The 143,415-nt window shown below is 49.8% G+C and overlaps 2 protein-coding genes across 2 annotated transcripts; both read left to right on the top strand.

Moving 5' to 3' along the window:
- Positions 1-72,098: 72,098 nt before the first annotated feature.
- Positions 72,099-129,353, top strand: Fam20c (FAM20C golgi associated secretory pathway kinase). The gene is made up of 10 exons (XM_032886717.1): positions 72,099-73,358; positions 74,989-75,167; positions 84,484-84,562; positions 111,990-112,082; positions 113,703-113,818; positions 124,582-124,762; positions 125,791-125,900; positions 126,029-126,110; positions 126,795-126,854; positions 128,408-129,353. The coding sequence occupies exons 1-10, from the start codon at positions 72,769-72,771 to the stop codon at positions 128,655-128,657; spliced, it is 1,740 nt and encodes a 579-aa protein (XP_032742608.1). The 5' UTR covers positions 72,099-72,768; the 3' UTR covers positions 128,658-129,353.
- An 11,904-nt stretch (positions 129,354-141,257) lies between these two features.
- Foxl3 (forkhead box L3) lies at positions 141,258-142,929 on the top strand. Its single transcript, XM_032887264.1, has 3 exons — positions 141,258-141,364; positions 142,097-142,265; positions 142,483-142,929. The coding sequence occupies exons 1-3, from the start codon at positions 141,258-141,260 to the stop codon at positions 142,855-142,857; spliced, it is 651 nt and encodes a 216-aa protein (XP_032743155.1). The 3' UTR covers positions 142,858-142,929.
- The last annotated feature ends 486 nt before the right edge of the window (positions 142,930-143,415 follow it).

Genomic DNA, 143,415 nt, shown 5'->3' with positions numbered 1-143,415 from the left:
AATTAAGTTGAGCATTTTAATTCTCTTGCCTGCTGCTTATTGCTGAGGAGGGAGGGGAGATGTGCAGCTTTCTATCTACGGAGCACAGAGGCCAGAGTTTCCATGCTGCTGATAAACAGAGCAGAGATGCTGGAGTTGGAGCAGAAGGCGTGACATTAAAAATGAGCGTCTCTAAGACTGAACTTTTGAAAAATGTTGACGGAACTTTCTGGAATAAGGAGATTAGCTTGTGACCAAAGAAGAATGGATTGTGTTGAGGAAGGTCTCTGGTCACCTGCTCTGGTCAATGCAGGGTCCTGTGACTCAAGAGACCAGTCCTGCCTGGTTATCCCAGCAGGTCAGCAAGGAAATCAGCTGCACTCAGACCTCCTTTTCTAATCGGCATTGTTGGCTTGCAAGAGTTGGTAAACAGAGTGTATAGCCGCGGGCACGGGGTTTGCTGAAAACCCGGGAGGGAACGCAGTGCTCATGAAAGGCTTCAGGCTGTGCCCTTCATCCAGCTGAGGAGGAGACTCCCCATGGAGAGCTCTGTGGGTAGAAACACATCGCCCTGGCACTCTGAAGTGACTCTCAGATAGACTTATGGACTTAGGGGCATGGGTGACAGACTTGTTACAGAGAGGGATCAGAGAGGGGGGAGCAGGGAGGAAGGAAGAGCAGTGGGAAGGGGAACAGAAGAGAAGAGAGGAGAGGAGGGGAGGGGAGGGGAGGAGGAGGAGGGAGGAGGGGGGAGAAGAGGGAGGAGAGGAGAGGGAGATAGGAGAGGAGGAGAGAGATAGAGGGGAGGGGAGGAAGACAGAGATAGACAAAGAGATGGGAAAAGAAGAGAGAGACAAAGGGGGAAAAGAGAGAGAGAGAGAGAGGAGAGAGAGAGAGAGGGGGGGAGGAAGGAAGGAAGGAAGGAAGGAAGGAAGGAAGGAAGGAAGGAAGGAAGGAAGGAAGGAAGAAACAAAGAGAGAGACAGAAAGACCAACAGACAGAGACGGTTTGGACAATGTTCCCAAGGCAACCCTGACTCTCCTTTGGGCCTTTGCAGGCTGACCCTTCTTGGTGAGCCCAGGCCTGCTGTCAGCATCTCCATGGTGTGCTCAAAAACTGCTGTTTCTCTGGCTCTTGGAAGGCCAGGTCCTTTTGCTTTCTTTCTGGTCCCTCTTCCTTGACAAAAAGACCCTCCCAAGAAGCAGATGGTGTCTTTCAGACAAAAGGCAGTGTGAGCTGCTGAGGTTGCTCTCTGTTCCTGTCTTCAAGGCCCCTAGGATGCAAGTGAGCTAGGTCTAGAAGCTTCCTGTGCTGGCTACTAGTTTTATATCAATTTAACTCAAGCTAGAGCTCTCTGAAAGGAAGGAACATCGACTGAGAAAATGCCTCCCAAAGATCTGGCTGTAGACAGGCCCATAGGATATTTTCTTAATTCATGGTTGATGGGGGAGGGGCCCAGCCCATCCTGGTTCTATATGAAATATATGATCCTGGGTTCTATAAGAAATCAGGATAAAAAAGGCCATGATGAGCAAGTAAGTAAGCGTAAGTAAGCAGCACCCCTCCAAGGCTTCTGCATCTCACTTTCAAGTTTCTTCAAGGAAACTCCAAGGATGGACTAAGATGTAGAGGTGTAGGCCAAAAGAAAATCAACTCTTTCCTCCCCAAATTTATCCATGGTGTTTCATCACAGTAATAGAAACCCTAAATAGGACATCGTCCACATCCCAGACCCTCAGTTGGATCCCAGTCCCCTGAGCAAAGCCCACACTGGGTTCTCCATGTAGGTAGAACAGCAGCACAAGTTGGACCTTCTAAAACAGCGGTTCTCAGCCTTCCTAATGCTGCAGCCCTTTAATACAGTTCCTCATATGGTGACCCCCAACCGTGAAAGTATCTTGTTGCTATTTCAGAACTGTAATTTTGCTACCGTTAAGAATTGTAGTGTGCAGGAGATCTTATGTGTGACCCTTGCACGAATCTCAACTCTCAGGTTGCGAACCACTGTTTTAAAATTTGAGACCCTTAGCTTCTAAGGAAGAGTTGGCAGAGTACATACCTTGGCCTCCATAATACTGTATGGTCCTCTTGGCCTACTAGAGAACAATATGCCAACTCCAACCCAACCACTGGAAGAGGAAATGCCTAGCAAGCCCCAGACTTACTGGTGACAGCAGTTACTATAGGATCTGCAAGTAGAATAGGTTCCTTCACAGCCCAGAATGTTGGTCCTCCATGAAGCTGAGAGGTAGACGGGGCCCTGCTAGCTTTCCTCAGACCTGTTGCATAGGCACAGCTGAAGGAGAGGCTGAACTCGTGGCAAGTTCATCTACACTGTTGCTGCCAGTATTAAATCAAATGTGCATGAGCGTCTTTGTGTGTCTGTGTGTGTCTAAGAATCTGCGTGCACCTGTGTGTGTATGCACACCTGTGTCTCTACGTTTGCCTATGTGTGTGAGAGAGAACATGCGTGACTGTTTCTGTGTGTTTGTGCGTGCATCTTTGTTTGTCTGTGTATCTCTGTATGTACCGAGAAACTGTGTGCACCTTCGTGTATGTGTGTGCCTCTGTCTGTCTCTCCCTCTCCTCTCTCTCTCTCCTTTCCCCCTCCCTCCCTCTCTCCTTCCCTCCCTTCCCCCTCTCTCTGTGTGGCGTGTGTGTGTGTGTGTGTGTGTGTGTGTGTGTGTGTGTGTGTGTGTGTGTGTGTGTGGAAATCTGAAAGTTCTCTTTCCTCCTTCCTTCTTTGGAAGCTCCCATTCTGGTGACCACGACTTCCTGTTTCTGGTTTCTGTCCTTAAAGCCAGAGGTCTGTGCTTTCCTCAGAGGTGTTTGTCTCTTGCCACAAGGCTCAAGATGTAACCTGTCCAGTCCCTAAGTTACCAAAAAAGAAAAAGACACAAAGTCCCAGAATTGACATTTTGCAGCTGCTCCCACCCAAAGCCCCAGCCCATAGCTCTCTGTCCCCCAGCACCCCAGCACCCCAGCACCCCAGAAGCTCTGTTTTGCAATGTGCATAGGTTTCTCTGATGTTTTCTGTCGGGGAGAGGATCTTTCAAAACCTTCCTGGGGAAGCAAAACCAGCAATTGCCTGTCCCATTTTAGCACTGCCCTGGGTATGACCCTCACCTCGTTTGAGTCACAGCTAAGGAAAGCATGTGGTTCTGACAGCCCGTGGCTTCCTAGCAGAGAACTTGAGAAACAAATGTCTGTCTTCCACAGGGTAGACAACAGTGCAACCAGGAGCCTAGAAACGCTACAGGGTTACTAGAAAAAGAGGAGGTAAAGAGGACCAGGGAGAGATGGAAGGCAGGAGGGAAGGAAAGGAGAGAGCCAAGGGCAAAAATATGGAGCTGCTGTTACACCTAGGCCCTGGCCACCCACTAGATCCTCTGTGCCTCCTGATCTTCTCTGGGGTGGGGAGGAGATGCCTTGTGTACATGAGTATCCGGCACCCCTATGGGAAACCCAGCCCTTCCCTACCCAGTCCTGGTTTGCACCAGAACTACATTTCCATCCTCTCAGCCATGCCTTTGGGCACAGCTGCCCATAAAACAGCAAGAAAGAATTTTCCTGTGTCTTCTGGGATCATGAGGGCATCCCTAGTGGGGTAAACACAAGGTAGATTCCAACCGGGGCAAAATCACCCCTCCCTCCCCTGATTCTTCATTGTCCTCTATATAATCCAGACTGATTTGTACCCATCCCCTCTTACCACAATTCATAGTAAGGCAGAGCTGAGTTTACTCTCTCTCTCTCTCTCTCTCTCTCTCTCTCTCTCTCTCTCTGTGTGTGTGTGTGTGTGTGTGTGTGTGTGTGTGTGTGTGTGTGTGTGTGTGTTTTAAAGTGCTCAATGGGCAAGCCTAAGGCCTCGGTTCAGATCTCTAACACTCTGGCATGGCATCGTATGTCTATAACCACAGGGTTGGGGGAAATGAGGAAGAGACGAAAGGATCCCTGGAGCTCACTGGCCAGATAGTCCAAACCAAACAGTAAACTCTAGGTTCAGTGAAAGATTCTATCTCTAAATATAAGGTAGAACATAATGGAAAGAGATAAGTCATGTGAACCTGTGGCCTCTACATAAATGTACACACCACAGAGACAGACAGACAGACAGACACAGAGAACTAATGGGACAGTGAGAACAGCCCAGGAACTCATCACAGACACAGAGCTAAAAGGATCTGCACATTAGCAGGGGCGGGGTGGGGAGGGTAGGGAGGACACAGCAGGTATGTGGAGAACCAGGCTGGCTGGGAGAGCTGGGAGAACCTGAGGCAGGACAGTGCTCCAGAGACAGCGACAGGAGAACTAGTGGGCAGGGTCTCCTTACACTGAATCAACCACTCAGTCCCACCTGCAGGGCCTCCCAGCCATCTCCGTGAATAATCATGCAGGGATTGATAAAAAAAAAAAAAGTCATCTGTCCCTCATGAAGTGCGATGTTGTCTTTCCTCAAAGCCATAAGCAGCCCTGGGGCTCAGCCTAGGAATGGTTTCTAAAACCCTGGATAACGACCTTGTGCACACCTCTCAGCATAAACGCAACTGAGTTCAGCTGTTTGCTGAGGAGGTGTGAAGTCGCTTCATGCCTGGCCTTCTCCGTGTTCACAGTCTACTGTCTCTTCAGAGACTGCCGGGGACAGAGCACTGGTGCATCTATGGAGAACTGCATTTCTGCTACCTTAGCACCTTTCTAAACACAAGCTGAAACTATGAGCTCCAGAGGTAGCGCTCCTCCCTTGATACGATCCACTCTGTCTCCTCGAAGCTCCTGAAAATGGTCTGCCCAGCCACCTGCCTCATGTGCCCACTTCCTGGTACCCCTGTTGCTAAGTAAAATCCTAAACAAGACCAATTGTTTCTCTGAAAAAATCCCTGTAATTGAAGCCCCCAGCAAGCTGAGAGCAGGTCTTTGCCTTCTCTGGAGAATATTGTCTCTTCATTATCAGAGCAAAGTAGTCTTCCACTGTCTTCCCTGTTCTCCTAGCAAAAGGTACCTTTTGTATCAAATCCACCCTAGGATTGACTATTCTTGGCAAAGGCTAGGAGTGACCAGACTTCCCGAAGCTTCTTGGGGCTTCAGAAGTGAAGCCTTGTTAGGGTTAGCGGTGGACCTTTATTGTAAGCACTCAACTTTATAAATATTTTTTCTCTCAATCATGCATCCTCAACCTGTGGCTTGCAACTATCAGAAAACACATATTTCTGGTGGTCCCAGGAACTGAGTGAGACGCTACTCAGCAAAATTACAGTCGTGAAGTAGCAACAAAAATAAATTCATGGTTTGGGGTTCCTAATGTCATCAGAAGTATATGTTTTCCAATGATTGAGACCCATTGCTTTAAATAAAATAAGATTGGGAGTAAGGGAGACCAGGACAGTTTAACCCTCTGATAGCTGTCACAGCCACCATAGTGCTTAGCTGCTTTAAGTGGAGGACTGTCAGCCAAGAAGTCAGCTGAATGGTCTCATGGCAGTCCAGTTGCTACTAAGACTACACCACACACACACAGACACACAGACACAGACACACACACACACACACACACACACACACACACACACACACACACACCCTGAGGAAACTGCACAGTGGCTACAGCTGCCAAAACTGCTCTAGAAATCAGTCTCAGCCACGCTTTTGTCCACACAGCTTGCTCTGGCCTTTTGATATCGTAAACAAGAAAAACGAAGGGAAATGATTTCAGAGCAATTGGGAGGAGGCATTAACTACACAGGAATTGTTTGTTTTTATAATCATCTCCGTCTTCAAGTCCTTCTCATCGAGTCAGTCAGGGCAGGGTCTCCTGGACGGCAAGTGAAGCCTGTTGGAGTTCATAAGCACACATGGCTCACCTCAGGCCTTTGGTGGGTTTTGCTGATACCTGAGGATCCCAGCTTGCCATCTGTGACAGAGGCGTGTCCACGCACTTGCGTGTTGAGGGTGTCAGTGGTCTATCTGCCCTCAGCACAGCAGAAGGCATCTGACCATGGCTTCTTTCCTTTTCTGCCTGTGTATTTATCTGTATTTATTTTTACTACCCACCATGCTAGCAGCCACCACTGTGGGCCTGGAATTTCCCTCTTTCCCATTAGCCTAAGAATAAAGTAATTGTGGAACAAGACGCATCACCAGAGCCACTCTGGGAAAGCCCCAATCCCATACTCTTTCTAAAATTCTTTCTTGAATTTTTTTTGTTTGTTTTGGGCTTTGAAGTAAGGTTACATTCTAGCTTGCCCTCAAGTCTCAGAGATCCACCAGCCTCAGCCTCTGAAGTGCTAGGATTAAAGGTACGCACCACCACATCTGGCACCACCATAGTTGGCTTTCTCTGATTTTTAAAAATGTGTGTGTGTGTGTGTGTGTGTGTGTGTGTGTGTGTGTGTGTACATGGGTGGTACATATACATGGATGTGAGTGTCCCCAAGTTCACACATGTAGAAGCCAGAGCAGAGGGTGTCCAGTGTTCTCCTCTATTACTGTCTACCTTATTACTTTGAAGCAGGTCTCTAACTGAACCAGAAATTCTCTGGACTAGGCTGGGTAGCCAATGAGTTTTTTGGATCTTCCTGTTTCTATCCCCCAAGGCTGGAGTTATAACCACACATAATCAACCCTGGCTTTCTATGAGGGTGCCAGGGATTTGAACTCAGGTCCTCATATTTGTAGAGCAAGTGTTCTTACCCACTAAGCCATTTTCTTAGGCCTATGGCAACCCCTCGTGTTTGGTTTTAGGGGGTGCTGGGGATTGAACTCAGGTCCTGTACTTACAAGGTAATCCGTTCACTGACTGATTTCATCTTCCCAGATAATCCAGTACCAATTAATTATGAGAATTGGCATTTGAGGTAGGCATGAGCCCAATAAGGCAGTGCAAAGCCACAAAAAAAAGGAGAAGGAGGAAGATCTTCCAACATAGCCATCATCCATCCAGTGACAATGTAACTATTAGCCACCTGCTGCTTCGGCTGTTAAGACCCAGGTTGCACAGCAAAGCAGCGGCAAGCTAAGGGTTCTGGGTTCCTCTTGATGGTAACAAAAATGTTCTGAAGCTACCAAAGGTAGCCAATATATGGCTCAGAGTGCCCAGTACCGTGAGGTGGGTCCCTCGGAGGGCTCTAAAAAGATGTCTGAGGTAAATGTAGTAGCTAAGGAGACAGCTCGGCCAGTAAAGGGTTTGCAATGTAAGAAAGACAGCGTGAGTTCAAACCCTGGCACCAATGTCAAAAGCTGAGAGTGGTGATGTGGGCCTATAATCCCGGTTTGGGAGGTAGAGACAGGCAGACCCTTCCCTGGCCTAGCCCGATGAATAAGCTACAGTTCTCAGTGAGAGACTCTATCTCAAAAGCCAGGGCAGAAGGCTCCTAAGGAATCACAGCTGAGGTTGTCCTCTGGCAGGCGCACATGCGCGCGCGCGCGCACGCACGCACGCACGCACACTCAAATCAACCAATAAATAAATATTTGATAAAATGTCACTCCCATGGACAAGACGAAGACAACGAGGGGCAAATGTGTGCACCTAAGCACCCGGGACTTCAGCTGACTCAGTAGCAAATATCATTTGTCCCGATTCATCCCCACCTCTATCCCCACTCCACCCCACCTCAGCAAGGGCTCCGACAGTGAACAAGCTGGCAACACAGCCTGCCACAGAGGGTGGCACCAGCCATAAGTCTTGTAAGGCTGTTAAGGGATGACTAAGATTTCATAAGTACCATCCTTCCAGTAAGTTCACTGGAAGATCAACAAGGTTACGACCAGAAGGTGAAGGGGAGTGTGGGAGCCAGCCAGGAGGGCCTGAGGGAAGCAGCCATCTCTGAGCTGTGCCCTGTGTCCCTGTGTGAAGCCAGATAAGCATCTACAAAGGGCGGGCAGGTGTCTTCATCCAAGTCATGGCTGCTTCTCTACAGGCCCTGCTGCTTCACCAAGAAGGGAGATGGCTTTTAACCCTAGGTATTCATAAAGGAAGAGGGAGTGGATATCACCAGAGAGACCAAGGCCCCTCCATGAGTTGCCAGCCCATCTCTCAACTCAGATCCTCGTGCTGGGTCACTAAGCTCTCCATCCTCAGCTTCTGAGCATTGCAGACATGGGGTAGCCCTGTGATAATACACACACACATCCTCTGTCACCCACATGTGTGTTTCCTTCCTAGACAGCAACTACAGTGAGGCACGCTGAAGCCTAGAGAATCCCTCCTCCCACATGGATGGCTGGGCTACTCCATGCATAGCACGGCCCTGTGAGGTAAAGTGACTGTGTCTCTCAGCCCTCTGGAAACGTGTAGATGTGGAAGGTCTCTCTGTCCCTCTGCCTCTCTCTGTCTGTCTCTCTCCGTCTGTCTCTCTGACTCTCTCCATCTGTCTCTCTCCATCTGTCTCTCTGTCTCTCTGTCTCTCTTCTCCTCTCTTTTCTTCTCTCCCCCATCACCACACACTTTTCTTTGTTGGTTAATATTGAGCATCAACTTGGCAGCATCTAAAATCACCTAGGAGACAAACCTTTGTCTGTAAGGGAGTTTATAGATTAGATAATTAAGACCCACCCTGAATGTAGGCGGCCCCATTCTGTCCTAGTTAGCTTTCATTACTAATTTGGACATAGCCTAGAGTCTTCTGAGAGGAAAGCCTCCATTAAGGAATTGTCTAGATCAGATTAACCTATGGGCATGTCTGAGGGGCATTGTTCTGATTATTAACTGATAAAGGAGGGCACAGCCCACTGTGGGAAGCGCTGTCCCTAGGCAGGTGGACCTCCACTGTATAAGAAAGCTAATTAAACTTGAGTTGAGAGAGGGAGCTAGAGACCCAGCGAGGAAGTATCCTCCTCCACAATTACTGCTGTACTTCCTTAGCTGTGAGGAAGATCCCTGGTCAGAGATCATGCAGTGCAGAATAACAAGTAGGCCTGTCTTCAGGTTCCTGCATTTGAGCCCCTACTCTGACTTCTTTCAACCGAAAGACTGTAACCTGGGAGTTTAAGATGAAATAAACCCTCTCCTCCCTAAACTTGTTTTTGGTCAGAGTGTTTTATCAGAGCAACAGAAAGCAAACTATGACCAGCTGCCCCACCCTCCTGCCATCATGCCTGCCCTACGATGATGAGCAAAAATCAAGTCTTCCTTCCATAACTGTTTTTATTCGGCATTTTGTCACAGTCAGCCTGTTTTCCTAAACTCTGTCTTTCAGGAAAAAAGGGCAGTTTTTGTTTGTTTGTTTGGTTGGTTGGTTGGTCGGTTGGTTGGTCGGTTGGTTGGTCGGTTGGTTGGTCGGTTGGTTGGTCAGTTAGTTGTTTGGTTGGTCGGTCGGTTGGTCAGTCGGTTGGTCAGTTGGTCAGTTGGTCGGTTGGTCGGTCAGTTGGTTGGTTGGTTGGTTGGTTGGTTGGTTGGTTGGTTGATCAGTCGGTTGGTTGGTTGGTTGGTTATTGCATCTACATAGTGGTAAACTCGTCTCTAGGATCACTGCAAGGGGCAAGTTCCATCACCACTGAGCCTGAGCCTACTTCCCAAGCACAGCTCTTAGTAACCAAGAGATATTGTAGCATTCACCATAGGGAACTGCTGCCATCTCTAAAGTTTACCTGGAAGGAGTAAAGTGTCTTTCTGCATACTGCCTGGGCAGGGCCTCTGATGATCTTCCTGTGATAGAGTCCTAAAGTAGAATCACTGGGCCAATGGCTGCATGCGTGCGTATATGTGCTTATGCATGTGCGTATGCATGCAAGTGTGCATGTGTATGTATGTGTGTATATGTAGGCATGCATGTAGGAATGCATGTGTCTGCATATACGCATCTGTATATGTGTGTCTTTGTGTGTGTGTGTGTGTGTGTGTGTGTGTGTGAGAGAGAGAGAGAGAGAGAGAGAGAGAGAGAGAGAGAGAGAGAGAGAATCTTCAAGCTACAGAAAAGTTACAAGGAAGCAGGAATTATTTTTTTTTCTTTCTGACAGTGCTAACCGATTTAGTTTTGGTTTATATGTATATTGACTTTGATTTTTTGAGGCAAAAACTCACTATACAGTTCAGACTTAAACTCATTCTAATGCTAAGAATGACCTTGAGCTCCAAATCCTCCTGCCTCAAATTCCCAAATGCTATGATAACAAGCTGCACCACCATTCCTGGCTTCAACAGCTATGGATACCAGGTCCATGACTGGCAGACACTTCAGACAGTACCTAATTTTCACAAACTAGGACACACCATTACATTCTGCTTTCTGTTGCTATGGAAACACACCATGACCAAAAGCAACTTGGGGAAGAAGGAATTTATTTTACTTACGCTTCTACATTCAAGTCCTGAGCCTGGAGTAAGGCTGATGGCCAGCAGGTCCTGTGATAGATCGTCTCGGAGATGAGGCTACAGGTGCTATAAGCTCACTTAGCTTTCTACATAGGTGTTGGGGATGGGAACTCTAGCCTTCATGATTGAACGGCAAGTGTCCTTTCCCACTGAGCCATTTAACAGCCCCAAGCCTGGCCCCTCTCCCACCTCCTTCTCTCTTCCTTTTCCCTCTCCTTCTCTCTCTCCCCCCCTTTTTCCTGATTAGACATGGTTCATGACCTCGTCTTGTCTCTTGTGATCTGGGCATGCTGGAATAGCCAGCTACTTGATATAACCTCCTTCCATGTGGACCTGATGACTCCTCATTATGTTGTTGGCAGGAGCACCGTAGAAGCACTCCGGCATCCTCCCCATGCTCTACCAGGTACCACACACTCAGTGGTTCATCTACTGATGATGTTGTGCTCCATTGGCCATGGCTGTAGTGATGTCTACCTTGTCTCCCGTTGCCTCCCTTGCATTCAGTGTCAAGAGATAGGCTTCTTTGGCAGCATATAAATGTTCTCTTCCTCACTGTATTCAAACTGAGACATTTCTCTGTTAGCATGGCTACTGTCCCATTCAGCTCTCTGCTGCCTTTCATTTGATGTTTGGATTGTCCTGATGTGGTTGTGGGGTCCTCTTGTGCTGGCTTGTGTGTCATCTGACCTTACCATCTTTCTTTAAGCATTTCATTAGCACATGTGTGTGTGTGTGATATGTGCATGCATTTGTATGTGTGTGGATGCACATAAACATCTGTATGCATGCATGTGGATGCACAAAGCTGCTGTTCTTTACCTTATTCGTTGAGGCAGGGTTTCTCAAGTGAATCCAGAGCTTGCTGAGGTAGTAGTCGGCTTGCTCCAAGGATTCTTTACTTCTGCCTTCCAGCACAGAAATTATTGTGAGATTCCACGCCACCCAGCATGTTTGTGGGTCTGGGGATCTAAACTTGAGGTCCTCACACTTGTGCAACAAATGCTTTATCAACTGAGTCATCCCTCCAGCCCTTTCCAGAGATTTATCACACTGGTTCTTTGACGCCCTGTCCACTCTGTAGACACTCTCATTCTTAGAGCATAGTCCATGTGGTTGCCCACTTCCTAATGGATGTTCCACACTGCTATGTGGTCCCCTCAGCTCCAACACCCATCTCTGTGACTCTCCCCTCTGCTATTCAGATGCTTGTTTCTGTCAGCCACATATAACAGGGTTGGCTCTGAATTTCTAGACAAGAAGACAGTAGACGTGGAACATCACAGCCTCCTCCATGAATGCCTGAAGGCTGGTAGATGTCCCACCACGTCCCAAAGTGTGAGAAAACGCCTCACCATTACTGCTGCTGTCACTCTTTCAAAATGTTGTAAGGGCTGGGAATGTGGCTCAGTGGTCAGAGTCTACATACACGAGGCCCTGGGTTCCATTCCCAGCACCACATAAAACAGGTGTGGTGGCACATGCTTGGAAGCCCAGCACCCTGAAGGTGGAGAAAGTGAGGTCAGAAAGTTAAGTTGACTCCATAGTGAATTCAAAGCCAGCTTGGGATAAAGGGGACTGTCTCAAAAAAAAAAAAAAAAAAGATAAAGAAAAAGAAAAAAGTCTTAAAACCGTAGCTTCTTGTTCATATTTGCTTTAGTCAATAAACAGTACTGGATATTTTCCTAGTTTTAATGACAACTTTTTGCATTTTGTCCATTTTGCCCACTTTTCAGTAGAAATGGAAATAATTATTCCCAAGAAATTCTTACATAGATTGGGGGTGTGCTAGTGTGTTAAATCATTATAACTACCCCCTCCTGTGTTTTTTATCTTAACTTATAATGTCAATATCAACTAAATTTATTTTTCTGTGTTTTCTCACATTGTTTTCTAAAAAATGTCAGTGTAGGACATTGTTTTATTTTCCTAGCCTTTTTGAGGGTGTGAGTGTGTGTGTGTGTGTGTGTGTGTGTGTGTGTGTGTTTATGCATGTGTATGTGCAGATGTGCTCATCTGCATGTGCACATGTGGAGGCCAGAAGTTAAGTCCAGGCAGGCATGATGCCAGAGGAGCTGAAAGTTCTACATCTTCATCTGAAGGCCACTAGGAGATGACTGGCTTCCAGGCAGCTAGGAGGAGGGTCTTATAGCCTATGCCCACAGTGACACACTTCCTTCAACAAAGCCACACCTACTCCAACATGGCCATGCCTCCTAATAGTGTTACTTCCTGGGCCAGTCATATCCAAACCACCACAGTAACTAAGAATGGCTTTGAACTCTTGATTCTCCTGCCCCCACCTCTAGCATGCTGAGGGGAGAGGTGTGCACCATCAAGCTGGACTCTTAGTCTTTGTTGTGGTTTGAATAGACATGACCACCCCCACCCCACCCCCATAGACTCATGTGTTTGAACGCTTGGCCCATGGAAAGTGGCACTATTAGGAGGTGTGGCCTTGTTGGAGTAGGTTGACCTTGTTAAGGAAATGTCACTGTGGGAGTGAGCTTTGGCATCTCTATGCTCTAGCTCTTCCCAAGGTAGAATGCCAGTCCTCCTGGCTGCCTTTGAATCAAGGTGTAGAATTCTTGTCTTCTCCAGCACCACATCTGCCTGCGTGCTGCCATGCTCCCCACCATGAGGATAATGGACTAAACCTCTGAATTTGTAAACCAGCCCCAGTTAAATATTTTCCTTTATAGAAGTTGCCTTGGCCAATGGTGTCTCTTCACAACATTGGAAACCCTAAGACAGTCTTTATGTTATTTTCCACTCATAACTATTTGGGATTCAGTAAGAGGAAATTCTACACAATGTCTTGATTCCACATCATTGATTGAACCAATTGACATCAATATTCTCATGAACTAGAGGAGCCCATGAGACTACTGTGGCCTGTGTGTGTGTTTTTTTTGTTTTGTTTTGTTGTTGTTGTTGTTGTTGTTGTTGTTGTTTTCACTGATGTCACTAATGAGTCTCACAGTGGTATCTCATTACATTACAGCTTCATGCGGTGGTTCATGTCTCCTTGCTACTTTCCAAAACAGCTTATGACTCTGTGTGGTCCATTGCAACGCAGCAATGAACCTTTGAACCCTGACAGAGCTCACCTACCTCCTGCTAGGTCTTCACCTAGTCTAGGGTCATCATTCTTCCCTCAGGAGGGTGTGACAGTGTGACTGTCTCCAAACAAAGGCTCAGCGTTTCCTGCGGGAGGTGGGGGGGTGGGGGTGGGGCTCATTCCTGGGATGTTACTAGACCTAGACTTGCATTTGTCTATGTCTCAACGGCAAGTGCATCACTGAAAGACAAAATCCTACCCAGTGTTAGCAAGAAAGTAACAGTTCTCCCAGACAGAGGCAACAGCTGCTTGGTCTCCTGGGCTGTCCATCATAGGGGACTGTGTACTCAAGGCCTTAGCTGCCTTTCAGTGTGGATTGAACTGTGTGGATTCCATAAGGTGGCAGGCACTCTTCTTCCTAGTTAGATGTGGCCTTGTTGAAGGGTCATGGTCACTTCCAACCACAACCACCTCCCTTCTGCCCCTATTCACCTTACAAGTCCTGGGATCCTGGACAAGCATGAATACAAAACTGAACTGGTCCAGGAGAGACACTCCCAGTGTCCCCAGGTGACCTGGTGCCTCTGTGAAGCAGGCAGGAAGTGTTGTTGCCTGGCCACCCAGCCACCCACGGCCATCTGCTCAGGTCCTTGGAAACACCGCTGTGGTCTCCGTGATTACTCAGCAGTTTTGAGTTTCCTGTGTGGTGGGCCTGGTTATGTCCCTTTTGGCTCTGTTTGTTTGCCTTTTTACATGTGTTTCAAAATTTCAAATGGCGCAGTGAAAAGGAGTAGGAGGGATGGGCAGAACTGAGCATTATTGGTCAGTGAAGTGACTATGCTCCAAGGTTAGGGCTTTTTCCCTCCCACAGGCTTCCTGTAGTGAAATTAACCTCCAGCTGTGAGACACAGCTCACTGAGAGAGAGAGAGAGAGAGAGAGAGAGAGAGAGAGAGAGAGAGAGAGAGAGAGAGAGAGAGAGAGGGATAGGACTTAATCCCATTCTAGTGGTTAGAGATGGGGCCTTGAGAGTAGATAGGATTTGATGTTGTCATTGGGAGGAGCCTCAGGCATGAATCCTCCTAGCTTTATTGGAACCCAGGGAGACAGAAGGCATACATATACGTGTAGGCACATACATATACACACAGGGAGTTATGCACCATTCGACCATATGCACCATCTGGGGACTCTATAATGTCACCAGAAAATGCCACTCTTAATTTTGGAACAAAGTCAGGACGAAAATAAACCTATTTATTGACTCAGTCATTCATTCATTCACTCATCCATTTATTTTTGAGACAGGGTCTCCTGTAATTCAGGTGATCCCCAAACTCCTTTTGTATGGAAGAATGACCTTGAACTGCTGATTTTCCTGTATCCACTTCCTGGATGTTGGCATTAGCCACCACACTTGATTTGTGTTCCACTGAGGATAGAAGGCAGGGCTTTGTGTATGTTAAGCAAGCACTCAGTCAACTGACCTACATCCCCAGCCCAGTAAACCTGCCTTCATTCAAACCTATGTAATCTGTGGACAACAGAAATGGGACTCATGCCCTTCTTCAGATGGCCATTTGAGAGGGCCTTAAGAACAAATGAACTGCCACCTGTGTCTCTGTGACCCATAACTTAGACCAAAAACCTGGAACTGACTCCCTTCTTTGGAGGCCATGCCTATTCTCCAAAGTAAGACTGGATGCCTATTATGTGTCTGTCATGAACTGCCATCACTTCCTCATTTCTGGGGATGAACATACCTCACTTGCCCTTCGCCTTACTGGCCACAAACGGACTTATTTCTCCTGGCCTAAGCAACAAGTTCCCAGAACTTTTCTGGGTTCCAGGGATGCTGCTCCATTTCTAGAAAGATCTCACCTACCTCAGTTAACTCAATCTAGAAACGTCTTCATAAACACAACTGGAGGTTTATCTTCTAGGTGATTCTAGATCCTGTCTAACTGGCATCAATAGTATACTGGTCAAGGTTTTATAAATATATATTAAGGGGGTTTATTAAGGTGGCTTACAGTCTGTGGTCCAGCTAGTCCAACAATAATGGTCTACCAAGGGGAAGTCCAAGACTCCTGTAGTTATTCAGTCCATGAGGCTAGATGTCTCAGCTGGTCTTTAATATACACCAGAATCCTGGAGAAATAGGCTCTAATGCCTGCGAAGGGATGAACGTTGCAGCAAGAGTGAGGGCAAGCAGGCAAAGGGCAAAAGCTTCCTTCTTCTGTGTCCTTTATATAGGGCTGCCAGCAGGTATGACCCACATTCAAGTTGGATCTTCTCATCCAAAAGATCCAGAGTAAAGGTGAGTCTTTCTACTTCCAGTGATTTCATTAAGAAAATTCCTCACAGGTGTACCTTGGGTTTGAGTTAATTCCAGACACAGTCAAATTGACAACCAAGGATAGCCATAAGAGGTGGGCATCCTTGTCTCTGCTCGAAGGGAGAGCATGGGTTATCTTCAGTCCAGCATACCTGCAGTGGTATGTCAGCACGTACACACACATCAAGACACTGTTGGATCACCTGCTCACACTCACCCTCCAGAAGTGGCATCCCTCAGAGAGTGCTGCAGAGTTGAACATTCAGACACCAGAACAGGGGCTGTAGATACAGCTCAGTTGATAGCCCTGGTAATCCCAGCACTCAGAGGTAGAGGCAGGAGGATCAGGAATTCAAGGTCCTTCAGAGCTACATTAGACCGTCTCAATAAAGCCTACCACAGGGAATGAGTTATAGAAGGTTAACTGAAGTTGATGTCACAGAAATATTCTAGAGTTGCTTGAAATGGAGACATTATCCTTTCTTGATGTGTCAGAGGGCATATGTCAGAGATCTTAGACAGACCCCTGCTCTCCAACTGATCCTTCAGGCACAGTGGCTCCTGGGACCAGGAGAGGTTCTAGAGTTGGTCTCCCTGGAAAGATGTCTATTCTAGATTCATGTCCTTGCTGGTTCACTCTTCCAAAGTACAGGCCATCACTGTCACCGCGTTCACAACAGGAACGTGTGATTGAAGACTTATTTATTTGGATTATTCAGACAGGCAGGCCTAGCCTTGCATCTGCCACAGAAAGGCCTGGGCTTCAGAGTGCAGCTAGCTGAAAGAACGCGGAGCTCATTACTGACTTCTGCCTCCTCTTTTGCTCTTATCCTGGGGCTCAGAAGGACATTCCTGGAGGGCTGGAGAGATGGCTCAGTTGGCAAACTGCTCGCTGAGCATGCGTGAGGATCTAGGTGTGACGCCTGGCCCTTGTGTAAAACAAACAAACAAAACCCACAGCAGACATTGCACCCCTATTACCCCAGCGCTGGGGGTGGGGTGGAGACAAGAGGATCCAACCAGTCTAGACAAGCCCCAGGCCTAGTGACAGACCTTGTCTCAAAAAAGTGGCTCAAGGGAGTGGGGAGTGCTTTTTCTGGGGCCTGCCAAACAGTTCAAACCCAGATACATAGTGCTGATCTGGAAGGGGTTCTCTGAAATGCACCAGGCCATAAGGTAAGGAATGGCTGGCTACTGCTCAGGGATCCTGGTTGTTATTCTGTGTCTAAAAGCCAGGATCTCCTTGGACAAGGCCTCTGAGCCAGTGCCAGGCCCTCAGTGACTCAGGTTGACCTGGTCCCATGGAGGAGAGGGTAATGGTAAGAGATAAGGTTCTGAACCTTCTCTGCATCTGTATCTCATGGGAAGGGTCTTTTGGAGAGAAGGTTCTGCTCAGCACGCTGGGACTCAGGCATGATTAGGGGATCTAGGGAGAGCTGGGGAACATCTGAGACAATGAGGCCCCTGTTGGAGAATTTGCCTCCTGCACAGCAGAGTCCTAGGTGTTCAGAATCTGGGTCAAGAGATGCAAGGAGGTGAGAGCAAGGGCGGTGTGCAGATGCCTAGAGACAGAAAGCCCTTCTGCCAGAGGGGACTGAGGAAAGAGGACTCCAGAGGCCCCGCTCAGGGACAAGAGTGCCGGCCATGGCAAGGTTTTCTTCCTGTGCCGGAAGCTCAGAACCTCAGATACTCTCTGGGCTCTAGGGCTGTGCCCACCACCGAGCCCTTTCTCAAACGGAACAAGGATGTCACACATGGCCCACCCACGCCATCCTGGTCCATTTCGGCTGATTCTTGTCAAGCATATCTTAGGGCATCTCCCTTTGTTTCCTGGGGGGATCGGGGGATCAGAGGCTCCCTCAGATGCTGCTCTTGCCCAGTGGCTTAAGGAACGAGTGCAGACCCAGGATGCCCAAACGAATGTGTGGTCACCCCAGATTAGGACAATGGTGACCTAATCAGGTCAAGAATATGAACCAGTGAGTCTATGCTGGGGAGTGTCTCCTGCCTGAGTGCTTACATAACCTAGGGGGATCATTGTGATTCCTCTACAGTCTTAGATGGCTGTGTCCTCCCTCAATGAAGGAAGGCTTCAAACCCAAGAAAATTGCTACAAGCATACCATACAAGCAGACCCAGGAGGCCTCATGGGGAGAAGGAAAAATGGTTGAGGAAAACCCTATTGCCAGGAGCCAGGGGCACTATAGCAGCCAGCTCTTTTCAAAGACCTCAACTCGGGCAAAGGTGAGATTCTTGTGTTTTATTTTGCTTTGCTTTGCTTCTCATAGTTAAATCTTGCAAATTTTTTTTTTTTTTTTTTTTTTTTTTTTTCCGGAGCTGGGGACCGAACCCAGGGCCTTGTGCTTGCTAGGCAAGCGCTCTACCACTGAGCTAAACCCCCAACCCCAAATCTTGCAAATTTTATTCTTTTCTTTTATTGAAAATATTTTTTCCTATAATATATGAAATATGCGTATATGATATATTTTATAAATGAATTTATATTACAGTTTTCCTTCTCTCTTCCTCCTTCCTCACCTCCCTTCCCACCTTTCCATCCTGCAACCTCCTCTTTGTCTCTCATCAGAAAACAAACAGGCTTCTAAGAGATAATAACAAAATAAAGCAAGCACACAGGAATAGGAGGAAACAAACAAAAGGGGAAGAAGCCATGAAAAAATCACCGGAAACAGATTCATATTCAGAGACCTAAGTGTTGGCACACTCAGAGATCTTATGTAAACACAAAATCAGAAGCTATAAATATAAGCAGAGAGAAATTATAAATAAGTGAATGAATGAATGAATGAGTGAATGAATGAAATGAATGAATGAATGAAAATGCCTGACACAACATTATGTGGCAAGAACTTCCAAAGATGCCATTGAGTTCATTTTCTGTTGGCATCTACTGCTGGGCAGGCAGGCTGGGGTGTAATTTGTTTTCCCAGAAAGACTCCTTTGGAGAACACTATATTTTCACTTGCAAGTGGTTATCAACTGGAGAAAGCTTCTGGGTTAGGTCTAGGGGCGTGTGTCCACTTCTCTTTTCTGTCCTAAGACACCCCCCACCCCAAATCTGGTGCAGACCTGCGCAGGCCATGTGTACGCTGCCTTAGTCTCTTTGAGTTTATCTATGTGTTGATCCTGCTGTGTTTAAAAGACCTTGTTTCTTTGGTGTCCTCCAACCTTGACTCTTACCTTAAAATATTATATATTTTGAGGCTATTGTAAAAGGTATTTTCCCTGGTTTCTTCCTCAGTCTATTTACCTTTTCTATAGAGGAGAGCTGCCAATTTTCTTTAGCTGGTTTTGTATCCAGCTACTTTGCAGAAAGAATTTAACAGCTGTAGGAGTTTCCTAGTAGAATTCTTAGGGTCACTTATGTATGCTACCACATCGTCTGCAAATAAAAATAGTTTGATTCTTCCCTTTCCAATATGGATCCCTTCGGTCTCCTTCAGTTGTCTTACTGCTCGAATGAAGACTTTAAGAGCTAGTTATATTGAATAGTATGGAAAGAGTGGACAGCCTTGTCTTGCTCCTGATTTTAGTGGCCACATATACTCAGGCCTTAAACACTGTTCCCTGCTATTTTAACATTTTATTTGAAAATAGCACTAAATGAAAGGTATACTGCCTCTGTGTAGGCAACTTTTACAACACATATTAAATGTGCCCTGGATTCCCCGATTCCTGGCTGAAGAGAGGGTTCTACTAGACTCCAAAATGAAGACCTCTTTCCTCTCCCCAGCCCTATGAGCTTTATCTTCTCTGCCTTTTAATGCAGCCTGGCTGTCATTAGAGCGCATGTGAGACCAGCTCAAACCTGAAAGGTGTTGCAGTTGTTCGAGGCAAGTGGGTTCTGACCTCTCTACATCCACCAATTGACCAACCCTGAGTCAACACAGAATTGCCAAACCCAGCCACCACAAAGACGAAGGAAAGCCAAAGTGAACTGAACCCCATGTGGAAAACATGCAAATGTCAACACCTGCCCAACATGCGAAGTTGGTCTTTGGGACACAGAAGCTCACACCTGTCCCCAGTCCTTCCCTGAGTCTGAGATCCCCAGTTTCCATTCCCTGTCGCTCCTTCACATTCCTGCTAATTCCCTCAGTGTTTATCTCACTGTACCTGAGAAGCCACCAGGGATCCATTTTCTCATTTCCTGGGCTGCTTTCCTCAAAGACATGCATCTATTCCGGCAATTCTCAACGGCTGGGTCACAACCCCTTTGGCCGATGGCCTAAAAACCAAAAAAAAAAAAAAAAAAAAAAAAAAAAAACAGATATTTGCACTGTGACTCATAACTGTAGTAAAATTGCAGTTATGAAGTAGGAATGGAAATAACTTTATGGTCAGGGTCACCACAACATGAGGAATTGCCTTAAAGGGTCACAGCATTAGGAACCTCTGCCCTAGAGGGCGTTGGCAATCCGTGTTGTCCTTCTCACCCAGCACAGCTGAACTGGCTTATCTGCCCAGGGAAGCATGTGTGTTCCCTCCCATGCCACCCAAAAGAGGCTCCATCCCCTTTCCACGAAGGTTCAATGAGAATGAGTGGGACTAGGGATCATGTGTAAGTTATAGATAGGTTTGGTGAAGCTGGGGCCGTCCCCTTGAACAGTGTGTGTCTTGGGAAAGAGCGAAGTGCTCACACGGCTGAATCATTTTGACACTGGCCCTTGGTCAGAGCTCACAGGATAAAGGAAATTTTATTAATACCACAGATACAGGAGCTGGTGTCGGGCCAGGCTCACCTCCCTCTTCCTGTAACTAAGCTTTATTTTCTGTATTTGCCAGCCACAAAATCCAAGAGAAGATTAAAATGTGACTTCTCCCAGGCAGTACTTGAGACAGACATAGGCTCTTCTGACTGAAGAATGCTTCTGGTTAAACAGCCACCTGGCCAGCAGCTCAGTGGGACTGGCAACGCAACAGATCGAAATAAAACCAGAACACACATCAAAAAGAACACACTTCAAAGACAATAAAGGTTTAACCTGGAGCCAAATATAAGTGACTTTGACCCAGAAATATGGGCTCGAGTTGCTCTAAATATCATGTTACACCATGGAAACCATTTCATGAAGTTTTTTTTTTTTTTTTTATTTTTATAGGCACAGAACAAAATGTCTTAAGTCAAGGCACTTTCAAGTACATTGGTAGAAACATCAGACAGGCAGGCCACACCCAAGCAGGGAAGGCTCTGTTGTAGGCTGTAGGTACTACCTGATGGCCTCTGGGGTTTGGGATCGGTAGAAGCCAATGGTCTAAATGAAGATATCCCATTTAGACCATTTACCTTTGATCCACAGAAATACTAATCGATCACAGAAACAGGCAACGGACAGCTTACTAGGCCTCTAAAATCGTGGAGAGTTGGAATGTTACAGATCCAGACCCAGTTCTGGGGGGCTCTTCTTAGTACTTCTGAAAGCCACTCAGCTCCCACCAACTGACCTGACATCCCATGGCTGTCAAGACTTTTATAGCCACGCAGGATAGCGCACATCTTTGATCCCAGCACTCAGGAAGTAGAGGCAGGCAGATCCCTGTGAATTTGAGGCAGCCTGGCCTACAGAACTAGTTCTAGGATATCTAGAGCTACATAAAGAAAATCTGACTCAAAAAAAATAAATAAATAAATAAACAAAAACACTTTCACAATCTCGTTTAGCAGACCACTAGCTTCTACCAATCTGAAAGCCAAAATGTCATCAGATATAGAATCTGAAACCTATAGCAGAGATTTCCCACTTTGTTGTGGTCTCCCCACCTGTGATCAGTTCCGATATGTGTAGTAAACACATTGATCTATGACTTCCTTTGTTCCGTGTCTAATAAAATTCACATAAACATCTCCACAGTGTACTAGGTCCCTTGGATCAACCCTGGGCCGTTGTAATTCATATTAGGCTCAAGAGTGAGCTATCTCTTATTTCCTTTGAGGCAAGGGCTGGGTTTTACATCGACATCACAACTCTTAAGAGGGACGTAGATGCCTTGAGATACCTGGAAGATAAAAGTGCGTGCTCTGAGATGAGGCACACAGATTCCTTGGCGTTCAGTTACGAAAGCCATCAAGTGCACAGCAAGATGGGAACCTACTCAAGTAACTCCAAGGAGAGACACCCACGTGTCCCAGCTTTTAGAACCACGCCCAGGGTTCTAAATCCAGAGGGAAAGACAACACCGCTAACTGGACACTGGGGCTGCCACCCAGGAAGTTAAAAGGCATTTAATCCACCACCTATTGAGACAGATAAAACAGCCTGACACTCCCCGAGGGTATTTGGCTAAGAGCAGCATTTAAACACTAAAACGGTGTTAAAGCCCTGTAAATGTACAATAGGCCTTTGCCAGGAGTCACCCTTTTGATGTTTACTTTTCCTTTAAATAAGCTAAGACTGTTTGGGGCCCGTGACTTAACTCCCTAATTAACAGGTGTCAGGCCCTTCTCTAGTGTACCGCTGGCCTGCAGCTGGTGGGACTGTCCTCGAACCAGAATGGCTGCCGTGAACTCCCCACAGTCACCCCCCCAGAGGCCTTAGATTGTCCAGATTTTTTGTTGTTTGTTTTTTGAAACAAGAGCTCCTGTCACTTAATTCTCGATGATCCCCTGTCCTCCATTGCCCAGATGCTGGGATTGCAGGAGGGCACCAGCAACTCTGCTCTCCTGATTACTTGGGATCTTTAACATTATGAATGCAGTGGGCTGAGCCGCTAACTTGAAGCATCACAACCAAAGTGCACCCTGTAGGGTAGCTGAGGCCCCTAGGCCTGGTCAGGACTGTAAGAGTAGGAGACCATTGCTAGGGTTCAGCGCTACAGGAAATCCAAGGTTAACAGGGCCGCAGCTGCAGGTAGCTAAAAGTCCAGGACAGCGAACCCGCCACTTTTCTGGAAGCCAGATCAATAGGCAAGCATTTGCTGCCGCCCACAGCCTGGAGAAGGATGGCTGGGTGAGCAGACAGCACAAAGGCGCAGGATGCCACCCCTCTCCTGGCTGACAGGCTCGACCCCCCGCGCCCCGCCCCCGTCCCTCCCCACTTCGCCTGTGCGCAAGCTCAAAGCCACCACAGCGCTAGCTCCTGGCGCATATCCCGGAGGGCCACCACCCACAAGACAGAAATTAATTAATTAATTAATTAATTAATTAAAAACATCCTTCAGTTCGCAGAATGCGGGTTTGGGTCAACCTCCACTTGCCTTCCTGGCGCCACCCACGTGGGTCATGTACTGGGCTCTGCCCCTGCGTGAGAGGCCCTGGGTGCTAGCTGTGAATTGTAGCTGTCTTCACCTCTTCCGGGTTTTTTTTTTCCCCTCCCCAACTCTGTGCGCAGGCAATGGCCTTTACCCAGGCGTTCCTGGCTCCGGATTTGAGTGAGGACAGCCCAATCCGGCTTGAAGGGCTTGTGGTTTGTCGCTCTAAGCATAGGATTTTGCTCTTTAACAAGGAAGTCATGAAAACTAACTACAAATGTCAACAGTCTGGCTGGCCATCCCCAAGCCTGGTTCCTCCTGGAGCCTGGGAGCCTCGGACTGAATGAATGAATGAAGGCTGGGCACAGCGCTGTGCCCTGCTTGCCTGGAGACTCTGCAGGACCAAAGTGTCTCAGGTTTCTTGACCAGGGTATCTATCCCTAGTATCTGGGGGTGACATGGTGGCCCATTGTGCCCAGGGTGGGACCAAAGCACTGACCAGATGTCAGTGTGTGACGACTTTTCTCTTAAACTGGCCCAGAAGGGGTAACTGCAAAAATCAATCAATCAATCAATCAATCAATCAATCTGGGGCTGAACAGGCCAAGGTCAGGGGCTGATCTAGAAAACCCCCTGCCTAGGTAGACATGTGGCTAAAGAGGTGTGTCACTCCTGTCCTGGGCAGGACAAAAGCCAGGATGGGTTGGTCCAGAGAAGGGGTGGGTCTGCTAAAAACATCTGCCCCTCACCCCTTCTGTCCCCACTCCAAGCCTTTTACAGAACGGGCAAGGTTAGACCAAGGAGATTACACATGGCCCAGGAGAGCTGTTGGGAAGGGCACCATAATTGGGTTTTTCGGTTTTGTTTCTGCCTTACCTATCTCTCATCTTAAAAGTAGAATACATGGGGGTTAGGGATTTAACTCAGTGGTAGAGCGCTTGCCTAGCAAGCGCAAGGCCCTGGGTTTGGTCCTCAGCTCAGGAAAAAAAAAAGTAGAATAGGTGGACAGAGACACGGCCCAATGAGGGAAGGCACTTGTTTGCCTCGCAAGCCTGGCAACCTGACTTCAATCCTCAAAGTTAAGGCCAAAGAGGAGAACTGACTCCTGAAAGTCGTCCGCTGACCACTACACCCAAGCACGTAAATACACAATATTCACATACACGAACATGTCAGTAATCGTCTTTAATGGAATAGATGGTGCTCTTACGGCCGTATAGGTTCTGCTTCAGGAAGATGACCATATATTCAATTTCGATTTAGCTGAGTAGTGGTATCTGGGGTTTCTGGCAGTGTTGCAAGACAGTTTCCACCGTGCTGCAAATAGAGAGTGAGGTCAAGCTTGAGTGACTGGATGTCCTAATTGGCCTGCTGACTGTCTAGAACCCAGTAGATCTGAGTCACTCACTGGTCCTGTGTAGGAGGCCTCTGGCTACAAGTGTGACTTCCTCAACTCCAGAGCCCCTCGCTGGATTCTGAGTTGCCAAGAAGAGTAAAGGTGAAAACACCTTCAGTGTAGCCTTTCCCAAATCCAGCATCCACGCTATAGGTCCCCAAGCTCCAGCAGCAGCAGCAGCAGCAGCAGCATGCCTTCAGACCTCCTCTGGCTTAAAACTTTCATGCAAAGTTTTTCTCCCTCGCTGGAAGACCTACTCGGGGGTACAATTACTTTTACCTACCTACATCCCAATAGCAGAGTTTTGTTTGTTTCTTGGCTTTTATCTTACTTGTACTTATTTGCTTACTTATGGAGACAAGGGTGTCTTAGTTACTTTTCTATTTCTGTGACCATGACCAATACAACTCATAAAAGGAAGCGTTTAATTGAGGCCTTGCTTACCGTTTCAGATGGCTAAAGTCTATGACCATCGCAGTGAGGAACATGGATAGCAGCAAGCAGATATGGCATTGGAGCAGTCACGGGAATGATAGGGATTTTTGAAACATCAGAGCCCAATCGCAGTGACACGCCTCCTCCAAAATGGCTGCCTTTCCCAACCCTTTCCTATTAGTTCCAACAGCTGGACCACCCTCATTTAAACTAGCACTCAGAGTTCCACTATGTAGCTCTTGCTACCTGGAACTCACTATGTAGACCAGGATAGTCTCAAACCTGCCTCCTGCCTGCTAAGTGTTGAGATCAAAGGAATACAACACCATGCTTTGGCGGTGTCTTTGTTTCCACTCTGATCTTGGTTGATTTCTGGGAGTATCCTATAAGAGACATAAGAAAATGACCTTCCCTGATGCAGGTCCCAGAATCCTTGTGGCTGGAATCTGCTGTGATGCCGAAGAGTGGAACGTAGCATCTTTTAGGTGAAATTTCATTGGGAAACATTTTCTATTTTAGCTATAATCCCCATCTTATTCTTTATTTCTAACACTGCCTAAAAGCTTTGGGATAAATGGATTTTCATAAAGAAAAGCTGTATTATGGCATCTCACCATGGGGGCGGAGGTGGAGGGGTACATCAGCATGGAATAAAGGAGACATTGAGAGAGAATCATAGCCACCAAGACAAGGCAGGGCCACGATGACAAGACAGAGGCCACCAGAGAGGGCAGACGGGGCCACTGTGACAAGACAACCACCAGAGCAGAGGCCATCAGACAAGACAGCAATCACCAGGGCAGAGAGTATCATGACAAGATGACAGCCACCAGGGCAGATGGGGCCTATCAGACAGGGACTCTGGAGCCACGGGGACAGGCATAGGTGAGTGGACATCTCCACAAGCCAATACTGATGTTCCTGAGAGATGGAGACCCCCTGTCCTCTGCTGCTGGATGGGGGCAGGGCTGCTTTCCTTAGTGATATTGGGTCAGTTTCCCTCTGTCTGCTTCTCCCATCAGGTCTTGAATGTCTGGGGGCCCCTGTGCTCAGACCCCCCCAACCCTTTCCTTCTCAAACCCTATCAAATGAGTACCTTTATTTTACAATCTGGATACAACCCTACATGCTGTGTCCCATGGCTGTCACTAAATGACCCTTGTTCAAGGGGCACCATCTGCGGGGCCCAGTGTTGTACCAGCACCAGGTCCTTAGAAGCCTCCCGGCCTGTAAAATGACCACCTAAAGAGACCCTGGTACTTCCCTGTCGTGGGGCACGGTCCTCCAAAATTAAAATCTCCCACCTTGGAGAAAAGCTCATTAGGATACAGGATGCTCACGGGAAATGGAAACAGCACTGTGTTCTAAGGGGAGACATTCCATCCTGCAGAGACTCTCCTAAAGACAGGAACAAACCACTCCCAATAGTTTCCTCAAGTCCTTGAAACAGACCAGGCCTCTCCCTCCCCAAGCAGGTATGTAAGCTGTAAAGGCTTTCGTGAGTGTCTCTCTCAGCTCAGAGAAGCTGCAAAGTAAACTCAGACGAGTTAATCTGCCCGGAAGAGACTCAGAGCCATGAGGATGCCCTCCAACCCGCTGAGCTACCTGCGAAGTACTCCAGGCATCCAGTCTTTATGTTTGTCCCCTGCGCTGGGGTGGGCTTTGGTGATACCGGTGTCTCTGTGTCACTGCTCCTGTAAGTAACCCCAAAACAACATGCGGTTCTTCCAATTGGCCTGTGATGGCTGTGGCGGTTTGAATAAGAATGGCTCCCCTAGACTCACGGGTGTGAATCTTGGCCCATAGGGAATGGCACTATTAGAAGGTGTGGCCTTGTTCGAGTAATTGTGACTTGGTTGAAGGAAGTATACCACTATAGGGGTAAGCTTTGAAGCCATATATGCACAAGCTAGGCCTAGTGTGGCATTCACTTCTGCTGCCTGAGGACTGAGATGTAGAAATCTCAGTATCTTCTCCAGTGTCAGGCCTGCCTTGATGCTACCAGGCCCCTGCCATGATGAGAATCAACCAAATCTCTGAAACTATAAGCCAGCCTCAATTAAATGTTGTCTTTTGTAAGAGTTACCATGGTCATGGTGTCTCTTCACAACAACAGAAAGCCTAAGACAGTGGCACCCTTGCTTTGGGCTGTTGTTAGTTCCCACATATGAGTAGACATTTGCTCCCGTCTTCCCAGGAATAAACAGTGTCACACAGACCTCCCTTTAGCTAACAGACCATTGAAACCAATGGACCTCAAAAACTTGGAATTCCCCAAGAATATCGTCCTAAGAGAAAGTGAAGTTGAAGCCTGGTGTCAGCCAGAAAGACAGCTTGTCTCCAGGGAATGGCGTTCACTCAGCTCTGACAGCTTGTCAGACCACCTAGTAGGAGAGACTGGAGCTGAGACGGCGATGATTGGTGAGACGAGACACCTTGACAAGACTGCTTGGCTATGTGCACCTCTTGCCCTCTATTTAAATCTAAACCTCACATCAGGACCCAGAAGATGGACATGGGGTCATGACTCTGTTTGTTCCTTTTTCCCCAGTGTAACCACATTGAATAAAACTCTTCGTTTTTTGTTTGTTTGTTTGTTTGTTTTTTTCACTATGACTTGTGTAGTTGGTCTACAGAGGCTAAGCGGCAGAGACTGGCTGTTAGAGCAGCTGGGAGGCCCAGGCTATGACACGAACAGCTCTAAATGCTTTGTAGATATTGACAGAAGCTATAGATCAAATTGTGGCTTAGTGCTCTGTGGACTGGCTAGACTTAAATCACCCATAGAGAAAATGTTAATGATTGTCTTAGTGAGGGGTTCCATTGCAGGGAAGAGAAACTATGACCAAGTCCATTCTTATAAAGGCAAACAGTTAATTGGGGCTGGCTTTCAGGTTCACAGGTTCAGTCCATGTATCCCATATCATGGGATACATGGCGGCATCCAGGCAGGCATGGTGCAGAAGAAGTTGCTGAGAGTTTGTTCTGAAGGGAACCAGAAGACTGCTGTCCTCAGGCAGCTAAGAGTAAGCTCTCAAAGCCCAACCCCAAACTGACACACTTCCCCCAACAAGACCACCTCTACCCCAACAAGTCCATACCTCCTAATAGCACCCCTTCCTGGGCCAAGCGTATTCAAACCACCACAGTAATAAATGCCAATGAAGCTTACCAGAGCTGAAGCCATCACATTGTGAATAGCACCATCAGTAAGTGAAGCAGATGTTCCATTTACAGATGGTCTCCAGGAGCTAAGCTGGGCTCAGTGGGTAAAGTACTTGTCATGCAATCATGAGGACCTGAGTTCAATCCCCAGAATCTACATAAAGCTGGATACTGTGGTATGTGTGTCTGTAGTCCCAGCACTCCTACAGTGAGGAGAGATAGAGAAAGGAGACTCCAGAGAAGCTAAAGGACCAGCTAAAGGAGAGCAACAAAGAGACCCTGTATCAAACAAGACAGAAAGTGAGGACCAACACTCAAAGTTGTTCTCCAACCTCCACATACGTCAAGGCATACAGAGATTTCTTTAAAGATTGATTATATTTTAGTTATGTGCGTCGACCAGAGGTGATGGGTCCCCGTGGAGCTGGAGGTTGTAAGCCCCCAACATGGGCACTGAAAATCAAATCTTGGATATCTTTTAAAAGATTATCAAGTGTTCTTAACTGCTAGGCTATCCATCCAGCCCCTCAATTAAAATAAATTAATAAGAACAATCTCTAATTAAGGATTCACTGGGCAGCAAGAGATTTGTCTGATATCCCCACTATTTTGTTTCCAATTTCCTCTAATCAAAACATCTCCCATCACATGTATGTGGACCCCCCTTCGTAAAGGTCAGATATAGCCAGGACTTCCTGCGAACTCAGCCCCAAAAGTCAGCATAAGAATTTTCTAAGGGTCAGATAGACTCATGAACATTACAATACTGTCTTTTGAATCACTCACAGACCATTTACTTTGGGTACTTTTTGAAACAGGGCCTCATGTGACCTGGACTGCCATCAATTTGCTATGTAATCGAGGACAAACTGAACTTTGAGCCTCCTGTCTCTACTTCCCTTACAGTGAGGTATTTGTATTACCTCACCGAACCATATTCCTGTCTCTACTTACTTTTTACCATAACAAATGCCCACTTCATTTATTCATATTCATATTAATATTCATGTGTATGTACCTGTCTGCCCCTGAGTTTGGCTATTAAGTGTTCTGTTGTCACCCCACAGGTAAATCTTCACCCTTTAATATGTCAGTTCTCACAGTTTTTTTTTTTAATCTGTAATTCCCAAGGTGTTCGAGCATTATTTACACATTTGATTGACATGACCATTAATTAGGCTGGGTCTAGAACCAAGTGGGAGATACCTCTGGGCCTGTCTTCGAGGGCATTTACAGATGAGGGGGAGCCACTCTGACATGGACAGCACCATTTCCTAGGCTGGAGATCGAGACTAAATAAATCGGAGAAAGCGAGCTGAGCACCGGCCTCCATCCCTCTGTGCCTCCTGACTGTGGGCACAGCGTGATCCTCTCTTGCAAGCTGTGGTCATCATGCCTTCCCCACCCTGACTGACTGTGTGCTCCAGAGTGGGCTCTCCCTGCCTTAAGTTGTTTTTCTCAGCCATTTTGTCACAGCATTGAGAAAAGTACACAATACACTTGGTTTCTAGGGAGAAAGGTGTATGTAACGGCACTCCTGGCGCTAAATGGCTTGGGTAGTTTCGGTGATGGTGTGTAGCTCTTTAAAACCATAATGGGGGTGGAGGTGGGATACAGAGACAGCTATGAGGATGAAGCCATTTGCTCTTCTTCCAGAAAACCTAGGTTCAATTCCTAGCACCCACTTGGTGGCCCACAACCCTCTGTAACTATGGTTCTAGATCCAACACCCTCTTCTGGCACTGAGTGTACATGAAGTCCACAGATACACATACATGCAGGGAAAACATACATACAATAATATTTTAATATTTTAAGTCAGGATACGGTAACACTTGACTTTAATCCTAGTGCTTGGGAATGTCTACATAACAAGCCCCAGGTCAACTAAGGCTACGTAGGAAGACTCTGTCTCAATTTTTTTTTTTTATTTTAAATTGTAATAAGGACCGGCGGCTCACTCGGTAACGTGTTTGCCTAGCACACACAGGGTCGTATGCTATTCCTCTAATCCCAACACTCAGAAGGTGGAGATGAGAGGATCAGAAGTTTAAGGCTATCCTCAGCTACACGGATACATTCGACCCTGTCAAGAAGAAGAGGAGAAGGAAGAAGAGGAAAAGGGAGAGGAGGAGGAGGAGGAGGAGGAGGAGGAGGAGGAGGAGGAGGAGGAGGAGGAGGAGGAGGAGGAGGAGGAGGAAAAAAAAGAAAAGGAAAGAAAAATAAAAGACCCACAGTTCATGGTATTAAAACAAGCATAGGGACTGGAGAGACGGCTCAGTGGTTAAGAGCACTGACTGCTCTTCCAGAGGACCTGAGTTCAATTCCCAGCAACCACAACCACATGGTGGCTCACAACCATCCATAGTGGAATCTGATGCCCTCTTCTGGTGTGTCTGAGGACAGCTACAGCTTACTCATATACATTCAATAAATAAATATTAAAAACAAAAAAAACAAAAAAAACAAAAACGTGTACTGTGAGCTTTCCTGAGCACTGAGATAATGGCATGGCAGAATAAGTTGTTGGGCTAGTGCTGGGTTTTTGTTTGTTTGGTTTTTTTTTTTTTTTTTTTTTTTTTTTTTTTTTTTTTTAGCAGACCTGGGCTTGTGGAGCATAGGGCCTTGTGAGCAGAACATTTGTTCCTCGGGGCGTCCAGCTGTAACTGCCCACTCTGAACCTCAGTGGATAGAATTAAAGCCAGTTTGCACAGGTTGTGTGAACAGGGCTTAAAAACAGACACTTCATTTAGGACCAGGGTCAGGTGTAATTTGTTTAGCACCCAAAATCACCAAAGCTGGGGTGGCAATCTATTTAAATTACGGTCTCAGTTACTGTTCTGTTCCTGTGAGAAGACACCGTGACCAAGGCAACTGATAAAATAAAACCCTTAACACCCTGGGGGTTGGTTTACAGTTTCAGAGGGTTACTTCATTATCTTCATGACAAGGAACAAAGCTAGCAGGCAAGCGTTGTAGGATGATGTCACAGGTGAGGCAGGCACAAGATAGAAGGAGGCCTGTCATTGGAGGAGAAGGAAGGATGGGCGGGAGAGAAGTTTGAAGGAAGAGGAGGAGACTGGACCAGAGATAGGAGAGGGAGAGAGAGAAGTCATGGCAGGTTGATGGAGGCTGATGTAAAGATTCCACTCTGTGTATTTACTGGTTGTTATTAATATTCCTAAGGGTTGGTTGGTACCGGGCTTTGTATGTTTAAGTGGGCAATTATATCTTATCAATTGGGTCAAAGATTATTGTGTTGTGTGTTCTTTTATGTGACAGTTTAAGTGTTGGAAAGTGTGCAGTGGCTGGAGACAATGGGCCGCCACGGAGTTGGGATGTGATTCTGCCAAGATATCTAGCAGATATCTTGGGGCACCGCGGTGCAGGACCTAGCGGGGTAAAAGACAACCTTACTTTTTTTATTTTTATATTTTTACAACAACAAAGCAGAGTCCTGGAGAAGCATCTGACAGCTCACATCTGTTCTGCAGGTGCAAGCAGGCAGAGACTGGGCCTGTTCTCGGGTTTTGAATCTCAAAGCCAACCCTGTAACACACCTCCAACAAGGCCACACCTCCTAACCCTTCCCAAACAATTCCTACATAGTGGGAGCTAAGCATTCAAATACATGAGCTTATGGGAGCCATTCTCATTCAAACCGCCATAGTTTTCTTACTGCTGTGACTAAATCATGACAAAAGACAAGTTTGGGCTCCCAGTTTGAAGGTACAGTCCATCATGACGGGGAGACCACAGCACAGGAAGGAGCCTGAAGCAGCTAATCACATGGTATCCCTGAGGAAGCAACGGGATATGAATACTGATGCTCACCTCACTTCCTCCCTTTTATTCCTTATTAGACCCCAGCCGGAGGGAAGCTACCACCTATGGTTAACGTGATCTTCCCAGCTCAGTTAACCTAATCGAGAAACTCCTCATGGGCCTGGCCAGCAGCTGGTCTTTACATGATTCTGCACCCTGTGAACAGTCAATATTAACCATCAGACATACCCACCCCAGAAGGCTGTCAAGAGACAGAGTAAGGAGGTCCTGCTACAGCTAGCATTCACAGACCTGGCCAAGATGGCAGCTGCCCTGTTGCTCTTTAGGCCAAAACTAATTTTTAATTGATTATTTTATTTATTTACACTTCAAATGTTATCCCCCTTCTCAGTTTCCCCTCCACAAGCCCCCATCCCCTCTTCCCTCCCCCTGCCTCATGAGGGTGCTCTCCCACCCACACACCCACTCCTGCCTCAGCAGTCATCAGGCCTCCACAGGACCAAGGGGCTCCCCTCCCAGTGATGCCACCTAAGGGAATCCTCTGCTACATATCCATCTGGAGCCATGGGTGCCCCCTGTGTACTCTTTGGTTGGTAGTTTAGTCCCTGGGAGCATTGGGGGGTCTGTTTGGTTGATATTGTTGTAGGCCAAAACTTCTTAAACCCCACTGGGGAGCACACCTCAATGTGGGGACTATGAAAAAAAATGGCATTAGCAAAATATTTCTGAACGTGAAACAATCAAAAATTATTTCCAAATATGGACTGGAGAGATGGCCGCGGGGCCAGGAGCACTCGCTGCTCTTCCAGAAGACTGGGGTTCGGTTCTCAGCACCCACAGTTTAGCTCACAAACATCTTTAACTCCAGTTCCAGGGACTCCAACCCCTTCTTTTGGTCTCCATGTGCACTGCATACATGCAGACAAATACTCATAGACATAAAAGTAAAAGTAAATAAGCATTAGCTGGTTGTGGTCATGCATGTCTTTAATCCCAGCACTGATGAGGAAGAGACAGGTGGATTCCTTGTAAATTCAAGGCCGACCTGGTCTATATAGTGAGCTCCAGGGCAGCCAAGGTTACATAAAGAGACTATAGCTCAAAGAAACAAAATAAAATAAAGAAAAATCTTTTAAAAAAATACTCAGGAAGAACCAAAAACACTGCAAAGGTTAGAGTCATATCTCAGTTGGTAGAATGCTTGCCCAGCCATGCATAAAGCCCTGGGTTCTGTCCCAGCACAGCATAGACAGGCATGGTGGCATAGTCTACAGTCCCAACTCAGGGAGGTAAAAGCGAGAGGTTCAGAAGTTCAAGATCATCCTTGGCTACATTACAAGTTTAAGGCCAGCCCAGGTTATGTGATGCTGTCCTTTAAAAGAAAAACAACAAATGCACTATGAATTCAAGGTGTTACTAACAGCGCTCACCCGGACAACATGCACTGTGCATGATGTCACACATACAGTACATGCACCAAATGCTGCCTCAAACGCCTTGGCTAGGATTTAAGACTGTTGTGTTATGAACTGCAGTGATTATTTTTTTATTGTACATACAAAATTTTCTGCTCTTATAGAAATATAATGAATTAATTACAGAAATGAAGACTTCCTATATTTTTCTATCATCATTTCTCGGCATGCAGGCATGAATTAGTAGTATATTTTTTTTAACTTGATTGGATTAAACAAACAGTCATTCATCCATCTCATTATGTAAATTTGGTTTTATCTTTTTTTTTTTTCCCCGGAGCTGGGGACTGAACCCAGGGCCTTGCGCTTCCTAGGCAAGCGCTCTAGCGCTGAGCTAAATCCCCAACTCCTGGTTTTATCTTTAGTAAATTATAAAATTATATATTTTAAAGCCAATTCTTTATGATTTTATATCACTAAATGTTAGATTTATGTGCCTAACTTTATACATACATACATATATATATATGTGTGTGTGTTTATATATGTGTGTGTATATATGTATATATGTATATATATATATTCTGAATTGAAATATTCTACCCTAGAGGGATGCTCATTAAGACTCAGGATATAGCTGGACAGTTGTGGTACATGCCTTTATTCCCAGCACTTGGGGTGCAGAGAGACCATCCTGGTCTACAGAGTGAGTTCCTGGACAGCCAAGATTACACAGAGAAACCCTGTCTTGGAAAAACAGACTGAGGAAATAGCAACTCACAAGTCACAGGAAGGCCCTGGCACCAAATACACAAAGTCCCTCCCTCCTCCAGGTCTTTAAACATTAAGGACTACAGAGATGACTACTGCCATGTTGAGTGGGTACAAGCCATGCAGAGACCTCCAGGGCTCCAGATGTCTTCACCCATGGTGGGGTGAGTTCTCCGTGATGCAGCCTCATTTAAGTGATGATCCTTGTAAGAAACCTTTCAGCCACACTCCTGCCAGTAACCTCAGTAAATTCATTGGTCCACCTACTTGGACTTTAGAGGTCTTGTTACTTTGGTTTGTTGTTAGTTCCCTATCTGAGGAGAGTAGATGTTTGCTCAAGACTCCCCAGGAGCAGTGCCAACACAACATAAAGTTACACAGAAATTTCTTAGGGAAAGTCCGGGGAGATGGCTCAGTGTGTACAGCCCTTATTGTTAAAGCATGTGGATCTGAGTTTGACTCCTCAGACCATAAAGTCTGGACACTCACAGTGCAAGTGTCTTTATTTCCACCATTCCTATAGGAGGATAGAGCGGGGCGGAAGAATTCCTGAAAGCTTCAGAATAGTTAGCCTGACTTATGAGAGAGAAAAAAGATATCTTCTCTTCTCTCAAACAAGGTGACCTGCACACATGCACCAGACATGTATACAACCATGCATGTACATGAACATGTACACATGACACACACACACACACATACACACACACACAAACACACACACACAGACACAGAGAGACACACACACACACACATGGACACATACACATACACACATACACACACACACTTCACACTTCCTTCTCAGTGGAAAGGGATCTCAAATAGGAAATTGTGTGGATGTCACAAAGCCATCTGCCTGCCTCATTCTTCCTGTGGAACAGGCAGCTTGGAAGGCTAAAACCTAACCAAAGGTAGGCCTTGAATCCTGACCTGCAAGGCCCACTTTGGTTTCCAGACACCACCAGATGCTGACCGTGCTACCTGGTTTCTCTGGAAACGGTGAAATAAGAATTTTTTTTCCCTTCAGGTTAATGTAGTTGGAAGCACAAAACTAAAAACTGAACCAAGTCACTGGCTGCTGGGACCCCAGCCTTTAAATCTGATCACCAAGCTTGGAAGGAAGGTTCCAGAATCAGTGGGTGTATGCGTGCTAAGATAGACCTTTGAGTGTAGCACTGGGCAGGGACACTTCCAGACGCTCTGACGCAGCATCCTAAGGTTTGTGCCCTGTGGAGCTGGAGTGAGAGTCGTGTTGGCAGAGGAGGAAAGGTGGATGTTTTTAGGAGAAATTTCTCTGTCAGACCGCACCTTGCCAGGGTCATTTGGTGGCCCCGTGATTAGCTTCAGCTGCATAAACAAGCCCACACCAGCAGAGGCTAAAAAAAAGTGTTTTGTCTGAGGCACAGGAAACATGGAGGCTGCTGTCACAGCTAGTGTGATACTCTCCAGGCCTCTTTCCCTATCACCTCCTCGCTCATGGTTTCTACCTCCTTCTCCTCCAAAGAAGCTGATGGATCTCTAGCTCCTGCATCTCAACGCTGAAATGGAACCATTTGTTTCATTTTTCTGTAGACAGATCTTTTGGTCGTGTTAGGTAGATCAAGTATTCTGGAAGTTGAGGAAGGAGGATTGGAAAGTAAAGGCTTGCTAAGCTACAGTTCAAGGCCAGCCTGGGCAGCTTAGTGGAATTTTTCTTAAAATAAAAGATAAAAAGAGGATTGGGAGTTTGGCTCAGCCCCTGCCTAGAATCCCCCAGTGAGGGGCTGGGGGCGTGGCTCAGTGGTAGAGCCCCTGCCTAGAATCCCCCAGTGAGGGGCTGGGGGCGTGGCTCAGTGGTAGAGCATCTGCCTAGAATCCCCCAGTGAGAGACTGGGGTGTGGCTCAGTGGTAGAGGCCCTGCCTAGAATCCCCCAGTGAGGGACTGGGGTGTGGCTCAGTGGTAGAGCCCCTGCTTAGAATCCCCCAGTGAGGAGCTGGGGGCGTGGCTCAGTGGTAGAGCCCCTGCCTAGAATCCCCCAGTGAGGGCTGGGGGCGTGGCTCAGTGGTAAAGCCCCTGCCTAGAATCTCCCAGTGAGGGGCTGGGGAGTGGCTCAGTGGTAGAGCACTTGCCTAGTAGCCCCACTTAAGGATACGGCTCCTATAGTCTCATAATAATAGCTGTAGTCATATCATACTATAAAATGTGTTTAGTCCAATATCTAGAGTCGTCACAGTTTTTCCAGTCTCAGCACTGTTTTTAAGTCCCAGTCTCTTCTGAGGCTCAGGCAATCTCTTAATTGTAACCCCCTATAAAATCAAACCAAATTACATAATTCCGACACTCAATGGCACAAACTATCCATTACTATTCCAAATGAGAGAAGTGGCAGAGTAAGGAGATACTGAACCAAAGCAAGACTAAACCCTGCAAGGCAAGCTCCAAAGCCTGTAGTTCCGTAGTACATGTCAGAGGATGGCTTTGCCCCTCCAGCTTTGTTACCTGCAAAAATACATCTCTCTTGGGCTGGTTCTATTTTCTGCATTCAGGTCTCCTTGGTAGATAACCCACAACTCTGGCATCTCCAACATCCTGGGGTCTCCAACACAATGTGGGCTTCGTATAATGGCTTCCCAGTTTCTCTTGCCCTCTTAGGGCAAACGTTCAGGGACTGCCTGACACATGTTGCCTAGCTTGGACAGCCCTTTCCTCTTCATGGAAGAAGATGCTATGGCCTATTTACTCACAGATACTTTATGACTCTAAAGCCAGCATCACATGGACAACACTGCTAAGTTTGGCTCTGGATGGATTCTGGCCTCCTAGAATGCCTTAGCAGCCGCTTAGCAAGGTGAGGTCTTATGTCGAAGGGACCTCCTTTATTCTGATGCAAATTTGCCCTCTCCCAAAAGGCACTAATCTCTTTACCAGGGACAGCCTCTCTTCTTCACAAGCCTTCACTATAACTTGGTCTATTTTGTTTTTAATTGCACATGTGTGTATATCAGTGTGGATGCCCTTAGAGGCTAGAAGCATCAAACGCCCTGGAACTGGAGTTATAGGTGGCTATAAGCAACCTGGTGTCGGTGCTGGAAATCAAATTCGGGTCCTCTGGGAGAGCAGTAAAAACCACTTAATGATCAAGCTTCCTCTCCAAGCTGATTCTAACACTTAGTTTGCCAGCATTCTTTTCCTCTCTGAACTGTACATTCTGTATTTCTTTCTTTCCTGCTTGCTGTTTTTCATTGTCGACTTGTGTAAGAGTAATTATTAATAACCATGCAACATAATCAATATTAGGCTATATTGAAGTTTCCTCCTCCAAAAATTTAGTCCATTAATTTTAAATTCAGCCTCAGGCAAATTCTTCAGACAAGGGCAGAAGGCAGCCACATTCTTTGCCAAAATGTTTCAGAACGGTCTCACTCCAGTTGCTAACACTGTTACTCTTTGAAACCTCTTGAGCTGGGGTTCCATAGTCCACCTAGCTTTCATCACGACTGTCTTCCAGGCAACTCCTACTATGGTCATTATGCTTACAATGTTCAACTGCTTTTCTGGTCCAAAGTCCTGAAGTCTTTCACAGTACTCAAAAAAAACCACCACATAAATCAGGTCTGTCACAACAATATCCCACCTTGGATACCAAATTCTATATTATGATATGAGGCTATGGGGGGGAGGGCGGGGGTGAAATGTGGTAGTTTGAATGTGATCCTCCCATAAGTCTCTGGCATTTAGAGATACGGTCCCCAGTTGGTGGCCATTTGGGGAGGATTAGGAGGTATGGCCTTGCTGGAGAAAGTGTGTCCCAGGACAGAGCCATGGTTTCAAGTTAGCTTTCTCTGCTGCCTGTCTGTGGGTCAAGATATGCCTGCTACCTATTACCTCCAATTCCCCGTCATAGACTCTTGTCTCTGAAACCATAAGCCCCAAATAAACTTCCTTCTCTAAGTTGCTTCTGTCGTAGTGTCTTATCACAGCAATAGAAGAGTAGCAAGACACCACTGTCTGCAACTTCAGCAGAAAAGCACTCGATTGGCTTAATGAAAGATGTCAGGTGCTTTAGAGAACACTTCTTCAGAACATGCCCAGGCTTTCTTGCATATATATAATGTGTACAGGTGTTTTTCTGTCCACCACATACATGACTGGAACTCATGTAGGCAAAAAGAGGGCATCAGATCCCTTGCAACTGGAGTTATAGATGGCCACAAGCTGCCAGGTAGGTGCTGAGAACCAAACCTGAGTCCCCTGGAAGAGCAGCCAGTGTTCTTAACCATTGAGCCAAAGCCCCAGTTTTCTGTTTGGTGCTTGCTTGCTTTCTTTCTGTCTGTCTTTCTTTCTTTCTTTCTTTCTTTCTTTCTTTCTTTCTTTCTTTCTTCCTTCCTTCCTTCCTTCCTTCCTTTCTTCCTTCTTCCTTTCTTTCTTTCTTTCTTCCTTCCTTTCTTTCTTTTTTCCTTCCTTTCTTTCTTCCTTTCTTCCTTCCTTTCTTTCTTCCTTCCTTCCTTTCTTTCTTTCTTTTAAGCTATCGTGTATCAAAGGTTTAGCATCACATTTGCTATGTGGACAAGGATGGCCTTGAACTCCCAATTCTCCTGTTTCTGCCTCCAGAGTGATGGAATGACAGACATGTGCCACCATGCCTGGTTTATGTGGTGCTGATGCTCAAACCCAAGGTGTATAGCTGTGGAAGCCAGAAGACAACCCCTGGTTTCGTTCGTTCCTTAGACATTGCCTGGCTTAGTATTTGAGACAGAGGCTGCCAGTGAACCTGGAGACCATTCATTAGGCTCAGCTGACTGGCCCGTGAGCTCCGCAGATCTGCCTGTCTGCTTCTCCCCAGCACTGAGTTTATATACCTGTGCCGCCATGCTTTTTGTTTGGGGTCAGGTCCTGATGCTTGCTCAACAAGCATTTTACTCGCTGAGCTATCTCCTAGCCCCTGCTTTGTAATTTCTGGCACATGTTGTGGTACATCAAGATCCTCGGATGATGTTTGCAGAGATAGTTGAGGTCGACATCAAGCAGGAGGTCATGAGCTCTGCAGTGGAAGAAGTGTCTGGGTGCCATAGGGAGAGACATATGTGCGAGCTGGGGACTGAGAATGCTGTGCGGCGGTGGGTCAGAACGGGTTAGCCCTCTCTGCTTGGTCCTGAGTTGCATATGACTCATGAAGTGTTGGGAATTCAGGCCAGCCTGCAGTGCTAATTAACCCCCAGCCATGCAGCTTACCACTGCAGAGGATGCAGGCAGGCACTCATGGATGCTGGGCTGGCTAGGGGATTACCACGCAGACACATGTCAATCTTTAGCAGTACACTGTTCTTGAAACTGTTGGAAAAGACCATAATCGCTGAGTGCCCTCCCCACCCTGATGTCTAATTGGAAGAAAGCATGTGTGGGTTACTGTCGGGAGTCCCCAAGTCCAAGGTCTTAGAGGATGCTGAGATCCATTAGTCTGTGAGGAATACCCTGATGCATAGGACTGGGATTCAATGAGGACCCATTGGTGTGGCAGCTCCCGTTATGGTGCTATTGTGAAGTTCACAATATTGTGGGTTAGTTTTACTTCTAAACCCTCAGGAGGTTTACTTTTTTTATTTATTTAAAACTGTATAAGGCATCGGATGCCACCAACCTAAGGGGGTATCAAACTCGAGAGAATCTTTCCAGAGGGAAATGAGCTGAGCTCTCCCCACCTGGGGAAGGAGCTGAGGCAGCAGAACCAAATGAAGCTCTCACTGAGATGAGACCCTGAGGTCAGTTCTGATCTCCTGAAGAGACACAGCCTCTGCCTTCCCTCCCCTCTCGGAAGAATTCGTGGGTGGATGGTGCGTTAGGCGGCTTTGAGCGCAGCCGATCCACATGGTGTGGGCTCAGCCTTGCTTTTAATAGCACCACTCATTTCCAGGAGGAGGAAATGGGACCACTTAGACTGTGCGGAGAGAATTCCATTAATGTTCGCTCTGACCTTACTAACTCCAGTGTCATTAGCGATGTATACATTTTCAAAATCCCCTTAATGCCAAAAAGCAGTAATGGGTATCTGTTATGCTGGTTAATGAGCTGTAAAATGAATCAGCCCTGATTTGTTTCCCCTGCTGTCAGCCCCCTGGTTAAGTAATGGCCAGGATGGGAGGAAGGCCGAACATCTCCCCAGACTCCAGCTAAGACATCAGGCTTCTCTAATCACAGTTGATTAGAAGATAAAAATATTTACACACACCTCATTCTCCATTATCTCAGCTTTTTTTCCCCCTAAGTAATTAGTTTCTTCTGCATCCTTTCGGGAGAATTTCACACCATCGATCTTTGTTGTTGTAATTATGAGCGGCCTGGGTCAGAGGCTGAGCTTCGTACAAGCATCTCACCTTCAGGGCACCATCAGCTGTTTCTGCCATGGCTCTAACTGTCCTCCTGGGCTGGGCTCCGATCTCATCACCATCTGCTCTCACCCATATCCTGCGGGATGCTTGTGGACTCTTGCTTCTCCAGGCCCCAGACCTCCACCATGTGAGTAAGACTAGCTGGGCAAATTTGAAAGCGGGACAAGATATGGGACATCTGCAATCCTACACCCTCAGGAAGCAGAGGTGTGAGGATCCAAAGTTCAAGGCCACGCTCAGCCACATAGGGAGTTCAAGGTCAGACTGGGTTCTGTGAAACTCTCCCTCCCAAGACAGTTTTACTTTTCAGACACTACACACACCCACATCTATCATACAAGCGCCTTCTGTTGGTCAATCTCGAACTGACGCAGGCACGAGTGTGCAACTTCTAAAATTCATAGTCGGCACCATTTCTTCGGGAACTGGGTCATTTTGAAATCTAGCTTTGTGAATAATTACATCATATTCTAATAGTTTCCATAAGTCATCATTTATCTTTATACCCTCAAATGCTGAAAACAGCAGCATCTTTAGAGATGGAAATTCCCCGTGTGTGTGTGTGTGTGTGTGTGTGTGTGTGTGTGTGTGTGTGTGTGTGTGTGTGTGTGTGTGTGTGTGTGTGTGTGTGTGTGTGTGTGTGTGGCCAGAGATCAAACTTGGATTTCCTTTCTCAGAAGCTATCTACGTTGATTTTTTGAGATGTATCTCTCACTTGCTTGGGGCTTACTAATTCATCTAGGCGGTATGCCACTCCCAAGCCTGAGATTATAAATCTGTCACACCAGGCTCAGCTTTAGGCTCTGGGGATTGAACTCAGGCCCTCAGACTTTCAAATAAAGCACTTCACTATCTGAGCTGGCCCCCAACCCAGCGACGGAAGCTTCTCTGCCCTTAGGTTTTCTGTTTGTCTCTCACAGCCCCTACCCTTGCAGGTAACAATAAACAGTGTCTTAGTCAGGGTTTCTATTCCTGCACAAAACAAGACCAAGAGCTGAGTTGAGGAACGGGTTTATTCAACTTACACTTCCATGTCCATCACCACAGGAAGTCAGGACGGGGACTCACACAGAGCAGGAACCTGGAGGCAGGAGCTGATGCAGAGGCCATGGAGGAGCGCTGCTTACTGGCTTGCTTCCCCTGACTCACTCAGCTTGCTTTTGTATAGAATCCAGGACCACTAACCCAGGGATGGCACCACTCACAATGGGTTCTCCCACCCTTGATCACTAATTGAGAAAAAAAAAAAACCCATCTAGTACAAACAGCTTTGGGGAGGGAGTGTCCTGGTAGTTTCAATGCCTCAGGCACCTGTGTAGAGTGACACCTTTGTGGGTTTCCTCAGAAGCCCATGGGACGATGGAGCCAGGGAAAAGGGAACGGGAACGGAATGATCCTCTAAACTCTGGGCAGGACGCCTGGGCTGTTTCCTTCATTGTATCGCGCTTCCCCATTCCCATCTGTCCCCTCATCCCTCAAGTAACACTGTTCTGATTTCTCCTGCCACAGACTGCTTTCCAAGCTGATGGGAGCCTGATCTCAGGTGCAGGCATGTGCGTGTGTGTGTGTGTGTGTGTGTGTGTGTGTGTGTGTGTGTGTACAGGTACACATGTGTGTGTAAAGGATGACCTCAGGTTCCATCTATCTTTTCTTACCCACCCCCGCTTCCTTCCTCCCTCCATATTTCTTTCTTCCTTTTTTCCCTCTTTCTCTTTAAGTAGGGACAATCAGCAGCCTATAACTTCCCACATAGGCTAAGCTAGCACCTGTCTTTGCTTCTCCAGTACTGGGATTACAAACACTATGTCATTGTGCCCAGCTTTTCTAAAATGTGGTTTCTGAGGATCCAGCTCAGGTCAGTGTGCTTGCACCACCAACTAAATTATCTCCGAGCCCTTTTATTTTCGGAGACTGAGTCTTATATATCTCAGGCTAGACTCCAAGCTGCTACTTAGATAAGACCTTGAACTCTGATCTGCTTGTCTTTACCTCCAGGTGCAGGGATTATAAATGAGACCATCATACCTGGTTCATGAAGTACTAGGGACCCAGTACTCTACCAGCTGGGCTCTATGTGATCAGGTCTCGGCCCCACTTACCTCAGCAGCGTTTGGAAGTAGTGAAGACAGGCTCTGCTAGCGCCTCCTAGTGGCCCATCCCAGGGCCCTCTGTCACACTGGCTCCATCATGGAGGTCAGGAGTGCAACACAGGCCGTTAGAAATTTAGGAAATCAGAAAGAAAAAAAAAATTCACAGACAAGAGTAGGTCATAGACAAACTGGGCAGACAGAGTCCATCCAGGTCAACATCCTGAATGCACAGATGACAAGGGACTCCCATACCACCAACTCTGCAAGCAGCCATTCACTAAGGACCCCAGGGATAACAGGGCACTGGGCTAATAGTTAAGGAACATTTTTTCCAGTCATACTGGGCCAACCCTTTCTCCCAGGAAGAAAGACAAGATATGAACCAGCAGAGCAGGGCGGACCAATGGAGCTGTGTGGTGTTCAAGAGTTTCCTTGCTGTGAACAGACACCATGGCCAGGGCAACTCTTATAAAGGAAAACATTTCATTGAGGCTGGCTTACAGTTTCAGAGGTTCAGTCCATTATTATCATGACAAGAAGCATGGAGGCACGCAGGCAGACATATTGCTGGCAGCAGGAGCTGAGAGTTCTCCATTTTGATGCACAGGCAACAGAAGGAGACTGTGTGCCACACTGAGTGTAGCTTGAGCATATATGAGACCTCAAAGTCCACCCCTACAATGACATCCTTCCTCCCACAAGACCAGAACTTCTTGGCTACCCTATGGGCCAAGCATTCAAACACATAAGTCTATGGAGTCCATACCTATTCAAACCACCACGGTCTGAGAGGCTCCTGGCCCTGCTGTGCACAAAGGGCAGCCATATGGACATGGATATGCAGCCAGGTACATGGCCCTGCTCAGTGACTCTACACCATAGGTTCCCAGGTCTAAGGCAGACTAAATCTCAACCACCCCTGAGGCACAAAGGATGATGCCCATCTACTGGACAGAAAGATCTCTCGGCTAGAGCTTCCTGAGGCTTTTGGAGAAGTTTGTTGTTCTGGTTTTCTGGTAGTGGCTAGCACACCTACAACACATGCAAGTTCACATGTGAACATACGTAGGCACACTTCACAAGTGTTTAATGCATGTAAATGCATGGATGCCTTCATACGTGTGTATGTCTAGAGCAAAAGTGTGACAAACAGAGCCTGCAAGTGCCTCCTACATCCCTATCTGCCTTCCAGGATATGTGGTAATTTCTTTGTGATGAGGTCCTGAATGGTGCCCAGTGGCAGGGTGGGTTACTATGCATTCCCAGAGGTTATGCAGAAGATACGCTACAAACACTGGGCAGTAGAGCATATAGAATACACAGGGATAGTGATTGCTTGTCCCTATAGCTCCTTCCCCTGGCCAGGTTCTCAGGACCCCATTTGTCAACCACATTTTACAGCTCTCATTCTGGAGCCCTTACTCATCCCTGGAGCCCTTACTCTGAACAGCTGAATGATCAGAGATTCTGTATTCTCTACTGTCCAATGTTGCTGGGATATCGTCTGGGCAGCCTCTAGGAAGCATCCTCACCCACCCCACAACTGGATACAAGTCAGGGTCACATCAGATACTCTGGAAGGCAGATAGGAATGTAGGGGGCACTTGTAGGGTCTGCTTGGCATGTTTTTGCTCCAGACATACACACGTATGCAGGTATACATGCATTTGTGTGCATTAAACAAGGGGCTTCCCACACCAAATAGCTTTGATCATCCTCTGCTTGTCTAGCCTTAGTTTTATTCATTTGCCTTCTTTGGCCATAGATCAGAGTAGTGTCCAGGGCCAGTTTTAGCTCAGTGGGTAGAGGACTCAGTAGCATTTGTTGAAGTCCTGGCCACATTTTCCCTGCATCCCGTGGTTTCCTGACAAAAGGGAACACGTTAGCTCTCCAAATGGTCTCACCTCTTGCTATTTTTGCAGAAGGCCTGAACGCAATTGTTAAAAATAGAAATAACGAGGGAAAGCAAGGCTTCTAACCTTGAGTCACAGGCCAGGACAGCTCCCAGCATCCTCTCTGGGCTAGATGATAAATGATCATTGTGCTGCATTTGTCCTTAGCTAATTTATCCTTGGCCTGGAGAAAAAGTTTCTGACTTTTTCTTTTCTTTATAAAGGAGAGCTGGAAAGGTGTCTGTGGCAAAGAAAAAAAAACCCCTCTGCCTAGCTTTTCCTGTGTGTCATGCCCTGGCAGGCACTTTCTGCAGTCTAGTTCAGGTGCTCTGCAGCCTAGCATGACAGCTAGCTGGGAGCAGCATAATGCACCATTCTCAGGGTATAGGCCCCACACGACTCTGTTCTCAGCTAAGTGCATCCCACTGAAGGGTGAGAAGACCCCTGGGAGACAAGGTGCCTTGGACACTTGGTGTTAACTCTGATGGTTCTAGATGCCTCAAGGTGAGACTGAATGGAGGTGGGCGGGACTCCAGCTTCCCGGGAGCAAGAGCTCGATTCAAGATAAGGTTGGAAGACGTGACTGCACCGAGAAAGCCTTGGCCTCCCAGATACTATCTGCCTCAAAGTTCAAGGGCAATGCACCTCCTTTTACTAAATCATACCCACCATTGTCTGCGCTCCAACTGGAGTCCCGGGGCCATAGAGAGAAGAGGGCAGGGGCCATCTCTGGCACCTGGGACCGAGCTGAAACATCACCCTTGGGCTATAAGGATTTTGACTTGCACCTCTTCAAACACCAGGGCGCAGCGTAGACTCGGGGCCAACCTCTGCCTTCAGGTGTGACATAGTAGACTTTCCTCAACCCCAGTTCTCTTAAGAATCATGAAAGGGCTTTAATCACAAGTGAGGCTGAGGCTGGGAGCCCAGGACATGGGTCAGCTCAGTATATAATGGGGCAGCAGCAGAACCACCATGCAAGTGCCTGGAGCATCTAGACATAAGGCTTCTATATGCTAAATGTCTTATATATGTTACTCCTACAGGCTCTGAATAGTCTCGAGGCTGCCAGAGACACCTGACTCTCCCGAACCTCTTGTTTAGCATCTACGTACATAAGACTGTTGTGGCTGTTGGGTATGTGTGGCTCCATGTGTCTGTGCAGAGAGGCCATAAGCATGCGCAGATGTACGCACATATTTGACGTACACATGCATACACGCAGAAGTGCACATAGGTCACTTCTATATGTATGTATGTGTATTGTATGTGTTCCTTTGCACAAACATACAAGTGTGAGTGTGTGTGTGTGTGTGTGTGTGTGTGTGTGTGTGTGTATGCATGTGCCTGATCAAGTGCAAGCCCCGTGCCATCCAGTGTTCGTCAACATCCTTCATGGAGCCCCAGGGAACACATTCTTGCCAACTCCACAGCACCTGAGCATCGTTCACAATCTTGTCACAAGGAAATGACCACATTCTCCTATGGGAGGCAGATGAGGAATACAGAAGACACTTGGAGGGGCTTTCTTGGGCCCATGCTTGCGCTGGGCATGCAAGTGTTTACATAAATGGAGTATGTGTACAGTGTACCTATCCATGCGGTGTGCTAGCCTAAGCCACTCCCTGAGAACCTGAAGGTCTAGTTTCTCCACTAAACACCTTACAGGAGAAGTCTCTCAGCTGGCTATCCCTGAAAAACCAAGAGTCTTTAAAAGTAAGGGAAAGAATTGGGGCCTGTTGCAGTCAAGGTTCTATTGCTGTAAAGATCTCTCTCTCTCTCTCTCTCTCTCTCTCTCTCTCTCTCTCTCTCTCGTTAATTAATTAATTTATTTATTTTTCTCCCAGGAGGACTGCTCTAACCAGGGACACAGGTGAGACCCCCACCTCAACCCCCATCCCCCATGCAGGCTGGGACCCCACAGAGACCAGCAGACATGGACTCTGCCCCACCCTGTCAGAGCCTCATCTCCCTTCTGTCCACACCTCCGCCTACACTTGATGCAGATCGGTGTGTTTGCCCCACCCCCCACCCCACGACCCAGCTCTGCCAGTCTCCCAGGAGGCCTGCTCTAACCATGGCAACTCTTATAAAGGTAAACATTTAATTAGGGATGGCTTACAGGTCCGAGGTTTAGTTCATTATAATCATAGCAGAAAGCATGGCAGCAAGCGAGCAGACACGCTGGAGAGGTAGCTGAGAGCTCTACATATGGACTGGCAGGCAGGAGAGAGAAAGAGAGAGAGAGAGAGAGAGAGAGAGAGAGAGAGAGAGAGAGAGAGAGAGAGAGAGAGAGACTATGACAGAGACCGGGCTTATGTTGAGCATCTGAAATCTCAAAGCCCACCCACCTTCAGTGACATAAATCCTCCAACAAGGCCACATCTACTCCAACAAGATGACACCTCCTTATAGTGTCACCCCTTGTGAGCCTATAAGGAGTCATTTTCATTCAAACCGCCACATGGCTCATAATGAGACGTCATGTAGCCACGAGACTGTTATTCTAGAAAGTCCTCCCAGGCCAGACCTCGGTGGTACCTTCCACGATCACCATGGAGGGAGGCATGACCTCATTGCAAAAGTTTGCAGCAACGGAAACAGGCGGTGTGAGGTCCTCGGGGCTTCCCCTGAGGCGGGAACATGAAATAAGGATGCACCATGTGCTCGAACGGTACCCAGCCCTGCACACTCGTCCACTCTGCTCAAAGTACTTTTCCTTTGTCTTTTCTGGACAGTGAAGTCCATTTATTAACGTAGAGACACAAGCGCCTGCCATAGTGACTTCAGTTTCTGTGCTGGCTCGGTACTGATTGAGCTACTGTTCTGCTTAATCCCAGAGGAACCATGCAAGTCACTGAGTCACTGTGATTCCCATCTAGAACAGATCCCCGGTCTTCGCACCTTCACCATCAGGCAGTTTCTCTTGCTCAGAGCAGTGCTCATTGGTGGCACAACAACTGCTCCTGTCACTTTCATTTTTTTTCTCCTTTGTTTCCCTGGTCAAGTCAGTCAACTCTACCTTACGGCTGGTGAATGCAAGTCCAGCCTCCCAGGAACCTTTCCGGTACCTTTAGAAGCCATGGCTGTGGCAGCTTCCTGATCCCCAGCAGGAAAGAACAGCGTGAAGAAGGACAGGAGTGGAGAAAACTCTACCCTGCACTCACGACTGCGTCTCAGAAAGCTGGTGTGCCTTTAAGACAGAAACGGGCACGCCCTGTCAGTGTACGGACCTGAGTTTGGTCCCCACAACCCACATACAAGGCCGGGCAGGGTGGTGCTCACCTGTAATCTGAGCAAAGGGGAGATATAGACAAAATGATTCCCCGGAGCTCTCTGGCCAGCCAGCATAGGCTAATTGGCAGACCTCATTGAAGAGAAAAATCTTTTATGTACTATATGGATGCAACACCTGTCAATTAAAGCCGATTGACATATCACCGAGGCAGGAAATAGAAGGTGGGACATTCAGTAGGCAGGAAGTATTCTGGGATAGAGCTAGGCATGGACACCTGAGACGTGGAGGACAGATGTGAGAAACTTAAGCAGCTAACCAGCTATGGCAGAACTTAGAACAAACAGGTTATTAAGTTATGAGCTAGTCTGGGGACAAGCCTAGGTATTTGCAAATATATCTGAGTCTCAGAGTTGTTATTTCTGGGAACAGGGACACAACTTACAGTAAACACTTCACAACACCCCAGGTCCTAAAGAAACAAGGAAAACTGCTGTCCTGAGTGACAATACCTGAAGCTTATCTCTGGCCTCTATATGCATGTGCACATATGTATACATTCACGCAAGATTGCCTCTTTCACAGTCCATGGTGTCTGTTTAGAGAATGATTTCCCAAGGAAGACTTAAACAATGTCAACTCCCTTCTTAGTTCTCAAGGGCAAGTCAAGGTATAGTTTCACTGAAATTTACCCTAGGGAACTAATGAGCTCATCAGGCTTACAGAGCGTAGGTAAGGAGTTACTGGCTGGAGAGTGGATGACCCTGTGTCAGTTACCTTTCAATTTCCATGTCAAAACACCATGACCAAAGCAACTTAGAAAAGAAAGCCTTTAGCTTCGGCTCATTGTTCAGAGGGTTAAGAGTCTGAGAGCATTATGGCAGGAGCATGGCAACTGATAGGCAGTCACGGTGCTAAAACAGTAGCTAAAAGCTTACATGTTTAGAGAGGAAAGGAGACAGAGAGAGCAGAGAGAGACAGAGAGACAGAGAGAGAGACAGAGAGACAGAGACAGAGTCAGAGAGACAGAGAGAGACAGAGACAACAGAGAGACAAAGACAGAGACACACAGAGAGATTTAATTGGAAATGGCTTTTGAAACCTCAAAGCCTACCCTTATAACACACCTCCTTTAAAAGGCCACACCTCCTAATCCTTCCTAGACAGTTCCACTAGCTGCAGACCAAGCAGTCAAATATATGAGCCTTAAAGAGTTGTGATGGTTTGTATATGCTTGGCCTAGGGAGTGGTATTATTAGGAGGTGTAGACTTGTTGGAATATGTGTATGTCTGTATATGTGGGCTTTAAGATCCTCATCCTAGCTACCCGGAAGTCATTATTTTGCTAGCAACCTTCAGATGAAGATGTAGAACTCTCAGCTCCTCCTGTGCCATGTCTGCCTGGAGGCTGCCATGCTTCTGCCTTGATGATAATGGACTGAACCTCTGAACCTGTAAGCCAGCCCCAGTTAAAAGTTGTCCTAAGAGTTGCCTTGGTCATGGTATCTGTTCACAGCAGTAAAACCCTAAGACAAGAGTCATTCTCATTCAAACCACTATGCCCCAAATGATGGCTTTTCCCATAGCCACATTAATGCAGCTCCCTAGCTTATAGACTCTAATATCTCTTACAGTTAGAGAAGGATTGCATAGAAATGGCTGGAGGGACAGCTGGACTATAGGTGAAGGCCCAGCAACTCTTCTCATGTCCTCCATGTCCTTTTCCTATGGAGGAATGTCAACAGTTTATAGGCCAGATTGGAAGACGTCTCTGGAACCAAAGACAACTTATCTGATGAAGATAGTGGCTGTGTTGTTCAGAGGAGTCCATTCTACAACAGCGTCCTCACTGTAGATCATGGCTGGTCAGTCGGGGAAGCTGGGCAGCTCCAGGGAGGACTGGCTCAACCAAAGCCCATCACAACATACTCTCTGCACCAGGAGCTTCCCAGAATCCTGCTTTAAAACTAGTATCAAATCAGTAGGGAGGCAGAGAGGCAGACTAGGATACCTAGGAGCAGATGGCTGCTGTCATCACCCCAGCTCCGACCCACAAGCAATCAATAGCCCAGATCTGTGCTGAATCCTTCTTTCATATTTATCCAAGCCCTTAGAGGACAAGGACAACTATTGAAGTACCCAATAAAAAGTGAGCTCATCACTATTGGCCAGGAGACAGAAAGGAAGGGGAGGAGCTTGTGGCCCTTGAGGGGATAGTGTCTGTGGCCCGTCAGCTGTACATACCCAAACTAGGCAGAGCCCACTGCGTGACCTGAGTAACCTTTCTAGACTCCTGGGAGCTCTATCCACAGTGAAGACATAACAGGAAGTGGCAATTGGGTGGTTCCCTATGGTATTATTTGCCTGGGTCAAGAGGTTATTTCCTCAAACCACCCTTGTGTGGAAACTGCGGCTGTGCTGTGGTGATAGGAAGCATTTTTGGCCAATCAGCCTAGCTACCATGAACCAAAGGAGGGGTAGAGGCAGAACACACTCATGTATCCACGTAAAGGAGAACGTGGAGGGAATGTGGAGACCTTCACACCAAGGCTGAAGGTGAGCCAGCCTGCAGGGTAAAAGAGAAGACGAAGTCAAGGTTAATTCCTCTGTGGCAGATTTGGCGACAAACACAGCCAGGGTCTGAGGTCCACTATGGCCTCTCCTGTTCTCCAGTAGCAGGTGTGCACCTGTCCATCATGAAGGTGGCAGTTAAACTCTTTACTTAGTCAAGCTCGGTGGAGTCGTCCCCATTTACACTGTGGCTGTGAATCCTGAACACCCCACCTTGCACTTTAGTGACAGTGTTCCTGGGATGGGAAGCTAAGACTGGACTGAGGGAAAATGGAGGAAGGTGATGAACCACTCCAGGAACCTGCGTGTCATGTGAACTTTTCCAGATGAGCATCTTCTTACTCAGTCAAGGTACCAATGACAGACCAGCATGTGCCTCTACCCAAGTCCAACATAGTGAGCAATGACTTGGGTCTACTTATCAATGGGTGACCCCAAAGCAGCCACGTCAATCTCACCTCAGTATGGATTATAACTTCTGCATGGCTACCTAGATGGAGTTCCTCCTTTTGTTAAGCTTCCAACTTCTACATACTCTAACACTCCCCCATATCATATAGAGATGGGTCAGATTTACGCTGAGCTAGAAGTGTTATAGGATATTTAATCATATTGTGAACCCCAAGACTAGAAAAACCTTGCTGTGGTGTGGTTCAGCCCTAACACACTAGCCCTAGTATACACTAGAACTAAATGAAGTCAATGATAGGTCAAGGGGCAGAGCAAGCAACCAGTTGACAGGGGGTGAACATAAGAAAACCCAAGAAAGAGAAAGGAGGGACATTGAGTTGAAGGGAATCTCAGACAGTGTGGAGAAGGAGAACAGAGCTTTTTCCTTCTGGGATGTTGGCTGAAGAGGAAGATCAGTTGGGTTCTTTCTCTCTGAGCTAGCAGACTTTCACCCCAGCATCTGGCTCCTGAGTCTTCACTGGTAACATTGAATGGCTGGGATTTTTGTTTTTAAAATAATACAGACTAGAGTAGCTAGAATTGTAGGTGATGTTTGTTGTATGACCTTCCCCAAGCCTTCCCTCAGTGGTAGAAGGCCAACAGGACAGACCTTGATGATCTCTTAAAAGTAGTCACAGCTGCTCCCATGGAGATGGTAATGGCTGCTGTGCTCATCAAGAGGTACCTGTGGATGTCACAACATTCACTAGTGCTAGAACTGAAGCCGCTGCTTGGGAACAGAGACCTCCAAGTCCCTCGGTTCTGACACGTACCCTATGAACACAAAGAAACACAAGTCTGTAGCTATCGAATGCAGGGCAGCAGGTCCTCTGTCATTAATATGCTCTCTGGAGTCCTGATCTGTCTATATAGATCTGTCTACATTTTGAGTAGGGGAGGAGAAGCTCTCCCAGGGCTAGAAGTTCAGGGCTCTTGAGTACCTGAGTACCGGCAGAGCCAGCACTATTGATAGTTCTGTGATGGATAATTTTGGTTGTAAACTTGATTGGATCTGGAACTAATGGATGCCCCTGGGTGGGTTTTTCCCAGGAGCATTAACCAAGGAGGGAAGACCCTTCCCATGAGTGGGCCCAGATATGAAGAGGTCTGAGGGAAAAGCAGTATTTTGGCCTGCCCACCTTTGCTCTTGCTGGTGAGTACATCTACCGTGTTGCTGTCACTGCTGCTGTCATCTTTTGCTGACATCAAATGAGATTGAGTGTGTTCTGGGCGATACAGTCATGGATCTTCACCAACATCAGAATCCAACTTCTTCGGGCTTCCCATGTAAACCGAAGAGCACCAGCTCACCAGGAACCTTGTAGGATTTCCATACCTGATCAGGAGAAGTACTAAGGCATCGAGCCTCTTGGACTGAGCAGCTACCATTTTTTTTTTAGCCTCTCTGGCATGCGGATAGCCATTGTTGGACTACCCAGCCTGTATCATGGAAGCCGATCTAGAAAGTTCACATTCTATTAATTGTTCTTTTCCTCTAGAGAACCCCAACACAGTCCTAACTAAACACAGCACCAGACCCTGACAACTAGAAGTCCCTTGCTCTCTAGGCTTTAGAAGCCATGGGCTTATGCCTCAAGGTGCTCAAGCTGGAAGTTCGTTGCCCTGGACTTTAAACACTAGTCCCTCTGGCACTTAGCAGCTACTGTAATCCTCAGCTTCCAGCAGCAGTGAACAGCAGCATCTCCTGGTATCGATGGCTCCCAAAATAGACCTCAGGTGCTGGGACCCTCAGCCTTCGGCGCTGAAGCCTCGCTATCTCTCTGGCACTCTCCCAGCCACAACGGTCTGCAGCTTCTTATCTCTGGCTGTTCACAATCACCCATCCTTCCTCAGCCTTGGCTCCCTGCCCTCTCCAACTCATTATCTCCACCACCACACATGGCACCCCTGCCTCTGCTGTTTCAAGCTCCTTAGCCACTCTCTGGGTCCTGCTCCTGGAGCTGCTCTGTTGTGTCTACTGTTTTCTCTCCGTGCTACCAACCCAGCCCACTCCACTAGTGACAAAGACTAAAAGCCCACCAAAAAGACCACTGGCCTAATGTTACAACACTACATGGAAGCCCAGCATGCACAAGCATTCGTGTGTGTGTGTGTGTGTGTGTGTGTGTGTGTGTGTGTGTGTGTGTAGTTAGAAAGGGAGCGTGGTTCTCTGCACCAATCACAGTTGTCCTACTTACATACTTAAGTATTTGTAGCAAGCAATGTCTTTGCCTGGGCACCAGAGACGACATGCCTCTCCTCTGGTGTGGACCAAAAATGGCAGCCAGGGAGGCTTGTAAGGTCAAAGGCTGAATGTAAGCTGTTTGAACCAGTCATGGCTAGGGCAGTATCATCTGGAGCCTGAATTGTGCTTCAACAGCAAGCAGCTATGGTTGTATTTTAGCTTTGCCAAGGCGCTGGTGAAGTTTTCAAAGCTATGGGGCAGCCATACTGCTGTATCTTCTGTTTGCTTGGTTGATGGTTATCAGCGCTAGGGCAGCTAGACACTGGGGATGGACTTAACAGCCTCCTTTGGGAGTCAAATCACCTTGGGGCTGACATCTTAGCTAATTTAAGGGAAAGTAATAACAAAAGGAGTGCTTAGCATAAAGAGCTGTCCTTAACACTAGGACCAACACTTTAACCCCTGGGGAATTAGCTTATTTATGTCTCAGCAAAATCTGGGCAGCTGGGAAGTGGGCAGGAAGTGGCTCCTTAAATTGCTCGGATGCCCCGGGAGTTTTGTTACAGGAGCTTCCTCTAGGAAGCCCCCTTGGATTTCCTCACCTGGGAAGAACTCAAAATCATTCACTTTCACATTGCAAGCTTTTGCAGCCCTCGAGCTTTCGCTTTTGGTTTTGGGTTCTTTATCTGTTTATTTTTTGTTTGTTTGTTGGCTCGAGGTCTCCTGCAGCCCAGGGTGGCCTGTAACTCACCATAGAATTAAAAATGACCTTGAGTGCCTGATCCTCCTTCCCAAGCCTTTTGAGGTTGAGACCAAAAGCACGGGGCCACCACATCCAGTTTGTGCAGTGCTGGGACTAGAACCCAAGAACTTCGTAATACCAAGGACACGAGTTCTACCAACTAAGCTACATATCCCCAGACCCTAGACCCCTCATTTAACTTTGTACCGAGCAAAAGGAGAGGATATGGCTGCCCAGGAGGGTCACTTTTCCTTCTATTCATTACTGGACTTGGGAAGTCTTGGGAATGGGATGAGAGCAGTGTGTCCTTTCCACCTTTTTCTTTCCTAGACAGGAGCTTGCCGAGCCCAGGTTGACCTTGAACTCTCTCCATCTTCCTGCCTTAGTCCCAAGGACTAGGATTACAGCTGTGTACCACCATGCCCGACTCCCACAACTCTTTTCACTCTTTTCCTGCTGTGGCAAATGGGCCATGAGCACATAGATGCCCTTGGCCAAGAGAGGGATGGATGGGAGAGGTGCAGCTGCTCGCGCAGTGAGGGCCCCATGTAGCTGAGCCGCGGAACTAGAGTGTAGGGACAGCACGGAGCCTGGGGTCATCAGAACAGTTCCACTTCCTTCACATTCACTCACTGCAGAAAATAGCTTCTGTCTTCGGATCCAGCTGGCTCCACAGGCATCTAAAACAACCCTGGCCACAACCCACATTCTTGCTTTGTTCCCAATTTTTAACACTAGAAACACTGAAAGGTTGAGGAGTTCACTGTGGCGCCCGGTTCTGGTTCGCAGTTTGGCTCCTCCATCTCCAGAGTCCTCACCGTCACTGGACAGCACTAAGATCCAATGAGAACCATGGAAGGCGAAGAGGCTTTATAAACTGCATACTTGAGGGTCATCTCACTGGGATTTGGGAGAGAGTCCAGCTACAAGTAACATCTGGTCCTTAGCTGCTGGCCCGAGAAGGCTCAGCCAACCCAAGTCCTCTCTCCAGATTTGGGAAAGGGAAACATTTCAGATCTTCGCTGTATCCCAGAGAGGCAGCAGCCTTATTATGGGATGCGGAGCTCCTTGTCTGCCCCGCAGAAGGAAGGCCCGTGGGGAGTCCATGGGGTCAAACGCAGGTCAGAGGGCTAGGATCTGTAGAAGTGGAATCATGTCCAAAGTGCGTGTCACCTGGCAGTACTGTGGGCACCCAAGTCACTCCTGTGCTCAGGTTCCTGTTTTTAGAATCTAGACTATTACCTCTCTGGATGCTATTTAAATCTTTGCACCTGCAATTGGATGTGGCAGGCCACAGTGGCGTGGGCATCCGTGGGTAAGAATGGCCCAGCAGCAAGAACAGAAATGGAACCTAATGTAATGTAAGCTGAGAGGCGTCACTTGGGGCTCTGCCACTGGAACAGCTTTGGTCTGGTGGAGCCTGGGCTGCCCCAATTGGGGCTGGGTCCCTGAAACTGGTCCTCACACTCCTGCCTCTGCTTGGTCCATTTTAGTCAGGCTCTGTATCCTTTGCAAAGACTACTGCCATTAGCTGGTCCCAGCACTTCACTGGGCCCAAGATAGAGGGGGAATTCAACGGCCTGCAGGGAGTTCGGGTCTGGAGTGGGGAGAAAGTCTATCATTTTTGAATGAAGACATTCCAAAGGGACTCTTACGCTCTCCCATTTGACTACCCAACTTGTGAAACACATTCCTAGGAGTCTCACACTGGGAGAAACGGGAGAGTAGAGCTTGGGGCTTTGTGGCAACCAGAGAACTAGAACCTTGTCCCTAGGAAAGAGATTTTACACAATTCGGAAAACTTCTCAGACCACCTTGCAGGAAAGACTGGAGCTTAGACAACAGTGACCAGGACTGCTTAGCTATGCCTACCTTTTGCTCTTTTAAACTTCACCAGCGTGTCCAGACCCTGAAGATGCATTTGAGAGAGGGGGTATCACTGGACCCATTTGTTCCCCTTCCCAATGTGGCCACATTGAATTAATCTCCTTTGCCTGCTTTTCACTGTTACTGTGTCTTCATTTGTCCTGTTAGGGACATATGGCCAAGCCTGATTCGTTAGGGAGGTAGATGCTGACTTTAATACCCATGATAACAGACTCTTTCACTAGCCTCCTTCTTAGGGGTCTCTCAGTAGGGAAGACGATTCTCAACCTACTGAGCCTCTCTCCTCAGCAACCCCTCCATCCCAGTGAACACTTAGAAGAAAACTTCATCCCCAGCTCCCCAGGGATTCTTGGGCCCGGGGAGAGCAGGTTGCTGCCCCATGTGCTGTCTGCTCATTTTTGCTACAGAAGTCTACAGAGTACCCCACTATTCTGCATCTTCACAACTCTGTGAAGCCTCAAGCAGCTGGCCCGCAAGGATCCAGGGTCCATGTTTGGTAAAGGACCTGCTGTGGGTCACAGACTGACAGGATCCGTAAGAAAGCACTTCGTAGCTCACAGGAGCTCCTCTCAGGAGCAATTGGGCATCCAAGGCACAGTAGGGAGAGCCCAGCTAGCATCTGCTGCAGAACTTCACATCAAGTTGGGCTTGTAGGCTAGCAAGTGCAAGGCCCTGGGTTTGGTCCTCAGCTCCGAAAAAAAGAAAAAAGGGGTGGGGGATGGGCTTGTAGGGCCCTAAAACATCTTAGGTGGTAACTTCATAAGTGCACACAACTAGAGGGGATGGGGCTGTGGCCCAGCGGACTGACTGCTTATCATATCATCTTAGCACCACGTATATGCAACATGATTGTATATGCCTGTAATCCCAGCACTTAGTAAAGGGAAGAGGATCAGAAGTCCAAGAACACCCCTGGCTAGACAATCAGTTCAAGGCTAGCGATAAGACTCTGCCTTTAAATACCAACACCAGCTGGGGTGGTACCACCCTGTGGTAGTCCTGTGTGGTACAAGAAAGCAGTTTGAGCAGGCCAGTAAGCTGTGCATCTTTATGACCTCTTTTTCAGTTCCTGCCATTAGATTCCTGCTCAAACCCCTGCATTTCTTCCCTCCACGAGGGACTACAAACTGTAAGCTGAACTAAATCCTCCCCACCCCAAGTTGTTTTAAAGGTCATGGTGTTTTATTAATTGGTAAAATCCTTTCTGCACATGCATGAGAACCTATCTTTGGTCCCTAACACTGACTTATAGGCAGGTGTGATCACATGTAACTGTGATCCCATCAGTAGGAGATGTAGACAGGGGGATCTCTGGAGCTGGCCAGTTACTCCAGTCTAATCAGTAACTTCTGAGGTCAGTGATAGAACCTCCCTAAAATAACAAGGTAGAGAGTGATCAATGATGGTGTCTGATATTGGCCTCTGGCCTTCATAAGCACTAGCACACACACACGCGCGCACACACACACACACACACACACACACACACACACACACACACACACACTTACACACATAAATAGAATAATTTAAAACCCAAGACACAGAGGTGTGCCTTTTCTCCTGAATCTGAGAAAGAATCTGAGCTCAAGAGCTGCCTAGGACAGCCCTCAGGCTACTCAGAGGTAAGATTATTTATTTAATCTATGAGAAATAAAAATGGTACAGAATCTTATATAGCCCAGGCTGGCCTCAAATCTCTAATTCTCCCGCCTCCATCTCCCCAGTTCTGGGATTTCGAGCATAGAAAACCATCTCGTGGTTTATACTGTGTTGAGGATAGATCTGGGGTGTCCTGCACGCTAGGTAAACATTCTACCAGCTGAGCTACAATACCAATATAAAATGGACTTTAAAATTTCAGGTCATGGATCTCTTATCTAATAACTTGAATATGTCAGATGGACCCCTGCTACAGTGTCAGGACACAAGGGTGATGAAAAGGCTCTCCCTGCCCCCAGCCCTACTCACTCAACCCTAAAAAAGGCTTTTCCTGCAAAGCCCACCCTGCTCCATGATCCTTGGTGGAACCACCTCATCATCTCATCTTCCTCAACTTCCTCCTCCTCCCTCTCCTCCTCCTCTTATTCCTCCTTTATCCTCAGCACAGGGAAGTCATGTCTTCCTAAAAGCTAAAAACCCAAATAAACATATTCCTCAAGAATCCCTGCCCTGCTGGCACCCCCACCCGATTTGACTCTGACTCTAGTCTGTGTCTGGTATGCTCTGCTGAACCTAGTCGGGCACTATGGATGCCCCACAATGGCACAAATGGTCAGGTCCGGAACCATTCTCCTGGCCATTCCAACCTCACATCCTCTTTCCTGTTCCTCCCATCCAGTGCAAAGTTGCATAACAGCTGAGGTGAACTCATAGGACCCAAATCCCTGCAGTGGCCCAGTCATCCCTTCACGTCCATCTTTCCATCTTCTGTCACCAGATGGAGCTCCACAGAGCTGGGCTATGTGAATTTAATGTGGCTTTCACACTTAAATAGCTTCAGCACACAGGCAGTGTCTAGGGATCATGAGCAAAGATGAGGAGGGAGGGGAGGGAAGGAGGGAGGGAGGAGGGAGGGGGGAGGGAGGGAGAGAGAGAGAGAGAGAGAGAGAGAGAGAGAGAGAGAGAGAGAGAGAGAGAGAGGAGGCACAGCCAGAGCAGTTAAAGACAGAGCCTCCTCCTAGTGGGACCCCTCCAGTCTTGTCACTGTGTTGTGACTCTTCTTCCCTTACATGTGGTGTTCATCTGGGAAGACTCCTCCAGAACACACAGAACACACCTGACTGGGACACAGTTTCCGTACCAGTCACTTCCATTGCTGTGACAAACACCTGACAAAAGAAACCTAAGGAAGAATTTACTCCGGCTCACAGCCTGAAGGTGCACCATCCCTCATGGCTGGGGAAGGCATGGCAGCAGGTGTACGAGGTGGTTGGTCACAGTGTATCCACAGGTAGAAAGCAGAAAAAGGTGAATGCTGACATTCAGTTCACTTTCTCCTTATTCTGTCCAGGACTCCAGCCCATAGGTCAATGCCACCTGCAATCATGGTGGGTCTTCTCCCTCAAATTTACCCAGTCTAGAAACTCCCTTCGAGACACGCCCAGAGATTGTTTCCATAATCATTCTAAATCCCATTAAGTTTACAATCAAAGCCAACTCTCACAACTTCCCTTCTAGGTTTAAAGGCTCTGCTGAATTCTGGGTATTCTTCCCCTGTTCAATGTGTTTCTCTGAAGCTATGATAAACCAACCAGAAACAACCCAGGGAGGGAGAAGTTTCTTTCAGCTTATGGGTCACAGTCTGTCACTGAGGGAACTCAAGATAGGAGAACAAGACAGATCTGAAACCAAGACCCTGGAGGAACACTGCTTATTGGCTTGTTTTGATAGCTTTTTTACATAGCCCAGTACCACTTGCCCATGGTGACAGGACCCACAATGGACTGGGCCCTCCTACTTCAATTAGCAAACAATAAAATGCCTTCCACACAATATGAGGAAGCCAGTTTCTCAACTGAGATTCCTTATTCCCAGGCCTGTCTAAGCTTGTGACACGATGACAAAGATCAACCAACATGTCCTCCTCCCAGAGGCCCTGACACCTCTCTGAGAAGCTTCATTCACACTGTACCACTATGGGTGACTTTTCTGTCAGTGGACCTAGGGGACTCCAGGACTGCGATGTGTCACATGAACTTTGGAAAATACCCTAGCTCTCATGATTTGAAATATCCAGAGCTCCTGCCATTGCTGCAGGGATGGAGTGCTGTTTGAACTATCACTGGAAAATGCAGTTCCTCCTCCCAGCTCTGACTGTCCCTCTGGTCAACAACATCATCAATGACTGTCCCAACAAGCATCATTTCCCATCTACAGCTCCAGAGATGGCATCCAGTCTGATGGATTTGTGGACTCTGGGAATCTGGATGAGATTGTAGGGGACATGTGGCCATGCTATCTGGGTCCTCACATTATGCCAGGACCCAGCCAGGCAGATTGCTCCCACCAAAGGCTGCAGGATGAATGGTGCACAGGGCTCAGACCATCTCAGAGGTCAGTGGTATAAAGCAGCACCATGTAGGGAGACAGTGAGAGAGGTCCTCATGTGTGTAGCTTAGAGACCTCTCAGGAGCCCTGGGGTCTGCATGGTATAGACCCTGAGATTCAGTGAGATGGTCAACGTAAGAGTGAGACATGTGTCCCTTGCTCTTCTGAGCTCGCTGTCTGCCATATTGCCTTTTCTTCAAAATTAAGATTTATTCATTTCATGTGTCTGAGTGTTTGGCCTACATGTATGCATGTGCTCCACATATGTGTCTGATGCCCACAGAAGTAAGAAGAGGGTGTTGGCTTCCCTAGAAATGGAGTTACAGAAAACAGAATCTAGGTATTCTGCAAAAGCAATAAGTGCTCTTAACCACCAACTTATCTCTCCGGCCTGCTCTTGTTTGTTTGTTCGTTTGTTTGTTTGAGAAGTGGCCTCATGTTTCCATGGTTCCAATTCATTACATAACTGAGGATGACGTTGAACTTCTGATCCTCTTATCCCCACCTCTACCTCCATTCATCAATCTGCTTGACTTACGCAATGCTGAGTGAAACCAAGGGTTTGTACAAGCCAAGCACGCACTCTATCAACTGAGACCCAACCCCGGCTTCCAAGGCAGTCTTTCCTTGAGCCTTAGAAGCAGAAGAGCAACAAAGAAGCGTAGCTTGCATTGGTGTTTAAACTGTGGACTATTTGAGCCTAGCAAATTGAACTTGCTTTTCAAATTCTGTTGCGATGCCGAAAAAGCTGTACCAGGCATATCTGAGCAGCTGTTACCCTCAGCCCAAAAGACTGTTCAGCCTGCATCCAGCCAGAGTGAGGCAACAGAAGGGACTGGCCTTTACTGCTTGATGTGGCCTGAATGGGAACTCAGACTTCTGATTGACCTTCTTCAAGGAGAGTAAGGCCTGGGCAAGGAAGTCCACAAAGGTGCTTTACAGCCAAAGCGATGGAACACGATGAAACCAGCTCAGAGAACTAGTTGAAAGTGGCCTTCCCCAGAGCTAAGGAAGCCTAAGGCACAGCGACAAGACCATGGCCATGACTCACTCGGCCAGTAAGACAGGGTCCCATCTCTGGATAGAGCAGCTCTGCCCGTGAGCACCTACCTACTCAGGTCTCACTTGCAGGAGGCCCCCAGTCACATCTCCATGAATAATCATACAAGGTGTGATAAATGCCATCTGTCATTCATAAAGTGTGATGTTGCCTTTCTACAAAGCCATAAGCAGCCCTGGGGCTGAGCCAAGGAATGGCCTATAAAACCCTGGATAATGACCTCATGCACGCCTTCCAACATAAACGCGATTGCAGGCAGCTGTTTGCAGAATTTATCTGTGGGCAATAATTTCACACCCAGCCCTATTCCAGCGACAGTGCCCGGTCCCCTCTTTGGCACTAAAGCATCTGGGTCGTGCTGATCAATTGTGGAACTTGCTCTCTGATGATGAATAAGAGGACTGCACTCACACAGACCTTTGCTATCAGACACATGCAGGTGGCTAGAAGCTGCGTCCCCCCTCCCGATCCTCTAGAGAAAGAGGAAATGTTCCAAGCACACAGTTGCTTGTTTTCTCAGGGGGAAGGGGGTATTGGCAAAAAGCAAGCTCTCCTGGTGGAACGTGTATCCGTAACTTGCCTGTGCTCAGCCCTCTGGTCCTGATCTCTCACGGTACGAGAAGGCTTTCAGGGTTTGGCAGGGGAAAGAGAGCAGAAAGGGGTAGCTAGCGAGTGGCTGTGGGGCTGCAGCTGGACCACCTCTCCCCTCCCCTGGCCGTGCATCCACCAGTGCTTCAGTGGGAGGGAAGAACAACTGCGGGGCACAGCCCCACTCTCCGCACACCAGACCCCTGTGCCAGCTCCAGGTCTGACACACAGGGCACCGGTGCAATTCTCCGTGATTGACTCACAAACTCACACTCGACGTTTGCGTCTGAATATTCTAGCTCATTTGTCTGATATTTGCATTTTCCTCTCTAATCACCAAACCTTCAGACTGCGTTCATGCATAAAATGAGATGCAGCGAATGTCTTTTAATTTTTACCAAATGCCTTCTTCTGGGGGTGATGCTGGCGCCTGGGGCAGGGCAGGAATGGTATCATGAACAACTTGAGATAAAGTGTTTTATGAGTCTTACCCACTTTGCCAGTCATTGGGTGTTGGAAAACGCTAGAACTCCCTGTTAAGGATGGCAGTGACCTATGTGACATCTTTCATCCTTGGGTCCCCACCCACATACTCTGGCCCTCTGTGCTGCAGGGCTACAACTTCTGCAAGATTCGGCGACTCCCCCAATACCCTTCGCTTGTCTCCCCGATGGGTCGGAGGTGCCTCCTTGCATGTTTACGGGAAAGACTATACAGGCTGCCGATGCCTGGGAAGTGGAGTTCCCTTTGGGGTTCTGAGTCTCTTCAATGAAATAATTTAGACTGGGATCTCCAGGATCCCTGTTGTTTCAGAGAAAAACAACAGGGGAAACAAAATGCAAATCCTGTCGCTTGCCAGAGAGGAGGGGCAAGGCTGAGAGCCCTTAAGTCAGGCACAGAGGTCAGAGTCAGTCAGGAGAAAGCCCAGGCTGTCAGGGAAAGCATGTTTAGGCTTTTAGCCAGCCAGGGGAAAAAAAAAAAGATAAGGAGAAGGGAAAATTTGCTTAGTGTCTGGCCAATTGAGTCTAGAGGGCACATGACTCCAGGCTCTTAAGTCCCAGGACAAAGAATTATAACCAGAGGCTCAAGGTTAGAAATCAAGAAAAATTATATTAAAAAGAGAACGTGCTCCCTAAAGTGGGCTGGTGAGTGGAGGGGAAATCCCCCGAAAGCTGTAGGCTGCGACGCATGTGATCCTTGATTGGCTATTTTCATGGCATCTGCCTTTCTTGAAGAGATGGGTTGTCTCACACGCGCTCTCTTTAGTCACAAAGCCCAGGTGAAGGCCTTCTAGCTTAGCATTCTGTTTGTTGTATGAAGCCCACATGGGGAAGGATCTCTGTCTGTCTGTCTGTCTGTCTGTCTGTCTGTCTGTCTCTCTCTCTCTCTCTCTCTCTCTCTCTCTCTCTCTCTCTCTCTCTCTCTCCCCCCAACCGGCTCCCTTTATATGTCAATACTACAGTTTCCAGCCCCCACTTCGTGCCATACTAGAACTCACACTGCCATAGTGAGGGTGAGTCAGACACCGGGAATCCCAGCAGCCAGGCACGGATACTCACGGGAACTGCTGCCTCTGACATCCACCAGGTCAAACCGAGGCTCTCCACCCGCTCCTCAGAGGTTGCAGTTGCTCTGTTCCAGTCTGGGACATGTCCACCCTCTGCTCTCTCCTCTCTCTATCCTCAGGGCTTACTCTTCACGTGGCTCCCTTCCCCTCCAGTACTTCTAGTTCAATGACTGCTCACTGGGAAGTCTCAGAAGCAGGACATAGAATACACTAAGGCCGGGCTCCTGGCCCAGGACCCGGCACTTGGCTGAGAGTGGAAATGTGCCTTTGAGGGAATGGACCAGTCTGTGGGCAGCAGACTGTGGTCACTGGCCTCTCACCAGATACGCCTGGCCCTTCAGAGCTGGGATGTTCCACTTTGTGATGAAGAGTGGACCCCAGCAGCCCTGGAATGAGAGTGCTAGCCCAGATGTCCTGTAGGAACCTGAGTACAGGAAAGCCCAACAGAGAGAGCCTGACAGAGAGAGTGTGGGTGCTACTCTCTCATTAAGGGAGCTATTCTAAAGAGACACGTAGGTCCTTCCATTTGGCTCTCAGACTATTGAAACAATGGATGCCAAGGAAATGAAATTTACCCCAGGAATTTCACACTGAGAGGAGGTAAGAGCTGAAGCCTGGGCCAACCAGACGAGAATCTGTCTCCCAGAAAGAGATTTCATACAAGTCTCACAATCTGTCAAGTCGCTGTGCAAGGGGACCAGCACAGAGACAATGATGAGGGACAGGACCACACCTTGTCCACTACTTCTCCACGTATAGCTCTTCCTCTCTATTTAAAGGTGACCCTCATCTTAGGACCCCAAAGATAGACTTGGGGTGGACTGCTGGCTCTCTCTGCCCATCTTCTCAATGTGGCCACATTGAACATATCTCCTTCATGCTAACATAGTAACTCTGGTAACAAGGTGAGCTGAGGGCAGTGCTCATGGTAGTGATCCCAGGGTGCCCAACTCCAGCCCTGATCTCTGGGGACCCAATGTGGTACCTGGCAGAAGCCCCAACTGTCCAAAGGCCCCTGAGTTTCCCTGTGAGCAGTCATGTGATGGTCATCCCTCAATCCACACCTTGGCAGGAAACTTGCTGTCAAAGGAGGCAACACCAAGGTCAAGAGTCAGCCATCACTTACGGGGGGCTGGATTTGTCCCCGAGGTGCCATGTTCCCTAGCTAGCTCAGACCTTTCCAACTTTGCAAACCTTACCCTGATACCTTTTCCACCAGAGCCTGAATGGTTTGACTCCTCCTCGTTGCCTTCCTCCCTCACTTGCTCGTCCTGTATGTCAGGAGGGCAAAGATAGCAAAGCAAAGACATCATGTCTACGGGCTGATCCAGGCAAGACCTGGCCAACAGAGCTCAATTACAGGGCTGTGCCCCGTCTGACCACCATCTTGCCTGGTAAGTCAAGGCCACAGAGCTCATCTGTCCTGCTCTGCCTTTTCCAAACCTGCTCAGGCCAGAGTGTCTTCAAAGCCTTTGGTCAGTTCTAGCAAGGGAAGGAAAGGGACCTTGGCGGTCAGTGTGACGCCTACCATATGGGGTTCACAGGAGACAGAGCTAAGCCATCAGAGTGGCTCAGTCACTGCCGTCCCCACAGACCAGCAGAAGCTAAGAAACAAGAGAAGGGCTAAGAAGATGGCTCAGTCAGTAAAGTACTAGACTTGCAAACATGAGGAACTGGGTTCAACTCCCAGAATTCACATTAAAAAAAAAAAAGTGTGGCAAAGGCATGCTTAAATGCTAGGGCTGAGATGGCAGAGACAGACAGATCCCTGGGGCTTGCTGCTTGGGTCTAGCCTGGTCGATGAGCTCCAGGCCGAAAGACTGTCTCACAAAAGCAAAGCCATGACACCTGAGGTTGACCTCTGGGCTTGGCATGCACACATGCATGTACACACACCCCTCCTCTCTCGTACCTAAATGCACATGTGCACATGCACAGTACAGACACTGGCCCCTCCCCCTCCCCACTCAGCACACAACACACAACCTAGAACCTGATTCTTCCCATCCCCCTCCGTCAAGGCTAAACCCAAGGACTTGTGGTCTCATGCACCACCAGGCATGACCCACTACGCTTGCTACTCACCAACAAAGGCCATGTACTTCTACAATAGCCTGAGGATACCTGACTGTGCTTTTTCAAAGGGCCTGGAGCAATGTAGCATGGGGGACAGGGGAGAACATATGGCCTGCCCACCAGCAAGCACCAATCTCCCGAACGAAGGCATCTATCTGCAGTTTACTTCCCTCCCAAAGAAAGGACAAAAGCCAAGTATCAACCAAGCCAACCCCTGAGGAAGGCTGACCTGTGTTCTCTGTAAGGTAGACAGTGGGAGCCACATCCCCTTCCCAGCTCCCAGCCTGTCAGATGCAATGGAAGTACATGTAAACTACCACATATGTAATATGTGAAGGAAGACACGGATCATATCCATGGTTTAAGTACTGACGGTGAAGGCATGAGAACCATGACGCCTAGGAAGAGTCAGAGAGGGTCCTGAGGGTGGGGTAGGGTGTGAGAGAAGATCCTTTTAGTAAAACATAGATGAAGATCCATTAAAAATGGGGGAGCATTCAGCTCCTCTATGCAGAAAAGCTGCTCCAGGCAGAACCACAGCTGCACAAAGGTCCCGGGTTAGGAGCCTGCCTGCCCAGGAAGCAGGAGAGAAAGACAGGTAGTTTGGGAAGAGAGGGTGATCTCAGGAGTCAAGAGCAAGGATTTCATTCCAAGGAGTTTAAGTACTGAACTCCGAGTAGCCTGTTCAGTTCATCTCTCAGCGAGGCTGCCAGCTGCATGCAAAAGGGATGAGGGTCCTGGTTGCATGGGAACCCAAGAAGTTGTTCAGTGGCTGCTGTCATTGACCCAGAGTGGGAGGGTGGCCGTGCATACTGGAGTTGGTGAGGCTTGCTGGCTTGAAACAGGTTTTGAAAATTGAGTTCACAGGGAATTCGTCAGGCATGGCTTTGTAGCTTGGCAATCATGGGCTAAGTAAACTAGCACAGGCTAGTAGAGCATGGAAGGCAAGCAATGGTGTGGAGGCGCCATTGCTGTCCAGCGCTCAGCAGTGACCAGGCTTGACACAAACACAGAGGGTAGCTGGGAGTAACCACAACTTCCTCATCTAGGGCAGGAACAAAGATGGAAGTCAGCAGAGAAACCTGAAGGGCAGCAAAGGTGCTCTTGGGACTGTGCATGGTAACACACACTTGCTATCCTAGCACTCTGGTGGTTGAGTCAGAAGGGTACTTGCAAAGTCTAGGTTATCCTGGGCTACACAGAAGTCTTGAAACAGAAGTGTTAAATAATTATGGGTGAAGCTCGGTGATGCTGTGCTTGCCCACTGGACACGAGGCACCAGATTCCACTCAGGAGAGACCAGTACGTGCAGACAAGTTCACCATTAGAGGTTATCTGTCAAAGGGAATGAATGCCCTAGGAAAAGTTTCTCAAGGAGCAAGGACATACCAGGGAGATGTTCCCTTCCCTATGAAGCAGCATGCACAGAGCCTCACAGGCCCAGCAGATGCCTTAGCCACAGGAGGATGACCCTGCTTCTTCCAGTTTGTTGAAACTCAACAATGAGGGGAGCTGGGCATTAGCAAGAGTTCTTCAGGCCTGATTGAATATCAGGTGCCCTCTTTGCTCCGTGAAGGGAGTGAGGCATCTGGCTCTCCAGGGCCCGTCTGGACTGGGTGCAGAAGCCTGGCTCTGTATCTCTTGCTACTTCTTTGCATCCCTTCTGTGAGGCCCATGCTAGCCCCCAACTCGCTACGTAGCCGAGAATAACTTTGAACTCCTGACCATCCCGATTCCGTCTTCCGGTGCTAGGATTACAGCTGTGTGCTATCATGCCTGGCTGGCCTTGGCTTAAAATTACATTCTTAAAAACGTGGGCCCGTGTGCACAGGTTGTGTGCACTCATGTGTGTTTGCAACGCAGCGTGTCTGGAGGTCAAAGGACAATCAGGTTTGGTAGCAAGTGCCGTTAGCCATCTTCCCAGGCCCCGGCCTCCACGTTTTGCTGTTTTGGTTGTGAGCCTGGTCTTTAACAGCTGGGCCATTTCTCCAGCATTGGCCTACACTTTTCTAACCAACCCCACCACTTTTTTTCTTTTCCTTTGCGTTCTTTCCATCTGTTCTGTGTCAAGCCAGCCCTTCTTCATTTGGGCATATTTTACTGCTTTTTCTACATTCTCAGACTGAAAGCTCAGTCCATTCATTCCAAGTCATTATCACTTCTAACAAATGAGGCCTCCCCCCTGGCTTTCCCCCAGTCCCTCTGCCGGCTTCTTGCAGATTTTAATAGGTTCTGCTGCTGTCTGTGTGCATTTGTAAGTAGGGCTGTAATTTCCTTTTCAGGTTCGCTGATGGCCTAAAAACTTGTGGTTTTTATTTGTGATACCAACTTCCAGGTAGAAATATTTCTAAAGCTCAACGATATCACAGGGCCTCCCTCGGGTTCTGAGAATCACATGAGCCCACCAAGGGAGTCTGCTGGGCGTGCACATCTTTGCAGCACATGCCAGCACGAACGGATCCATGTGCACCTGCTCGGGGCTTATGTGGCATGCATGTGCATGCTACAGAGGCCCCAGGCGGATGCACACATGTCAGGAGAATCTGCAGTGCACACTTAATAATGCACATGTACCTTCCAGATGCTGTCTGCATAGCTCAGTGAGTAAAAGTACCAACCCTTTGGAATTCCTGGACATTTTTACTATGGTCCAAAGGCTTTAATAACTACTTCCTGAATGATGGGGGAGGGGGATAAACGCTGTATACAAAAAATATAAAATGAAGTCAAGCTTCTCAATTGTTATATTTATATAATTCTGGGTTGTTATTGATGGTGTTTTCTTAAGCCAAGTTACCCTCGGTGCCACAGTAGCTCAGGCTGTTCTGGAACCTCCTCCTGCCTCTGACTCCCCAGTGCTGCCACCAAGCCTGTGTCCCAAATCCCTCTTTGGTTTCTGGATTTGATCCTTTTTTTCACTTAAAGCTAAGGAGTCCTGTTTTTCAGAGTCTTCAGACTGAGGCTAAGGAAGGACGTCTCAGATGCTGACCAATGGGCTACCCAATGGCCTTGGATGGCCACCGTAAGAGCTGTCACGCCCATATCCCAAATCCTTGTCCCTCAGACTCAGCCTAGAGGACTCAAATGCCGTTGAGGTCTTCCCCATTCCCAAGGACTTTGACTAGATTTTCAGGGTGAACCTGATACCAGGGCCTGTTTCCCCAATAGTTGTGAGATTTTATGGGAAAGGAAACCTCAAAGAGCCATCAGAGTCCTGTAAGTGGAGGGCGGTCTTGGTCTGACCCAGTGGGCCTATTGCTGGCTGGGCAGCTTCAGGTCTGACCAGGGTATGGAGTCCAGGAGACAGGACAGCTCTCAGATCATACGTCTTCATCCTGGGCCTGTCTGGACTGTCCTCTTCCTGTTTGATGGGAATGTCTGGCACTCCACACCTGATTGGTCTCAGTGAGCCTTGGAGAAGTGGGGGTCCCTCTACACACAGACAGTGTATCCAACACACCCAGGTCAGTCACCCCAGCCCAGTATACACTGAGACTTCCCTGCCCAAACTTCCCTTTGCTATGGTGTCATCCATGCCCAGATAACCACTGCCTGGATTTTTTTTTCCAGCCATGTTCCATTATTCTAAACAACCACACACACCCAGCTTCTTTCTTTGTCACATGGAGGCAGGGCTCACCTTAAGCAGCGTTGTTCCTAAGGTCAGCGCTGGACCTCTAGGACGGCCAGCCAGGGCTTATAGCTTTTGGAGATTTCACTGTACACAGCATCTCCCCAACTCCAGCAGTTCCAAGAGCAATAGGCAACTGGGGGGGTGGGGTAGAAATGGAGAGACACTTGTCAGCCCACTGCTCTCAGCTGTCCCCGGGGAAAGAGCCCTCTAGAGCCAGGCTCTGAACTTGTATATAGTCCATGTCTACCCACAGGGCCTTGCTCTCAGTTCACAGGACTTCCTTTCACAATCCCACAATCCTTCTGGGGGTCCTCATGGCCCCGAGCCCACCCTCCCCACTGCTCTGTGCCTAAGCAGCACAGGTCTTCCAAGGCAGATCTCCTTGACATAAGATGGTGGACAGATGGGTGACAGAAAGAGGTGCTCATGAAAGTTTCTTCAGGGATTCTGCGAGCTCCTGCGTTAAGAGCCCATGATTTGTCAACCACCTAGCAACTGGAAGTACGTGGTGCCAGCATCTCCACACTGAGCCCCACTTCCCCACTCTCTCTTACATGTAGAAGTCGGGATAAAATGGCAAATGTGGCTATAGGACACAGGATGTATCCGCATCTAACCGTAGGGGTCCAGGATATGCCCCGTATGTCTGCAGGGTATGTCCCTATATAAGTACATGGCATGAGGATATGACTGCATGAGATTACAATAAGCCTCCACTGTGCCTCTTTAGCAAATTGGTTATTTTGTGCTGCTCGGATACACAACAGGCTCATGGGAAGCTCCGGAAACAAGAGGAGTCTTTTCAGTGGGAGATTTCAGTGGATCAAGATATCTCTCTCTCTCTCTCTCTCTCTCTCTCTCTCTCTCTCTCTCTCTCTCTCTCCCTCCCTCCCTCCCTCCTTCCCCCCCCCTCCACCTAGAAAAAAAAAAGCAAGATTCCCTCAGTAAAGACAGGTTCAACTTTGTATGCTGCCCTGATTGGCCTCTCCACGCTCTGTCATGTTTGGGGCATACTAATATTCCACTCTCTGGGCTCTGCTTCCCTGTTTTCCTTCATCCCTCCGTCGTCCCTCAGCCACTCATATTGGCCTGCTGTGCTTCGTGACTTCCTAGAGATGCGTTGAGCTCTAGGATTTCTTGCTTGGAGTTATTTTAGCTGTATTCCCAACACAGTTCCATCCCTCTTAGCCTAGCCCACTTCTGAGGTCTCTCGTTTTTCTCAACTGCTTTGGTTCCTGGGACCAAACCTGCCTACAGCAAGTGGAAATCCCCAGTCCACTGCGGATTCCAGCTCTATCTGTGCCTACAGGTGTGGTGACTCAGACCTCAGGTTCTGGTACCCCGCTTTGCTCACCCTATAGACTTTTCCCCTTTCTGGAACTTTCTCTACCCCTCTGAGGTCAAACCACTAACAACAGCTAGGAACATGGCCTCATTCCAGTTCTGTCCCTACCTTCCCACGGCCTGCCTCAGTGGAGTCACTGTTTGGGCCTACAGTCACTGCTTCAATCTCCCTCCAGCCCCTCAAACTCCTCGCTTGGCTTTAGCTTTGTAGGAGGCCTTCATGCTCAGGTGTGCCTTTGCGCAGCAGTCCTCCATAGACACCGTATGCAGACTGACAGGAAGGCTATTCCCTCAAGCACAAGTCGACATTAAGGGTACTGCCTCAAGGGCTTCCCTGGCCAGCCTGATAAAGTACCGGGCTCCCCTCAGCTAAGCCTGGGCACTTGACATGTTTCACAATGGCTTACTAGAGCTCCACCTTGGTGGCAAAAACTGTTCCAGAGCTATGCCCTGGGTTCTGTCAGGTGCTGTATGCCAACATCAGGGTCCTCTCTTCAGGCAGGCAGAGTTGGGTATTTGCCCAGACAGCCATAAGGTAGAGAGGCCTAGTGAGCCTCAGTTCTTGTGTGTGTGTGTGTGTGTGTGTGTGTGTGTGTGTGTGTAGTTGTGCCTGTACATCTGTGTGAGTATGTCTATGGACACTTGTAAGGTCATGTCACTGGTTTTCCTTGTATGTCACCTCTGTGTGTATGTGTGTACCTGTTTCTGTCTCTGTGTCTGTGTCAGTATGTCTACATGCCCCTATGTGTTTGTGTCTCTGTGCCACCATTTTTCCTCCTGTTCCCAGATACCTGTCATCTGTATGGGTCTCTGTGTTAAATTCCTCCTCAGCTCGGAGTACCTGGGGCACAGAGTGTGTCCCACCTTCCTCTGAGGGAGAACGATACCTTCAGAAACCTTTTCTGCATGAATCGCCTTGGCCTTCCTGGGGCCTCTGGGTGAGGCCATGAGAGCAAAGCCTCGTGTGTGACCCTCTGGGAAGTGCCTGGATCCTGGGGAAGCACAGAAGGCAGACAGCAACGGATGCTGCTGCAAAAACAGCTCTACTGCATTTAACTGGCTACAACACCCTGCTTCCCTAGGGCAGGAGCTGGAGAGCCAAGGAGTCACACCGCTGTGGTGAGTGGAGTGTCCAGGACACCAGGAGACAAGGGGAAGCCTCCAGCAGCAGGTGCCTCTGCCCCACGACATTCATCTATCTCCAGAGGTCCCAGGTTACGGGTGCTTCCTTCCTACTCCCACCTCAGGACCACCATCTCCACACACAAACTCATTGTCTGTGTAAGCGGGAGGGTGCGATGAATGCAGAATGTCTCAGTTTCCTTGACGTAAGCCATACCTCCTTGGGGAGTGCACCTCTGTTTGGACCCCACCCACTGCACTCTTGGGTTTCCACTATGCTCTGCTGCCCAACACAGGTATCAGCTCCCGTTACAGAAGTGTGGAACTCCACCCTCTCTTCCTTTCTAATGGCCTAGGCTGCACCTCTGCTGACCAGCTAACTGGCTGTGAGCCTCTTCTTCCCTAACAAGCAGCTAGTGGGCGTCTACTGAACGTCAAAACAGACTTGTCACCGAATCTTCAGAAATAACAGGAGCTGTGTACTTGATTCATAGGGAACTCAAGCTCACTCAGTGCATTCCAGGGCTAGGGAGCACAGCCAGGAGAGCATGACAAAGAGGGGCTCCCTAGCGCCAGGCTCCACCTCTCAGTCCTTTACACAGCAGCCGGGTTGGGCTTCGGTGGAAATCTGCAGGTGCTTGAAGCCGGGAGGTCTGCTCAGCTTGTGGATCTGTGGGTGACCCTCTCGCGCTTACCTTCCCAGAATTTTAAACGGAAATTCCCATGGATTCCTACTTCCTACTAGGGGTTGGGGATCCAGAAGCCCTGTGGCCGCAGATGAAGCCACGTGGTGGAAGCAGATCTCTCTTTAGTGCGCACCCCGATTTAGCATCCCAGAGGGCTGGCAGCGAGACGCGCCCCGCCCACCGCCCGCGCATCCGTGCCACTCAGCCAGGCCCCGCGCAGCGCCGCTAGGGTTAAGGCGCAGGCGTGTCCCCTGGGGTGGGGTGGGCCCGGCAGCCTTGCCGAGCTTCTGGCGTCCCCTCGGATTGGGGCCCACTCCCCCGCCGTTTTCTCCGCCGCGTGGCAACGTCGTCCCTTCGTCCTCCACCTAGCGGGCTGCGGGAACCCGAGGTGTCAGGACACCGCCCGGAGGGGAGCTCGTCCGGCCGCGCAGACGCCCCGCGGGCTCCGGGGAGGGACTTGGCCTGCTTTCTGGTCTCCAGTCGCCGGGGAGGAGTCGTGCGGCTGCAGCTGGCGGAGCACGGAGCTTCAGGGACGTAGGCGACCAGGCCGAGAGCCGCGCGCACAGGGCCGGAGCCCTCGCTGCCTGCGGGTTCCCAGCCGGGCCTCCGGCTCCCGGCTCAGCGAGCGCGGAGGAGGCGCGGCGACACCGCGGGGCGCGGCCAAGGGGAGGAGAGAGCAGAGCGCGGGCTAGCGCCCGGCCGGCCGGGCCTCGCGGGGCCAGGGCTCCGCCAATCTGCGGGCGCTGACGCGGGGGGCGGCTCCGGCGCGCTCGGATATCAGCGGGCCGGGCGCGGGGCGCCTGGAGCTCGGCGGTGCGGGCGCTGCGCTCCGGGTCGGCCGGCTGCACCTGCCAGATCGCCGCTTCTCCCTGCGCGCCCCCTCGCGCTCCCCTTCTCACCTCGGTCTCTCCAGTCGAGTCTCGCAGCCACAGCCTGACAGCGCAGAGGAATCGCTTTGTTGCCCGCCCAGCACCAGGCATGGCCCAGCGGGAGTACCACGCTCTGGATCGGCTCAGTCGCGCCCTGGCGGGGATGAACAGCCGCGCCTTCTGCTTACACGCCCAATGAGTGTGGTCGCCGTCCCGGAGACTCTCGTCTGCCTCTGCTTTCTCTGTCACCACTGCCACCCACTCCACCGACGAGTGTCACTGGCCGACCCCCGAGATGGCCTGGAGAGCCGGTGCTTTGGTGGCGGGTGACCTCCACGACGTCCAAATCTGGGGACAGCCCCCGAGCTGGTAGCTGCTTGTACACCGAATGGACCTTGACCCGCGAGTCGTTGCCGGCTTGGTGCCAAGCTGAGGGGCACCGGTGGAGCGCGCGTCCGGAACCCCCCAAGCCCACTGGCCTGCGCGGTCATGAAGATGATCTTGGTGCGCAGGTTTCGCGTGCTCATCTTGGTGGTATTCCTACTGGCTTGCGCTTTGCACATTGCTGTTGACCTGCTACCCAAGCTGGACCGGCGCGCCACAAGATCCCCCGGGGAGCCCGGCTGCTCCTGCGCTCAGCCGGCAGCAGAGGCAGCTGGTCCAGGCTGGGCCCAGGCAAGGAGCCGACCGGGAGAGTCCGCCGGTGGCGACGCAGGCTGGCCCAACAAACACACACTGCGCATCCTGCAAGACTTCAGCTCAGATCCAGCCTCTAACCTCACCTCCCACTCCTTGGAGAAACTGCCTCCTGCAGCGGAGGCAGTGGATCACGCTCCGCGGGGTCAGGAGCCGGGTTCCCCGCCACCCCGTGACTCCGCGCACCGGCCGCTGCTTCGAGACCCTGGGCCCGGACCGCGGGTGCCGCCCCCTGGCCCCAGAGGGGACGGATCGCTCTTAGCCAAGTTGTTTGAGCACCCTCTGTACCAGGGGGCTGTACCTCCTCTGACAGAGGGCGACGTCTTGTTTAATGTGAACAGCGACATCAGATTTAACCCCAGAGCAGCAGAGAATCCTGACTGGTGAGCACAGAATAGAAGGCTGGGGTGGGGCTAGCGCGTCCGACCCTTCGGGAATTAAAAACACCCCCCCCTTACAAAGCTATTTCACACGCCAAGCATTTTGTGTACCTTTGGGGACCCTTAGGAGGAGGCTGGTAGGGACGCCTGGTGGGCGGGGCAGATGTGCTTCTTGCCTTTGTCTCTACAAGGATTCTAGGGAGAAGGGCTGATGGGATTTGGGAAGCTCCCAGTGCCCTGGTGTGGGAAGCTGGCGCCCCACCAGAAGCCAGGGGAGCCCAGTGCTCCACCTACAAGGAAGCCTGCTGGCCAGCCCTGGCGATGGCTGAGGAAGCAGATGAATGAATATGTTGGAGAGGCAGCCAGGGAGAGTGGGAGCCGCCTTCCCCTGGGAGGGGTTGGGCTTCTGGCTCCTGAGAGCGATGGGGTGAGCTGTTCAGGGTGGACATCTCCAGAAGGCCTGAATGTACCTAATAAGTCTTTTAAATCCAGTCACCGGGGACAAAAGCAGCTGAGGAGTGATGTTGGCAGCGTGGAGGCCTCTCTTTGTGACCGCTCTGCCTGGCTGTAGAGAGGAAGGGGAACCATCCTGGAGTTATCTTCGGAGCTTTGTGCCCACCCCCACCCCCACCCCCACCCCCACAGCTGCACAGATCCAAATAAGCCCAGCAGAGTGAAATATTAACCACCAGCTGGCTAGAACAAATAACCTGCAAAGGTCCCGGGCAGCAGGGAGAGAGTCACCCGTCCAAAACAACCTCAGAAATCCTTTCTCCTCCTGGAATATGACCAGGCCCTGTGCCTTGTGTCTGCACATGTGAGCCGTTTGGTTGCTTCTGGTCTTGGCTGGCCAGAAACCAGCCAGCCAAGGCTGCTGAGAGAGCAGTGAGGGTGTAGTGTCTTGGAGGGCCCTAGCCCTCCTTTCAATTCTAGTGGGGACAGACTGGAGTTGAAGGATCCTCACCTGTGAGTGAAGCAGAGCTTAAAGCCGTCCCTCTTCCCCTCCAGCCTAGCAGACTCCCGGAGGGTCTGCTCCTCCTTCACACAAGCTCATGGCCAGAGAAAGCAGGCGGCAGGTCTTCCCTCTGAACCTGGGCTGGACCGACTCCATCATCCAGCCCTCCCCACCTTACGGCTGCCCTCGTAAAAATCAAATGTAGGCCTTTGCATCATTCCTGCCCCTGTTCTTTGGAACAAAGGCAGAAAACTGGGGAGGTTTCTGGCTGACTGGGTGTGCCTACGACTTCCAGTTTGTCTGGTCCCAGGAGGAGCGGACAGTCCCTTCCCACACACTCCCACCTGACACTGTTGTTGTGGGGGGCACTTTTGGTGACCCCGGGACAGAGGTGTTGGGATAGCGCTGACGCTCTGGGTCTAGGCTAGTGGTAGTTAGGATTGTCTGTGGCATCTCTAGAGGGTAAATAGGAATTACAGGCCTTGAGGTGTGTTATTAGGTGGTAGAACCACAGCCAGGGAGGAAAGCGCAGACAAGGCACTGTGAAGGCAGCTTTTAGCCAACCTGTACTTTGAACCCAACATCGCAAGCCCTGACCCTCAGGACCAGCACCCCACAGTCTTTGGCCTCTTGCCTCTCTTTCTACTCTTGACCGTAGTCTGCCTCGGTTTCTTGCAGGCCGCTGGAAGGTGCTGAAGGTGCAGAATTCTTGCCGACTGGTGAGGCAGCGGTGGACCTCTATCCTAACTGGCTCAAATTCCACATCGGCATCAACCGGTATGAGCTGTACTCCAGGCACAACCCGGCCATCGATGCCTTACTCCAGGACCTCGGCTCTCAGAAGATCACCAGCGTCGGTAGGTAGCCACCTGCTTGTCCTTGGTACGAGAGTACCTTGGTGTGGATACACCAGGACTATGTGAAGTTGGCCTCCTATACAGGTCGATGGCAGGGGAACCACCCTTTGTGTTGACCCCTGGTAGGGTATAAGCAGATGTGTAGACCCTCCCTCTCCTGTAAAAGAGCACCCTGATGACCCATGCAGCACCTCTCTCCAGCACCTGTGCATGGGGCCACCCTTGTCTCTCCTGCAGGGGCAGCTAGATTGCATAGCTTCGCCAGGGCCTGAGGCTCCCAGCCTGCTCCCTTCAGAGCTCAGCAGGGACTTGCGGATCTCACCAGGGGAGGGGAAGGACAAAGTCAGAGCCTGGGTATCCCACATGTTCAAAAGGAACATCCCCAGGATTTTAAGATCTACTAAGACAAGAAAAGTTTTTTTTTTTTTAATTCAATTTTGCAATGTCAGGAGAAGACTATATTGGAAGCAGTTTCTGGGCAGCTCGTTATCAGCTTGTAAGCGATCGAGAGGTGGCATAGGGCAGGCTGAGGGCTGGAGCTGTGCAGGAATGGCCCTCATGTGCCCAGCTGCACGTGCTTGGATAGCCTGCCATGTGTCTTGAAAGCAGATCTGCTAACAGGCACCCTCGGGTTATGGGCTTTGGTCCAATTGCTGACATGGAGCAGTTAGAAGCTGCCTGCCTGCCTGCAGCACCTACCTTTTTAGAGGTGTCTGGAGCTCTGCTGAGCTTTATGCTAGGCTCTTGCTTGGTAACAAACAAACAAACAAACAAACCAACAAACCTGGACCCACAGCTTCCTCCAGCGCCAGTTCACCTAATGAAAAAGAGTCTTCCAACCTCCTTCTTCCTGCCAGAGTGCACCCCCCACCTGACCTGTGAAGTCCATAGGTTTCAGACTAAGTGAGGAATAGTCCCTCTTAACACTGGCACTTGGTTACAAAGAAACCATAGTGCACGCCCCTTTCTTTCTCTTTGGAGCAGAGTGCATATTAAAGACCTATCTAAGCTGGACATGAAGGTGAAACCTGTCATCCAGCCTCTTAAGAGGCTGAGAGGGGAAGATGGAAAGTCCAAAGCCAGCCAGAGTAACTAAAAGATCCTTTCTTAACATAAAAACTGAAAAGAGAACTGGGAATTGAGCTTAGTAGCCCCAGTGAGGGGGCTGGGGGCGTGGCTCAGAGGTAGAGCCCCTGCCTAGAATCTCCCACTGAGGGGCTGGGGGTGTGGCCCATTATAGAGCCCCTGCCTAGAATCCCCAGGGAGGGGCTGGGGGCGTGGCTCAGTGGTAGAGTTCCTGCCTAGAATCCCCAGGGAGGGGCTAGGGGTGTGGCTCAGTGGTAGAGCCCCTGCCTAGAATCCCCCAGTGAGGGGCTGGGGTGTGGCTCAGTGGTAGAGCCCCTGCCTAGAATCCCCCAGTGAGGGGCTGGGGGTGTGGCTCAGTGGTAGAGCCCCTGCCTAGAATCCCCCAGAGAGGGGCTGGGGGCGTGGCTCAGTGGTAGAGCCCCTGCCTAGAATCCCCCAGTGGGGGGCTGGGGGCGTGGCTCAGTGGTAGAGCCCCTGCCTAGAATCGCCCAGTGAGGGGCTGGGGTGTGGCTCAGTGGTAGAGCGCCTGTGTAGAATTTTCCAACGTGGGGCTGGGGGCATGACTCATCAGGAGAGCAATTTCCTAGCTAGTCGAAGGCCCTAGTGAGAGCAGCTCTCAGAGGTACTGCTGCCTCTGTGGATCACACAGCCTAGGAATAAGGAGCGTTTATGACAGTGACCTTGAAGAGGATGACACGCTTAGAGATGTGCAGCAACAGCCTAAGATGCTCGAGTGCTGTATGATCCCCACAGCTGGCCAGACCCCTGAGGCTGCTTGCTCAACTTGTTGTTTCCTTCTCTCATTGATGCCTGGTCTATTCAGATGTGAGGGGATCTATTTAAAGAGCTCAGAAATTAGGGGAAACTGGAGTTCCAGGGCCTCACCTCAGGGATTTCTGTATATCTCCATGTGCTTACCTTTGAGTCCTCTACTCCAAGCCCCCGTTTCGGTCTGATTTACTCAGGAAGAATAGTACTTAGATGCCTGACCTCTCAGTGGGATGAGCAGCTCTGTGGCTGGTGGGGAGCAACCTAGACTCTGGCTGGGCCTTGGTCTGGTGGGGCATCCTGGAGCCTGTCAATGTTCTTCTGGGAAAAGCAATCCTACACTGATGTGCTAGACCACAGAGGGAGAGATAATGTCCCATCATGGGCTTGCAGGTCCCTCATTCTGCAGGTTCCCCGCAGCTCAGCAGCTTGGTATAATAGATTGGTGGAGAGGGCCATTACCCAGGCAGACAAAGGACCTTGTCACTGCCACCTGAGCCTGAGGCCCACATCAAGCTACAAAACCTGATCCAACCTAAATGTGTCTGGGGTTGAAACATGAGTTTGAGATCCTTGTAAAGAGATGGCTTTCTTCCCAAGGTGAAGTGGCACGTGTTTCATGGCCGGGGGTGTTGGTTGCAAGATTCTGACCCCCTAGCTTTGGGGATTCCAACCAGCACGGTGTGCATCATGGGTCCATAGCTCCTGCCTGGTGCAGCTGCCTGTAGCAACCACACTTCAAGGCACACCGAGCCTCTCCACCCAGGGACCTGCAGTCAGATAGGCACCTATATCTCCTCAGAGCCACAGAGTTTATGCCTGAAGAAGTGGGCCGGGCCCAGACATCTTGCTCTGTAGGCAGTAGCCTGAATCGGGTGGCCATGGCCGCAGTGCAGTGCCCTGGAGTGTGCACACTCTCCTGGAGGCTGCCCGTGGGAGGCAACTCCCTGCTGCTGTGGCCAACCTGACTCATCCTGACCTACCCCAAAGGTCACTGTGGGGGTAAAGGTCAAGCCAGAGCGTTGAGTGGACACCTGACTCCTTGAGACATAGCCTCTCCTAGGCATTTACCTTAACATAGCCACGGGGTAGGTGACCACCGGGGTGCAAGTGGACAGGATCCGCTTCTGCCCAGGTGCTGCTGTGACCGAAAGTAAAGTGGAGCGGAACCTTCCAGCTTCCTCCCACAACTAGGGAAACCGAGGCTCCACAGAAGGGAGATTTTGCTCTTGGCTTGGGGTTCCCTCTGGCCCATCAATGATAACTTGGTTTTTATATTTTTAGTTTTGTGTGTGTACATGTCCATGTGAGCCTATATGTATGGGTATGTGTGTTGTTTGTGCTTGTTAACATCTATGCACATGTGTGTACAGGGGTATGCCCACAGGCAGATGCATATGCACATATGTGCCCATGGTGCAAAGGCCTAAATTTGGCATTAGGTGTTTCGGTTATTTTTCAGTTTTACTTGGTGAGGCGGCGTCACTCACTGGATCTGGAGCTCTCCAGCTCTGGTATCCTAGTTAGCCAGCTTGCACCCGGGATTCCCTGACTGCCCCATTAGGGCTGGGACTACAGGCCGCCACCCCATCTGCACAGCTTTTTACTTGGGTCCTGGGCTTACAAACTCTGGTCTGTATGCTTGCACAGCAAGCACATTATCCACTGGGCCATCTCCCAGCCCCAGGAGTAATAACTTTCATCTTCAAGTTATTCATCTCGCTATGAAATATGGAGCTGGGAAATACTGTTGTGATGGAAAAGGACGCCAGAGGGGTTCCACGCCCTCTTGGAACGGTTCCATTAAGTCTCGCCTGTTTAGAACCTCTTGCTCCTTTTCGTGAGGCTCTGTGTGGCCCACAGCGCAGCTGGCCAAGGCCAATAGAGATTTATTTTTAGCCAGGCTCCAGGCTGCCTGGTAATGGCCCACTGCTGCCTTTAAAGAAAGACTCTGCACGCATCCACCTCTGCTCAGCGGCAAGTCAGACCACCACACCTTGGGCCGGGTCCCGTGATAATCAAATCGCTATCCATGTATAGTTATGAATGCAAACGCTCTACACTTGAAATTCCTTGAGGGAGACGTCTCCCTGGGAGCGGAGGGTCCTGGCAGCCTCTGACCTGAGAAACGACCTCTAAAGTGGCTCCATCTAGGTCAGATCAAATCCCCACAAATCCAAGAACAAGGCAGAACAAAAGAAAAACAATTCCGCAGGACGGACGGCCTTGTCACTCATTGATCTGCCGAAGGGAGAGAAGGGAGAGAGAGAGAGATGAGACCTGGGAAAATTGGCTATGAGCTTCAAGGAACAAAGGGGCCAGGACTGGGGCGCCCCTGGAGATTCTGCCTATGAATTAGGGTAGGGAGGGAGAGCCCATCTCTATCTGACAAGACAGAACTGTAGCTCTCACAAGGCAGGGCCAGACACAACAGTGTCACAGGGCCTCTGACTCAGGGCACAAAGTGATTGTGTTGGGGGTGGGGGAGTATTGGGTGGGTGTTGACTGCCAGTCTCAGACACCAGTGGTAAAGCAACCTCCTGACATAACAGGGGACCCAAGATCAGATGCACCAGGGAGGCATTAAAGCTATCCTCTGCTCAGTGCCATGGGAAGGAAGGTCAAGAGCAAAGGTGCTGGGGGTCTCCAGCAGGTGCCTGGGTGCCCCACTTCTCACCTCTCCCCCATTTTCTCCTTGTGCAATGGTTGAAGCAAGCCCTCACTCTCTTTGGCACTCTGCACGACAGAGCCAGCTCCATCAGGGTATTTCTGGTGTTTCTTATGACTACCACTCTCAAAATAAAAGTGAGCTGTCTGGCAGACAGGATGACATAGTAACACCAGGCTGGAGGCCACTGGGGCAGAAGCTGCCCCACGTGTGTCTGGCCTGAGCCAGTAACAGGTTTAAAGCCTGAAGGCCTCACAGCAGGCCAGGAGCTTGAAGACATGGCCACAGCCTCTGTCAACTCCTGCTCACGCAGCTTGTCCAACCTCTTGTGTCAGGGCTGGTTCCTGAAATGCCACCCTCAGGGACTCTGCCTCTAGCCTCCAGAGAGATGTGGCCCATTCCCATTCTCTCAAATCCAGGATTGGCATGTAGAAGGGAACTCTGTACATGCCCAGCATCTGAGCTATAGGCAGACTTTCTCTCCTGTTCGGGGATATGTGAGACAGGCCTGGAAGAGCTGAATGGTAAATTCTCTGAATGTGAGCCTTCCCTGGGGAGGCCTTCGCTTACAGTGCAAACACCTGCCGCCATTAATCTTCTAGGACAGACTTCCCTCTGCCCCTTAAAAGGCAGCTCAGGATGTGTGTGAAAATAGTCAAGCTTCTGCTTTACTGACCCCAAACAGAATCACCAATCCCATTTCCTAGATGAGACAGCCAAGGCCAAGCCCAAATAGGCGAGGGTCCCCAAGGGCCAGCGAGCCACATCTCAAGCGTGACCCACTGTTCTTTATTGGTTTCTTTTGAGATAGATTCTTCTATATCCCAGAGTGACCTCAAACTTACTGGGGAGTTCAGGATGACCTTGAACTCCTGATCTTCCTGCCATCACCTCTCCAGTGCTTAGGATAGCGCCTCGGGAGTGCTAGGCCAATTAAACTGCACCCTCAGTCCCCAGTGGTTCTTTTAAAAAATCAGATGATTTTATTTAAAATGTGGTCTCAGTCCACCGGAATCCACAGAAGTCCCTGTTATGAAGTGCCCTACCTAGAGCTTGTGCCTCTGCTTCTTACAGAACCACCTCTCTGCTTTAGTACGGAGCGGGGGTTTTGCTCTAGATATGGCCCCTCCATCTGTCGCCATGAGAAAGCACATGCTGTACTGGCCCTGCCACCTCTTAGCCCCTCGACCCTGATCACACATTTATGACCTACTTCCATAGCGCCCAGTGGGGATAGCATAGTACACACACTGGTGGGTGTTCATGTCTGTTGCTCACCTAGACAGACACCTAGAGCCTTTGCTGTAACAAAGCAGTTGGCGTCAGATATATGGCGATATATATATATATATATATATATATATATATATATATATATATATATATATGCAGAATACCCCTTATTAGCTTCAGACAGCTTGCAGGGCTAAGGGTGAGTTGAGTCAAGAAAGAACCTTAAAAACTGTACCTTAGTCACCTCAGAGCCCTGTGTGCTAAAGTTCCTGGTTGACTCCTTGGGAGAGCTGGTCACATACCACATCAGAGCCATAGGGAGGCAGATCGGAGCCCCTTAGAAAAAGACTGACTGTGCTGGGATGTAGCCCAGTGGTTAGAGTACTGGCAGCATGAACAAAGTCCTAGGTTCCATACCCAGCACTGCACAGACTAATCTTAGCATTGAGGACGTGGAGACAGAAAGGTCAGGAGTTCAAGGTCACCCTCAGCTATATAGCAAGTTTGAGGCAAGCTTCAGTTACATGAGAGCCCTATTCAAAGCAAGAAAAGCAGGCGGCAGTGGAGGGGTGGGACGAGACCAAACTGACCAGATTAACACAATATTTTGCTATTTGAAAGCCAGGATTACAAACCTTAAAAAGAGCCCGGTTCATGAAGGAACCATTAAATCCAGCAAGTCTCTGTTATTAAACGGAAATGGAACATGCACCAAGACTTAACAGTGCCACAAACTCTTAATCGCTTCCTTCTTTCTCACCTTAACAGAAATGCAGTGAAATGTTCATTGTGCAAATTTAGAAAGCACAGATAAGGAAAAACAGAAAATTAAACTCCCCCCCTACCAGTCTCCCAAGGGAGAGGAATAGGCTTGCTGCCCGTCTGTGTATCAGGGCTGAAAAGGAAAAAAAAAATCCACATGTCCTGTCTTTAGGGGGAAAATGAGGTTCCTGCAGTGGGAATGTTTCATAAGAGCTGCTTGCTTAATAGTTAGATCCAAGTGCTTTGCTGTGCACTCGGGAGGAAGACTGGGAGTAGCCCCATATCTTGCGGGGTCACCACCAACCACCTGCCCTTATACTGTGCTTACATCCTGAGTTTGAAAGAGAGCACGAAATACATGAGGGCCAGAGAAGGGCAAAGTCTTCATACGGGCCGATCTGATCAAATGGATCCCAAAGTCAGTCTTAAGTCCTGGACACAGCCTGTCATACACAGCAAGCAGCCAAGTTAATGGTTGGGCAAGGTCTAGTCCCAGAAATGTCCCTCGCTAATCCCAACAGAGGGACTGTCGTCACTGTCTAGGTGAGTCCAGGCCACTGCTGTTCTTTGAGCCTGATCCTCTCTACAACCTAGTGAAGTAGGATTGTGTGACTTTCTCCGAGGGGCTGTGAAAAAATTACCTGCTATTCCTATAGAGAGCAACAGTGACAGGTCAAGGCTAGCTTAGTGAACCAATGAATGTGTTTGGGCTACTTTCTAGAGCATGAAATGCCCCAAAAGCAGCTGTACCACAGGAAAGGCCACCGTAGTATGAATGAGACTTATGAAAGCTGCATCCCTAGAGCCCCCTGCTTGACCTGCAGGAAGCCTGTGAAGAATTCTCTTTGCCCCATCCACTGTTACTGCTTATATAAACTAGGAGGGGACCTTGTGAGTTTTGTAAGTTTCAGGAACTTCCTAAATTATTTACTTGCTAAATCTTAATGAGCCTCCCACCAGGAGTAATCCTTTTGGTGGGTAGGTAGGTTGGTTGGTTGGTGGGTTGGTCTCAGTGTTTATGATACAGGGTCTTACTATGTAGCTCTGTCTTTCCTGAAACTCACTGTGTAGTCCAGGAGGGCCTTGAACTCATAGAGATCCACCTGCCTCTGCCTCAGACTCCCAAGTTCTGGTATTAAAGGCATGTGTAACCAGACCAGGACGAAATTTTTAATTTGGAGGAAATATCTACACAAAGATAAACCAGCATCCATGATCCCATTTTATAGAAGGGGAAACTGAGGATAGAAAAACAAAAATTCCTTCCAGGATGCCCAGCCTGGGGAATCTAAGGAGACTTGAGCGTGAAGATCAGACTGGACCAACTCTGATTTTCTTCCACTGAACATTTTGGGTTTTTTGGGGTTTTGTTTTTTGTTTTTTGTTTTTTGTTTTTTGAGGCAAGGTCTTATTATATAGCCCTGGCTAGACTGGAACTTATTCTGTTGACTAGGCTGGCCTGGAACTTATAGAGATCCATTTGCCTGTACTCTCAAGTACTCATATTAAAGATGTGCTCCACCAAACATTCAAACTTAACTGTTCTGTGGTATTTAACACCCCCCTACACACACACACACACACACACACACACACACACACACCTGTGAGTGTGCCCTGACCCTGGTCCCACCAGCCACAGTCCTCTGCCAGTCCTGTTATGCCTGGGAACCAAATGGTGAGAGCATGTCACCTAACTGTCTTCAGCCTTGTTAGAGGGATTCTAGAAGACTCCCAGATAACCTTTCCATCCCTTGCTTACCTCACCCCCTCACCAGGACCTATGTCTGCTCTTTTGTGACCAGCCCTATGCCTCTCTCCCCTAGGAGTGGGTCTGGCGATGACCTCAGGCCCAGCACATGCCCGCTTTGCCTCTTACACCAAGGAATCTAAAGTTACCTTGCAACTTGCAACTTCCTATCTACCCACATGTCTGATGCAAGCTCTGGCTATGTTACATCTGTAACATTATCTCTTGCCCAGAGCCTGCCATAGATACATGATGCCTCTACACTACACACACCAGGCAGGTTACAACGTGTATGGGCATGGCCACACTGTGCCGTGTGATAGCCCTTTCATATCCCTGTACCTGAACAACCCGGGAGTCCTTCACAAGGCTAGACCTAGAACTGGAATGCCTCTGATGGGGTTCCTTCCATCTCCTTCATCAGAAAAAGGGAAATCCAAGGTTGGGGGAAGAAAAGTCTCTTTTCAAATGCATCGGATTCCCGATCTGGTGAGATCCCAGAACAATGTGACTTTTAGAACTATCTGAGGCTTTCATATCCTTCCACGTCCTGATGATATAGATGCTTGGATCTCTTCAGAGTGACCATTCAGACCATCACTAAATCCTAGTAGCTTACCTGTGCCCAGCCAAGCAATGGTGTGTGTGTGTGTGTGTGTGTGTGGTGTAGATGTGTGTTTGTGAGGGTGTGTTTAAGTGACTGTGGAGGTATTTGTGGGGTTATGGGGAGTAAGCAGGTGTGTTGGTAGAGTATACATGTGTATGAAGGCATGCATGTATGTGGCTGCACCCCTGAACTGGCAAGCAGCTCCATTTGCCATCCCCTGGACCTTTTGTGGGCTCTCACTATGGAGTTGGCTCAGACCCTACTGCTACATCAGGAGGGGCCCCAGGCAGCTGGAGCGTATCATTGCCGAAAGCCCTAACTTCTCAGGCACAATTGGGATCCCCTAACCACACAAGGAAGATCCGGCTCTACTGCCCGGGAATAGTCAGGGACCCGAGGCAGCCACTGAGTCACCCTGTTTGTTCTTCCCTCCCTCCTGCAGCCATGAAGTCAGGGGGCACGCAGCTGAAGCTCATCATGACCTTCCAGAATTACGGGCAGGCGCTATTCAAACCCATGAAGTAAGTGCCTGATACTAGGGTGGACATAAGGCCGGGCTGCAGTGTGCAGGTATCAGGCCAGACGGGGAAGGCACCATTTATCTGGGGGTGAACTGCGGTGATGGTTAAGGGAGTACCCAATCTGTCTATACCCTCCTTGTCTCTCCCCAGCCTTCCACCACCATTACATACCTGGGGATGGTTCTCTGTCTTGTTCTGTGAGGGAGAATGCTCACATTTATCAAGGGGCTGACAGTGTGGACATGCAAGAGACCCCTGGATAGGAGACTACATTTTCTAGCCAGCTCAGAGGCGATGAGGGACTCCAGACAGGGCCGATGTCGCTGTCTAGAGCCTTGCAGGTGGTATGGCCTGTTCCTCACTTAGCCTACTGTCCAGTCCATGTGGAAATGGAACACACTAAGGGATCTGTGGAGAGCCTGTGAGCTATCAAATCTTCATCCTAGGGAGCTGGAGAGATGGCTTAATCAGTAGAGGATGAGACCCAAGCTGGATCTGTAGCACCCATGTAAAAAGCCAGGCATGGTATTGTGTGCCTGTCATCCAGCGCTGGGGTGACAGAGACACTCACTGGCCAGTCAGTCTAACTGAACTGGTGAGCTCCAAGTTCAGAGGCAGACCCTGTCTTAGAAACTAGGTGGGAGTATCCATGCATGCACACACGGTCTCATCACAAGATTGTCGTAGAGTGGACTCTCTACCCCACAGAAGAGGTAGAAATCTTATCACCACAACCAACGTGGGTGTAGCACTTGACCACCCGGAACACTCAGGAATTCCTAGAGCACACCTATCACCACAGGCTGGCCTCTCTGAGCGTGTGCGAGCATGCATGTGTGCATGTGTGAGTGCATGCATTTTTGTGGCAGACAAATCACACTCTTTAAAGCATAGTTTGCAGAAACAAAGGTCAAGGAAGGCATGCAGGTTGCAGGACTGAGGCTGCAGTGCAGTAGGCTGCACTCTGTGGATCCCCAAGGACAGCCCAGCTGTGTGTTGGCTGACCAGATTTCATTTCTCTGCCCTGATTTTTTCTACCAATCCAGCTTTCCCTGTTTAATCCTCAAAATAAAATAAAATAAAATAAAATAAAATAAAATAAAAATGCCAATCAGAAACCAGTGAAAGCACTTTGCTGTTCCTGGTTGTCCTGTGTCCCTAGGCAAACCAGGAATGGGTTCTGGAGGGGTAAGTGGGACTACCTGGGTTCCCAGTGAGAACAGTCAGCCTGCTTTATATACAGGAGCCCAGACCTGAGCACCAGCCACTCCCACAAAGCAAAGGAAAGTCTGGCCATAGGGCTTAAACCGGGAGACCATGAGGCCCGTGTTACTGCCTGTGGGGTGGAGTGGCCGTTGGTACCTTGTGGCTACATGGTTATGTGGCTAAGAGCACTGTATTTCTTTCCTTCTTCATGCATTAAAGTGGAGTTTCGTATATCCCACAAGCATCTGCCCCATGCAGGGAGTGGTGTCAGCTTGGCATGAGAAGAACCTTGAGCTGAGGTCACCACTTGAGAGTATTGTATACAGTCAGTTTAGCATTGGATGTCCGTGGCCCTTAGGAGCAGAGAAAAAGGTCCCCACATAGCCTGTAACCTCTGTGGTCATCCCAGGATGTCCTAGAGGGCCAGGTGCCTGGGAGAAGGACATAGGTTCATGTGGTTTCTCAAGGATGCTTTAGCTGAGACAGAATCTCACTGTATACCAGGCTGGCCTCAAACTCACAACAATCCTCTTGCCTCAGGTCTGTCAGAGTGCTGGCATTACAGATGCATACCCCCACATGTTACTTAAAGGAGGCATTCTTCCTCCCTCATCTCTTCCTTTCTCCCTCCTCTCTCTTCCCTCCTCCCTACCTCTCTTACTCTCCTTCTTTGGGTACAGTCATGAGCCTACCCTGGCCTCAAACATGTTCTGTAACTGAGGATAACCCTGAACTTCTGATTCTCCTGTGTCTGTATCTGTAGTTCTGGGATTATAGGCAGGTGCTACCATGCCATATTTATGCAGTATTGAAGATGGAAGGAACCCAGAGTGTTATGCACACTAAGCAAGCCCTCTACCAACTTAGTCACATTCTTAGCTCCTGAAGCAGGCTATTTTAAGACCTCTGTTTTTAACAAGGACAGTTCCTTGAGAACCTGCCTGTGTAGCGGCCAGGGCCAGGCCAGGTGACAAATGGATCAGAATAGCCTGCTGCTAGCCAGGACCTGGGGACAGTAAATGAAAATGACAACATATACACCTCCTTTTCAGCTGAGTTCCAAGGGCATGAGATCCGGGAAGGAGGTGGGTTTGGGCTTCTTGTCTGAGAAGCGTGTCTTCAAGCCTGGCAGAAACGTACAGACACATCCAGAGCTGTCCAAAGAGACTCCTTATGGACCAGAGCTTCAGGACAGCAAGCCCTAGAAATCCAGATGTCCACATCAGTGGAGATGGGGGTGGTGCTTCTGGATTCTGGCTTTTGCCCCATCTCTGTGTGAGTGGCTGGGAGAGGATGCTATGTCCAGCTGTGGACAGCTGCAACCGCAGTCACTGACAGGCACTTGAACAGCCTGTGTCCCATGGGCTCTGAGAGAAGAGCGGGGCTCTGTACTCAGGGTTTTTGTGTTTCGTTTCGTTCCTGCAATGCAGTGTAAAGACAGGCTAATCATAACCACATACAAACAGGGAACCTGAGGTGCTGAGGGGTGGTGGGGATCCAGAGCCCTATAATGAGGCCCCACCTGGCAGGCACTACCACGTGCCTGGGTGCTCACATAAAGGACTGAATTTGGAAGCCCATTGGGAATCCTACCTTTCCAGCTTATCCAGGGCTGTGATTGGAGCAGTAAAAAAAAAAATAGTGTATGGCCTGGATGGCCAACCAGGTCAGGGGGTTGCTGGGGAAACAGGTTGAGGAAACTAAGTCTCAGGAAGGAAAGGGATGTGTTTAAGGCTGGTCCGAGACAGAGCCTCAGGCCATGCTGGATTTTCTTTTCCAAGTGGGCATGGAGAGTATGGGAGGGGTGCCCCATGCCAGCAGGTTTGCTGTAAATTTTTGCAGCCAATTTGCTGTAAATTTTCCACACTGTCTGTCTGAGTCATTTTGCTCTTCCTCCATGGACCAGGTCTAGACATTTTTGGCCACCTGAGACCGATAGACTCCAGCCCTCTTTCCAGCAGTTGATAATGCTGATGACCTTGGGCAGGACCCCGGACCTGATGCTACACCCATTGTGGTTCAGCCCCTCTGAGGCTGTGGAATGATATAGTTGTAGTTCTTGTCAGTGGCCTTAAAAACTCAACACCCATGATGGGAAGTGAGGTGACTGCTCAGTCAGTTAAGTGCTTGCTGCACAGGTAAGGACCTAAGTTGGACCTCTAGAACCTACGTAAGAAAGGCAGGTATGGTGGTGCACACTTATAATCCCAGCAGTGGGCAGTGAAGACAGGAGGACACCCAGGACTCACTGTCATTCAGTATTAGTAGTTGTGTGGTTTCGTAGGCACTGAAAGATACATACCCTGCAGGCATGGTGGATCACGGCTGTGGCCCCAGAACTTTGAAAGCTAAGGCAGGAAGACTGCCATGAGATTTGAAGCTAGTCTGGGATGCAGAGTGAATCTCTGTTGGAGGAGGAGGAGGAGGAGGAGGAGGAGGAGAAAAGGAGGAGGAGGAGGAGGAGGAGGAGGAGGAGGAGGAGGAGAAAAGGGAACGAGAGAGGAGAAGGAAGAAGGAAGAGAAGGAGGGGGAGGAAAGAGGAGGTAGGTGGAAGAGGAGGAAGAGGGAAGAGGGAGGAGGAACACACAGTCGGCAGTGCAGCCCATGAGCTCTTGGCAGGAGGGAGGGCTTCTTGCTTTAAAGCAGTGCTTCTCAGCCTTCCTAATGCTGGGACCCTTTAATACAGCCCTGTATACTGAGGCCACCCAACCATACAATTATTTTCATCGCTACTTCATAACTGTAGTTTTGCTACTGTTATGGATCGAATGTAAATATCTCTTTTCCGAGGCTCTCAAGCAACCACTATTAAAAGATTATTCGACCCCCGCAAAGGGGTTGTGACCCACAGGTTGAGAACCTCTGCTTTAAAGTATTTAATCCTTTTAATTTTTGCTATTAGAAAATGTGGCTTTCCTGATACCAAATGCACACCATGCCTTCCAACCCGCTCAATTGATTCGGGGATATGTTACTACTAGCTTTCATTGTTCTAAGAGGAAACTCCTTAAAAATCCAGCTGACTCTCCCCACCCCTCCCCCAGCACCCGACAACCACTAATCGCCTGTCTCGCTGTGTGGATTTGCTTATTCTGGGTTTTCGCAGGCCTGGGATCCTGCAGTGTACGGTGCTTTGTGTCTGGCTTACAGTGCTGTAGTCCTTTCAGCGTTCATCCATGCCAGAGCGTGTGTTAATGCTTCCTTTCCCGTTTATTGATGAGTAATAGTCCATCGCATGGCTGGACCACACCGTGTTTATCCGTCCAACTGCTGAGGGGCATGGATTGGTCTCATAGTCTATAATGAATAATGCTGTTTGAGCCTTTCCATGTGGTTGCATGGACATGTTTTGGGGGTTCACATGTGTGTGGATGCATATGTGTTGCAAGAATACGTTCCCTGGAGGGAGATAAACAATGTATATACCCTCCTCTGACAATAAATAAATAACTTGACCGAAGTTTATTTTTTGTTGCTGGGGAACCAGTACGTTTATTGGGCCTTCAGAGCATGGATGAGGGAGCCCTTGGCTGTCACACCTGAAAGCCTTCACTCAGCATGGATGATGGCTAATCTATAGCTGTACAGATGAAGCCCCACCACCACTTCAGTTAGCCTCCCCTAACACAATAGACCAGAGGTTCTCAACCTGTGGGTTGTGACCCCTTTGAGGGTCACATATCAGATAACCTTATATCAGATACTTACATCACAATTCAAAACAGCGGCAGAATTACAGCAATGGGGTAGCAACGAGACAGTTTTATAATTGGGGTCACCGTAACAAAAGAGGGGCTGCATTAAAGGGTCTCAGCATTAGGGATGTTGAGAGCCACTGTTACAGACTCTAACAGACATCCCTTGGGCCCCAGATGCCACATGCAATTAGGGCAGAATTGTATAATTCCAAACCCACTTCTGCTCATAATGGGTCTCTTGCAGCAGACAGAGCTGGTCCAGTGAAAATGGCATTTGTTTTGCTCAGATAACCACATTCTATCGCCACCTATGTGGTGCATATTCATTGGCCAGAGGACGACCTCGAGTGTTGAATTCAGAAACAACATCAGCCTTCTTTGAGACAGAGTCTCTCACTGACCTAGAGCTTACCAAGTAAGTTGGGAGGGCCGGCTAGAAAGTCCAAGAGATCTGTCTGTCTCTACCTCCCCAGCACTGGGATTACAATCGTGGGGCATCACGCCCAACGATTTCAAATGGTTTCTGGGCACTGGACTCAGGTCTTCATGCTTGCAAAGCAGTTACTTTATGAACTTGGCTATCGCCGTGTTTTGGGTTTCTAAGGCATGGGCCTTGGAAGGCTGCTGGATCTCTCAACACTCTCATTTGTTTATACCTTGTTTCCATGGTAGCTGTGCCATTTTTATCCCACCTGCACAGCCCAGGGTATCAGCTTCCCCAGTCTTTACTAACACATTCTGGCATCTGTCTTTGATGATAGTTGCCCTCATGGGTGTAAGGTGGGGCTTCACAGTGGCTTTGACCAGAGTCTTCTCACAAGTCTGTTAGTAGGAGTTGCACAAACTGAGTATTTCTGCTGTCTTTTGGCTGGTTTTATGTCTGTTATCAAAGGACTAAATGACTCTTATTGCGTAGATGGTATCTATTGAGGGACAGGCTGTGAGTTTTTAGGATATATGTTTTATTCATTTGGTTATTTGTGCTTTTGGTGAGCTATTTAAACTTTAATATAAAAAAAAAACTTTTGTGCATGTTAGGGAAACCATGAGGCCTCACGGGAATTCAGTTTATTCTCTGCCCACATAGACTTGCAAGATGAGGCCTGAGAGCTCATCCCAAGTCTACCTTTGGGAGTTAGCCTAGGATATGCCCTGGGATGCTTCTCCAGAGGCTGCTTGCAAGAGCAGAGCTCAGCAGGGTGGGGTCAGTGCAGGCCTCAACAGTACAAATATCGAGTTGTTTCTTGGAAAAGAACCTTCCAGGCATGCCCGAGGCTGCCCATGATGCATTGTGGCTGTCTCACGGCAGACATACTCATCTAGTAGCAGCAGATACTTCCAGAGCTCCTGGGTTGGGCCTGGCACAGAGATGATTCAAGGCCCAGGCCTGTGAGAAAGCCACAGGGCTGTGAACCCTGAACAAGGGTCAGGTCATTTGCGTGCTGAGTAGGGGATAAGGCCGTATGTATCCAACCCTCCAGGTTTGCTCTGCTGCTGCTTATGTAGTCATGCACAGAATGTGTGGGAGAAAGAGCTCCTGAGGGACAGGCAGATGGACCAGCAGGCTTCCCTGAAGAGGGTCAGGGCTGGAAAGAAGGGCAGCCTTGCAAGAACACTCAGCTGGAAGCAGCCTTCAGGGAGGCCATGATGAGTATGAAGTTCAAATATGTCCAGGCCACAGGAGGAGCCCTGTGCACAGTCCAAGAGGTGGTCTGACAACATCAGGATTAGGTCCCTACAAGGTTCCAGCTGCTCTGTCTGAAGCAGAGGCAGCAGGTGCTGGACACAGATGTCCACCCTGGACTTCAGCTCCTTCCCCTACAGCTGCTTACCAAGAGTTCAGGGCTAGATACGCAAGTGGGGTGCCATGCTGGACGATACAGGTCACTCATTTCTGTGGGGTTCCATTGGGGGAAGTCTGGAGTCTGAGCACAGATGTAAGCAAGGATGGGCAGCAGCCTGATCTGGGAACGTTTAGGGTTTGGACACTTGCTACTAGCTCGGATCTGTATTCAGGGTGCGAGAGTACACGGTTCCTGCATTGGTACAGGATGGGGGAACTGGGGAGAGGGAAAGGTGGCTGTGGGGAGTGGGGGTGAGGAAACAGGCTTGCCATGTGATGGGGGAGGATGCCTAGGAAACTGCTGTAGTCTGATGCTGATAACTGTAGCTTTGTTGCAATAATAATAATAGTGATAATGATGATGATGATGATGATGATGATGATGATCTTATACCCAGACTGAGAGTAACTAAGAGAATATAGGGTTTATATGACTTATAGTTCATCACTGAGGGAAGTCAAGGCAGGAGCTCAGAGCAGGAACCTAGAGGCAGGATCTAAAAAGCAGAGACCATGAAGGAACACTGCCCACTGGCTTGACACCCGTGGCTTACTCAGCTTGCTTTTTTATCCAGCCCAGGACCACCTGGCCAAGTGTGACACCACCCACAGGACCTGTGCCCTCTCACATCGATTAGTCATGCCTCATAGACATACGCAAAGGCCAATCTAATGAGGGCAGTTTCTCAACGAAGGTTCCCTTTTCCAAAGTGACACTAGTTTGTGTTAAATTGACCGAGACGAGCCGGGGGAGGGGGGAAAGCCTTTCACTGGGCACAGGGATGGATGTGGGGGCAATGAAAGAGAAAACGCCTGGCCTTGTGCCTGTTACTATTTGGGGACCCACTTGAGACATCCAGGTAGAGGGGCACGGTACCTGGAGCACAGAGGGATAACTCTTAGGTCAAGTACAGCACTTACTGTGTGACCCATCCCTCCAGAACGTTCCCTGTGCTGTGCATAGCTGAAGCATGAGGTCCGGGACCCTTCCCTTCCAGAAGGGTCATCTCTACGGAGGCAGGGGGACAGTGTCTCCATCCTTCATGTAACCTGCTCTTTATCCATTTGATTCCTGGCTGCATTTGTCTTTACTTCCCGTGGGTTTGGGAAGAACATTCAGCACACTGCTGAGTGGCTCTCAGGAAGCATCTGCCTGGAGTGGTCCAGAGGTAACTCAGAGAGGGCGATCCCAGCTGGGAGGGCACCTCAGCCTCTGAATAGTGTGACAGCATATCCCACATCCTACCTGGCCAAACCCGAAGTTCCCCCATCTTTCAGAGCTTTCCATACCTGTGGGCTGGGGCTGAGGTGTCAGCAGTAGTGTGGAGAAGGGCCGCCATACGTGGACCTCACATGAGGGAAGGGGTCTTCGTCTAGGATGTCCTGGACAGCCAAGTTACTATGCAGTTACGTGACTGTGGGCGGTTGTGTGACTGGGTAACTGAGTACTTAGAAATCACTTAGATGCCCATCGGTGGCTGTGTCACTGTGGGCTGTAGTGTAGCTGGGTGGCTTAATAGCTGTGGGCAGTGGTGTAGGTCTTTTTGTGTCTGAATAGTTGTGTGACAAGGTTAGGTGATGCAGGTGGGTGGTTTGGGTGGCTGTGGATAACTGGGTGGTTGTATGTAAATGCCACCTCTTGAGCACACATCATGTTCTTTAATCTTCCTGGATATCACATGCGTGTATTATTTCATGATGGACTTTCCTTCACAAAGAAGAACAATGCTTAAACAGGTGAGAGTAAACAAGGACCAGGCTATAGGCCAAGGTACATATAAGCCAGGATTCCTGGCTTAGGTACTAGGCCCTTAGGGCGCTACTGCCTGATCCTGGATCCAAACACTGTCTGGTAAAAGGGCATCACCATTCTATCTCAGGCTGGTCTGGAACTTACTCTTTAGCTCAGGTTGGCCTCGAATTTGCAGGAATCCTCCTGCATCAGCCTCTTCAGGGCTAAGGTTGTCAGCATATACCACCACATCTAGCCCCTCTGGGGCTTTTCCTCGTGTTTTACAGCATGTTGGTGATCTCAGTAGTCTCTACTGAACCCAGCAGTAATATGACTCACTGTCCAGTGAGATCACAGTAGGAACCTTATACCCAGACTGGGACTAGTTCTTACGGCGGACATCAAGGTTTGTGGGTGGCCTCTCATGCTTTCTGTGCAGACTGTGTCCTTGGCCTGGCTGCTCAGGGGATAGGAGGTAGCAGGTGACAGAGTGAGACCTACAGCTCATCTGGCCCAGCCTACATAGATGGACATGGGGGACGTCTTGCTCAGAAACCTCTCCGGTCATTAAGGATCCCAGCTGAGACATACCGTTAAGAGGGGGAACAGTGGATGTGACACTATGGGCCCCTTTTCTCTTTGTGTTCCTTCTTGCTTGGTGACAGGAAGCCTGGTCACCAGGAAGAAGGGGTTGGGGAAGAGCGGGCAGAAGGTGAAGGAGGAAGGGTGGGATGGAGACATTTTTCATTTCACAGAAACATAATACTCGTTTGGCCCCAAGAACAGATGTCATGAGCGAAGGAAGAAAAAGACAGAGTGCCTGCAACCAGGCTGGAGAGATGGCTCAGCAGTTAAGAGAACTGGTTGCTCCTGCCTGGGACTCAGCACCCACATGGCAACCCATAACCATCTGTAATTCCAGCCTCAGGGAATCTGACACCCTCTTCAGGACTCCATGGGCACCAGACACGTTTGTCGGGCACTTAGATACAACCAAAACACTCATATACATAAAATAATAAAATTAATCTGGGGTGGGGGAAGGTACCTGGGACAGTGGAAACATCTCAGGCAGAGAGCTCTTGCTTGCGGTCAGCCATCTACTCCAAAAAGGGCAGGACCCTGTGATCCAGGTTGTTCAACATTAGAAAGGAAAGAGAAAACTGGGAGGGAATTCAGAGAGTTTCAGAGGCTGGGCCCACCCTGGAAGGAGGCCTAGTGTGGTCCTGGGCTGAGGAGGAGACCTCAGAGAAGTTCTAAAGACAGGAAGGGATGGGACCATGTTCCTGAGGGGGCAGGTTACCTCAGTGTGTTCCTGGGGTGAGCCAGGGACCTCAGTGTGTTCCTGGGGTGTGTAGGGGACCTTAGTGCAGTCTGACAAGTCAAGCAGGACATCACACAGGGGTAGCCATGGCAAAGCTCAGCAACACTCAGGTTTGAAGCCCAGTGAGCGGAGTTAGAGATTTCCAAGGATCTGCCGGCCTGCTGGTGAACAGCTCACACTTTGGCTGCTCTGTGCCTTCACCAGGCCCCCAAAGCAAACAGATTGCCCAATCCTGGTCACGGGTATGGAGCCAGCAGAGGCCTGGGCCTGGCCAGAAGTAGACAAGGACCCTTTTGTATCTACTCTCAGCTCGCACTGGCCTCCCAGCCTGTGCCCATCCTTGGCTGTTCTGAGGCCTGGCCTCCTGGCTTTCTGAGGCTTCCATGTGCTCTTGAATGGAGACTTGAGGTCAGAACTTAAACCTTCAGTTGCTCATCAAGGGGCAGCCTGAACCCCATCATATTATCTGGGTTGCCCGTGACTCATGCTCAAGGGAGCTGGCCTCTGGGAGTGGGGGACATGTCTGAAAGGTATCCTTCATAAACCTGGATGATGGAGTCATCAGGGAAAGCCTGTTCCATGTTCCATATGGTCCAGCTTTCTCGGCTGAACCACCATGAAGAAGACACACTTCCCTGTCCCATGAGACAGAACAGTGCAGAGGCCATTCAGAGGGGAACAGACCCCATTGTGAGGGGAGCACATTCAGGCAGAGGAGCATAGTAGAACTCTGGGAGTACCTAGAGACAGGCATGGCAACCCTACTACCAGCTCTAGGTGCCATATGTGCTAAGCTGCCTTGTAGTCTCAATGGTGGTTCTCACCCTTCCTGATGCTGTGACCCTTTTACACAGCTCCTCATGTTGTGGTGAACCCTCAACCATAAAGTTATCTCATTGCTACTTCATGGTTGTAATTTTGCTACTGTTATGAGTTATGGTGTAAACAACTGTTATGCAGGCTCTCTGATATGCAACCACTGTGAAAGGGTCGTTCCACCCCAAAGAACAGCCAAGCATGGGCACAGGTTGAGAACCACTGGTCTGGAAAGCAGTGTTCATGAGGATCTGGAGCAGCAGGGTCATGAGCAGGCACGGATTCTGAGGGGAGCGCCTCAAACTAGGATCGGAGGTAGAGATTGGCCACGGGCCACAGGCACAACCGGTGACTGCCTAAGTCACTTTCTGAACGGCATCTGATGAGAACATGGGCTGTGGCACCCTTTTATCTGATGCTCCCTGCGATACACTAGGCAGCCAGAGCAAGAGATGACCCACGATGACATTAGAGGCAAAGCTGCAGACACAGGGCCAAGAGATAGCTTTTGGCCAGGACCTGGGACCAGGAGGGCAATTCTGTGGCTGTGGACACAGGAGATGCTGGGGACAAGTAACAAGGACGTAAGCATGAATGAAAGGCGTACGGATGGGAACAGGCCTGGAGGCCACTCAAAGACTCAGGAGCCAGGGGGATGTAAGTCAGTCTGTGATTGTGCTGTTTAAAGGGTCTCTTGGCCGAACGTGGCGATTGTTAGAGGCCAGGGAATGAGACCATCCCATGAGCAATGGGGTGGGCCCCACCAGGGCACTGGCATGAAGACAGAGCCCAGCACCTCTGGACATCTTGAGAGCCTCTGTCTGATTCCTCAAGCCTCCCATTGAGGCTTTCAGGAAGCAGATGGCTGGTGGGGAAAGTGCTACACCCCCAAGGGCTTGCTTGGTGTCCCTGAGGAGGTTGCCATGGGTATTTGCTGAGGGCTTAGAGACTCAAGGCCCAGGCAGAGGGGAGAGGCTCAGTAGACCTAACTGAGACAATGGAGAACACCAGTGTGAGGGTACACAGCATGCAAGAAACATGCTGGGCGAGAATATACAGCTTTATGTACATATATGTGTGTATGTGCTTGTGCGCATAAGTGTGTATTTCATACGTATTAATGTGTTTGCATAATTCATGCACATGTTCTTGTATGAACATGTGTTGCACACGTGTGGGTAAGTGTCGTATATGTGTTCTTCTATGTACAGGTATGTATTACATATGCAAGCTCACGTGTGTATTGCATGTGTATGCTTCTGTGTGGGGTTGTAGGTGCACATGTCTATTCCATGTGTGTGCTTGTGTGTATGGATGTTTATTACGTATGCTCCTGCATGTGAGTGCACTGCATTGTTCCTGTCTGATGCATATGTGTTTGTGTGCTGCATGTGCATGCGAGTGAGCATGTGAACATTTCTGTGGTCCAGGGCCACAATAGTCGCTAACTACATACGCAGTGGCAGCTGGAACCCGGACTTGTGGAGCAAATGCTGTTGGGGGTGGACATGTCCCTGCAGTAACTTTGCAGAAGACACTGTTGGTGTCGAGGGCATTACCAGCCGTTGCTCTCTTGGGAGCAACCTTCTTTGTCTGTGACCTTTGGAGCAACCTTCTTTGTCTGTGACCTTCCTTGCCACGCTGGCTCAGGTGTAGACAATCGAGTCATTTCCTGATCCGAGGATGTTTGTAGTCCCAAGAACACCATCCAGATTAATTTTGAAAAACAAGCAAGCAGTAACCCTGACAGAAGATCTGGGAACCAGCAGGAGCCTCTGAGGCCCGGATGCCATCCCCCACAGAGACCCTGTCCTCAGCTGAGCCTGGGCTCACCCTGCAGGTACCCTTACTGGTAGCCTGCCTAGCACCTCTCACAGCTGCTAGCCCCTGAGTTCCATTGTTAGCAGAACAAGCAGACCTTAATGAGGTCCACGACATCTGCATCTCTGAAAGGCAGGGGCGGAGCTCACCAGGCAGAGAGCCCTGTGGGGCGGCTGAAGAGTCTCCCTTGCCATCTCTGCTTTGTTCATCCAGTGCCCTTGTAGCCTTCTCCTGCTGTCTAAGGGTCCCCGTGTCCAGCTCTGCAGGACACAGCTACTCTCTCTCTATTTCTATCTCTCTGCAGAGCTGGGTCTCACCTCCGGCTTCTCTCCACACTGTCCGACTGGTCAGCACAGCTCTTCAAGCTGTTCCTACCACTCATTTGTCTTCTGTTTCTTCTCTTTTCGAGATGTGTTTCACATCAGATTGCCCTCAAACTCACCATGTAGCTGAGGGTGGCGTTGAACCTGGGATCTCCTGCCTTGACCTCGTAAGGCTGGGGATTACAGGTGTTCATTCTCAGTCTTCTGGGATTTTTTCGTTTGTTTGTTTGTTTGTTTGTTTGGGTTGGTTTGGTTTGGTTTGGCTTGGTTCGATCTTGGTACTAGGGATTAAACCCATGGTTTTAGTAGGTAAGTACCCTACTGACTGAACCACATCCCCAGCTCTGTCCTCATCTTAATGGTCCTCTGGCTACTAAGGTCCCACCAGCCCCCTGGCACCCATGGCCAAAATGACGTTGGCTGAGGCTAACCTCAGCGTTAGCTGTCTCCCATTCCTGCTCAACAGCTAGGAACAGAAAGGAACCATTAACCAACTATAGCAGTGCTGGGAAATGGCAGGGACAAGAATGAGTCCCAAAACCCAGCAGAGCCAGCTCAGAGCAAAGCCATAGGCTGCACCTGTTACACCCTCCTGTCCCTGGTGATCTCTTGGGGACCTCAGCATCATCTATGCTGGGACCTTTTCTCCAGAAGCTGCAGGGAAGGTGACTCCCCCAGTTTAAAAAAACCCACGTCAGTCACCTTCTCCAAAATGGTTTGGAACAGCCACGTGGAGGGCATCGTCTTTCTTTCCTTTCTTTTTTTCCCGTGGCTGTGACAACCGCTGAGGAGCCCACAATGTCGAGGTGGGGACAGGAGATTAAAAGGAGGGGAGGAAATACCATCTTCATGTTCCTCGTTCCGGCCCCTGGGGAAGAAATGAAAGTCAGGGGATTTCATCCAAAAGTGGTTTGATTAGAACTGCTCATTTTCAGTGTTTTGTTTTGTTGGTTTCTCTTTTAACAGCCCCCAAAGGGAAGTCTAGATTTAAGACCTTCCTTAAGCCAGAGAATGATCCGAGACACGGGCTCCTGGCCCCGGGTTCCGTTTATTTCTCCAATTGATATTTTCTAAACATTGTGGGCTCCTTGGAGGGGAAATAAGAGGGTAGCAGCAACTTGTGCAAGATATTTAATCCCAGCTTCCCCGCCACTGGCATCTCGCTATTATTATTTTATAAATGAATTGACAAGCCACAGAGATGAGGTACACAGAGGTGGGCTGTGTGTTTCTGGAGCCTAGAGAGCACCGTTTCATTCCACTTTGCTCCTCTCTGAGCTAAGCTGCAGAGACTTTCAAAATTACGGGAGCCCTCTCACCTCAGACAACCCCACCCTGTGCCATTTTACTTTACTTCATTTATCTTGGGTACCTGCATGTGTGTATTCATGTTCACAGAGGTGTGCTCAGGTCCCCTTACATGGGCATCTGTACATACAGGGAGCTGGGAGTAGGCGCAGATCTACACGTCACACACTGTGGCGATTGAATACAGAGCTTGGAGATTTGGTTAGTGTAGAAAGAGAGCTTATGGTTGGAATTCCTGTCTCAGTCTCCTGAGGTTGGGATCACAGTGGGTCGCCATGCCCTCGCAGTATTTACATGCAAGCTGGAGATTTGAAACCTGGTCCTCGGGCTTGCACAGCAAGCCCTTTACACATTAAGTCACGTCCCTGCCCGTGATTTTATTGTTTTGAGGGGAGGTTCACATGTATGCACATGTGTGTGCATATGTGCACGAGTGTGTAGAGGCCAGAGGTCAATCTTACATGTCTTTCTCTATCACTCTCAATGTTAGTTTTGGAAGTGGGGTATCTCAGTGAACCTGGATCCTCAGACTTGGGCACCACCTCTTTGCCCTTAGAGTCTTCTCCCCATCCTTCCCCTGTGCTTTTGAAACCTCGTCTTCTGCTCGGTGGTCATCGTTGCATGACTTCAAACTTCCCTAGGTTACAAAGCTTTGAGTCGTTATTGGTTTTCATTGATCTGACCATGACAGGGAGGCTCTCCTCCAGTTTATCCTCAGCTGGCAAAGAGGTCAGCTGTATTCACCTCCTACACCCCACTGTGTAGAGCTGGCTGTGCCAGGAGTTTGAAGGGTCTGGGTGCCAGCATTTCCCCACTTGACTCTGAAGTTCTGGCTGTGCAACGAAACTCTCCGAACCAATGGAGCAGCAGAACAGGGCTCACCAGGTAACAGAAGAGTAGGAGGGAGACCTGCCTGATGTGTTCTTCATAAAACCTGAAACAAGCAAGACAGTTTCCCAAACAAAGACGTAAATCAGCCAGGACTGGTAGCACAGGCCTATCTCCAAACAACTGGGGAGGCTTAGGCAGGAAGTCTATGAGTTCAAGGCCAGACTGGGTAATGTAGTGAAACTTGGTCTTAAAAGTTAAAGTAAGAAGAAAGCTAGGGTGTATGGTTCAGAGGAAGAGCCTCTGCCTAGAACCCTGCCCCATGAGGGATTGGAGGTGTGGCTCAGTGGTAGAACCCCTGCCTAGAATCCCCCAGTGAGAGGCTGGGGGCGTGGCTCAGTGGCAGAACCCCTGCCTAGAATCCCCCAGTGAGGGGCTGGGGTGTGGCTCAGTGGTAGAGCCCCTGCCTAGAATCCCCCAGTGAGGGGCTGGGGTGTGGCTCAGTGGTAGATCCTTTGCCTAGAATCCCCCAGTGAGGGGCTGGGGTGTGGCTCAGTGGTAGAGCCCCTGCCTAGAATCCCCCAGTGAGGGGCTGGGGTGTGGCTCAGTGGTAGAGCCCCTGCCTAGAATCCCCCAGTGAGGGGCTGAGGCATGGCTCAGTGGTAGAGCCCCTGCCTAGAATCCCCCAGTGAGGGGCTGGGGTGTGGCTCAGTGGTAGAGCCCCTGCCTAGAATCCCCCAGTGAGGGGCTGGGGTGTGGCTCAGTGGTAGAGCCCCTGCCTAGAATCCCCCAGTGAGGGGCTGGGGGCGTGGTTCAGTGGTAGCATTATGAAGCTCTGGAAATTCCCAGCCCCACAATGAAACAGTCAAAATAAAGAAGCTAGACAGATGTATTGTGGTGCCTCTGGGCCCCTGGGCCCTGGAGAACAGATTCTCTGTAGACCCCCAGGATTCTTCCAGTTCTTAGAGTCATTGAGACCCTGCATTATGGCAATTTTGAACACTATAAGCGCCGATCCCCTTACTGATGCTGACACCCCATATTGTTTAGGAGGCTGGCCTCAAGACAGTTGTGACTCAGTGGAGCGTGGAGTATGACCTAAGTACAAACCTCTTACCCATGGGTGAGAAAGGGTAATGGATCCTGTCCGGGAGGCTGCAATTCTCACAGAGCTATGGCGTAATGCCACCTGAGGGAGAAGCACAGACACCATCTGGCCATCGCTTGAACGGCTTCATTGGGTTGTCAGCCTCACTGTCCCTGACAGTATCCATTTTCCTCCACAGTGGTGGCCTAGTAAATGACCACCACCCAGCTCGAGGACCGTTGACATGTGCCGGCAAGCGATGGTCTCCGCGTGTTTATAGAGTCAACCCTGCCGGCCAGGCCCCTGCTGCTTGAGGGTTCCACACCTGGGCAAGCTCACCGATATTGACCTTGGAGCTTTGCTGGAAACTGAGAGGTCTGAGGGCCCTCAAGCCATCTGGGCAAGTAACAGCGTAGGCACACAGGCAGGGCATTCATAGACTTCAAAGATCCTCCAGAGGCAGCCAACAGGAGTTATGGTACCAAAGGAACCCTCCTCCCCACCCAGACTCACAGGGAACCGGCCCATTTCAGAGGTGGAACGCACAGTCAAAGAACCCCTTACTATGAGGCCTTTGCCTTGAGAGGACTACCTGGTCCTCTCATGGTACCTACATGGTCCCGCCAGTACGCAAATAGCTGTAACATGTCATTGCCCCTATCCCCTACTGCACTGGGCTCCCTGCCTCTGAAGCTTACCCATGGCCAGTAGGAAGACCAGGAAAGAGCAGGTCCCTGGCCAGGCCCACAGGTCCCACTCCTGTCTGCAGGCATGGCTCAACAACTTAGACAAGGCCCATCGGTGCTCCACCTGAGAGAGGAGGATAGGTAAACACAGTGCCTAAGGCTTTAAACAAGGCCAGTCCACAATGGCACCCACGGGGCTGAAATGAGAAATACCAGGTTTAGCATGAGGCCTCTCTGTACACCCCCAGGACTGAAGGTCACACTGAGCTTCTGCCAAGGAGAAGCCCCCTCTCCTTCCAGAAAACATTCACTTGCAGAAAGCCTGGTATTAAATAGCTTAATATATCTCCCTAATGACAAAGGGGCTGTTTTCTGCTGTGTGAGTGGCAGGAAGATTACTGGAGGCAGAAGGGCTGGTTTCTGCCTCCAAGTCTTCATTTGGTGAGTCAGGGACCTGCTGTGCACTTAGCAGGAAAGGGGGTGCTCTTTGTCTTCCCCGAGGTCTTGCGTCCTTGACATCGGCCCCAGGGTAGGGAATGCCCCAGAGACGCCAGCTTGGAATCCCTGGAACCTATAGATGTTCTCTTATCTTTTTATTCATGTGCATGTTTGTAGACCCTGGGAGCCATCCCCATCTTTTGAGATAGGAAGTCTTCACTGATCTGGGACTCACCGGTTAACCTAAATTGGCTGGGCAGCAGGTCACTTATACTTGGGTTGCGTGGGGCTCAAACTCAGGTCTTCGCGCTTTTCCTGTGAATGCCTGTCTACTCCCAGCCCCGTGCCCTTCATTTTGCAATTAGAGTCTTTGAAACTGTGACTAAATAGGAAATTGGGGATGAGCTAAGTGCCTGGGTTTCCCAGCACTCCTCTTATAATCAGAGTTCTTATGCACGGGGGTAGGGGGCTGAAAGAGAATTTGAGGTGCTGAACGTAGAAGAGAAAACCCATGAAGACAGAGGAAGGTATGGATGAGGCCGTAAGCCAAGGGACGTCTGCCCAACCTTGAACCTGGACTTTCTACCTTTCTACCTCCATCACTCATACAGGATAAGGGTGTCTGTCTTGTCTGTCTGTTTTAGTTTAAATCAACAGCAGGCCCTCCGCCATCCTGTGTGTCAGGCTCACCCAGGAGGCCTCAGGTAGATGGAGGGCGTGGCTACACAGACTGCTTCTTTCTGGCTTTGCAGCCTCCCAGCTGGTGTCCTCTGGCTCCTTCTCTGAGTTCCATATCCCCCCATCTGCCTCTGGAGTGGGCTTTTGACATCACCACTCAGAGTTGTGAAGAGCAGATGAGGCAGCACTCTTGGTGCCCTGAGGACAGAGCCCAACATCTAGAAGGTTCTCCGTGTGTATTCATAGTCACCAACAAGCTGATTGACATGTATATTAATGAGTGACTGGAGAGGTCCACAGAAGCCTGCTGGCACTGTAGCCAGCCAGGAACAGGCTGGTCCCAGCCGGTTCTCTCTGCCTTCTAGCCAGGCATCGCTGCTGCCTCAGCTGCCCCAGAAAGGGCGTGGGCAGTGAGGCCCAGGCCCATGCCTGGTCTGTAACCTGTACAACTTTGTGGGTCGGTGCCAGGACGTGGGGTGTCAGCTCATTCAGCTGCAGAATTTGGCCCCACTTCTTGGTAGCCTGGGGCAGGTTATTTCTTTGCTCTGTCTTGGTTTCCTTAGCTATACTACGAGGAAAATTATGCCAAGTTCCCAAGTAGTGTGTGGCCGTGACTTCCTGCCTGTGCTCAGACCCCAGGAGCGTCCAGTGCGGACACCATTGCAGGATTATTGTTCAGCCCTGGGTATTACGCAGGAGGACTCACTTTCAGTTTACTATAAACAAGCACAATTAACACTGAGCAGTGTTTTCATTAAAGCTCAGAGAAGTTGTTCTAAGGGGTTTTTTAGGGGTTTTCTGCCTCAGGGGCAAGGTAAAGAATGAACAGCTGTAGGCACGACTGTAGGCCGCTGATGCCTGCCTTCCTAGTGGCCTTTGGGGACTCGTGTGGCCCTCAAAGTAGGAGCTGTGTAGCACTGTAAGCATCCCTGTGAGAGCAGACCTGTTCAAGCACCTCGCTTGGGATTTCCTGGGCTCCCTCTCCTCTCAATCCCAGGCGATTGTCTGTCGTGCAGATCACCCTGCTTGAAGCCACCACCATAGCAGGCCTGGCTCAGGACTCTCTCCAGCCCCATCTGGTTGTTTAAAAGCTAGACCTGCAACTTCCTACAACTGATGACCTCAGGATGAAGGCCAGGTGTGGCCATCTGGAGTTTATTTTGACCTCAGAGGGCAAAGTATTGGGGGAGGGGGCCGGGGGAGGTCCCTGTGACTAACAGTCTTGTTAGGGGAAGTGTGTCCACTGGGCCACCCAGTCCTTGGGTGCTCCCCAGGTCTTAGCTGTAGGTGAGAGTGGCTCTAACTGTGGCTCCTCCAGTCCCTCACTGGCACCCCCACACAAGGCTACTTTGTGTGCACTTGAGTGGCCTACATAGACCAAAAGGCAAGTGTTCAAGTCTCCCGCAGGCCCCTCCTACTCTGAGCTGTTGGTCCAAAGCCCGTATAAGGACATAGAGGGGACAGGACAGCCCAGCCCACTTTCTACTTAGAGGCTGTGGAACCTGACCATGCTGCCAGGACAGAGAGACCATGGACTTCCTCTTGAATCTCCCTCAGGTACATTGCCAATGTCCACCACAGCTCACTGAGAATGGCTCATGGGCCATTCACATCTCAGAGGTTCCCGGGGGGTTGAAATGAGGACAGAGTCACAAGTCCCCAGCATAAGCTGTGAACATCCATCCACATAAGTACACGGTACCCCAACGTCCTTCCATAAAGGAGGGTGTGCTACTCCCATGCTGTCATCCACAGTCCTGGGGACACACATGTGGGTTGTGATAACCACACCAGAGTCCCTCCCGAGATGAGTCCTGGTAGAGAATTCTTATATTTCATATACGCATCAGGTTACTCTTTAGGGAGGAGTAGATTTTACTTACTCTGTAGCCCTGCCTGACCTAGAACTCCCTAAGTAAGCCAGGAACTTAGAGCCATCCTTTCCCATTGCCTCCTGAGTACTGGGTTATAGGGCTGTACCACTATGCCTGGCCAGCTACTAATTTATTTTTCCATTTCTCCTGTGAACTTAAAGCCTTGCTTATCCACCCCCCCTCAACCCCCAGAAAGCACAGTCATGCTGCCCATGCTAGACCTGTTGGGTGAGCATGATACATCCTACTTGCTGAGATGGCTATTGCTCCAGCTGGTGGCAGCTTGCCCAACCAGAGTGAGGCCATCTGGATGGGCATAACCTACAAGGAGTTGTTGGTGGCCAACCTGGGCCACGGGTTTCCAGCCTACTTAAAGACCCCTCCTGTTCCAGGAAGCACACATCCTGGTGGCCCTATCCCTCCCCTGGGCCAGGCAGTTCCTTGTTCTGGGTACCCAGCCAACTGAGTGCCTGATAACATCTTTCCCTCCTGAAAGTGAAGGCCCACCCTTGCACCTGCTCACCATACCTGACTGAACTGGGTTCACCAAATTTGTCCTCTGCCCAGGACACAGCGGGTCTAGTACTTTTCCAAAGTACCACCCTGAAATTGGCCAGCAGTAGATACTCAATTCAATTTCCTCTGCACAAAAGAGGCCAATGTCTACTGCTCAGGGGTAAGAGTGACCAGGGAAGCTAGGTGGAAGGTCTCTCGAGGAGCATGAAGAGAAACATGCAGGTCTCACAGCAGCACTGACTTCAGAGATCTCTCTGTGTGTCTCGTCAGTAGCCCGGGCTTGTCCCTGGCTGTATGTGGCTCTGAAAACCAGCTGCCCACTGGGAACTCTGCTAGGTGCCAGGCAGAAGGCTACGGACAGGGGAGTGACTGAAACTTTTTAAGTGTCCCCTAAGGAAGGGGGAGACTTTCTCATGTCCTACCTGATCTCAGTGCAGAACTGCCAGAAACCAACAGTAGCCCCATAAGAATCTGTCTTGTCAGCATCTTCCAGAATGTCCAGCTTCTCCCATTCTTGTCTCTCCTGAGCCTATATCCACTGGGAAGCTGCCCTATTGACCTTCAGAACCTGGGCTAGTTCTGCCCTGAGGCCTCATCTACACGGACCAGTCACAGCCTTGAAAGGGTGGGAAACAGTTCCCAGAAACACCATGCTGTGGAAGAGTTCAGAGTCTGAGTAATCTCCACAGAGTCCAGAAGCCTCTGGAGGGCCCAGGCTAGAGCTGACATTGGGCAACAGGGGGTAGAGTGTGGAGGAGGCCGTTAGGACCAAGGGTAACGTCAGCATAGCAGAACTCAGTGTAATTGGCCTTGCTTCCCATGGACCAGGACCTGTTTGCTATGTAACAGGCCAGCAGTATACACGATGTCTGGCATGGTGGGGTTTTTTTTTGTTTTGTTTTGTGTTTTGTTTTGTTTTGTTTTGTTTTGTTTTGTTTTTAAGACAGGGTCATCTTAAGTTGCCTAGGGTGACTCACTAGGTAGGAATTGATCCCCTTGCTACCCCAGTGCTGGAATAAAATAGGCATGGGCCACCACCAAGAGTGATAGACAGCAGGGCCACCACCCGGTCTCAAGGACAGGACTGATGAACCTACGGAAGATCCCAGTATCTAAGGGACATGTTGCATGGTGGCAGCTGCAAGCCGAACGAACTGTTGGGTGACAGCTCCAGAGTTGTCACAAGAGGAATTGGGAGGGCAAGAGGACAGGTTTCCTGCTAGACTGCAGGGATCCTGTCGTTAAAATACAACTTGTGCGGGACTGAGGACTCGACTCGGTAGAGTGTTTGTTGATTGTGCGTGAGGTCCTGGGTTCTGTTCGTGGCCCATTTTGGTACCTCATGTATGTGCTCACCAGATATGTCATGTGACTTGCATCAAGTATCTCAAATCTTGGGTCTCTTGCAGCTTGCCATAGGGTCTCCAGCATGCCAGTGGATAGCTGATCCCTAGAGTCTGATAGAAAGTTGGGAGTGGCAGAGTCTCCAACCCTCAACGAGGCCCTGATCCCGTAGAACCCTATCCACCAGGAGCTCATGGCACAGGCTATGTGCTGTTGGGAGATTATGAGCATCCTTAGGGGAGCTGGTCATTCTCATTATGGATGAAAAGGAGGGCGGCCTAGAGGGTTCAGAGCCTCGGTGGGATGCCCACTGCAATGGCCCTGGCTTTAGTTGAAAGAAATCATAGAAACTTGCTAAAATGCAGCTTCCTGGGCCCAGCACTCAGACTCTGGCCCAGCAGGTCAGAAGTGGTGTATGAGGCCCCTCACGTGTAACAGACCCTTCATGCGGTCTTCATGCACACATACCCAAGGGAAATTTGGCTGCTGATAGATAGCCTCAGAACTTGGACTTTAAGGGAAACCGGTCCCTAAGTTGTGGAAACTGTCTATACCCACAGTCGTGGCACCATAGTGCTCTGAGAGATCCAAGGGGATCAGCAACACACAGGGATCCTGGAGTCACCTGGGGGAGTCTGGAATAAACTGCCCCCGGGGTGAACTGCAGTAAGAACCAGAGAATGGTTAGTGGCCTGGGGAAAGGAGCCCTGGCCTGAGGTCACTTGGGGGACATCTGGGGACCCTTCTTCCCTTTATCTCGCCTTCACCTGGAGACCACGCTGGGCTCTTACATTTCTCTATTATTGTGCAGCAATGGAAAATGAGGCCCGAGGGGCAAATGTTGTTCCTGCCCCTCCCCAGGGGCAGGGTTGCACAGGGCGGGCAGAGTTTTGAGTCTCCCTGGAAGGGAAGATAGAACAGAACTCCAGGCGTCCCAGGTCAGAACAAATGTGAAGTGCCCAAGAGGCGTTTAGAACAAGAGAGGTACACCTCTGAATAGAACGCTCTTGCCACTTCTATGAACCCTTGGGCTATTCCAGGAAAGAAGGTAACAGGAACACCTGCGGGCTGTGATGTGGGGGCGGGGTAATTGCTGAGGGTCTGGGACGTCCGCCAGCTTCCGTGGAGTGTAGAAGGCCGGTGTCTGAACCCAGGGATGCGGAACCAGGAATCAGGTCAGGCCAGAGGCCCTGAAGGGAGCCACAGGACTCTAAGCCATTGGATCTGAGAAATGTCACCTCCTCAAAGAAGCAGGCAAAGGGAGGGAGAGAGAGAGGTCAGATTGTGGGTGGGAAGGCTGGTCCCTGCTCAGCACCAGGGTGAATGCTGCCTGATTGTCCTCAGGTCAGTGTGTGGAGGTGACCACAGGGTGATGGTCAGATGCCCACTTGTTTTTTGTCCTCGGACAGCAGTTCTGAGGCAAGCCTTGGCTGCACTCGGGATCCTGAGAAGGGAACACCCCCATCCCCTATGCTTCCACCAGAGCCTGGCTAACAATGCCCTCCAGTGTCACACTGCCAAGTGCTCCTGGGGAGGGAAACCACCCCCTCCCCACCCCCACCCCCCTCCACCCTGCTCTGACTCTACCAGCCAGGGTAAGACCTACAGAGGAGTCAGCCAAGTCAAGCTTTCCAGAAGGGGAAGAAGGCACAGCACTGGCAGAGGCCAGCTGTGGGGGTGACAACTGTCTTCCTGGGGCATCCAGCTATGGAGGGTGACAGCTGTCCTCATGGGGCATCCAACACATAGGAGTGAAGAGGGCTCTTGACAGCAAAAGAGGCCACGAAGGTAGTGGATTTCTTTTCTTTTCTTTCTTTCTTTCTTTCTTTCTTTCTTTCTTTCTTTCTTTCTTTCTTCTTTCCTTCCTTCCTTCCTTCCTTCTTCTTTCTTTCCTTTTTCCTTTCTTTCTTCCTTCCTTTCTTTATTTCTTTCTTATTTTAAGACAGGATCTCGGGTGGCCCAGAGTGACCTTGAACCTCTGTTCCTACAGCCTCCACCCCCCCAAAGTTCTAGGATCACAGATGTTCACCACCACACCTAGTTTAACATGGTATTGGGATAGAACCCAGGACCTCACGCGTGCTAGACAAACACTCTACCAGCTGAGGACAAGTTGTTTCTTAACAACAGGATCCATGCAGCCTGGGAGGAAAGTTGCTGATGGGTTCCCCCAGCTTTGAGGCTCTTCAGGAGGGTGGTAGGTAGTCAGACTGCTTTTTCCAAGTTCCCTCTTCACAGGTGAACCTGGAACGCATCAGAGGAGTTTGTCTTAACCCCTTCTCTTCCAAACGCTCCACAACAGCCTGCACTGTAGGGTGTCTGTGTGTCACACACACGTGTTCAGTGTTAATATGCATGCATTTCGTGTGTGTGTGTGTGTGTGTGTGTGTGTGAGAGAGAGAGAGAGAGAGAGAGAGAGAGAGAGAGAGAGAGAGGGAGGGAGGGAGAGAGAGGGAGAGAGAGACTGCATGCATGTGTCAGCATATGCATGCCTGTAGTGGGTGGTCAGAACTTAACCATCTCAGCCCCGCATGGACCCTCAGCAGCCATTGTGTGGTAGCCATCCATTCAGCAAGCTTATCAGTCTGTCCACACCTCCCCTCTGTGAGAGGGGAGGCTGGAGACATAGCTCAGTCATTAAACTGCTTGCTTAGGCACGGTTCTCGTGAGACCAGAGAGGGCTGACACAGATTCTTTGACCTTTACACCAGTGTAAAATATAGGCCATGGAGGTGCACATTTGTAATCTTAGCATAGGAAGTCTGAGACAGACAGATTTCCGGAGCTTTCTAGCCAGCCAGCCTGGCCAATTTTGTGAGTTCCAGGCCAATGAGAGAGCTGTCCTGAAAAGAGAAAAATAAAGGTGGCTAAGGCTGGCCCGGTGGCACATATCTCTACTCCCAGCATTTAGGAAGCAGACTCAGCGGGTTTTTGTGAGTTCGAAACCAGCCTGGTCTACATAGTGAGCTCCGGGACAGCCAGCGCTACATAAGAATCTGTCTGAGAAAACAAACAAACAAACAATAACAAAAGACAAACAGATGGGCTGCTCCTGAGAGACAGCACCCATTCTCAGTCATCAACCTGTCCAGGTGAGTGGCCATAGAGCCACGGGCCCACACTACCCCCACAACACACACATACACACACACACACACACACACACACACACACACACACACACACACAGCCTCCCACACTGGCTTCCGGAAGGCTGCGGAGGGTCTGTTTGATCAAGTCTTATTCAGGGAACTATCAGAGGTGGTTGGCCACTACCTGCTGCCTGAACCCCACCTAGGCCACAGGAAGCTTTTGTTCATACCTTGTACATAAATCTCTCATCACTCACCAATGTATGGGGGGCATCAGCCTCACCTGACAGTAGGACCGAGGGCTACAAGGGCCCAGCAACCTCAGCTGGGTATCTGCAAGGAAGGATCTAAACCTGGAAGGTGTGTGGGCCTACACTGTAGGAGCATCCAGGCCTAGATGGCCTGAAAGTGCACACAGAACAGTGATACCCAGGCCCTCATTTGCACACTTGGAATAAAAAACAGCATCCTAGGAGGTGAGCCTACAGGCCGAGTTCTCTCTCGCCTGTGTAGCCTGCAGTGGAAGCAGGGAGCCAGGGAGGATCCAGATTTCATGCTTCAGCCAGGAGACTGGGCATTGACAGGCTGACAGTTTCGCATCATTAAGGTCAAATTACATCAGTGGAGAGAACTTTGATTTGGGGGGGGGGGCATGACAGTGACCTTTCAAAGCTACCTGCTTTTGTATCTTTGGCAATGAGACAGGAAGGTCAAATTCCAATCCTTTCACGGTTGTCTATTGCTTACTGCACACACACACACACACACACACACACACACACACACACACACACACACACACATACACACACATGCACATGCACATACACACATGCACGCACACACATGGCGGGGCAGGGTGGGGGGGAATGATGCCAAGACCCAAGCTGAACAGCCTGTGAGTCTAGGGTGGGTGCTTGGGAGCCCCTGGCCAGCATCAGTTGACCTTTGAACTTCTTAACTGAGGAAGGGCCCTGTGGAGATCAGAGGGTTCCCCTGTCCATCCAGCAAGCTCTTCTCAGCTGGTCTCCCACAGCCCTGAGAGCTCAGGATAACCCCAAGAAGAGTCAGGAAGACTTCATGCCCTTTTGTATAGGAAGTGTCTTAAGTTGAGAGGCTTGCTCTAAGGCTTCCCCTGGTGCAGCAGAAGACTGTCTGTGGTTGTGGATGCGAACAACACCAGACCACCTATCTGCCATCTGAGGGCTGGAGGGGCCAACGGACGCCATTTTGATTCCTCTGAGCAAGGATACAGACATGACTATGGCAAGGGCAGCCCCACTTCCTGGGGAGCATATTCCGACATGCTTGCTAGCACCTCCCTGCTCACTGCTCCTCGACAGCCCCAGAGGCCTGGCATCAACCCTCCAAGACCTGCCCCCTAAGAGAAAGTGTCAGGGGAGAGCTAGACAGTGGAGCAGGAGTAGGAATTACCAGGAACCCTGGACCACAGTATGTGTTCTTTGCTGTGTGCATGAGCAGGCAGGACCTGCTCTGCTGTGCTACCTCTGTCCCTCTGAGGCCAGGGCAAAGGTCATCACCACCAAACACTCAGCCTCACTGAATGAATACACAGCCAAAGGACAGAGCAACAGGACCCAACAGACAGACACCCAGGGCTCCCGGGTGCCGGCTCTCTATCCAAATCCCCCACTAATGAAGTTGCTAAGTGTGGGCCAGGAAAAGCATGTGGCCTCACCTGGCCCACAGTATGTCTGCCTATAGATGTTGGAGCTACACTGAAGAATTCAGGAAACAGATCAACAAAACGGACAGCTAGGAAGCCGTGAGCCTTGTAGAGTTAGCCTTGAAAGTGTTGACACATTGGGAATTTAAATAATTTAGGGAGTGTGTGTGTACATGTGTGTGTGTGCAAGTGTGTATGTGCTTGTGTGCGTCTGGACTCCAGAGTCAATGGCAGGTGTCACCCGTAGGTGGGATCTAATTTGGATTTTGATTGTTTTAAAGAGTTATTTCTTTTATGGATATGAGTACATTGTTACTATCTTCAGACAGGCATCGAATCCCATTATAGAGAGTTGGGAGCCACCATGTGGTTGCTGGGAATTGAACTCAGGACCTCTGGATGAACAGTCAGTGCTCTAAACCACTGAGCCATCTCTCCAGCCCCTGTTTGTTTGTTTGTTTTAAAGTCAAGGTCTCACTATGCAGCCCTGGTTGGCCTTGAATTTGCTTGTAGAGCAGGCTGGCCTAGAACTTGAAAAGATCTGCCTGCCTCTGCCTCCTGAGTGCTGAGATTAAAAGCATATGCCACCACACCTGGTCCACCTTGGGCTTTTTTTCCTCCTCGCTGGCCAGAAACTCACCAAGTAGGGCTGGACTGGCTAGCCAGTGAACCTTGGGGATCCTCCAGTCTGCCTCCCAACAAGGGAGTCCTCAAGATTAAACTCAGGTTCCTATGCATCCAAAGCATTCATTTTAGTTATGTGAACCATCTCCCCACTACCTATAATTTCTTTTAAAAGAAACATGTACTCATTTATGGGTCAGGAGGGCAGTATGCACATGTGGAGGTCAGAGATCAATGTGTGAGCATTGGTTTTCTCCAGCATCGTGGGTCCTGGGGGTTGAAATCAGATCTTCAGCTTTGGCAGCAAACACCTTTAGCCATTGAGCCATCTCACTGGCCCTTTCGTTTAACCCTCGACAAAGGTCCTCTGACGGCCGATTAGCAGAACACCTGGAAATGGGTGTCAGCTTGGGTTCCCGGTGCACCCACACCTCAGCTGGTCCTCTCACTCCAGAGATCCCCTCTGTGACAGACTCTTCCTTTCTCTATCTGTGTTCTGCAGGCAGACGAGGGAGCAGGAGACGCCGCCTGACTTTTTTTATTTCTCTGACTACGAGAGGCACAATGCGGAGATCGCTGCCTTCCACCTGGACAGGTGAGTCCCCTCTCTTCACACTGCCAAGAGCCATGCAGACCCAGATGCATCTGTGTTCTCATGAGTGCCACCTACAGAGAAGCATGGGTCTGGTGTGTAGCCACCATCAAGTAGGCTAGACTGGTGGCTGGCTGGCTGGCTGGTGTGCCCCAGAAATCCTCCTGTCTCTGCCCCTCAGTGCTGGGATTACAAGCATGTGCCACTACATTTCACTGCTAAGCTGTCTCCCCAGTGCTACATTCTGCCTTCATTTGTGATCCTGGTGGGCACCGCCCTACCCCTAAACTCAGCAAGGGACAGCAGGGACAGATGGCACGCCATCGGGAATAAAGGGAAAAAGAAATAAGGGCAGAGAGAAGTGTGCGTGGGTTTGAACAGGTCAGGAAGGCACCTTGGAGGAAATGGTGCTTTAGCGACAATAGGTGGGAGGCTTTGTCACTTGTCTCCTGAGGGACAGACTTGACCAGCAGAATCTGGATCACTATAGGTTCCACTCGGCCCTGTCTGTACCCTGAGGAGCTGTTCACGGGCCTAACCCTCAAGTCATCTCTGAGGGGTACAGAGGGACCTCTTCCCAGGCAATAGAATCCCTCAAGACCCTCCTGACTGCACCACAGCTATGACTAGACTTAGATCTTAACTCAGCGGCCACTGGACTACCTAGACTGCAGAGTCCAACCTCCGTCTTTTTTTTTTTACAAGGTCCTGGAAGACTGGGGTAGATCACAAAACTTACATGGGAACTAGAAATTCTCAGAAGCCAGACATTTAAGCCTCCTAAACCCAGGAAGCCTTTCTGTGACAACGGTGACTTTGCACCATGAGGTCACTCAAGTCGCCTGCTTCTATACCAGCCATAAGGCTGGAGAGAGGACTCTGCTGTTAAAGTGCTTGCACCTCTGGGACCTATCCCCAGAACCTATATGAAAAGGGTGGTACAAGCTTAGAATTCCAAGGCTGGGGAGGTAGAGACAGGAGGACTTCTGGGGCGTGATAACCAGTTTAGCTCCATCAGGGAGTTCGAGGCTGCTGAAAGTCAAGGATGATGGCTCCTGAGAAATGAACCCCAGGTTGATCTCATGCGCTGCACCCACATGTATGAACCCCTATGTATACACACACATGAAAACGGAGTCATGAAGCTTAAGGTGGCAGGATTCTGGCTGTGGCTGTCTTACGAAGCCATTGGGGCCCCTTATCACAGGAACGTGGTCTGTCTATTCCTCCACCGAGGACAGCTCATCTCTACGTCCTGTGTCAGCAGGAAAAAGCTAGAATTGGGCATCTCCATTTAATTAAGCAAGCGGCAATGTGTGCAGAAAAAGCCCCATTAAGAGTGGGTAATTTAATTTAATTTCCTTTTAAATTTAGCCCTAGAATGGGGGCACATCTTATTTATCGAGTTGCCTGGTGGGGCCAGAGTCAGTGCATGACGCATAGAGGCTTCAATCCTTCTAGGGTTGCACACTTTGCTGGCACTGATGGTTCTGGGCTGCGCTGATCCTGAGAACCTCGTGTGGCAGAAAACTGAAGGGTAATGGTGGAGAAGCTGGCTGCTCCAGACCGCCATGAGGACCAGCCTCAAGAATAACGAACCCTTCCCCCACCCTTTCTTTCCAGGATCCTGGATTTCCGCAGAGTGCCTCCAGTGGCCGGCAGGATGATCAACATGACCAAGGAGATCCGGGATGTCACGAGGGACAAGAAGCTATGGAGAACCTTCTTTGTGTCTCCAGGTAGCTGGGGGTGGGATTGGATGGGGAACTCGAGTGGCTTAGGTCACGTGCTGGCCTTGGTCGTCTCTAAAAAGCTTAGGGATTAGATTACTCTTCCTGTTGCTCGGATAAAAATATCCTGACAGAAGCACCCTAAGGAAGAAAGGGTTTACTTGGCTCATAGTTGAAGAGTGCACAGTCTTCTGTGTGCGACATGTATGTGTGCCGATCTGCAGTCATATGGTCTCTTAGTTACACCTTCCTGTGCTCACACAGAGGGGTTTCCACTGTGCTCTAATGTGCATTTAAGTTAACTAATTTATTAATTGATTGGCTGGGATCTTTGTTGTTAAGCTGTTTGGTTGGTTTGAGTTGGGTTGGGTTTGGGAAGGGGGACAGAGGGTCTCATTCGATAGTCTAGGCTGGCCTGGAACTCATTATGTATACCAGAATGGTCCCAACTCTCCATTTTCCTGCCTTAGCGTCTTAAGTGCTAGGATTACCAGTGTTAGCCATCACATGTAGCTGTTGATTTGTTTGTTTGAGACAGAGTCTTGCTGTGTAGCCCAGGCAGGTCTTGAACTCAGGATCCTCTTGCCCCAGCCACCAAAGTACTTGTTGACGGGACTCAACCACTACATCTGGCCTGCTGTATATTTTTAACTCCAGCCTCTCTCAGAAGCTTCTGGTAGCCTGGCCACCAAAGCCCTGCTCTCCCAAACCTTTCTAGATCAGCCAGTGAGACTGTCGCCTGGAGATGTGGCAAGTTGTCCTTCTCTGAGGGCAAAGCAGCTGGCTATAGATCTCCAGCTATAGATCTCCAGTGCCTTATAGGTCACCACTGGATACCCTGCTTTTCAGGGAGATTGTGTGTTATGTGGCTGAGGTATTCACACTGGTGAGACTTCAGACTTCGGACTGTGGGTCCCTTGAGCACACAGAAACCAAGTCGTGTCATACTTATCTCAGTGGGCCTGCTACCCATGCTGCCGCAGGCTCAGTTAATATATCTGCTCTCTGAGTTTTCCTGTGGTCTGGACCTGTGATGGGCTGTTTATTTCAGGTCTCTCTGATGCCCTCTCAGCTTCTGGCATGCACCTCCTACCATATGTGTGTGTGTGTGTGTGTGTGTGTGTGTGTGTGTGTGTGTGTGTGGCATATATGTGTAAGGTGGTATAGTGTGGGTGTGGGGGTATATACATATGTGTATGTGTGTGTTATGTAGGTATATGGGGTGTGTGTATAGTGTATATATGGTGTATATGGTTGTGCTCCTGTGTGTGTCTGTGTGTCTGTGTGTCTGTGTGTGTGCGTGCACATACAAAGTTGATCTCAGATACATTCCTCAGTTCATCTCCACTATTACTGAGCCAAGGTTTCTTTCTGAACCAAACCTCACCAATCCCTACTATCCCAACTAACCAGCTAACCCTAAAATTCCCTGTCTCTGCCTTCTGGCTACTAAGGCTACAGATGGCTGCCACAGCAGCCCAACTTTTCCTGGAGCTCAGAACTCTGGTCCTCATGTTCCGCACTTTGTCCACTGAGCCATGTCGTGTGCTTTTGAGATCGGGTCTCGTGTGGCCCAGGCTAGCCTGAAACTCTCTAAGTAGCCAAGGATGTCTCGAAGATCCTGATCTTCCTGCTTTCATTTCCCAAGTGCTGCCATGACCCAGTTTGAAACACATCTATTTTTGTCTGTCTGTCTGTTTGTTTGTTCTTTTATTTTGTTTTCCGCAGTGCTGAGGATGGAAACTTGGGCTTCCTTCATGCTAGGCAAGCACTCCACCAAGTGGGCTACCTCCCCAGCCTGTAGTGTACTATATATTCTGCATTACGCATTCGGAACTTGCCAGAAGTCCCATAGACATCCTACAAAGAAGAATGAAGTGTTGGGATGGAGGCGAGGGAGTGCAAAGCGGCTGCCCCCCCCCGTCCCTCCCCCTGGAGCCTCACTCTCCTGATAGTGCAGGCAGGCTGGGCACTCCGGTGCCTCACACCCCTGCAGTTCCCGCAGATACATCCAATTAAGGCCTTCATTAGCTTTATCTTCCGTCTGGGTGGCTCACAAAAGCCGACCTAAAAGCTCTAGCTTGTCGCCCCTGCAGATCAGCACTCAGGTTCTTTTTCTAGCTGTATTCATAAATGTGCCAGAATTGAGGCCAGGAACCCACGCCTTGCTGAAGCTCTACTTCCCACCATCCACCGTCTTAGATTCCATTGATAAGAGGAAATAGAGCAGCTGGGGAGCTGGCTCAGCAGGTAAGAATGCCTAGCTCAGAAGCATGAGGCTATGAGTTCAAATCCCCAGCACCCACATAAAGACAGGGCATGGACGCTCATATGCTTGTAACTTCAGTGCTATACAAAATGGAGACAGGCGGGTCACTTAATCTGGGATTCCAGATAAGATACAGTGAAAATTTGTCTAAGGGTATAATGGCTTGAACAGGGCACCCAATCTCTTATCTGGCCTCTGTGCACCCATGTGCATGTACATACACACACACACACACGCACGCACACACACACACACACACACACACACACACACTTATACCACACACGCACGCACACACACACACACACACACACACACACACACACACACACACACACACACACACCATGCATGCCCAAAATAGAATTTCTTCAGTAGTGGAGACACAAATTTGTCTTTCCTTGGATCATGGCGCTTAGCCCCTTGTGACCATCTATCTAGAGCTGGACAGTCCTGGGTAGAGAGTCGCTGGGGTTGGCTGTACCAGAAGCACATTGCTCATCATCGCCTGGGCCCACCAGACACCCTGTGCTGCAAACAGAACATTCATTCAAAGAGCTGAAGCTTATCTCAACCTGGGTCCCCTTGGGTTTCTGCTAACGGTCTCACCTTGTCCCCTGCCTGCCTCAGCCATAGAGACTGACCCTGATGACCACTCATTGCTGCAGCCTCGGGTCTTAGCATCTCTGCCATCCGACCCCAGTTCCTTCCACGCCGGCAGGGTCGAACCGCCATACCCCCCAGGTTGTGAATACCTCTTAGGTACCTTGGCTGAGCTGCAGCCTGGCTGCGCTTGGAGACCTCATGGCTTCTTGTCTTTCGCTGCGCCGTTTGATCCAACGTGTGTGTCTACTCGGATTGGTGTGCATTCATTTTGATGTGTGCGGATGTGTGTGCTCACTCATACGGGTGTGTGTGCACTTGCTCCTGTTTGTATGCACTTGTTCACATTGGTGTGTGCACGCATTCTTGTGGGTGCGACTCCTTCACATTCCTGTGCACTTAATCCATTAGCAGGTGCGAACGTGCATATTTCTGGAGACCAGGGAACACCCTTAGGTCTCCTACCTCAGGTGATGGCCACCTTGTGTGTGTGTGTGTGTGTGTGTGTGTGTGTTTTGTTTTGTTTTTTCTTTTTCTCGGAGCTGGGGACCAAACCCAGGGCCTTGCGCTTACTAGGCAAGCACTCTACCACTGAGCTAAATTCCCAACCCCCTACCTTGTGTTTTGAATCAGGGGCTCACTGATCACATTAGGCTGGCTAGCCAGTGAGCCCAGGAACCCTTTCATCCAGTACCCAGCTCTGGGATTACAAGCACATACCACCATGTTCAGCTTTCTTCTGTGGGTTCAGAGGATGGGCTCAAGTTTCCATCTTATGTGACAAAGCCCTTACTGGCCAAATATCTCCCCAGGCCCAGTTGCAACTTTTAAAGTGATTTTTACCCTATTCTCAGAGGCACCACTGTTGGGCTTGGCTGGCCTGTGGCTTCCCAGACCCAGCAAGTATTCCGTCTGCATTGTCTCGAGTGAGGACAGGAAATAAAGATGACCCTGAGCAGGTCAGACAGGGGTCTAAATGCCAGTCACTCAGTCACTGCTGAGAACGATCTCTTCCAAGGACACACAGGCTGGATGATGTCACTCACCTCAGCCACCCCCTCAGAGCAGAGCTGCAGGCTCAGCACTCAGGCTAGCGACAGTTGTGGGGCCAGGTAACACAGCCCCCAGAGCTCTCGGATAGCATGTGGATGGTAGGACAGCCATTGGGAAGTCCACAGCTGGGGACACAGATGGACAGCACTCCACCTCCTGACAATCGATGTCCGTATCTCTGCCCAGACTGGGAGGGTTCAGCTGTTCCAAGCACTTTGCTAGTCTCTCCTGCTTCCCTGGATGGGTCTGTGAGGCAGGTGTCAAATAGTGGTCTGAGTGTACAATTGCTCGTTTGCAGGTATGTGAGGGTATGTGAGAGGGTACGTGCACATGTGGGCTCATATGTATGTGTGCAGAAGTCAACTGTGGCTACCATTCTTCAGGAGCCTTTAACCTCGATATATATAAGATCTCTCCCTGACCTGGAGCTCACTGAGTGGGTCCAGAGAATCTCCCATTTCTATTCCCCAATGCCAGGACAAGTGTTCACCACCACCACAACACCCAGCTTTCTTCTTCTCCTTCTTCTTCTTTTTCTTCCTCCTCCTCCTCTTCCTCTTCCTTTTCCTTCTCTTCTACTTCTTCCTCTTCTGCTTCTACCTCCTCCTCCTCTTCCTCCTCCTCCTCTTCTTCTTCATCCCCTTCTCCTCTCCTCCCCATTCTCCTTCTCCTCTCCTCCCTCCCCTCCCCCCTCCCTCCCCCTCCTTTTCTTCCTTTCCTTTCCTCCTCTTCCTCCTCCTCTTTCTCCTCCTCTTTCTCCTCCTCCTCCTCCTCCTCCACCTCCTCCTCCTCCACCTCCTTCTCCTCTTCCTCCTTAATGTGGGTTTGAGAATGGAGCTCAGATATCCATGCTTCCCCAGCAACTGCTCTACTTGCTACCTCCCTGGCTCCCCGGATCGTATTTAAGAAGTCACCTACCAAGCTCAGTGCTCTAAATACAGACATCTGTGTAGTAATTCCCTCCGTCACCAGGACAGGACCCTCAGCCTCCTGCCCTTGCCAGCCTATGCTGCCAGCTGTCCCACCTGGGCCACTGTACTCTCTCTGCTTTGGTCCATTTGGGGACCCACAGATGGCCTCTTAGCTTTGGTTCTGTGACCTCGGCACTGTGACCTCAGGATTTGCCCGTGTCACTTCGAACATCCTCAGAGTCAGTCCTGTATCCCTGGAGATGATGTGTCAGCCGTGGCATTCCACATCCAGGTCAGTTCTTACCTGCCGGTGCCATTGGATGGATATAGTTGAGGAGATGCCCCAACATGAATCAGAGGAACCAGGACAGGCAGAAGCAAGTCCTGAAGTCCCTGGACTAGGTTTTCTGTAGCCTAAGGCCCCCAGAACCCCCGCTGAGGGACGGTAGATAGACATCTCATGCGGGTCTGTGGGGTTGAAGTGGCAGTCATAGATGCGGGCTTCTGAGACAGGAACCACTGAGGTCATCCAGTGCAGAGTCAATGTGTCGTGGGCTGATTCATTTTGAAGCAGTGAAGGATTCTGGATTTCGTCTGGTTTGATTTGATTTGATTTTTTTGTTTGTTTATTTGTTTCTTTTGCCCATGAACATCCACAAGCAGTTGCTCGTGGAGCCCATTGGTCAGAGCCAGGTGTCTTCCCTTCGATCTCTCTCATCCTTGGATTTTTTTTTCTTGAGACAGGATCCCTCACTGAACCTGGAGCTTCCAGATTCAACTAGGCTGGCTGGCCATTAAGCCCAGGGAATCCGACGGTTTCCACCTTCCCTGAAGCTGGCATCACAGGCGTGAGCCACCGTGCCCAGATCTAGGGATCTCACTCAGGCTCCTGAGGCCCTGTTCATTTTTAATAAACCAGAGATGGAGCTAAACGCTCATCCGAGGAGGTGAGACGCATCTTTTGTTGGTGCGGGCTCCCTGCCAGCCTCAGCGGGAACCCCCAGATGATTGTCCCGCACAGCCCATAGACTTCCTATACTGAGTATCCGCCATTGTCATGTCACCTTCTCCCCATGTCCCCGTGCAGCTGCTGCTCCCATCAGCTAGCCCACCACTCCCACTCTGCCGTTCATGGTGAGGCTCCCAATCAGTTACTAGTTAATGGTTACCTCCCATGGACCCCAAGAATCTTCCTCAGCTGTCAGGGGCCCCCTAAGGTGGTTTATTTGGCCCGGATGGTTCCCTCTTGACATGCAGCAGAACGAATGACACTGGCCACTCCTAAACACACTCACCTCCACCTAGCTGTCCCTGCCAGACCACTCTGCCCTGTCAGCCAGTTTCTTCCAAGAACCTTCCAGATGTCTGCTTTCCTCTGAAGCACAGGACCCTGCAGGCAGCTTTGATCTTACTTTAGAAAGCCAGGTCTGTTTAGAGTCCCCGTTTCTGCTTTGCTTGCACTTCTAGATCCTTCCGCTGCCAAAACTGCCATTGCTGCTTCTGGGAGTTAAGTGCAGCTGGAAGAAGCCTTTGATCACGGCAGACACCCTTCTACTTGTGAGCAGCTCTGCTCTGGGTCAGTCAGGGAGGAGCGTGGCCCTCCCTTCCAGGTGGGGCAGGCCTCAAATGGGCCTTCTGTAAGCTTGACTCGGAACCTTCAACTCCATCCAGAATGCGGTGTAACTACTGGGAAACAAAGTTCAGACAGGGCAGATAACCGCCCCAGCACACAGCTCACAGCTGAGAGGCCAGCTGAAGCCCCCTAGCTCTAAGGAACACGCTTTTTGCTGTCTCTGTGCTGTCTTGAAATTTACTCTATAAACCAGGCTGACCTCAAACTCACAGAGACCCGCCTGCCTCCGCCTCTGGAGTGCTAGGATTAAAGGTATGTGCCACCAGCACCCGGCTGCTGCCTCTGTTTCTGCTGATATGTCTCATATACCCTGGTCATCTCTGCCCACCCTGTTTGCTTCTGCAAAGCATTCGTGCCTTCGTGGCCACAGGTCCCCACCCTGGCCTTGGTATCTCACAACATAGATTAGTTTTGTCCCTCACTCAGTCACCTTTTTCTTTACTCCCTTGTTGTCTGGCTTTGGCAGGTAGCCATGGGACTGTCTGTCCCAATGGTGCGCAGCCCAAATGCCCTTTGAGGAGGAAGTAGGTTCCATGTGGATCTTCTGCCAGTGGAAGGAGTAACACCCGAGTAACAGTCAGTATGTCTGCAGCCTTTGTGTGATGTGGCTGCCTATGTTCCGGGGCACATGTCCCCCCGTGGGAACTCCGTTTCTGCTGAGTTGACCCTGGTAGGAGGACAGGCCTGTCTTGGACACTATGACCTCTCCAGCCACGGCGTAGGATCCACGAAGTAGCCATGTGTTAGCTCATGATGGAAACCTGGCCTGGGATCTCACCGGCCCCATCTTCAGGCCTTTGGAAGCAGGACACCCACTGCCCCAGCAGGCTCTCTGACCTGAGAGAGTACAGCCTTCCACAGCTCTGCCTTTGTTAATATGGCTCAAAAGATGCTCCTTCAACTCCAGGTACTAGGCCACCTCAGCTTTGCCCCTAAGGTCCCCTTGTATAATTCTTAGCCCTGCAGCACAGGTGAGGCCATTGAGCACAGTATGGGCTCCACCTCTGGACACACAGCTTTCAGAACCCCCCACCCCCACCCTAGGTGCCTCTGTGAAACCGAGTTGTATGGAGCAGAAACGGGTTTCCTTTCCTCTCGAAGCATGGTAGGCTCTGAGCTCAGCTTAGGTAGGGCCAGCAGGCTAACAGAGGCATCCAATTTCATGGTTCTGGCCAACAAGCGACTGGATAGGAATTTCCCTCCTGGAGACTGTGCTAGGACCTGGCCTTCGATGCTTTTCTGTCCTAGGCAGAGGTGAAGGAGTGAAGCACCTGGAGCTGCAGTGGGCTGGACTCCTTTTGATCTTTCCCACCCTAATTACCCCAGCAACAACTGGGGCAGGGGTGGGGGGTGGGGGGGAGCCAAGAAGGGAAGGGGGAAAGCAAAGGCATGAGCCTGGCCAGCCAGGACTTGTATGCCCACGGGTGTGTCAGGGATTGTAGAAAATGCATGCCCTCTCCTACCCCTGCCCCTTCCAGACCGTTCCCCAGCCTCCTTCTCCTCCGGAGGCTGTATGACCTAGGTGTGCTTTGAAGAGCTTGCTTTATGTTATCTTTATTTATTGTGTGTGTGTGTGTGTGTGTGTGTGTGTGTGTGTGTGTGTGTGTAATCCAGAGCTTGATATCAGATGTCTTCCTCAACTCTCCATCTTACCTTTTTTTTTTTTCAGATCAGTATCTCTGATTAAACCTAGAACCATCCAGCTCCAGGGATCTTCCTGTCTGAACATCCCCAGTATTGGGGTTACAAGCACACACAGTCAATGGGGAGGTGACTTAGTTGGGAGACTGCTTACCAAGCCCCAGCAAAGCCAGAGTTCCCTCCCCACATGTGCATGTAAATCAGGCATAGCACCCCTGCCATGCACCCCTGCCATGCACCCCTGCCATCCTGGCACTTAGGAGTTGAGGCAGGAGTTCAGGGTTAGAGACCAGGGAGTAGCTCAATCAGAAAAGTGCTTGCCTTGCAAGCCCAAGGACTCCAGCTCGATCCCCAGACCTCCTGTTTAGAAAGTAAATTAAAGCTGTGTGTCCACACATTTGTGATAATAGTTATAAAGAAGGGGAGATGGGGGCCCCCTCGTGCTTGCCAGCCAGTCAGGCTAACCCACTTGGCAAGTATCAGGCAAGAGAGAGACCCTGTCTCCAAAACAGGGTGGACAGTGTTTGAGGAACGGCATCTGAGACTGTCCTTTGTGCTCCCCCACAGATGTATACACTTGCATGCCCAGGCACAAATGCACGGGCGCGGGCACACACACAACCACACACACACAACCACACACACACACACATACCACACATACACACACACACACACCACACACACACACACACACACACACACACACACACACACACACAAAACACACACACACAAAACACACACACAGACACACACACAAACCACACACACAACCCCCACACACACACACCCACACACAACCACACACACACAAACCACACAACCACACACACACACACAAAACCACACAAACACACACACACACACACACACCACACACAGGTCCAAGTTCATCATCTACATAGTAAATTTGACACCAGCCTGGACTACCTGAAACCCTTTCTCAAAAACAGGAAAAGAAAGAGAACTGTTTCCTTTCTCTGGTGGTGGTGGGCAGTGTTTCGGTGGCCTCTTTCCTTTGTGAGTCACGAAGGCTGGTACATGGAGACGTTTCCACATATCTTATGTGCTGTGAACCCAAGCTGGAGCAATCGGGTCAGAGCCAACCCTGTGTGTACTCTCCCTGAGAGCCACCAGGCTGTCTTCCACGTGTCTTCCTCATTTGATGGCCCTGCTGGTGTCCCAGGGCTCTGTACCTCCTTGACACATGTCACCAAATGGCTCTTTAGTCACAACCATCCAAGAGGGTGTGAGATGGTTTCTTACTGAGGGTTTGGTATGAATTTCCCAGATGAAAGAGATACTGAATGTGTTGCCTTGAGCTTTATGACTGTGGTGTGTGTGTGTGTGTGTCTGTGTCTGTGTGTGTGTGTGTGTGTCTGTGTGTGTGTGTGTGTGTGTGTGACTGTGTGTGTATCTGTGTCTGTGTGTCTGTGTGTGTGACTGTGTGTGTGTCTGTGTGTGTGTCTGTGTGTGTGTCTGTGTGTGTGTCTGTGTGTGTGTCTGTGTGTGTGTATCTGTGTGTGTGTGCCTGTGTGTGTGTCTGTGTCTGTGTGTGCGACTGTGTATGTGTCTGTGTGTGTGTCTCTGTGTCTGTGTGTGAGTCTGTGTGTGAGTCTGTGTGTGTGTGTGTGTCTGTGTGTGTGTCTCTGTGTGTGTGTCTGTATGTGTGTCTGTGTGTGTGTCTCTGTATGTGTGTCTTTGTGTGTCTATGTGTCTGTGTGTGTCTGTGTGTCTGTATATGTGTGTCTGTGTGTGTCTATGTATCTGTGTGTGTCTCTGTGTGTGTGTGTCTGTGTGTGTGTGTCTATGTATCTGTGTGTGTCTCTGTGTGTGTGTGTGTGTGTGTGTATCTGTGTGTCTATGTGTCTGTGTCTGTGTATCTGTGTGTGTCTGTGTGTGTGTGACAGTGTGTGTGTCTGTGTGTCTCTCTGTGTGTCTATGTGTCTGTGTATCTGTGTGTGTGTCTGTGAGTGTGTGTGTACATGTTCATATGTGTTCACATGTGTGTAGGCCAGAGGTCAACTTTAGGGGTCCTTCTTTAGGCACCATCTACTTTTTCTTCTCTTCTTTTTGAGACAGGGTCTCTCACTTCTACCTAGAATTCACCAACTAGGCCACGTTGGCCAGCAGTGAGCCACAGGGTCCTCTTGTCTCGCCTCCCAACATGGGGATTGTGAGCCTGTCATACTCAGCTTTTTACAGGAACTCTTTACATGGAACTCGGGTCCTCATGGTTCTGATGGTCTTTGCCATTGGTCTACTGATCCAGATCCCATTCACTTTTTTTTTTTTTTTTTTTTTTTTTTTTGAAACTTATCTGCTCATGGCTTTGCCTGTCTGTTGCTTTGCCCACCCATTAAGTGGTTCCTTTGGGGGCTGGGCTGTAAGGGCTCTTTGCAGGTAAATACTAGAACTTCTTCTGGTGAACGGTTGGCATTTTCTCCACTCTCGGGAGCCTGAATCGATCTTAGGAGATCAGAGCGTGAGCAGGAAGCAGCTCTCACTTTGACAGGATCTGACTTTGACTCCCTGTGGCTGGAGTTCTGTCCAGACTTCCAGGGTATAGGATAAGAGGTCATGGCGTGTGGTGGCCCTGGAACAGTACTGTGGGCATTGCTAGGGGTGATGGCCACTGACTGGATCTATCCTTCTCCAGCCAACAACATCTGCTTCTATGGGGAGTGTTCCTACTATTGTTCCACCGAGCATGCCCTGTGTGGGAAGCCCGACCAGATCGAAGGATCCCTGGCGGCATTCCTTCCTGACCTTTCACTGGCCAAGAGGAAGACATGGCGGAACCCCTGGCGTCGTTCCTACCACAAGCGAAAGAAGGCAGAGTGAGTCAGGCACCCGGGACTTAATGAGCCAGCCAAGGACACTGGGCCTGCAGTGGCGGTCAGCAGCCCACACCTCAGAGTCAAAAGAGGTAGCAAGAACAGTGCACTTGTGCCGCTCTGAGATGGTGGCAATGGTATGTCTTGGTTACTGTTGCTGACAGTCCTTCCTCATAAGGGAGGCATGGCGACAGAAGCATGAGGGTAGCTGGTTACAACCAAGAAGCAGAGAGAGATGAGCTCACTTTCCCTGTTTTATTCAGCCCAGGACCCCAGCCTAGGGAATGGTGCCGCACATACACATTCAGAGTCAGTCTTTGCTTCAACAGTTAAACCTCTCTGGAAACATTCTCCCACACACACCTGGAGGTGTGTTTCCAGGACGATTCTAAATCCAGTCATGTTGACAATATTAGCCACCATGGGGCTCCTACGATGTAGAACAGGTGCTAACTGATACTGGTATTCCTTTTTTTTTTTTAAAAGATTTATTCATTTATTATATATAAGTACACTGTAGCTGTCTTCAGACCCACCAGAAGAGGGCATCGGATCCCATTACAGATGGTTGTGAGCCACCATGTGGTTGCTGGGAATTGAACTCAGGACCTCTGGAAGAGCAGTCAGTGCTCTTAACTGCTGAGCCATCTCTCCAGCCCATACTGGTACTCCTTAAAACACAACCTCCCCCACCCACTGCCTGTCAGGTGCTAGAAAACACACACACACACACACACACACACACACACACACACACACACACACACAGCCCTGGACCCATCTAGGGCAAGAAGAATAGCTCATCACCTCCCAGGCCTCTACTCCTATTAATTCAGCCTGTCCTAATGTGTGTCCCTAAAGACAGACATCCCCATTGCTAACCCTCCTTACAAAATGTGAGCCTACTGGCCCCCGTGCTCTACTGAGCCAGGCAGCACCAAATAATCTAGCCTTGACCTCTCTCTTCACTCAGAAGAGAGGCCCTCATTCTTGGTTTCCCACTGTGTCCCTTCTCCCCCTACCCCCCACAGGTGGGAAGTGGACCCCGATTACTGTGAGGAGGTGAAGCAGACGCCACCCTACGACAGTGGTCACCGCATCCTGGACATCATGGACATGACTGTCTTTGATTTCCTCATGGGTACGTCCTGCAGGGCGTGCTGGCTAACCAGGAATGCCTAAACACCTTTGACTGGGGGCACCGCATGGTGACCCACAGCTGAGGAGGGGCAGAGGCCTCTGAGCAGCTGTGCGTGCTTGTCCCTGCAGGGAACATGGACCGGCATCACTACGAGACCTTTGAGAAGTTCGGGAATGAGACCTTCATCATACACTTGGACAACGGGCGTGGGTGGGTCTTCTGTGCTCTGGGAGACCCTGGGAGACCCTGGGGTTCTAGCCATCCTCACCTGTGGGGGGGACTAGCTTAGCCTGAGAAGCAGTCACTGGGACAGGGGGATCCCCTGAGAGGTGGGGCCTAGAGCACATCAGGGTGTGCATCAGTGGGGAGGTGGAGACTCCCTATCATACCTTCCTATTACCCTGGGGAAACTGAGGCCAAAGGGCCCTCTGCTTGATGAGAAAGGCCAACAAACAGTCAGTTCTGCCTGAAAGAGGCCATTAACCTCTGCTTAACAAAGCAGAATCCCTTCCAATAAAAAGAAAACAATGAGCGGTGGCTCAGTGGTTAAGAGCACTGACTGCTCTTCCAGAGGTCCTGAGTTCAAATCCCAGCAACCACATGATGGCTCCAACCATCTGTAATGAGATTTGATGCTCTCTTCTGGTGTGTCTGGAGACAGAAACAGTGTACTCAATATATAAAATAAGTAAATCTTTAAAATAAAACAAAACAAAAAATAGCCCAATACTGCCAGTGCTGAGCATGGCCAGGGTCAGTGTCAGTATTGATGAACCTTTGAGATTGCCATGGTCCTATGGCACCGCAGTACTGGGAGGTGGGACCCTGAGGGCCCTGGGCCCAGCCTGGCTTTCCAGCTGCTAGGGTCCTGACCACTCTACCTTCATCCCGCAGGTTTGGGAAGTACTCACACGATGAGCTTTCCATTCTAGCACCTCTTCACCAGTGCTGCAGGTATGTGCCAAGCCTTGCATGGTCTCTCACAGCCCTCGCGGCAGCCAGGCCTGCTCCCACCCACTGGAGCACCAGTACACAAGGATCCACAGACCAAGCCCACACCACTTCACTGCCCAGGCCTCTTCCTGACCACTGCTCCCTAAGCCTTACCGGGGCACCTCCCACCTGTAAGGACCCAAGGCCCAAAACAGGCTGTAAGTTCAGATAGGGTCCCTCTCTCCTGGCCATGGCTTCAAGATACACCCACAATACCCACCCTCCCCCCCATCCCCAGCAGCTGGACATAGATTCCCAAAACAAATGAGTTATCTCCCTTAGGAGACACAGAATGCACCTGGCCAGGTGAGGAGGGACAGTCTCTAGGAGAGCAGTCAGCATAGTCTTGGGTCTGCCCTCGGGACATGGGGTGCCCATCTTGCCACGCGTCTTTCTGGATAGGATTGTAGTCTAGAATGATGGTTTCTTAACCTGTGGGTCACGACCCCTCTGGGGTCAAATGAGCCTTCCGTAGAGGTTGCACATCATATATTTACATTCTGATTCATAACAGCAAAATGGCAATTATAAAGTAGCAGTGAAAATAATTTTATGGTTGTGCAAGTCACCACAGCATGAGGAACTGTACTGAAGCAGCTACAGCATTAGGAAGGTTGAGAACCACTAGTCTAGAATGACCCATCTCCATGTCACAGACTCACGAGGCCTGGTGGCTCGGGCCTCTTGTCTCTTTGTCCGTCCCCTCTGTTTATCTCTCTGATTCTGTTCATGTCTTTCTCTACACCCCTATCTATCTATCTATCTATCTATCTATCTATCTATCTATCTATCTCTCTCTCTCTCTCTCTGTCTGTCTGTCTGTCTGTCTGTCCATCTGTCTGTCCATCTATCTGTCTGTCTATCCATCTGTCCATCCATCCGTCTGTCTGTCCATCCATCCGTCCATCCATCCATCCATCTATCTATCTGTCTGTCTGTCCGTCCGTCCATCCATCCATCATCTATCTATCCATCATCCATCCATCCATTTACCCACCCATCCATCCATTTATCCATCCATCCATCCGTCTATCCGTCCATCCATCCATCCATCCATCCATCTGTCCATCCGTCTGTCTATCTATCTATCTATCTATCTATCTATCTATCTGTCTATCCATCCATCCATCCATCCATCCGTCCGTCCGTCTATCTGTCCATCCGTCCATCCGTCTATCTATCCCACCCATCCATCCATCTATCTATCTATCTATCTATCTATCTATCTATCCATCCATCCATCCATCCATCCATCTATCTATTCATCCATCTATCCATCCATCCATCCATCCGTCTATCTGTCTATCTGTCTGTCCGTCCGTCCATCCATCCATCCATCCATCCATCCATCCATCCATCCGTCTATCTATCTATCTATCCCATCTATCTATCTATCTATCTATCTATCTATCTATCTATCTACCTATCTATCTATCTCCAGCAATATGTCTCCTCTCTCTCCAGCGCTCCTACTCTCTTTCCTTCCCAGTAGTGACACCCTACTCTCTCTGCAGGATCAGGAGGTCCACCTACCTGCGGCTGCAGCTGCTGGCCAAAGAGGAGTACAAACTGAGCCTGCTGATGGCCGAGTCCCTGCAGCATGACAAGGTGGCACCCGTGCTCTACCAGCTGCACCTGGAGGCCCTGGACCGGCGGCTGCGCATAGTGCTGCAGGCTGTGCGAGACTGTGTGGAGAAGGATGGTGTGAGCAGTGTGGTGGAGGACGACCTAGCCACTGAGCACAGAGCCTCCACGGAGAGGTAGTGACCACGCTGCCCCGAGGAAGGAGGAGCACAGAGCCTATCCACCTGTGAATTCAGTGAATTCGGACGGGATTGGTCACCTCCCCCCCATAGTGTGACCTGCAGTAGGGAGCATGGGGTCTCCCTCATGGCTCTGATAGGGATGTATGGGCCTCCGGTTCCAGCAGAAACCAGCACTCGGAACATGCAGCAGAGTGGCCAGCGCTCCGTCCTTCCCATAGGGAGGGACCTTTAACTCACTATTTTGTACTTAACAAAAGGCTCACACTCCTGTCAATGAAGTACCACCCAGCAGACCAGAGATCACCTCCGGGCCACTTCAAGGACCCTCTATGATGTGATCACACTCTGGCCCTCAATCACAATCCACTTTCTGCTCCCCGATCCTGGCCTCTCTCAAGGCCGGAGAGCTCTCGAGAGGGGAGGCTGTGATGGGCATCACGGCCCGTGTCGGAGCAGATGGGCACCCAAGAGTGGGTTTTGGATGCTAATGACCAGCTATCCACTGTCGGCTGCTACACAGCGGTCAGGCCTTACTAGTTGGTGGTGGGCACCGCCTGCCCTGTGCTGAGCTCTGGACAATGGGTGTCAAGACACCACACAGAGCCCATGGCGCCAGGACAGCAGGCCAGCCTTGGGACCTTTTTGTGGAGTAGTTTGCAGTGAGGTAACGGTGCAATAAAGTACAGCAAGCGTGTGCCATGGCTCTCGGGTGGGGACTCACTCCTCGACACAGCTGTCCCCCTAGACAGCCCCCGAATGTGGCTAAGCTCTAATCATACGGTATCTGTTTGATGTGGGTCTTCGGCCTGCCCAGCACCCAACAGATAAGTAGGCTAGCAAGGTATATGTCCCAAAGGAACAGGTCAAGGGAGAAGACTGGAGGTCAGCCATGTCTTGCCCCACTCCTGCAAAGCTTAGGGCCCATGGAGGAGGCCCTGCAAGGGTGGGATCCACACAGCCCTACATAGGGCCACGACGTACCTGAGCAAGAACCATAGAAGGGGTTGCCCAGGGGCCCATGAGAGCTACAAGCCATTGCACCACTGGCCCCAGAGCTCAGATCCCCTCTGCTGGAAGGTAGATCCTACCTCCTTCCTGTAAGCTGCTGCCATGCTGGGCAGGGGCCAGGCCTTGTCCAGGAGAGGACAGTTAAGAGGACCTACTATGCACCTGTGCACTCTTGAGTCAGAAGAACGACAAACAAACGATGGCCTGCCCCTATTCCAGGCATTCCCAGCTGTCACACTGTGGCTTGTTCACATGCCACTCCCCTAGTAGGGGGTGAGGGCTCAGCCGTAATTGACAACGACACTAGAACCCAACAATTAAGTCCCTGATGTTCTCAGACACAATAGTACACAGTCTGCTTATTGTATAGATGGGTATATCTATATATGGTGTGTGTGTGTGTGTGTGTGTGTGTGTGTGTGTGTGTGTGTGTGTGTGTGTGTGTGTGTGTGTGTTTTGTTTAGGCCAGAGGTTGAGGTCATGCATCTTCCCCTGCCACCCTCTTTCTAATTCTTCAACTCAGGTTCTCTCACTGAACCTGTAGCTCACCAATTTGGTTTAACTGGTTGGCCTGTGAATCTCAGAGATACTCTTGCCCCTGCCTCCCCAGCACTGGAATTCCAGATGTGCACCTCTGTGCCTGGTTCCTTGCGTGTAATCTGAGGATGGAACTCAGACCCATAGGAAAGCACTTCATGGCCTGAACCATCTTCCCTTCCCTGTTTTCCTCCTTTAATGGGAGAAAGTGGGGCTAAGATACAGGAAGCCAGCAGATCGGCAAACCCAGTGCCAGATACCTACCAGCTAGCCCTCCAATCCCTACCTGGTCTCAGGGAGCGTTCTGCACAGCTACCAGCAGATAGCCTGAGACCACTGACCCACCAGGGGAATAGAACAGTGATCAAGGGGCCCCAATCTTGCCTCCCACCTTCCTGTCTCAGCATAAGGCCCAGAATTAACCCTGTGCCTCAAGAAGGAAACAGAGACCCACTATGTAGCAGTCTGGCCAGGAACAGAGGCCAGGCTCCTTTGTCCAGTGTGCTGATTCCACTGCAGGCTTCTAGTAGGTGAGCATGAGTGTTGGCTTGTGCGAGTGCCCTGTCCATGACCACAGAGGTCACAGGACATCTCATCACCAAACCCCATCCTTCCAAGACCCCTCACTATTAAGAGGCCCACAGAGCCCTGTGGCAGGCCAGGCTGGGAAGCAACGTCTTCATCACTGGGTTGTAGAAGCGACAGAGAGAGAGCGATAATCAAGTCACTAGACTGGTGAGGATTACAAACAGACACACATCACCCAGGGCGGACATTCTATAAGGGACGAAGGGAGGTATCAGGTGCATCCTACATCCATGGGTTGATGTCCACCTCCTAGTGTGACTGACTGAGGACAGGACCGTGATGAGGGAGAAGAGGATCGATGAGTTCACACACATGGCCCTAGTCTGGGGCTGTAGGTCCTTAAAAAAAAGAGGTCAAGCCAGGTGTGGCAGCTCACGCTGGTGATCCCAGCACTGGGAGAGCTGAGGCAGAAGGATGGCTAAGAGTTCCAGGCCAGCGTGGGCTAGAGTGAGACCCCCCCATCTCAAAAAAAAAAAAAAAAACAAGTCCAGTGAGGTGGCTCAGTGGGTAAAGGTACTTACCACCAAGGCTGACAACCCGAGTTCAATCCCCAGGGCCCACGGAGTGAAAGGGGAGAACGGACGGTTGTGAGCCATCGGCACGGAGAGTGAATTCAGTGCCAATGTCAAGACCAGATGCTGAGCTAAAGATGGGGGGGGTGTGTGGAGTGTTGGTGTTCACGGGGAGTCCATGCCCTCCTCCCCTCCTCCCTCCTCCCTCCCTCCCTCCCCTCCTCCCTCCCTGTGAGAGGGCCAAGAGGTCAGTGAGAGGGACATGGGACTCCGCCCACTAGCATCTGCTGTACCCACTGTAGAACAGCATAGGTACTCAGACTGGCGTAAAAACCTAGGCGGTGGCCTAGGGTCAAACACAGCCCAGGTGCTTCATGGGATGGTGGCCAATCTTCTGGCTTTTCTCCGGCCTCTATGCTTCTTAGGCTTCATGGAGCCTCACCCACAGAAAGTAGGCTAACCACACCTGCTTTTTTTCATCCTGGTGGCCCACCACACACAACCCCACAGTCCCTGTAGTAGGTACTACAAGTCTCTAGAGCACTGGCTCTCAATCCTGCATATCCTATCTTTACCTTAAGATTCATAATCGTTGGAAATTTACAGCTATGAAGTAGCAATGAGATAATTTTATGGTTGGGGCGTAAACTGTACTAAGGGGTTGCAGCATTAAGAAGGTTGAGAATCACTGCTCTATAGGGTCTAAGAACCTTACCTCCTAAAACTCACACCTGCCCTTTACCCCAATTCAAGAAGCTGTGAGACCACAGAGAGACACGCCATGAGGCCCATGGCTGCCACACAGATTACAAGATACCTGGGTTGCCGTGTATTTTGTCTCTTCTGTGGAAAGCTATCTCTATGTGGCAGAAAGACTTGAGGGCTGAGGAACACTGCCCAGCAGGTTCCATATGGGTCTGGGAAGATGGCTCAGTATATAACACTGTTGTCATGTGAGCATGAGGACCTGGGTTCAGAACCCTAGCACCTATGTAAAAATCTAAGTGCCGTGGCATAAGTCTATAGTCCAAGCATCGGGGAGAGGTGATCAGGCAAGTCCCTGACAAATGCGCACACACACACACACACACAAGTGCACCCACGCACATGCACACACATATATGCATACATCGTGAGTGTGCTAAGTAAAGAAACAAGCACCTGTCTTGCTAGCTGATGCTAGCATATTTGCAGTGTTGTAAACTACTACTACACCATGCTATGGCTTTACATCGGTGGTGGTCACAACCCCTTTGGGGTTACATATCAAATACCCTGCATACCAGATATTCACATTACAATTCATGACAGTAGTGAAATGGCAGTTATAAAGGAATAATTGTATGGTTGAAGGTCCCTACAAACATAAGGAACTGTATTAAGGGATCACAGCCTTAGGAAAGTTTAGAACGGCTGCTTCACAAAAACTAAAGGCTTCTCCATAAATTTGGAGTCGCTCACAGTCACCTGTAGGGACCTGATGATCATTCTGACTACACTTCTAGATGTCTCCACTGCTATGAAGTACCACACAGGTCCATGCAGTGACCCGAATATATCTGTTTCACAGTAGACCCTAGCAGTAGCTTCTCAGTGCCCCAGGGTCACATCTATGACATGGGATCACAGCCATGGTGGCTTCGAACAACAGAAATGTGTTCTCTTGCAGTTTGGAAATTATGAGTCCGAATCCAAGGTGCAGACAGAGTTGACCACTCTGTTGACTTTGGGGCACTACTGGCTGGAGCCTCTCTTTATGTCCACTTGTGTTGCCATGTGTCCTCTGAAGTGGTCATGTGCCCTGGGTGTCTCTCTGTTGTTCTGGATCCAAACCTCATTGTCCTTTTTACCCAGGTCTTAAAGCCAGGTCAATGGCCTCCAAATCTTCAGTTATCACAGAAAATAGACCCTGTATAATCCCAGCACTGAGGAGGCAGACACACACACACACACACACACACACACACACACACACACACAGAGAGAGAGAGAGAGAGAGACAGAGACAGAGAGACAGAGAGAGACAGAGACAGAGAGACAGAGAGAGACAGAGACAGAGAGACAGAGAGACAGAGACAGAGACAGAGACAGAGAGAAATAAAACAAGTTTTAAAATCTAAAATCAGTAGGGGTTTTAGAGATGACTCAGTTGTTCAGAGCTGCAATTTCAGAGGACCTGGGTTCAGTTTCTAGCATGTGCATGACTGTGGCTCACAACCATCTGTAACTCTTGTTCGAAAGAACCCAGTACCCTCTTCTAGCCTCCATGGGTACCAGGATATGCTACACACACATACATGTAGGCAAAACACTCACCACGTCCATTAAAAATAAAATGCTGCTCAGAGACTCAAGTTGTGGCAGGGGACACAAAGAGCCAAGGAAAGAAGCTGGTCAGTGTTGGCTAATATCCTTCTATGTGCGTGCACACATGTGTATGGCTAGCGTCTATGTATATGTGCACAAGTGTATGGCTAGCATCTGTCTATGTGCGTGCACACATGTATATGGCTAGCGTCTATGTGTGCACTCACATGTGTACTCTCGGCTTCTCTGCTCTTCCCTGCAAGCCTCTTGGCTCCCCGCTCCACATTTTAGCAATCTTAGCCTCTCTGCCAAGCAGCTTAAAGTACCCAATTGGAATATAAATCATCCAATGTTGGACACAAAGAAGCTAAAGTATAGAAAAAGACATGACCACACTATACCAGGGCTTTTTCAGCCTGTAGTATTAACCCACTGAAAGCCACTTCCTGGAAGAAAAGGCCGGTGTGCCACATCTGCTCGGAAAGCTTGCCACAAGGATGGGCAGGGATGAGGTACCACTATCAGCCCACTACTGCCTTCTCACCCCAGTGCCCTCTGCCCTTTTCTCACACCTTCACCAGTTTAGCATCTGAATGAGCGAGTAAGGCAGACCACAAGGACCCAGAGACACTAGCTGCCTGCGGTCAAATCATTATGATTGTGGACAAAGCCATCGGTACGCCTGTTAATGTTTACTTACCTCACAAGTAAACAGAATGTTAGGTCTAGCCTAATTGACTGCTTCCAAACCCATCCTGATGCCAGGATAGGCTGGGTACAGGACTATCCGCTATTATCCAGCCAGATGGCGTGGGTGGCTATCCAGTCGCTTTGAGAAATCAGCAGTCACTTTGAGGAAAGCTTCCCAGCAACCATAGCTGCTTGCTGCTCAAGCACAACTCTGGCTTTGAAGACGCTGTTCTGGTCAAACAGCTTACTCTAAATGATGGAGGAGGAGGTGGTGGTGGTGGTGGTGATGGTGATGATGATGATGGTGGTGGTGGTGGTGGTGATGGTGATGATGGTGGTGGTGGTGGTGGTGATGATGGTGATGATGATGGTGGTGGTTGTGGTGATGGTGGTGATAGTGGTAGTGGAGGTGGTGATGATGGTGATGGTGATGATGATGATGGTGGTGGTTGTGGTGATGGTGGTGATAGTGGTAGTGGTGGTGGTGATGATGCTGATGGTGATGATGATGATAGTGGTGGTTGTGGTGATAGTGGTGGTTTAGTGGTAGAGAGAGAAGGTCAGCTGAAGAATCCAGAGGAGAGCAATACCAAGAAGCAGAGACAATGGAGATAATGAGAGGGAGGGGAGCAGAAAGGCTGTAATCCCAAGGACGATTGAGAACAGCCAGACTAGAAACCGAACCACAAGGGTTGAGAGAGCTCCACATATCTGCCAAGACTCAGGGGCCAAGGGTCCCAGCCTGGGGCCTTGAGAGCTGAAACACTGGCTGCTGTGGAGATGAGGGCCCCAGCACATTAAGCCTATTTGGAAACTGACTTAACAGACACGGCTGCCTACTGCTGCCGTCTACTGACGCTGGAAGCTGAGATTACAAGAGCTTCCAAGGGCCAGTAGTTAGATCTCGGAGCAATGGACCTCCACTTGAGCACCTACAGGCATAGTCCCGTGGCTTTAAAAGCCAGGAGCAATAGGGCCCTGGCTCTGGGGGATTGGAACTGTGAGCTTCTGACTCTGCCTCTCCAGTCTCTAGGCCTTTGGTACTCAAGGGCTGAGGCCAGCCAGCCTAGAAGGACTCCCAAATACCCACCATCTGTTGTTCTATTTTGTTTTTAAGACCATGTTTCTTCTAGCCCAGCCTGGCCTCAAACCCACCTCCACAGTCCTGGGAACACAGGCATGTGCCTCCATGCCTAGTTCATGTAGTGCTTGAGAGGAAAGGAGTTTGAAGCCAGCCTGAGATATATGAGACCTTGTCTTAAAAACAGAACAGTACCCAGCAGCAGCAGCAACAACAAAACCAAAAACAGGGCTGAAGGAATTGCTAAGTGGTTATCTCCCTTGCAAAAGACCGGAGTTTGGTTCTCAGCACCTACATCAGGTGCCTCACAACCATCTGTACACATGTCCAAAAATGAACACTTCCGGCACTGTGTTCATCATATATATGTGTGTATATATATATATATTTGTATATGTATATATATGTATATGTATGTATGCATGTATATATGTATATATGTGTGTATGTATATATATGTATGTATATGTATATATGTTGTATCGTATATATGTATATGAATATATGTATGTGTGTATATATATGTATGTATATGTGTATATATATCATTTTTAAAGAAAAATTATTACATAGAAGCTCAAGGTCATCTCTGGCTACGTATTGAGTTCAACACCAACCTGAGATACATGAGACCCTATCTCAAGAACACTGAGATCAAACAAATAAAAAATAGATTCGAATCTATTTGCATCAGGAACGGTATGTGCATTTAGCAGAATGAACAGAGTCTCTTCTGTCCCTGGTTCCCGTGAGTACACGTCTGAGTACGCATGTGGGTGTCTGGTTTAGATTACATGAGGAGAGTATGGTGTCACATGTGATCCGGAAACACGTGGACCCAGAACTTGGGTCCTATCTCTATCAGGGTTCTATTGCTGAAGAGACACCATGACCAAGGCAACTCTTACAGAGGACAATGTGTTATTGGGACTGGCTTACAGATCATTATCATAGCAGGAAACATGGCAGCAGGCAGGCAGGCAGGCAGGCAGGGTGCTGAAGTAGAAGCCAAGAGTTCTGGATCAGTGGGTAGCAAGAAAAGAGAGAGAGAGACTAGGTCTAGTTTGAGCTTCTGAACCCTAAAGCCCACCCCCAGGAACATAGTTCCTCCATCAAGGCCACACCTCCTCATCTCTGCCATGAACCATCACTCTCTAAAGACCAAGCACTCCATCTATGAGCCTTTGGGGCCCATTTCTACTCAAACCACCACAGGTCATGAGTCACGCACGAAGCCTGTGTTCATCGTGACTGCGTGTTTGCATGGGGCTGTGAGTGGATATCGTGTAGACCCCTCACTGCCTTGGTGTGAGAATAGGGCAGGGCTTCGGCTCTTGGCAGGTGCCGGCATTGGGATTCAAGATAAATGGTCATATGATCACCTGGAACGCCTAAGACACCGCACAGTCATCTTTGGCCACTTCTGTCAGAGCATTGGAGACAACTGCTGTTTTGTCCAAAGACTCTGCTTTTCGATGGGTAAGCTCTTTCCTAGGAAGGGAACCATTCCCTCCTGGAGGCTGCTAGTCAAGAAGTAAGCAAACTCTCAAGTTTCAGACAGTTCCTCAAACTTACAGGCTTCACAAGGCCACTCCCAGGGTAACACAGACAGTAACATTTGCTTTCACAGGGCAAGCCTGGACTCATCTTACAGGGAACTCCAAGACTGCAGCTTTCCTGAGTGTCACCCATTTGAGTCATGTTCCTATAGGGAACCCCAATAAACTCACTGCTTCACTAAATTAAACCTAGGTCCTGCCTAGGGTGAGTTCATTCATATCTCCCCAGGAAAGGACACATGACACAGAGATAAAGGAGCCTAACTGAGAGGATGGTTCTGGGATATCAAGGTGTACAGTACTCAGCTTCCCTTTGCCCTCTGGCAAGTGTGAACTCACATCAGCCTTCTAGAACTCTCCAGAGGGAAAAAAAATTCTCACTAGAAACACACATGTACCCTGGCAAGGCAGTAGACAGGACAGGAGCCTTTGGGTAGAGTGGTCAGCCCAAGCCATCTAGTGACAGGAAGAGGGTCCAGATGTGAATGTGTTCAGGGGTCTCCTTTGATCCCTTTACACCCTTGCCTCTCGGCTCTGATTTTCAACGTGGACAGAGTTGTACCACCTCCTCCAGCCCGGTTCACACAGCTCCCTATGACCCAAACCCTACAGTGGAACTCAAATCTGAGGGGATCGTGGGAGGGGCCACACAGGCTGTCCCCACACTCCCAGTGCCGCATAGGAACCCCTCGATGGAGGAACCCTAGCCCTGTGATCCAAAGACCTAGGCAGGAGTATCTCAAGATTTAGGCCTGCCTGGACCACATTGTATGACTTTATGTCAATAAATTAATACAACAGGGCTGGGGAGATGGCTCAGCAGGTAAGAGCCCCTGCGTTACCACCACGAGGACCTGAGTTTGGATCCCGAAAACACATGGAAGAAGTCAAGTATGGTTGAATGTGTGTGTGTGTGTGTGAGATCCCAGTGCTGTGAAGGATGGGGACACAAAGGTCACTGGCACTGGCTGGTTGCCAGGGTACCTCCAGGTTCAGCACGAGACCCTATCTCATGAGTATGAAGAAGGAAAATGATAGAACAGGACACCCAGTGTCTTCCTCCAGCCTCTGCCTGAGGACACAACTTTCCCGCGAGCACACACAAAGTCTCTGACTTCTGCTAATCGTGCTTAGTGCCCCCCTCCGACTTTAAGCATTTTCAACACTCTTACCCATTAGCAGCATTTTATTTTATTTTATTTTATTTTATTTTATTTTATTTTATTTTTTCATGTGTTTGCCTTCCTGGATGTGTACCACATGTGTACAGTACCCAGGGATGCCAGAAGAGGGCAACAGATCCCCTGTGACTAGAGTTTATAGATAGCTGTCTGACATCATTTGGGGACCGGGAGTGGTATCCAGGTCCTCTATAAGAGCAGCTGGTTCTCTTTACCACTGAGCCATCGCTCCAGCCACTCTCAAGTAGTAGTAGTAGTAGTAGTAGTAGTAGTAGTAGTAGTAGTAGTAGTAGTAGTAGTGGTGGTGGTGGTGGTGGTGGTGGTGGTGGTGGTGGTGGTGGTGGTGGTGGTGGTGATGGTGGTGGTGGTGGTGTGGTGATGGTGGTGGTAGTTTGGGTTGTTTTGTTTGTTTTGAAACAAGGTCTCATGTTTCCATTCCAGGTTGACCTCCAAACTCACTGTGTAAGTGATGGGACTCTTGAGTGCTAGGATTGCCTGCTTTCAGCTCAACAGCGCTAATATATTCACAGTGCTACGGTCCCATCAGGCTGTCAAAAATTACCACCACACCACCATCCCCAACACATCAACATCCCCTAGTCCCCACAACCTCCGTTCACACCACATCTGTCTGTTTCAGCCACCACGAGTTAAGCTGAGCCTTTCATGTCACATTGATTTTTATCCCCTAACATCCTCGGTTTCCCCCACACACATGACACGGGCCACACATCATCCCGGGCCTACAGAGGAATAGGCAGAGCTCCTGTAAAAGACTCTGTGGGAAATCATAGGTTTGGATGCAGTAACAACAAAGGCTCTGGCAAAACAAGGAAAAGTAAGCCAGTCGCAGACGGGTTTTGTCAAAATCAAACATGTTAAGGGGGCTGGAGAGATGGCTCAATGGTTAAGCCATCTTTCTTTCAGAGGACCCAGGTTCAATTCCCAAGACCCATATGGCAGCTCACAAAACTGATTATAACTCCAGCTCCAGGGGACCCAGTGCCTTCAAATAGACCTACATGCAGGCAAAACACCAATGCACATAAAACAAAAAATAAGTAACTCTCTAAAAATAATTGTAAAGAATTGAACATATTAGAGTCCCTGGAGGGGTGCTATGAAGCAAGGTGCAACCCAGCGCAGGAGAGAACATGGGCAAGTTTCATGTCTGACAGAAGATCCGCACCCTCATCTGATGCCATGTTTCTGACCAACTGCTCTCCGTGTGTCTTGCAGTTTTGGTCTGTAGTCTCGTGTTACATAGAAGACCCCCTCACTCCCTCTGTTCCCTGTTATCCTTCTGTCATCCCTTCAGGCCTCTGAGGTGGTGCTATATTGTAAAAATATGGCTGCCTAGTGGCTCTCCTCACAAGGCAAAGATGGCTGCGTGGCACCAGCCATCCCATCTGCCTTCCTCACAGTGTTCCTTATACTCTTCCCTTTGGAAATCAATTTGGATGTCTTCCCTTGGTTCCGAGTGAGCCTGTGACTATGGGAAGGAGACAGTGTCATCACTAAAGCGGAGTCATAAGGCCCTGCTGCATCTACCTGGTCTCTCATGTGTGTTCTACGAGTCAGACTGTGAAGTGGGCAAACTTCTGAATCCAGCGTTTTCACTGGTCTTTTGCATATCCCCAGAGACCCTCCATTTTACTGCCTGTGTAGTATTCTACGGCATGGATACTACATAGTTTTCTCAACCCTACCTCTGTTGAAAGGTGTGTTTCCAATCAGAAGTTGTTTGCCGTAACTCTCCTCCGAGCCTCTGGCGCTGATTTCCGGTTTCTGCGTGGCTGTGTGTAAAGGTATATTATGGGATAACTGGATCAAATGGTAATCCTGTGTTTTTGTTTGTCTGTTGTTTGTTCGAGACAATTCTCACTGTATAGAGCAGGCTGACCTGAAATGCATGGTCCTCTAGCCTTAGTGCCAGGATTATAGTTCTGTGCCACCATTACTGACTACGTGTCTGATTTTTAAAGCGATTGCCAAATTGTTTCACAGAGGGACTATGTACTTTGCTTCTCCCAAATTCCTGACTCCTCTTGGTGAGTGTGGCTTGGGCTGGGGCAGTAGTCACACCACCACCGAGGCACAAAGAAGCCGGACCTGGTGCACTCAGGCTTCTCCAAAGAGCGCCTCAGTGTCATCCACCTAAGCGGCCACTTGTTACCAGAGGAGGAGTAGCACTCGGCTCCAACAACCAAGGAAAGGTGCTGCCCTGAAGGAGAAAACTACCCAAGGCTAGCCCTGGCCTCTCATCTCTCTGGGTTCACAAATATGGTTCCCAGTCTGGCGTCTGTAGATTGTTGGAAAGAAGTCTCTAGGATGCCCTGGGTTCCCAAGACATCATCCCACCTCACCATGGTCTCCCAATTTGACTCAGATGCCTCCTCTCTATACAAACGCTTTACCCACCCTCCCAAGCCAGAGAGCCAGGCAGAGGCTCAGAAAAACTTCGGTGACTCCAGAGCACCCAGGAGAGGCTATTTCTAGGCAGGGATGGTCCACCGAAGGAGGGTTCAGGATGCTGGAAGAAACCCTGGGCCTTGGATCTCTAGTCATCGGCTACCTGGTACAATGGGAAAGCGGGGAGCCAGGTTGGGGCAGGAGCCCTATCTGCCTGGACCAGTCTTTGATCCCTGGGTGGGGCTGAGAGCGGCCAGCTTATGTCCTGTGGGAGAGGGAACAGCAGTTCAGCTCTCTAGGACTGGCTCCCCATCCATCACCTCTGGCTGTGGGTGCAGCAACGAGTGGAGCATCTGCATGGAACTCCAAGGGCCCTGCAACAGGCTCAGGATTGGCCTCAGGGGAGGACTGACAGGAGTTGCCCTGACTGCAGAACCAGACCACCCTCATGGCCTCCTTTGCCTGAAGGTCAGAAGGTGGCGACGCTCCCCAACTCTGCTTCCCACGCTGTGGTGGCTGGGGACAGCCCCCTGCACTGGGATTGGACGCCAGAGAACCAGGCGGAGCAGGCGAGGACCCCAGAAGCCCAGGCTCCCTGCGCCCTGCACTCAGAGGCTATTGGCCCAGCTAAGAGAACCCAGGGCTGGGCCCAGGCGGCCGGCGGCCAGCACGGAGGAGGAAGCGGCAGCGGCGCAGCACACAGGCCAGTACAGGGCCGCCAGGATGTTTGACAGCTCACAGTACCCCTATAACTGCTTCAATGATGACGCTGACGACTATCCTGCCGGCAGCGCCGATGAGGAAAAGCGGCTCACAAGGCCAGCATACAGGTGACCCGGGGGGGCAGGTTTCAGGGGTCCCACAGGAGCGGTAGAGGTCTGTGTCGCCAAAAGCTCACCAAGACCAGGGAGAGGTGGGACTCATTCCTTATGGGGATCTCTAATGAAGGACTCGTTCCAGCGCACTCTGGAGATAGCTACGGGGCAGGGAGGGGGGATCCTCCAAGTGCTGACCAGGTTAAAAGTGGGGTCTGGGTAAAAGTAGGGAGCTGTGAGATTAACAAACCACAGCTTCTTCTGTACCCCCAATACCCCACTGGAGTCCTGGGGAGCCAACAGGCCCAGGGCAGTTTTGCAGGGTCCCGCAGAGTCTAGAGGGTATCAGAGACTCCAGAGGGCTCCCAGGGTTCCAAAGAATCTCGGGGTTCACAGGGTCTCAGGATTCAGAAGGTCTCAGAGGGTCTCTAGCGGGTGTGTATGTTGTGTGTGGGGAGGTGGGGGGGTTCAGATGGTAAAGAGAAGAGAGTTGCAAAGGGACCAGGGTTCTGCAGAGGGTCTGGGAGACGGAGACTCCAGAGGATCTTGGGGGACTCCAGAGGCTCGGTAGAGGCTTCAAGCCAGCCTGTTGAGCTCTAGCAGGTCATTGGGGCTCCAGCGGATGGAGGTTCCACCTGGCCTCAAGGGTTCCAGCCAGTCTCAGGGCAGGTCTGACTTCACCAGCGCTTCTGCAGTTCAGTGCCACCCTGACTAATGCAGCCCCTCTGCCTGGCACCCCTGTCGCAGCTACATCGCTCTCATCGCCATGGCCATTCAACAGAGCCCCGCGGGCCGCGTGACCCTGTCGGGCATCTACGACTTTATCATGCGCAAGTTCCCCTATTACCGCGCCAACCAGCGCGCCTGGCAGAACTCCATCCGCCACAACCTGTCGCTCAACAGCTGCTTCGTCAAGGTGAGCCCCTCCCCCGCCCGCTGCGCACAGTGTACCCCCCGAGTGTCCCCAGTAGTCCCTGGTGACGGGCAGAGGGGCGGGGTAGCTGGTTTCACAGCCAGCGCCAAAGTTCCCTTCTAGCAGATTCCCGCTGCCCCACCCCACCCCTGCTCGCACTTGCCTGAGGTGCGTCCTGCCTCGTGTCTGGGGACACTCCCTGAGCCTCACACTCCCGCAGGTGCCACGGACCGAGGGCCACGACAAGGGCAAAGGTAACTACTGGACGTTCGCGGGCGGCTGCGAATCCCTCCTGGACCTTTTCGAGAATGGCAACTTCCGTCGGCGACGCAGGCGACGCGGCCCCAAGAGCGAAGAGGCCCCGGGTCCCCTCCAGCCAGCAGCCCGCGGGTCCCCGGGCCCCGATGGCACGCAAGCCCCAGATCGCGAGGCTCAGGCAAGCCTTGTGACACACAGAGACATTAAATTCAGCATTGACTACATCCTATCTTCCCCGGACCCTTTCCCAGTTCTCAGGTCGTCCTGTCACTCACAGGAAGCCAGGTACCCGACTCTGGAGCCCCAGCAAATGAGCTTCCAGTTTTGGGCAGCATGAGGTGGCCTCTGGGTCTCTGCCCCCGGTGGCTGCTGCAGCCAGTTGAGGACTCGGGCCTGATTCTCCCCTGAAGGCAGGACTTGAACCAGGTATTTTGAATCAAGAACCCCGACATTGGCACATCTGCCTATTTCTTCACAGACTGTCCAGGGAGACTCGGTCCTTCATTTGGAGAGATATGGAGACCTTCTTATAAAAGGTATTTATGGTGATGTTGTGACTTTATAAAAAATAAAAACAGATCTCTCGCGGGAAAGCCTCACTCAGACTAAGCTCTACTTCAGGATTTGCTGTGGTCTCACTGAATGCTCTCCTACATCAAGCAGTAAAATCACCCTCTGCTCCCCAGAATCAGGTAGCACTTTGTTCTCCGTCGTGTGGCAGATGGCTCCAAAATTAACGTGTGCTCAGTAACATAGTTTGTGACGCTGGATAAGGAATTCCCTGTTATTAAAAATGATGAGGTTTAAAGCTGTGAAGACTGAATCTATCCTGTGTTACTCACCCCAAGGCTTATAGTGATGCCAAGCTACGAGAGGCATAACCAGAAGCATCCTG

This window comes from Rattus rattus, chromosome 16 (genome assembly GCF_011064425.1).
Source record: "Rattus rattus isolate New Zealand chromosome 16, Rrattus_CSIRO_v1, whole genome shotgun sequence".
Taxonomy (NCBI): Eukaryota; Metazoa; Chordata; class Mammalia; order Rodentia; family Muridae; genus Rattus; species Rattus rattus.
Note: the sequence above shows the minus strand (reverse complement) of the source record. Positions and strands in the feature narration are given on the sequence as shown.

Excerpts from the sequence above, each read along its gene's own strand:
- Fam20c (XM_032886717.1), top strand. The coding sequence starts at position 72,769 with ATGAAGATGATCTTGGTGCGCAGGTTTCGCGTGCTCATCTTGGTGGTA. Across the intron at positions 75,168-84,483 it reads TCAGAAGATCACCAGCGTCG|CCATGAAGTCAGGGGGCACG; the intron begins GTAGGTAGCCAC and ends TCCCTCCTGCAG. Across the intron at positions 112,083-113,702 it reads GCTGCCTTCCACCTGGACAG|GATCCTGGATTTCCGCAGAG; the intron begins GTGAGTCCCCTC and ends CTTTCTTTCCAG.
- Foxl3 (XM_032887264.1), top strand. The coding sequence starts at position 141,258 with ATGTTTGACAGCTCACAGTACCCCTATAACTGCTTCAATGATGACGCT. Across the intron at positions 141,365-142,096 it reads CTCACAAGGCCAGCATACAG|CTACATCGCTCTCATCGCCA; the intron begins GTGACCCGGGGG and ends CCCCTGTCGCAG. Across the intron at positions 142,266-142,482 it reads TCAACAGCTGCTTCGTCAAG|GTGCCACGGACCGAGGGCCA; the intron begins GTGAGCCCCTCC and ends ACACTCCCGCAG.